Below are 144,179 nucleotides of genomic sequence, written 5' to 3'. Positions count from 1 at the left end.
ACCTGTATTTGATTTCAGTCTTGCTGTCAAGGGAGATTTGCTACTGATGTAAACAGCGATAAGAGTCAAAACCAAAAGCACAGCTCTGTTGCCCTCATTAGCTTATCACGACTTTAAGTATGTACACGTTCTGGTGGCTTTATTCAACATCCGTGTCCTGCTCTTTTAACATCCTATTTCCTTTACTACTCTTTGTCAACTTTTTGAAGGCAGTCTGGTTGGGCGTTGGAGCCTTGTCTGTCAAGTAGTGACTGCCATTTTTGTGTGTTTTTGTGGCTTTGTTTGACTCAAATAAAGGCGATCCACCCTTTGTTCAAATGATACCAACAGCAGGTCCAGGATATCACGTCTTGAGTGCAGATACCCTTATCCTGTTCCAGGTAGCAATAAATGGAAAAACAAGTCCTGACACAAAGCTTGGCCTGATAATTACTGTTCTGATATTTTAATAGCACAGGATCCAGATCAGCATCACTGCTTTCCTGCAATATAAACTGTCATAAAAGTTAGGCAATATTTGATAAAAATGTGGGATCAAGTTCCACATAGTGTTAATTTTAGTCCTTTCTCTTACCTGTAATTAGTTTGCTGCTTTATACACGGTTGAAGTGCTGTTTGAACTGTGTAGCAGAAAACTGTTTCCATTCAGTCCTCGCATTCTTCTATGTGAGGACTACTTTTAAGCAATGGTGTCGTTCCTATTCTTACTTGATTTGAACTTTAAAGAATTTTTTCCATCTTTAATTCAGTTGTTAATATGACGATGCACACAGAAGATAATTACAGGCTTATTGAGACTCTGATAGTTAGATCTTCCCGTCTTTTACTCTGGGGAATCTGCCCTTATTCAAAGGCAAACAGAGATCTGACATTCTTCAGCAGGATAGCTAATATTCTCCAGTACTGATATTGCAATGTGAAAAGTGCCCCACAAGTAGGAGAGAAACTAGAAATTCCCCACAGTACACTAGCTAAGAGCCTTCAAATCTAACATGCCAGTGTCAATGAGGACTGTTTTCTTTTTTTAAATGAAAAAAAAGAAAACAAAACGGATAGGAGAGAGACCTGAAATATGAGAGCCGATAGGCATCCGCTGTGTGTTTGTGTATGAAAGTGTGTGTTTGTGTGTGCATACACATGCACACTGACACACACACACACACACACACATAGGGCACAAAGCACATGTTATCACTGTCAACAGCAGCAGTAGCAAACAGCGGCAGTTGTTCCGTGTGTGTGTGTCTGTGTTGTGTATGAGTGAAAGTGTGTATGCCTCTGCATGCCCACAATCTCTCTCTCTCTCTCTGTCTTTGGCTGCTGGCTGTGAGGGACACACTGTAAGTCAGTCTGTGTGTTCATATACCCATGAGTGTGTGTGTTTGTGTGTGTAAGCTACTACCGTACTACACTTCAGGGGCCAGGAGGCAGGACCGAGCCTAGCCCAACAGGGCTGAACAGGGCTGGAAAGGGCCGAGGGCCAGCTCCCTGTGCACACCACCCACTTCACACCTGTCTCTCTCAGACGCACACACACACTCTCACTCACACACAGGCACAAACACATGCGCACAGCTCCTACAGCCATGCTGCTCTGCATAGGGCTCTCATTGTAGCAGTGACAAGAGGGCGCCCGTTAAGTGGCTCTCCCTTCCTGGGGCCTGTGTGTGTGTGTGTGTGTGTGTGTGTTTTGTTCCCCCATGTGGCTGTGGGGTGGAGAAGGGCGATGAAGGACCCCTACTGGTAAAGTGGGTAAACTCGCACAGCCTCGACATCTGTGCTCTGAGAAAGGAGGGAGGTGGGAGGGAGTGGAGAGAGAAGGAGAGAGGGGGAGGGTAAGGAGGGAGGAGAGATAGACAGCGAGAGAGGAGGACAGAGTGGGAAAGAGGAAAGGAGTGAGAAGGAGAGAGGGAGGGAGAGAGAGACAGAGGGAGAGGGGGAGAGAGAGAGAAAGCAGAGCCTTAGCAGAGGAGCAGTTGAGGGGAAAATGCCTTGCTTTGTGGAGAGAATTCTTCCAGGGCAGGAGGGAGAGGTGAGACAGAGCGCAGAGGGCGGTCTGCTGCCAGGTAAGACTCACACACACCTCTCTCTCTCTCCCCCCACCCCCCTCTTTCTCTCTCTCTCTCTCTCTCTCTCTCTCTCTCTCTCTCTCTCTCCTCCCTCACACACACACACACACACACACACACACACACCTACACACACACACAGCGGAGTTGAGTGCTTCCTCGAGGTGAACTGGTCTGCAGTTGGCATGAGTCAGGCCTGCATGTGTAGTAATGTGGTGGGTGGTGTCAAAGTGTGTGTGTGTTTTTGTGTGTGTGTGAGAGAGAGAGCGTGTGTGAGAGTGAGGAAACAGCAGGTGTAATGTTTGCTTTCTGGAAAAAAATTTGTAGTTTTTAATTACAGATGCATATTTGTACCTATAGTGCACTGAATGTCAGTGATGTGTTTAATTAGTTTTAATGGTGTGCTGCTTCCTCTAAAGTTCTGTTGTTGACTTTTTGTGTTGTGCCTTATGGCACTCCACAGTTCTACTTTTTATATCATGGTGGTGGAAAGTAATACTGTACTGTACAATTTACTTTTATTATACATTTAATGCCAACAGAAAATTTTACAAATATATGGACAACTTATAAAATACAATTATTATAGATTGAACTACATGACAGTGTATAAAGAGTTTTAAGAGTTTCTGTATAGGTATATATATCTAGATATAAAAATTGGTTTTGTTATAATGAGTACTTTCACATTTTCTCATAATACTTCTGCACTTATGAAGTGCTGCTTTTTTACTTTTACTTATAATTTAGTATTTCTAAATTGGGGTGTTGTTACTTAAGTAAGGGATCTGACTACTTAAACCACCACTAATTACACATTACTTAACTTTATAGTGAATATGTTTTATTTATTATGAAGCCGTTTTCAGGCTGTTAAAGTGATCAAAGGCGACGCAAATACACTTTATTTGACTTTAAAGGGAACGAATATTTGATGACAGGCTAAAAATAGAAATTATTAAAAAGCACCTAAAACTCCTCAGCGATAATGTCAAGTACAGATGTTTTCGGAAACGACATGAGGTAATTTGCGGTGTTGGTCGAGATTGATTTGGCCTACGTAGATACAGATGTTGTGATGGAGAGGTTTGTCATCAGAGGGATTTTCCACTCTACTGATGTAAACAGTGTCTGTTGAATAAAGGCTAAAGAGTCGTCCTTTTCTCCCTTGTGCAGACATGGTTCTGAGAGGAATAATCCTCCTCATGTACAATTAGATTTTCTCCTTTTGGTTAAATAAATACTGTGTCTGTGAACATAAACACAGATTTACATGCGGCCCTGTGGGTGTCTGTCTCTCAAACAGCCTACTGCTACAGCCTGGGCCTGATATTTCTTGTCAAGGCCCACAAGAAAAAAAGAAAAAGAAAAAGAAAAGACAGACGAGGCAGAAGTTGGCGGGCTCTAACTTCACGCTCGCTGTTTATTTGTTTTTATAACAAATGGAACCAGCTTCCCGAGTGAAAGGTGAAGTCAGAATTGAATTTGGCTTGCGTTACCGTGGCAATCTGGCAACCGCTCCTGTGTCCCATAGGACTGCTCTGGTTGCTGTGTGCCGGGCGCGTGTGCTTGTTATTTAACTGGTGTGTGTGTATGCTACTGCTCAACGTGCATATTGTGTGTGTATGTGTGTGTTTGAGTAGTGGGTGGTGGTAGCAGCATTCACGAGAGAGACATTTTACTAAGCAGACATTTCCCCCTCTGTTTTCACTCTGACCTGGTAGGAGATTGATGACTGAATTGTGGAGTACATGTTAACAGTAACTGGTGATTTATGAAGATACTTAGGGTAAGTGAGGCCGCACAGGCTGGAGGGGAAGAAAAAGATATAGCCTTTTAAGTTAATGCAAAAATATAGCCTTTTTAAGTAATAATTGTTATTACCACTGCGGGGTTTGGAGAGAGGTCTGAGTTAGAGTTAGATGTGCACAAAGTGCAATGTGAAGGTTTTCCTTTTCCGTTGGCCACGTGCCTTCCTTTGTTTCTGGCTTGTTTCTTGACTCCATTCAATACTGCAAGTTTTGTGAGAGCAAAAAAGAAATTAAAGAAAATACATGTGCATTTAGATATAAAGATAATGGAAAGATATTTAGATTAATTTAGATAGCTAAATTCCAATATTTGAATTGAGAAAAACTACTTTTCCTGGGTAAACCACAGTGGAAAACTTTTCTTGGATGAACCTTTGCACTGCAACAAGTGCACTGTGTGTTTTGGCAGCCCCCCTTAGCCAAAGATCCCTCAGAAAATCCGCATGCAATTTTAGAAGAATCAGATTCTTTTCCTTTCCTTGGCTCATGAACTCCCTTGATATTATGCACACGGTGAATCCTCGTCTCTATTCAAATATGAGATTCAATCCACTTGGATGTGATCTATAGCATTTTTAAGGAATAAAGCAATTTTAGGGAATACGGAATAGTGCTTCCCGTGGAAGAGGGATGGCTTTCATTTTTTTTCAAGGCACCTCTTAGACTGAGTGAAATGTTTCCCCTGTTCGCTCAGGGACGACTTTATTTCTTACCAGGGATTTAACACTCACTCAGTCCCCTCATAAATACAGCGTCCCTCAGCCCTTCGCTAGCCATAACTCATGCACTAACTCTCTAGCTAACTAAACTCATATAGCAGAGCCAACACTTGTTTGTCTTTTACCTCAGCCTTTCTCTCCCACTCTTCCTCTCTGTCTCTTTTTTCTCCTCTCAGCTGATTTATACATGACAGAATCTTCTCTGACTACCGTCTCACCAGGCTCCTGCGCTGATCTCCTTGGCCCACTCATGTAGTGGGTTTTAGAAGAAATGTGCATTTGAATATGAGCCAGCCTAATCTCCTTGAGGCTATTTAGAGTGAGCCTAATGCTCTAAGAATGAGCGAGAACAACACGGGAGAAAATGCGGACGTCCCTCTCGGCGTGTCACAACACAACTCAGGTCTCCAAAGAACGAAGCAAGCCTTTGATTTACTGATAAAAATCTCTCTGTTAGGCAAATGACATAAAATTCCTGCTTTCAAGGCACCTGTTGAAACCCTCAGTCTTTCTAGAAAAGGCTTTGTGTGTGTTTTTTGTATTTCTGCCTTTATGGCGCATACCAACGGTACAATAAACAGCAGACATACAGCAGCCGATAAACTTTCAGGTCATTCCGCTTTCAGCAGATGAAAGTGCTCAGGTGGGGTATTACAGTATGGTGGAAGCCTTTACTGATCTGGTGCCGATTGGCATTTTGGGAGGAGACAGTCTTCCTGGCGTGGTTCCCGTATTGGTTGTTAACAGCCTGCTGGTACCTTCTGTTCTCTCAACTCCTCAAGCATCTGAAGACCCTCTGAAGTCAAAATCGCCCATTTTGATGTCTCATGGCAGCACCCGGCGTTTTGTTGTATTTGCGTCTGAAAACACAGGCCCTGCTCGGAGGAATTACCCTCAGCACTCGTTGGTGTCGGATGGGGGAGGAGGGTATCATTCTTCTTTTTTCCCCCATCTCCCTGCTCTCCTTGCTGTCCTTCCTTTCTTTTTGATCTCACCATCAAATCTTCCCCGGTTTTTATGAGTGACGTTTACCCGAGAGCGGCTTGGGAAATGGCTGGCTGAAGAAGACGTTTGAGAAAATGCGCCTGAGCAAGCTATCACCTTTGATAAAGCCATAGTTCCATTGGGAGAGAAAGAAGAAAGCCAAAGAGTAAGACCATTGTTGGTAATGAAAAATGCCATCCAAGAGGGAGCATCTCTCTGATCCTAGCCTGTTAAACCAACAATGTATAGTAAAGCTGATACAGCAGTGGTACATCAAGCATTTCTCTGTTGTTCTAGCACTGCGAGTGTTTGACCCAGAGGACTGATCTGAATCTGGGGTACCACACTGTGCCATTATTGCACATCAGTTGGGCACCAAATGATTTCATAATACAGCACTCACACACACGCACACAGAGTGAGTCACACTGGTGCTGCCATCAACATTGGCATACCGTCAGCTGTCACCAGTTGGCAAAAAGGCTGGCAAGGCACTTGAAAGCACTGCAGAAAAAGAAAGAAATAATGAGGAAGTGGAGGGTAGTTGGAGACACGGAGAGCAAGAAATGTTAGCTTTAGTAATTACTACCTCCATAGAGAAGCAGTGGAGAGGACAGTGAGGCAAGCAAGCGCACGAAGGAGGCCCCGTGTGCAGATAATGAAGGGGTATCATTGTTGCTCTGACAGCGTTAATCTTAGAGTGCTCCACAATGTGTGTGTGTGTGTGTGTGTGTGTGTATATGTCTGTCTCTATCTGGTTATGCGTATGCTCTGTGCAGCATATGCATATACTGCTGGGGTGGATAGAGGTCATGGTACAGTGCCATCGTCCTACCAGTGAGACCATCCGGCCCCCCTGACAGCACAATTTATCCAACCATGTTGACAGTTGCTGCCTCTCACAGCTTCTTGAAGACAATCCTGACACTCCACAGCCTCTCGCTCATCTTCACAAAAGTACTTGGATCACCTATCAACACCCGAACTTGTCTTCTTTCTTCAGAAGTGGGAGGCGGAAAAGAGGAAAGCTGAAAAAGGGGAAGAGCAGTCCAACTTTTCTTTGTGCCCGTCTTTTTCTTTTCTTTTTTCCTCTCCCATTTGAAGTTGTGAGACACTCATTTAAGCCTCATTGCACACCAACACTCAACACATGAGAAAGTGTTATGAATATGTATCAACACAGCATATGGCAGCAGTAGCGCTGGGACTAGGTGTGTCCAGAAGGGTAGAGTTCTGCCGATGCATTATTCTCCATTCAAATTACCACAGCAAGAATGCAGCGGGGAGCTGAGAGGTGTTCACCACCTCTTTAGACGGGGCAAGAGAAGAACCTGGATCATGCAAAACAGCAGGAACGGAAGAGCGGTGATGAGCACAGTAGTAGGCCAGCTGAGTTTCCTTGATTTGGTAGATTTTTTCGGCAGGTTCAAACCCAGCACTCGCTGACACGAGCGTGATTAAAAGTGATATTTCTGACACATTAGGATGCGCACGGGAAGTAACCTCCTCTAAAGCGTTCATTATTAGATGCATGACAGACCTGAATATTTATAAAATAGGTTTTAATAATTAATAGCAGCAATCTGCTCCCGTAATTCATCAGATTTGCACTTCAACAGAGTATCCGTTTTCACTTTAAAATAATAATAAGAGGAATATTAATGTTGGAGAAATGTAAAACGGGCAGCTGGATACAGCGCAAATAGGCAAACACTCCATGATCACTTCTGAGGCTTTCCTTTAACCTGTCACTTTTCAAATAAAATTACATTTTAAGCCATCAGTGCTGCACTATTTGAAAACCTTCAGTTGTTTGTGCTTGACAATTTAGTGAGTCGCTTCTCACAAATGTGGCAAGTCATGAAGATAAAGATGCAGGAAACAAAGTGGGTTTGGTGTAGAATGCAAAAGTAGATGCTGTGGTTTTATCAAAAGCAAATTTATTTGTTTGAGTCAACTTAGCAGCACTTCCTTTTGTACACTGAGGCCCAAAATAGACAGCATTCTTTTTCCTGTAAAGCAGCTTTGCTTGTTTCATCGTTTCACAGTCATTTTTCTTTTTTTTCCTCCTTCATTGTGAGTGTTGTTTTATCACACCTTCAAATTCAGTCACGGCACATTCCTCCTTCTACTGAACTCCCAGAAACAAGAATGTTCCTGTTTTAGGTGAAAACTGCCACGTTTAGTTCCGCCTCCAGTTCACATTGAACTTTTCGGTAAAGCACACTGTTTTAGTGCTGTCACTGACGCAGTGGTGTGTTTATCCTCACTGTGGATCACTTTTTCCTGAGTGTGTAGAACTGTCAGTGTGCGTATTTGACAGTGTGTGTCTCAGAGCAAATGACGTGACCCGCAGCCACTAGACCGAGAGGAGCAGAAGGAGAGCACAGAGCACAATGCCCTGCTGTCTACAAGCCTGCAAGCAGGTGTGCAACACACACATACAGCAATGCACACACGCACAATATTGGTTACAGCCACTTAACATATGTGCTTCTGGTGTATTGTGCACATATCCACACTTTTCCAACCATACATGGACACATATAAACTTTAAAATGTTAATGCTATTGTTGTTAGTTCCATCCTGCTTATCAGAAAAGTAAAACTAAAGTTTGCAGTGGAATCACAGCCACAGGGCCTAAAAATGCAAATCCCAGGAGCAGGAAGACTCATTCCCATCGCTTCCTCTCTTAGTCCTACAAAGAATGTGTTTTGATCAAAATTTAATTGTGCTTCGTAAGAAGAGAACATTGAACATTGAAAGTGTAGAATGTGACAAAAAGTAAGTGTTTGAAAAAGCCTCCCTATTTTTAGAGAGCCGTGGGTCATTTTTGGACAGGTGGAGAACCTGCCCAGGATGACATTTTAACAGGCACCTGTGATTCATTCTACCACATATAAAGTCCAAAAGAGGAAAAGTCTGTCAGGCAGAGCAAATTTTTTAATGGTAGCCAGGGATCGATGTTGTCAGTGCAGGCATCCTGTCTGGAAATACAAGCTTTTTTTTGGGTAAATGTCACCTCCTTCTTTCTTTTCAAGGAGAGAGAGGAGAAAAAGAGCAAAGGGAGGAGGTGGGAAGGAAGAGGGGGGTGGGGGATGGGGTGGGGGGGGTCAGCGAGATCTGACGCAAATATTCGAAACTAGGTTGAATTTAGGGAAATTGCTTGAAAAACATTGACTCACACTTTCATTCACAAGGCCCTCGTATCTGAAAAACAAATTTGAAACGTAACCTTGGAAATCAATTAAGAAGTCCCTGGGAGCTTTAGAAAAAAGAAAGGAAAGGTCCACCCCTTCTTTTTCCTTTTTCCCCCTCCCTACATGTCTTTTCCTCTCCTCCACTTAACAGGGACTTGGATCTGCCCATCAGAACACTGCCTTGTGTGAGGAGGCTTTGTCAGCGGGGGCTTTATTTAATTTTTTTAACGGCAGAGTGCCTTATTTGCTGTCAAAATGTCTTAAGAGTCTTATTAAAGAAATGCCACAGCTCATTTCCTTGTAATGCAATTCATATGCTGGTGAAAGGGGGCATGTCTAAAGATCTAAACAGCTTTGCTTTTTAGGCTTCACATTAGGGGTTATCTGTGAGGGCTTGTCATTGATTGACATTATCTGGCCTGACAGGGCCTCATATCAAGGTTAACCTCATGGACAAAAGTGCCACCCGCACGGACACACAAACACACACTCTCACCCACACTCGTAGTCAAATAAGGCACGCTCTCTTCAACTTCCTGTTGAGAGGGGCTCTACGTATTTGTGCAGGTTTCATCTGTGTGTGTGTGTGTGTGTGTGTGTGTGTGTAAGCCAGGTGGAGATTTCCAGACTTAATTGATAACTAATGGAGCGGCGTGTGCTGAGTTTACCCTGGAGGATTGACACTGTGTGTGTGTGTGTGTTTGTGTTTGTGTGTGTGTGTCTGTGTGTGTGGGTGTGGGTGTGGGTGTGTGTGTGTGTGTGTGTGTGTGTGTGTGTGCGTGCATGTCCTGTGGAGAGATGGAGGGGGTAGGTGATGGTGAGAGGATGGGGATGACTTACTCAGCAGTGTAGCTCCGGATTCTGGTAAATTAAATATGGCCCCAAAGATAAAAACATGGAGTGACACACACCAGTCTGGTCGCTCCTGACCTCCTAGGCGAGCAGGCCGTTCACTTCGCTGTAGAAGAAAACGTGTAACTAACACTCATATGAATACACACACTCCCACTCATCTCCCCTTCTCCCTCCCAACAAGCCACAAAGGCGAAGAGAGATCCCCGTGACCAAAATACAACTGAAGCAGTTAATCTGTACAGATATTAGCTCAAGGGCTCTTGAGAGGTGCACCGCTGAGCCCGTTCTCCACTGCACTACCCACACTGCCTTGCTGCCGCACCAGGCACGGCAACCATGAGGGAGGGACACAGGGTCGTCTGCTCATTTACCATGGCGGTTGGCTTATCAAATTGCACTCCTGGTGTCTTGAAACTGAACATGGGAGCTGAGCTTCAAAACAAAGCTGCAGGAATAAATTTCCCTTGTTTGAGTCTGTGGAAGCATGGGAGTGTGTGCAACTGTGCATCTTTTAAAGCAAAGTTTTTTTTTGTTTTTTTTTTCCTTGCTCCCGTAACACAAACACTTACAAATTAAGTCATCATCTGGTGCCAGCTGCGATTCCAGATTTGATGTACAATTTTAACAAGTTAGCCGTGTGTCCCATGAATTACCCTAAGCAGCAAACTCAATAAAAGTTGGCTGTTTTGGTTCGTGGCTGTCAGAATGGTTCTTGTCACTCATGTCAGATTGTTTTTTTTTCTCCCTTAGACCATTTTAGGCTGCTTGTCCTCTGTTCTGGAAAACACCATAATTACCCTGTTTGTGATGAAGCTGGAGGGCGTATTTGTCCTTAGATTTCAACTTTCCTGCCTGATTGCCCTCAAGTTCAACGTCTTTCCTCTTCCGTCTGCACTTGAAATATACATTGTTTTCTTCAGACATTGTCCTGTGCAGTCAGTGTGTGTGTGTGTGTGTGTGTGTGTTACTGGGGCCGTTTGTGTCTGCCTTTGTCCCGCAGCGTCTTCTTTGTGTTTTCTGGCGATGTGACGGCGAGTGTGGCACTTGGCTGAGGGCTTGTGTTTGATAACAGCCTGTGGACTGAGCTGAAGTGTAATAGTCCAAACAGGTCCTTCAAGGTCGGCACCCCCTGAAATACTGCACACAGTGTGCAAGGTCACATTCTAGACTAAAAGCAATAAGTGCTTTATTGATAGAAAAAAAAAAAACAACAAGCAGGCAGATGTGCAACCAACTGATTAATAATAAAATACATTTGTGAGAGAGAGGGACAGGGGGAGGGGAGGGGGCAGGGGAGAGAAGACAGCTACCTCCTGATTGTATATCTGTATGTGTGTGTCTGTGTGTGTGTGTGTGCGTGCGTGCGTACTGCACGTGTGTGCCTGCATGCATGTACAGTATGTGTCGCAGTAAAACATTGATCCTGTTATGGAACCTAAAAAATCCATTATAAATCCAGTGGTTAAAGAACAAAATGTGACAGATTGGTGCTGGTGGCAGTTTCCTGGGTGCACAGTCTCTCTCTTCATGTCTGAATCATTTCCTATCATTACTGCAGTTTCTATGATCTGAAAAGTACAGTGTGAAAGTACTGTTTAAACGAAGATCACAATCACCTCACTTCTCCTGTTGTGACAGTAATCCATCTGTGATATATATCTCATCAGTATTATGTTTTATGACAGAGACAACAGTCACTGGAGGTTCCTTTTTTCCATTCAGTCACTTTTTGAACAATGTGCCTTTTGTACTGCGCCTACTGCGCTATTATCTTTTTATGAAAATAAGCAGAGGGTGTTGGACTGTCGTCATCTTTTATGTGCCTTTATCGTTCTTTCTCTCATGCTCTTTCTATTTCTGGTTCTCTCTCTCTTCTCCAACCTGGCAAAACCTGCCAAGTGAGTAGAGCTCCAAAGTGGATCAGTTAGTGGCAAATTTAGATCTGAGGTGGGGAAGGCTAAGTCCCAGTCACAGCCAAACCCATTTCTTTAGGAAGACTCTTAGGGACAGGAATGCCATATGAGATTTCCATATGCTCTGCCACCCCCTTCCCCTTAGTGATCACCTACAGTAGTCACCCTCCCCCCCCACCCCCACCCTTTTTGCTCCTCAGTTGTGTATGCAGCTTTACAGCTCCTTTTCTAACTCCCTTCTCTACATAAACTTCTCCTTTAGATGTACCCACCCCTAAACCCCCATCTATCAACTAGTTGGCAATGGCATTGTTTTTAATCATCAGAACCTCAAAATTATTATTATCGCTTCTGATGCGGCAATTAAAACTTCAGGTCAGAGGCACAACGAGCGGTGATCAGCAGCCGAGCTGAGAAGTTTTAATTAGACGATCAGAACCATTAATGCACAAAAAAAAGGTGTGCGCTGGGAAATTAACGGGAACGTCTTAATCAGGGTTAGCGACTCCGAAGAGGAGTCAAGTGAACAGAGAGCAAAAAACAAATCATTTCCGCACCACTGGGACAAAACTCAATTAAATATGCATGCGGAAAAATGGAAATTTCTCAGCATCGGCTGCACCGACTGTTGGAAAACTGTGGCAAAATCTCACGGCGGGGTCGGCGACCTGCTTATTGTTATTCTTGTGTAATAAAAATGAGAGAGGGGCCAGATGCTGGGGTCTGGGTGTCGTGGCGTAGTTGTCCATCAGTGCCTTTCCGCTTGACTTCCTTGCGGCTGCCGCAGCCTCACTGCCTTGCAGGGAGAGAGAGAGAGAGAGAGAAGAGGAAAACATTCTCTTCCTGCAAGCTGTAAATTTACAAAAATAAAAACATGGTAATTTCCAAGTGTGTCTGTGTATGTTTGCCTGTGTGGCTCAGTGATTTCCCTGACACACACATGCACACACACTCTCTTACACATACATCTCCCTTGAGAGCCAGAGACACAAAAGGTTCAGTGAGCTAGTACACACAGGGAGCTGCAGCGTTGTCGATTAATCTGCCAAAGGTTCATAAAGTTATAACTGGGCTTTTTTAAAGAGCTACAGCAACTCTCAGTTGCATATTGTAAAATAATCCTGAGATGAGCAGACATCTCCCAGACCCTGTTTGTATTAATTAACTCCTGATATTGCAGGGGGTTTGTCCCTGTGTCAGTCATGTCGGAACTCAGCAGGAATCTACAACAAGCCCTGTACCTGTGTTTGATTAGGTGAAGACATAAGCTTCAGTTTAAACAGGTAATATCTACCTCTCTGATACACAGACCTTCCTGCGTGCTCGCTTCATACAAACTGACATCACTGCAGGGAGTCGGTGTGTTTATTGTGCAGCACTCCACTTTGAATGAACAATAAAGTCAAGTTATTCAATTTTCTGTACGTTGTATATGTGACTTTACATCTTCCACAAGGTGATTACAGGAGCGTTTTGGGCATAAGCTGCCTCGTCTCGTATGTCTTATATGAAAGAGGTAAAGCCACAACTCTGCCAGTCACAACCATTGTTAACTCCCACCTCCTTTACCCGCTGCCTTGATTACAGTCTGTGCACGTTCACACAAATAATGCACTTCCAACAGCGTTATTAGGATTTGAAACACCACTTGATTGGGCATGATATCATTCTGGCACACAAACAGAGACTCTGCATCAAAAACCAACAAGACCTGTGGGGCTTGGAGCTGTGGAAGAGTGAGTTTGTCAGTGTGGAGGGCTAGACTTGAACGCCATCCAGCGCTGAGAAGAAACAGGGACTGAAGGAACTTTGATGCACTTATTTTTGACTGAAGATGAAAAAGAACCTGACCTAGTCCAAATGTATTCAAAATAGTTTCTTGACTTTTTTCCTCAGGTTTTAGCCTTATACAGACAGTATATGGCACTCCTTTGTGGCCCTGCACTGTTTCCAGTAAAAATAGTGTCACAGTTAACATAAGCAGTCGGAAAAATTAGTTTCAGCTGTTGTGTTCAAATTCAAACCTGTCTGTTTTTTTCCAACTCCCAGTGCTTACTGAGGTGTCTCCTCCTTGACAATTAGCACACCAGGCTAAAACAGACTGTAAATAATGTCCAATGCATGTGACAGTGTTGTTTTTCTTTCTGATATTCATTAATAAGGCAGAATGCTTACTGGACTCTCAGGGAGGTGGGGGAGTTGGTCCCAGAGGGAAAAGTTGTTCTTTCATGTAGGTCCCCACAGATTTTATCTCATTGTACGCTATCATGCACACAAACGACTTGAGGTAAACAGCTTAGTGTTACCATAGCAATCCCTATTGTAAGCAATGGCAAAAAGCGTCCATGGACAGAAACCCTCAGCATAAATAATAGTTTAGACAGCTTCCATAAACCATCGAACCATAGCATGTTCCTCCTCACAGGAAGCTCACATTATTAAATTTATTTTAAAGCATGCCCTACCTTTAAAAAGAAAACACTGAATATGTGCTTAAGATGTCTGATAATTCAGTTAGAGGCCTGCTTAGATACTCAACCGGTAGCACTTGGTCCTCCACTCACGCTCCTTATTGTTAACAGAAAACCATACATAAATACCCACTAATGGAAAGAAACAACTGTGTAGGGGTCATTTCCTACAAGGAGTTTGAGATTGCAATGCAAAGGAAATCGGTAGTTAAAGCATGAAATACTGAACGCAGTAAACAGAAAAAATGACCTCCACTGCAACACCCAAATGACCTCAATCTTCCTTTGTAGACTATTTCTGAAAAAAAAAAAATTGAAAATTTATGTCTTCCACTTCCTAATAGTTTTTCCAGCTGATTCCTTTTTCTTTTCAAAATTGCTGTCTCCTAAAAGGTGACCCTTTCACCCCCGCCTGCAATTGTCTAACACTAAATTGTACAGTAATGTGCAGCTGATATACGGCCTGCTCAAAACTACATAATTCCTGAAGTCATTGTTTCAGAGAGGAAGCCCGCAATGTAAATACAGTAACTGAGAAAGCATGTGTGGGGAGCACAGGGTGCATTGTCTGGCGACGGGGTGATCTGTAAACTCCTTCAAATTGTATATCCTCTAATGATTCCACAGCTTTGCAAAAGAAAATGAAAACAGGATTTTATGTTGCACCGATGTGATTTACATAATGCCGGCAATGGCTCACACATGATTGTGCTTGGCTTTATGGCTGAGGGAAAATGAAGAGGCTCGTACTCATTGTTATAGAGAGTGGATTGAGTCTTTAAGATAGAACTTTGTTACCTCTGATATCACATATTTTTGTCTGCTGAAATGGTGAGTCCGTAGCTCAGTGTAGTCTATTATCTTAACCACAGTGTGGCTCAGTAAAGATTCAATACAACCTCACACAAGAGGAAATATCTCTGCTGTGGCACGCTGTTTAACTGTTTTCTCAGAGCCTCAACTGACAAAGCTTTACATACTAAACAGTAAAAACAGAATATAAGTTAACATGCTTGTCTGAGCCTTGGTGATTCTACTGTTCTTCGTTTGTTTTTTCATGTCATAAATACTGTGTTACTCACGGTCACCTCCTCCTTGCTTTTTAAAAGTTATTTACAACTTGATAAAGATCTGGCCTTGATTTTGAGTCTGGAAAATGCTGTTGGAGGGTGAACTTTGGTGGCCCTAGAAATAAAGTGAAAGGTACTAGAGTGCAGTTTCTGCCCTAAAAAGGCAGCTCTGGATATGGAATGCCACAGGCAGCTGTTCCTGCCTCATCAGAGGACATGTTATAAAGATAGCCCCACTTGGGTTGAAATAATGCCACCCATTCCTGCCCCAAAGCACACTCTATCATGCTCTATTGTTCAGAGGGGCCGCAATGGGAAAAAAATGTTGAGACTTTGCAGTATGTCTTGTTCAGTGAAGATATGTGGAACACGGTAACTATAACATGTTTTGTTTGATGTGTCCGTGTTAGTGTCTTGGCTAGATCAACAGTAAAAGACAGCAGGCGGTAGAGAGAACTTATACAGCTTTTTAGTTTCCTTTTAATAAAGTGAAACCAGCAGCCTCTACAGAAACAGTTATTGAGTTTAATCCCACTGAATAGCCAACAGGAGAACACGGCTCCAAAAAGCCCAAAAGTGCTCAGCATTTTCACTCCACTTCTTGACAGCTTTAATGCTGTGCAGCCCCCCACTCAGTGGCAGGACCGTAGCCTCTTAAGGTGAGAGTGAAGATAACATTTCACAGTGTCTCTATAGTGCTGTCATGTGAAGGATTATGTAGCCGTGTATTTGCCGCTTGTAGTACCGTAGGGGGTCTGATATCTATCTGCCTGTGTTTTCAGCTGCCTGTGTTTTTTTTTTCTCCTTTTTTTTCCACCACTATTAAACTCTGAGCTGACCAAAGAGGTGTGACTTAGAAAGATATGTACAGTATCTCAGTGTGTCCTTCCAGTCTTGTGCTGTTATTGTTAAGTGCCTTTGGATGATATTAATAGCAGCAGTCACTGATGTTCTGTGTTGTTTTTCCATTGGAAATGGAAAAGTTGGTTCAAACTTTGTTTCCAGTGATCATGAAAGCACGCTTAGCCCTCGTTTTAAAATCCTGCGCATTGGAATTATATGTCTTTAACCGTAACATAGTTAATTGTGATTCTGAACAACTTTAAGCAATTTTTTTTTCTTCTTGTTTCCATCAGCTGAAAGGAGTTTATGCACTGAAACGACCTCAGGAAAATCCAAGATGGCCGCCAAAAGGAAAGGTGGCCTAAAACTCAATGCTATCTGTGCCAAGCTGAGCCGCCAGGTGGTGTTCGACAGCAGCTCCCAGAACGCAGAGGGAGACCAGAGTGTAGCAGAAAACAGTGAGCGTGGCAGTTCCCACTACGACGACAATGAGACCAACTTCCCCGAGAGCCTGAACCTAAGTCAGAGCCTAGAGGAGGACCAGAAGAGACGTGAGGCCATTGAGAAGTGGGTCAACGGCGAGTATGGCGAAGAGCCGCCAGCTCCTGAGGACGAACAGGAGCAAGAACTCAAAGTCAGCAATGACGAAGATGGTCCCCCTGAGGGCGTCTACATGGTACAGCCCAAAGGCTGCAGCGATGACGAGGAGGAGGCCGAGCCTGCGGCGGGGTCTCAGGATGGCAGTTTCCATGACGACAAAGAAGCTGAAGACAGGCCTTCAAAAGATGATACCTACATGCCACCAAGCGAGGCCCAAAGTCGCCAAGCACCTTTCTCTGCTCCAGGTACATTCTGACTCTCTGTCCTCCTATCACTTTCCTTTTGATGTCCCTGCCATACTCTGATTTATACCAGACCCTTTTTATACATCTTAAACCTTTGCCCTTCAAAACATCCACTCCATAGTGTTACAGGGCAAAGGCTCAGATAGAGGGTGGGTGACATTGCCACATCCACATAAGCTTAAGTGTGCCCATTATTGGAAAGAGACGCTCTAGAGTTACAGTATGAATAGCCAGTGACATTATTACCCTAAAGACAGATTCAACTGGCAGGCCAGGGGGGAAAACAGGAACTTGTCAGTGTGTGGTTAACTGTACAAAGAAATTCATAAATGGAGTAGGCTTACAGCGTAAGGCCGTTTATGCACTCTCCCAGCAGCTGTGGGCCAAGAGCGCATGGCAGGACCAGGCTAAGCTTCATATTACACCCAGGATTACATATTGAGTCTTTGATTTTCCCTAAGCTCACTAAACTTAGCCACTGCTTCAAGCTCCTCTATTACATGGAGTCTGCCGTGGAGGAGTTTGGGTTTTGTTCACACTTGTCAAATCCAAGAGATCAATTATCAGAAAAAAATCAGAAATTGGCAAGTTATATGGTAATGATACACGTTTTAATAAATTCCTTACTATGTTAATACTATGTTCTCTTGTAAATGACTCATAATAACCCCTGTGTGACGTGATGTTCCCTAGGTATTGATTATCAAATAGATATAGCTGGCAGAGACTTCCAGCAGTCATTCTGAAGCAGCAATACTTGTTAACAGCACAAACAATCTTTTAAGAAAGTACCGTTTACAGTTATACACTTTGTGACCCTTGAAACTAGACACACACACACCACAGGACAGTTTGGCCTTTGTATAACAGAAGTTAAAACACAGAGCTGTAAAAAGAAAAAAAAAACCCGTCTCGGTTATATGAACAGAGATATAAAGCACTTTCACAGACACCCAAAGGAAAAAAAAACCAGCCATGTGTAGGTGAGACCAGTTGCTACGTTACAATAATGCATTTTGTTTTGTGCTTGCTAACCTCAGTTAACAGTTTTTTTGGTCTTTACTTTAGGTTTTGGTAGGCGCATCTACCTCATTGTTATGTACACACGCTCTTTTTCTCTTCATTTCTTTTTGTTTTCACCAAATGCACAGCAGTAGCTCTGGCCACACACGGAATTGGGGGCAGGGGCTTCTCAGAAAAAGGAGCAGGTTTCATTTTAGCACCAAATGAAAAAGGCTTTGTGGTTTTAATTAGTCATTTTATGTTTATTTCATGACCATGTCTGTAAATATGTAGTACTGTTGTGTAGCAGGCCTACACCTTTCCCTACACTGGCTGTTACTACTTTACATCACACAACAAAGCCAAAGTGTTTGAAGACTGCACACTGCATCAGTTGCAAATCTTGTCTTTAGAGTGTTTTTTTTTTCAGAGTTGCTCTTTGTTGATTGTAACTAGGGCATCTATATTGCCATGTTTCTGCTCAGCTCACAATTAAAACATTTTTTCCTCTCTCTCTCTCTCTCTCTCTCTCTCTCTCTCTCTCTCTCTCTCGCTCTCTCGCCGCTGTCTTTCAAAGGCTGATGCGGAGTGCACGTAATTATGCATATAAACATAGTGGCTTAATTATCTCTCACAACATCAGTGACAATGTAATTAACAAACATTGCAAGATCAATGAGAGAAACTGCGACCTTCAAAACATTTAACTCCTCACATTGAGGCATCGTGCGGATTTCCTATCAGTGCAAAACCCCAGAATACTTTTCCTAGATAATTTAGATGTCGCATCAGAGACCTCATAAGCCAGTCAATGGAAAAACCAATGAATAAAAAGTATGAAAGCAATGACAGAGATGCTCATAGCGATGGATCAAACGGGCTTGACCATGACTTCCATTTGCAATTCTGGGTTCACTGTAAAAGGTTATTGTTCATTTCAAGCTGTTTCAAAGCCCTCTCTATTTACTGCCTGTTAATTAACTAACCAAACAACGAGGAAGTTTGAAGCTCCATACAGTTTTGTGTGTGTCAAATTAGTCTTAACAAATGCACATAATGTCATTTATTCAAAGCAACTCTTCATTAGGATACCACTGTCCATTTAAACAAAACACACTTAAACTAATTCGCCAACATGAACACAAATTGCTTTTCAGAACTCTTTAAATTATTGTACCATTAAAAGAATTATTCAAAACTTTCTATGACTGAACACCACTGAAGACACTACATGGTAATAAAAAAATGGTTTAACCAAATGGTTTACATTGTGCATGTGTGGTTCAAAACTGACACCCTTTAGAGGGTATTCAAGCTCTAGATTAGTCCATATATAGCCACTAGCATGCACCTTTATCATCAGCGACACCTCTGCCTCTCAGTCCTGTGAGCAGAGAAGCTATGCCACACTGATGGCCATGTTTGGTCAGCCAAAAGGAGATAGAATACCCATCTGTTATCATATCTGGGAGGGAAAATGTAGCCTAATTGCCTCAAATATAGACAAGGCAGGTCTGTGTCGTGTGATGGATTTTAGTTGTCTGAAGTGTCAAGATTAGGAACCACTTCTTTGGTAGATTTTTTTAGTGACACCAGAGAGAGTGCAGAGAGAAATGTCAAATGTTTTAGTGAGCAGGAAAATGGTGAGAGTAAAGGCAAAAGAGAGGTTTATTTATTTAATAATTTATGGGGATGGGTGGCACTGTATCATTGGGGCCAATCTCACCTTAACCTGTACACATAGTTTCCCACCTGGTGTCACATGACATCATTATATGGCAGCCAGGTAGGACTTGAAGTAGATGGTGTTTTAGAGAGGTTATCTCCTGTTAGTCCCACTCTTAATCCTTTGTCCAATCACTGGCTTTTCACTGACAGCACATCACACGGCTCCGCTGATAAATAAAGAAGCTTTACTAATTTGTGACGATAATACCCCCAGCAAATGGAAAAGGAAAAAAGGGAAATAGGTGCTCCCATGACAGAAACCACTAGTCTCTCTGCAATAACTAGTAATTGACCCACAAAATTATAGCTGTTTTCTTTCATTGTACTTCTCCAAAGCAACAATCAATAGGCACAAAGCTATTTATTGTCAATACAGGATTAAGTCAGACAATTTTTATATTTGTGATCAGATTTGGTTTGATTATTCTTTTAGATTTGGAATTTTTCCAATGATGTTCATTTTACCTGGCTCCTTTTAAATATCATTCCTCACTCAGTAAAGTGTGGTTTCATTTTCTAACTCATACTGGTGTGGGCTGGTCCGCCCTAACTTTAGAGCTATATGATATTCTGTGACCTGAGATGTTCCTTACAGTATAAATACAGTAGCACTAAAATCCAACCAGCCAATAAAGTTATCAACACCTAAATCAAATGAGAGAATTCCTAACTGTAGTTTAAATTAATGTCCAGATGTCTTTCCAGTGGACAGTTATGCCATATGCTATTATCAATTGAGCAGTTAAAAAATAAAAATGAAAACTTTTGAACAGAGTAAGGTCAATTGTACTGTACCTCGCAGTAGATAGTTTTATACACAGTATGTGACTTTGTGGGTTGAGTACACGTGAAAACATGGTAGGTTTGATAAAATGATCCGTGTCAAACATGCAGGTATTTCCTCTCAAATACCTGATCCATTTCTCTTAAATTTTTCATGCCCTTTCGATCCACCAGATACTCTTTCATACTGATCCACTACGCAGAGGAGCAACCCCAACACGGTGAATGGAAATTTGGGGATTATTTTACATGCTGCGCAGGAGATGTGAAAAGCAGGGCACAGCGACTGAATTAGCAATAACTGAGAAATCTGAGACAAGTGCAGAAATATTTGTGTATTAATTACCCAGTTGCTAGGAGGTATTACCTCTCAACAACTCATCTGTGCTCTGGTAATGAAAAAAGCAATAAAACAAAATGTAAAAAAAGAAAAAAAAAAAAGGTTTTGGACCATGGTCCTGTGACTGTGCTAAAGAGTTAAGAGGGCCAAAGCTTCTACATGACACAGGTGAAATTATCATCTGGTGCAATACTAACATATCTGTGTTCTGGTATCCTGTCAAACATGTAAACTGACACAACAGGAGATTTTTGGAATTGAGTTGGATCAGCAAATACAAGGGTACACAGGAAAAGTTGCCTCACAGTCTTCTCTGTACTTTTCTCTCTCTTACACCCTTTCTCTGAATGTTTTCCTCTCAGTCTGTGCTTTTCCTCTTTATGCAGAATTTTTTCCTTCCACTGCTTTCAGGCCAAATCATTTTTCCCTTTTCCCCACTCTCTGACCCCTTGCACTAACCTGGATGAAAGTTAATGGGCCAGAATTAATCTCCACATAATGCAATTAAACTATACATTGACTATACTTCGCCTATGTCCTTGGGGAAGTTGTCCAATTTAATGGACTCTTAAAATGAAAGTGATGTTTCAGTTCACAAATGTGTAAAAAGAGGAAAGGAGTAAAGGATTAGTTCTTTTCACTCTTCAAGGTGACACAATAATTATGTTATTTTCAAATACCTTACAAGCTTCATGGGGGATTTTATGAATTGCACTTAACATGCCATAATTTCTCTGCAGATAGTAGTTATAATTTTGTAATTTGGAAATCACTCAGCATCAATCATCATGTAGAAATGTGCAAGGGATGTGCTGATGCTGTCATTCATTTCTAAACATAAAACGTATAACCCGATTTTTTCCCCTAAAGCTTCCTTTTATGTTTATGTCTCAAATATGGTCTCATAATGTGGATAATGTGGAAGATGCCACACTCGCACATGTAGAATATTTATTCAAAATGTTCATAGTAACTCTCTAATAAGTTCTGATTGCATAAAATAATGAGCATAGAGAATCAGAATATGTGTATTCAGTACATTAACCTGCAAATTCTGCAGGGCTGACTTACAGTGCAACCAAAACAGGAAGAGCACTGCCTAAGGCTGCTTGCTTGTAGACATAAAGACACAGATATGTGCAGATGTTGTAGCTTGCAGTGCAAAATCACTTTCCTGTTGTTAGATTCACTACAGTTCTGAAATTATGAGGATAACAGCATCACAATTTTATAAACATTTATTGTTCAGAAAATTCAATACACTATAATATAAGTTAGCAGCTCTCCATTATCACTATGCGGCAGCGTGAAAATGTGGAGGTGAGCGACTGTTGTTTCATTAATTGGACTGACAAAATATATTCCACACTTGTAGCACAATGTTACTTTACAAAATGAATCCATTTGTAACTAACATATTTGATGCCAAACAAATTGATAAATTGTCAAATAGAGACTATCCACTTCAGCTATGAAGCACTGCGACACTGTAACACTTGTCGAGAGAGCATTAGTTAATATGAAGCGAGAGAGAACTATTTGGTGGACTGATGAGTGACATGAATTTGGCCATTGATTAACATGTCTTGAACAATGGGTTAATTAGGGTTCAGTTTTGCAACTCAAATGAAAGAACAATTATACTAATCTATGCTTCTTTAGCAAGCTAAGACGTAATTACGGTAATGCCAGACAGCACCAGTACGGGACTCTTAACCGGAGCTTAACCGGTAGTAGCTTTAAAAGGAAGGATCTGAAAGCAGTATATGCATATCTTATATAGGAACTGATGATTCTTTTTCCTCTGTGCAGGAGAAGCATCTGCCCTGCGAGACTATGCAGCCAACACCATGAATGAATTTTTGGGAATGTTCGGTTATGATGACCAGCAGGTAAGGGATGAGCTGACCAAGAAGATCAGCTTTGAGAAGCTCAAAGCCGCTACCTCAGACCCCTCATCCCTCAGCAGTGAGGAGGCCTCACGGCGTGCCCGCTTCTCCAAGTATGAAGAGTACATTCGCAAGCTAAAAGCCGGCGAGACTCTACCTTGGCCCATGCATGCTTCCCCACCCAAACCAGACGACCTCAACTCAAAACTGGCCCAAGACAAGACCTCCGGGTGCCTATCAGGGGCCGAGGCACAGATCTACCCCTCCAGCCTGGACCACAAACAGCCAGGAGGACCTCAGCTGGGCACTTCTCAGCCACCAAATCCCTCTCACAATCAGAACATGGCATCCCGAGCCTCAAAGTATGACTTCTTTATTCAGAAGCTGAAGATGGGTGAGAGTCTACAGCAGCAGAATGGTAATGCTTACAAGCGACCCTCCAAATACGACTTGGAGAATGTCAGGTTTCTGCACCTCTTCAAGCCTGGCGAGGGAAACCCTGACATGGGCGGTGCCATCGCCTTTAAGACTGGTAAAGTGGGCCGCCCTTCGAAGTATGACATCAGAACAATTCAGAAGCTAATGCCGGGAAATCCTGAGGCCTCACTGATGCCCAATGTCCTCGCTACAGCACCGGGGAACCCGGGAGCTCCTGGTGTCCCCACTGTAGGCGCAGCTGGGGCCAGCATTGCGCCAGGGATCACAATGGATCAGACTGGACACATAAGCTTCAATGCCTCTGACTACCTAAAGTCCAGCTTCTCCAAGACTGACTCCATCACCACGGGCACTGTGTCCTCTGTTAAGTAAGTCTGCTCAAACATCAACATATGAAACTAGAAAGTACAAACTAGAGTGCATAACCCCACCAAGGCTACACAATGCTTTTTTGTATTAATGCACGTTTAATTTGCATCTAAATACAAATAAAAATGGATAGTTAGCCTTGACAATACCTAAATCCTGTCTAGGGATCAAAGTTTTGTACAAGAAAGAAATGTGAGCAAAGCAAGGTACTTAATTCTGTCATGTAGCTATAGTACGACGCTTAAGAGAAATGCCATTAAATTTTAGCGGTTCAACATCTGTTCAATTTGTCAGATTTGGTGCAGATGCCATTCAGTTTGTATGTTAGGCAAGAATGCAGAGAAGGTACATGTTTGACTGGAGAAGTAGAGACATGGTGGCACTATTTGCACCAAAAGCTAATGACTTGCCTGAACTTCCTTTTTGGTAGATTATGAGATATCCAATTAAGAAACAGAATAACAAACAATCAGACAGACAAATGGTGCAGAAAACATGACCTCCTTGGTGGAGTTAACAATACGGTAACAAAATATACAGAACTTTGGAGGGCACGATGACTGCATGCATCGCATTGCCTCTCATCCTCTTTCTAATTGGTAATTGTGAGACTTGTGCTTATTGACAAACATATTGTCACAAACTGCATCAGCTATCTGCACCAAACAATGTATAGCTCAGTTAATAAGTCATATAACTTGTCATTAAAATTTAAGCTTAAAACTCACTGATGAATAACAAAGATTCCAAGTTCCAGTGGAACACCTTGGAGCTAATGTGAAGCTCACATACACTTAACTGCTACTCTGAGTCAGTTAGCCAAGCGCAAAGGTAATTGCTACCTCCACAGCAGCCAACAGGAATGTAGTGTGAAATAGCGCATAGCGCCCAATAGATCCGCGACATGATGAGTTGCGAAGGCACATGAAGTGTTTACTCGCTGTAGCACTCCATGGAGACTGATTTAGCACAGTCATCGCAAAGTGACTGACTTCTTTCGTTTGGCTAGGGTGTAACAACTCTCCCTTTAATTACTTTGGAGCCATGACTAACCTCCCGGCGAGTCACAGGGGCCGACTCTACACTGCCTGACGAGTGCACTTTAAAGGAAGCAAACGAGGGGTTTGGGGAGCTAGCCTACAGTCGTGTGCACTACCAGTAGGAAACAGCTCCCAGAGTCTGTTTGATTGGTTTTGACCTTGTCTCTAGTTAGTCCAGACCTATCAAAGACACTGTTCAAGAGCCCTCAGGCACCTCTCCCTCAGGCTTTGGCCTTTGTCAGGTTGGGGCTCAGTGGAGCTGCAAGCATGGCTAACTGACCCAGTCTGGTGCTTGTATACAGGCAAGAGAGGGGGGTGTTAGGGAGAATGTCTGGCAGTGCATCCTCCCCTCTGGGCCAGATTAACCTCAGGTCATCCCCCGTGTGGAGCTGCTCACATGGAGCTAAATGCCATCTCTGAAAGGGAGCGAGCAGAACCAATACTGTATTATGACTGTCATTCTACAGACAGCACAACTAGCAGCTTCACATCACAGGTGACCAAAAGCACACAGCGTTACTCAGCATGCCTCTGTACAGTGATATATTTCTCTTGATTTCCTTTTTTAAACAGAATCTGATTGATTTGAGACTGGTACCAAGTTGATCAGCTTGATCCATATGCATTTGAATCTGCAGTGTTGTCATACGTCTTTGTTTGAACAGACTCCAGACTGATTGGAGACAACTTGACATCACTATTAGAGTCAAGGCCCTTAGAGATTACCAGAAAAGACCTTTTCAGAGCTTTTCTTCCACATTCCCATTATCCCGTTTTGCATATGAGCACTCACCAAAATACCCCCATAAAAGATTAATGTCCCTTTGCTCCTGCATTTTGCCTTTCATTGGTTGGGAGACCATGCATCAAAGTGTGCGCCTTCCATCTCTGATTCATACGGCACACGAAAACGCTGTTATGCCACAAGAAAATGTATATTGATAGTCCAAAGTTTGGGAGCGGCTTGTAAGTAAATATTGTGTCAGTTTGTTTTTATTAACAACAGGCAGCCCAACCTCACCATTAATCCTGTCTCTTTTGTGTTTGCTGTTGCATTAGGAATGGCCTGCCACCAGATAAACCCGCCAGCGACGACATCAACCTCTACCAGAAATATATTGCCAGGTATGCAAATCCCTCAATGTGCTACACCAATGAAAAAATATAACCAAAACAGAGATGAACCCTTTTTTTATCCACTGACGGTGTGTTTTATTCAGTGATGTAACTGGATCGCAGACAACTATGAAAATGTTCAGTGCATAGTAAATTGATTAAGAAAAGACTCCAATTTATGTGCTGAGAGGAAGTAGAAGGATGAGGGGTAATGAACGAGAAGCGGTTTGATGGTAGCTTACTGTAACCGGTTGAATAAATGCTCATGGGGTGTATAGCACTAAAACATTGAAGAGAACATAATTCTGTACAACTCTCTACTGTTACACAGTACAGGATATGAGCCCAGGCCGGGTTCCTCTTGAATTCTGCGTTTATTGTTGAACACACAAGGAACTGACTGATCTAAAAAGTCAGACATTCACACCAATAGAGACAACAACATCAGGGGAGGGGAGGTATCTTGCGTTTCAATGGACACAGAACAATGTCCCCCATTCTGGATTCATTTTGAGCCGACACTAGAAAGGTGATTATCACTTGTTTGTTTATTCCATTTAAAAAGGGAGAAAAACAGCATTTGAAAAGCCAAAGTGGCTTTGGCGTTAATGATTACTTCTCCAAGCCATAACATGAAGGGCACAAATCAAAGCCTTGGCACTGACAGACACACACACATACACACACACATCCTCTTCTACATGCACACACATACACAAAACCCCTTCCTTGGACTGATTACATTTTGCAAGAAGATTTAATTAAGGAATTTTTAATGAGGCTTCTGCTGGCACTGCCAAGAACTGTTTTGATATTTGCGCTGCATAATGCATAAAATTTGTCTAAACATCTCGGCAGTTGATGCACGGGGAGGCTGCAGATAAGCCCAGATACAGTTTCAATTTCCGTGTTGGGGTTGGGAAAAAAAGAGAAAGGAAAGAAGAAGAGGGAGGAAAAAAATGGAAAAGGAGGGCTCATAAAAAGGGCAAATGTAGCACCGAGAGGGGAGGTAGAAGCGGGGGAGGGTCTTCTTTGGAGCTAGAGCTAATGAGTGCACGCTAATACTAAAAACCAGCTTTGTAAACGTGTTCATACTCAATCCCTGTGAAAAGAGGGAAAAAAGTTCTTCATCTCCTCACTGCACTACAGTTTGATGTTTTAAAGAGCTTCCCTTGTTGTGTTTAGTTGCAGTTTTCACTCTTTAAATGCTTTCATGCACCCACTATTGCCTCGGCACTTTGATCTGTGTATCTCTATTGTAACTGGAGATGCGCTGCAATCTCTGTATCGTGGCGATATTAATATTTAATCTGCTGCTGAATAGCAGCGGCCCATTAGGCCCCCTGACGCGGCAAGTGGGAATTGTCCAGAGGCAAAGTGATACAGCTGGGCAATGAGCAGAGGGGTGGGCCATAGTCTCAGGGGAACGGGGGGGGGGGGGCTCTGTGTGTTCATAAATGTACTTGTGTGTGCGTGTGTATGTATGTGAAAGAAGAGTATAGAGAACACTAATGGTTGGGACATATGTTGGCGTTATTGTGTGCACGCACGTAGTTTGACTTCTGGTTTTGTCTTTTCTAAAAGGGCCATCAAACCTTCCCAAGGCCCCCCTACTTCCATCACCATTTTCCAGACACACACACATATACTCACACAGCCAACTTAAAAAGAGTTGTGGATATGCCGTTCAATTAGCTTAATGAACTCAGCAAAGTGATCTGTAAATGCAGCTCTGGGATAATCCTAACAAGGAAAAAACTGAAAGAGAGATGGAAAAAATATTACTTAGCCCCCTTTTCCCCCTCTCCTCTGCACTAGCAGATGGAGCTCTTGGCAGCAGCAGTGCAAATGTTTATTTGTGTGTTTTCACTGGTAATTGGAGGATTTTAACAGTCATCATCGTCAGGCTTATAATCACCACCGTAAAAGTGGCTGTACTGTAGCAAGCAGCAACCTTTTTTTAACTAGCGCCAGACAAAACATCAATTTTTTGGGCTCCAGATAAGAGAGTGAAAGGGTTTTGGATGAAAAGAAGACACGGCTATCCCTCAGCTCAGGATACCTGACCCGTTTCCTCACAGAGTAAAGCTGTTGTTAACCTGAAAGAACTGTGCATTGATTAGGGTTTTCACAACGTTGAGAAATAAAGTAGTCACCAGGTTCCCGATCCGGTGGTGGGTGTGTGTGTATGCGTGTCGAGGGAAGGGGTTTCAGTGTAATAAGTGTCTCTTACGGCTGCTTTGGAAATAAATGAAGCTAATTTGGCTGAAATTGGTGTGACAGACGGGTAAATTGTTGCAGCAGTGTGGAAAGCAGAAGTCAGTTTGAAGGAGTGAGCTGTGTTACTTTGAAGGTGAGACGAGCATAATGCCTTTGAAAACTCCTTCACCTGTTTTTTTTTCTCTGCTATGTACCTGGTATTTCAAAAATGTTCTTCACCAATCATTCTTGATTTGCTGTTGATTATTTTTGAATCACACTGACATCTCTCTGAGCCGCTTTGTCATTCAGCTTTTTCATCCCTGCGACTGTTCTCTGTGCGATAAGCTCTGATGTGTTCCCAGGTTTTCAGCCAGTCTTTTATTCATTGCTCTGTGTGGCTGCTAAAATATGTGACTTATTTAAATGTGTCCTGTAACTTGGTTTTCAGGTTTTCTGGAAGTCAACACTGTGGACATGTGCACTGTGCCTACCAGTACAGGGAGCATTACCACTGCATGGACCCTGAGTGTAACTACCAGGTGAGCGTGAGTACTTAATCACTTTTTTGAGCATCACCCAAATACACATTTACAGTTTCTCCTGTATGCTGCACACTTTAGTATAGCTGCAGCGCATCACAGTTCACATCCTGACATAATGAGGAAAACAAGAAAAGGGTAATGTTTTCACGTGCTACCCCTTTGGTTAGAAGTAGTTAGCTCTTAAGTTGTTTTTCGTCATAACAAGATCAGCTTAGGTTACTTAAAGCTCAGCATCTCCTCTTTCTTAAGGACATAGGGGAAGTGGTGATCCTACAGTAGACAAACAGAATAATGTGTAATCTTTTCACTGGTGGTCACACCCAGTCAAAGTCTGCTTAGATGAAAAGTTTGTTAGCCTTCGGTCTGCAGAACAGGCTGTGGGTGTTCACATCCGTTCATTTTGCAGGCGTGTTACAGCCACAGTTGGTCTCTGACAGTTGGCCTTTCATCACAAGGGTTAATTGTAAATATGCTTGAAATATGGCTCTTTTTATCTATGTGCTCTTTCTTCCAAAGACATCTGCCATTGACTGGGGGCCTGCCTTTAATCCCCTTTCACGTTATTAATCTCGTCCTGGTCCCAGGAGTTGTCATGTATGGCACAGGAAGGGAAAAAACACAGAGCAGATCATAATACAGGCCTTGTGTTTGCTGTAGCATATGGCCTGAGAGAGTTAGACAAACACGGGAAGATTTGTCAAAGATGTCAAAAATGCACGCACAGCTAGAGCTGTGTGTGTATTCCTTCTTTTCTCAACAATTTTCTGAATTAAGCCATCTTCAGCTGTAATCTCCTTTGTCTGCTCATGATCAAGAGAGATTACCGCTCGATAAATATTGTTTATGTGGTGAAAAGCATCGCAGATCCAAGCTTTCATTTTCTGCATGATTCCCACTTCACAGTCTGATGGGACACATTCTTGGAGGAATACAAAGGAAAATCATTTCATGTCATTATTTAGACTGTTAGTTCAGGTTATCATGACAATTTCCACGGTCAGGTCCACATTTCTCTGTTGCTTTTGCGTTGCGTGGAAACACAGATATGCTTTGGATGCCAGCTCTCTGGGATGTCAATACCCAGAAAAAAACAAGCAGGCAGTGATGAGCAGCCCCTTTCGAAGCGATAACTCATGAAATGTTACATGACACACTCTCCTGGAATATTATCCCACTGCCAGCCTCTGGGCGATTGGCTGAGTCTTAACATTCTCCTTTCATGGGCTTGTACATGAGGGAGAGTGTGCATCTTGCCACACTAGTGGGAATCCTAAAATAAATGTAGCAAGTGGCTCCCAACCTTCATCACCACTCAACTGAAAATGAGATCTTTTTCCCAGTCAGCTCTCTCCATGGCCTATTTTGGACGGCTTGATGGATCGAATTTACCATGACCGCAGTTCAACTTATCTTCCGGTCATCATCAACCATTAGATACCAGAGAGCCCAAAGCCTACAACTGGGCTCAGCTTGTTTCAGGAAAATTATGCAAAAAGTGATGAATCCAAAGCATTCATCAATTAGATTAAAAATCCTAATGAAGTGTTTGCTCCTACAGGAGTCAAACATCTCAGAAATATGCAGTGGGAAACAGGCCAAGAGAAGGGAATGAACAGCTGTGTGAGATCTTAGCTTTTTACTTGTGTGCAAGTGGAACACATGACACAAAGCAATTACCCTACTTTGTACAGCAATTAGTTGCTTTTTAGAATAGTTCTTTCTGATGTTTTTCCCTCAACTGGAGATAAATATGGATTGAAGACAGAACTGTCTCATTGATTTGCACTTCTCCTGTTACAGTTTCTGTAACATCAGCTTAAGCCCAATTACAACAGATTTGGTTGCTGCACGTCTCTTTGGAGTCATTTTTTTTCTTTTTTGTTTTCCCTGCCTGACTCCTTAGTGTGGGAGGTATTCATTTATTTATTTATTTTGTAATTTTAGAAGGCGGGCCTCTTAGCATATTCACTCATTATTACAGGCGAAGCCTTCACCAAAAGCGAGTGTTAATGCTTTAATTAAAACTGGAATCATATCTCAGCGAATTGAAAGGGAAAACGTTTTTTGGTTGGCTTGTTTGTTTGTTTGTTTCTGTTGTCTTCTGTTTTCCCCTGTGCATGTCTGAGAAACCATCTGCATGGAACATAATTTTTCCAGAGCCAAAAACATCAGAACTGTGATCTTGCATGTCAATTGATTCATCTTAATTAAAAAAAAAAAAAAAACATTTTAGTGGAAGGGAAAAAATAATGTAGAGGCAGTGGGTGTATGGGGAACATACTTCATGTTCCGTGTGGAAGCGTCTCCTGTGCTCAGCCTTTGGTGCTGCATTTGGACAGGACACAACTTTCAGATATGCAAAGTAAATCAATAACCACAGAATGCGACATCTTTAAAGGCATCCTGGCCCTCTCCATTGCAGTGCGTACAGCCCTTACCAACTGCCAATTGGCTCCTGCATGTTGCAGCTGCTGCTTCCACAGAGATAAAGTGACTTGTTGCTGATTCTGTGACTGGTTTAAATAAACACCAACCTGTTGCCGTACATTTTTCCCCCTCCCCTTTTGCAGAGGTTTACGAGTAAGCAGGATGTAATCAGGCACTACAACATGCACAAGAAGAGGGACAACTCCCTGCAGCATGGCTTCATGCGCTTCAGCCCTCTGGACGACTGCAGTGTCTACTACCATGGCTGCCACCTCAATGGAAAAAGCACCCATTACCACTGCATGCAGGTACATTACACAGGCTCACACCTCCTCCTCCTCCTCCTCCTCCACCTACACACATACCCACATAACCCCACACACAGGTACAGTAGGCGTGCATGCACTCAAATGCACACACACGGAAATAGACAAATATCTGCAAATACGACCACATGTGCACAAGCCTTACATACAGTAGAAATAACCCACAACTTACTTATGCTGATAAAAAAAGTGAATTGTTGCAGAAAAATGCATTATTCATAGTACAATTTCTATTCCAGAGTCACATAACAAACGCGGTTGTCATTAAATCAGATCACACACAGTGCATATAGAGCCTAAAGCCTGGTTCTGTGTCCGTTATGAGCCTTAAAACATGTTTGCAGCACTGACATCATTTCAGGACAGTTTAAAACTGGACAAGGCGGGCAAAAAAGGAGTTGCCTGTATCCTATAAGACATATATGTCCTCAGGATGTTTGAGTCACACAGTTTACCTAAAGCTGTGAAACAGAGAGATAGTTGTACACTTTTTTCATTTACACCAAAGTGTCTTTAAACAGCAGTTTGGCGAAATGTGCTCTAAGGTAAATAAAAGAAAATTGAAAAAGGGGTGAATACACGTGAGGCTGCTTGTGCTTTCCCCACCTCTTCGCTCTCTCGCTCCTTAATTGGCATGGATAAAATTCAGTTAGGTGTTTATATAAACTACACATTTTTCATCTTTTAGTACCAAGCAGCCAGTTGAAGATTATTCCCCCTTCTGGATTTGTTTAATTTTTTACATCTGCTTATTTTCAATGTGTCATTGTGCTGAGAGCTTTCTCACCGGCAGGGCAGCAGCACAGAGGAGGATGGCTTGAGATATATTCTTTTTTAAACCCCTCTAACTGCGTAATTGTTATTAGGACATTTCAGCCCTTGTTTTAACAGTCCCTGAGAACCTGCAGATGTTGGCATCGTCTCTCTTGATTTAGGGGGAAAAAAAACAGAGTGGCATTTTTTTCATTGTTTGACTCAATATGGAGAAGTTGCCCGGTTTGTGCGGGTGAAAAGTGCCAGGGATGATATACAATTGCGGCTTTTAATTCAAACATTACCTGTTTTTTCCCCCTCTGTTGGCTCTGAGGGCTCCTGAGTACCAGAACATCTTAAACTAAAGACAGTCATCTTACTCCCATCTGCTTTTCTCTGCCCCCTCCACCTTTGAAATGTGTTCTCAGAGTTACTGTAAGTTTGTGGTGACTTTATTGTCATACTCCAAATATGAATTTCATTTTCTAAAATATAGCTTTGCCAGGAAGGTACTGTAGTTTTCCGCCACCTGCTGTGACCACTGCCTCTTTCACTTTTTTTTTCCTATTGTCACAATGACAAGTTTCCAATTCACAGGTTTTACTTGAAACTTGTGCTGCTCTAGTGTGCATTACCACAAATTAAATTGCGAACGTGAGAAAACAACCTTCTTCCACCCATTTCTAGGCCACTAGCATTTTCTTAACCACACTGAGCTCTTTCTCTACAGCTTGTACAGTATATCACATCTCTTTTAAGCCCTGCGTTTTAGAAGATGGCTTTTTTCAAGCCATTCTTGCAAACTGAAACCCCTCATGTCTGCTGTGGGCTCAGATCTTGTTTTCACTTGCCATGCTTTGTATCTGTGTTGCAGGTGGGCTGCAGCAAGGTGTACACCAGCACCTCAGATGTCATGACCCATGAGAACTTCCATAAAAAGAATGCCCAGCTGATCAACGATGGTTTCCAGAGATTTCGTGCCACTGAGGACTGTGGCACAGTCGGGTGTCAATTCTACGGGCAGAAGACTACACACTTCCACTGCAGGTGAATAGGCCTAACATGGTGGATGGTTCTCCATAGAGTTTCTAACATTTGCAAAATGCACATTAAGCATGTGAAAAACGTTCATAATTTATTTTTATGATCATTTTGAAATGAAGAGGCCCTTAATAGCAGTTTGTTTAAAAACAAATGCCAACAAATCAGGAATATTGGCACATTACTCAATAAATAAATGGTAGTAGTCTAATATCACAAGTGAAATCACAAGTAATGCATTCCCTGTTTCTCGGCCTGCACCATTATTATTTTTGAGCATCACAGAGTCACATTTAGAATGAAAAGTGTGGATCACGCTCTTATTTTGAATGGCATACACCACAGAACTATTATCAATAGATATAGAGAATCACTTGCTGCATTCATTGAACTCCATCTCTGGAATGTGTCCCTCTGGCAAAGGTTGCGGGTGGCAACGTGTCAATGAGGTGCTGCTGTTACTAAACCGCCTCAGTTATCATTTGTCTATTGTGAAGTATTTGAATGAGGTGGACCGTCTCCATGACTCTCAACCATGCTGAGCTACTGAGGTGGATTTGTAATAACAGCACCGTAGTGAATCATGTTTTCTCTTTATTTTCCATTTTTTCTTCAGGCGCCCAGGCTGCACATTCACCTTCAAGAACAAGTGTGACATTGAGAAGCACAAGAGCTACCACATTAAGGATGACGCCTATGCCAAAGATGGCTTTAAGAAGTTCTATAAGTACGAGGAGTGCAAGTACGAGGGCTGCGTGTACAGCAAAGCTACCAACCATTTCCACTGCATCCGCTCAGGCTGCGGCTTCACCTTTACCTCCACCAGCCAGATGACCTCCCACAAGCGCAAACACGAGCGCAGACACATCCGCTCCTCCGGTGTCATGGGCCTCTCTTCTGGCTTCCTGGCGCCAAAGGATGAGCCAGAGGAATCGAGCAACGATGACCTGATGGACTTCTCTGCCATTAGCAGCAAGAACTCCAGCCTGAGTGCCTCGCCCACGACCCAGCAGTCAACCACTGTACCGCACCTGTTGGTCACGCCCACCACCGCTGTCTCCTCCTCTTCCCCTACATCGGGCCACACCCTCAAATCTGCACCCTCGCTTGCCGGTGCGAGCCAGCGTATGACCAGCCTGCTGTCCCAGGCCTTGCCCAGCAACATGCCGGTGGCCCTTGCGCTCTCCAACAGTGCCCTGGCCACCTCCAACCCATTCTTCCCCCTCATGCCCAGGCTGCCTCTCCAACCACCCCCGCCAGCCGCCAGCCTGATATCAGCCGCATCTTCTGGGGCCCACTCCATGCCCACCGACTCACTGACCCAAGGTTGCTCCACAGCAGGGGCAGACGGAGCCATGGCGTCTACCCCAACCTCCTTCGCCACCTCCTCTATCATGGAGAAGATCTCAGCAAGCAAAGGTCTGATATCACCCATGATGGCCAGACTGGCAGCTGCTGCCCTGAAGCCCTCCAACAACCCAGACATAGGTCAGTCACTTCACAAGTAGTCATCTGCCATAAACTTTGGGGGTCAGACAGAACAAGCATTAATGCATTAATTAAAAAAATAACAGATTGACAGATTCATTTATAGCACAGACCGTGTGATATTTCCTTTAATTTACAAATTATAAGCCAGTTAATATATTTCAGGTTAACTGCGAAGGTTAGCTTCGGTTGTAACTATTTTGAGACAAAAGTATGTGACAAACAACAAACTATGAGCTATGTCATGTATACTAAAATCCACATCCCTTTTTCTGAATGCGGACTTCACTTGAGTACAGCCAGAGAACAGAGAGTGCACTCAGAGGTCATTTCTATCACTATCCCACAGTGGAGAGAAAGGCAGAAAAAAACTGCCACTTTTATGCTTAAAGGGACATACTGGAGGCATGGTTCTCTGCTCTGGGCTTGTTATTGTGTTGATCGTTTGTTAGATACCCACAATCCATTTGGAGATAAATGCGCTGACAGGGGAGAGTAGAGCCTGTAAAAGTCTCTTATGATGCTCAGAGTGGGGGCTCCTGGGGCTTGTGTCGAACATGTTTCCTCATCATTGGTCTCTTATCTATGTCTGCGCCCGTTCCAAGCAAATGGAGGTGGAATGAAATTAAGTTCAGAAATTGCAAGAACAAAAAAATGCTGGTTTTTTTTCTTTCTCCGTATCCTCTATGCAAACTGATAAAAAAAGAAAAAAACAGAAATCGCTCAGGCAGAAATGACTCAAAGCACCAGAGCTGAGAAAGACGCTTTTTTTTCACAGATACAAGAAGTCTGACACACTTGCATGCATCAGCAAAGACACACTTTTTGAATTTCTAGAAACCTTGTGTTCCCACAAAGACATGTCAATATCTATTTAGCATAAACACAATTCACATAAATTTTGGAGGTAATTGCCTTGTCTATGTTTATCATATTGCTCTAAACAAAGCTTCTGAAAATGAAAATGAAGTAAAAGCATTAAATTGATAATGCACTGCAGAGCACAGCCTTGCATTCAGTAGCAGAGGGGCCTCCTGTGCTGAGCCTGAGCAGGTGGGGTGCGGATTGTAAATGGGGCTGCAAGAGGGAGCATCTCCGGATGTTGGGACTGGGAAGGATTACAATTCCTGGTGGTGTTCCTGGAGCAGGACAGGCCCTGGGAGAGTGCTGGGGCAGCTGCTCCGGGGAGCCGAGCTGAGCCCAGGCTGTCAGGCTGAGCTCCACCTCTGGGCTTCCAGCAGGTAGTCTGAACACTGGGAAGGCCCCCACTGAGGGTGGGGCCTCCACAGATGGTGCCTTCACCACCCCTCTCGTTGTCTCACTGAGAGGCTGTATCTCAGATCTCTCTGCTGGATAACAAAGCTGGTTTGAAATAAGCTCCCCTACCTCAGTCACATACTTTATTGTAAAAGTTCTGCACAGCTACAGGATGGAGGGGTAGATGCAGTTTTGTTTCTCGTATTTGCTTCATAAATTGTGTGAACCGGACATTTGGGGCTAAAATGAGGAGGAAGTGGTTTGTGCTTCTCTGTCAAAAAGGTGTGAGAAAAGTCACAGTGTTTGTGGCTATTTTTCTCTGTGTTTATTTGTTTCACAGGGTTGTGAAACTTCACCTCTATTGTGGTGAATTGTGCTTTTTTTCCCTGCCTCTGCTTTCAGTATTTTCTCAGTATTTCTTTTTTTATATTTTATTAATGTTCCGCTCTAATTTACCCCTAAGTGTTTTTCCCAGAGATTCAAGCATCTGAAGGGTTTACTAATTAGACACACAGTACAAATGATCTTTCACAAGCTCTGTATCTTATCCGGAGTAATTACATGGTGATACATTATTCCTGGATAATTTCCAGAAAGAAGCTGCTTTGAGTCAAACTCATTTGTTCTCCCTCTTTGGAAAGTGGATAGAAAAAAATAACTTCATGATGTGCAACATAATAAGAGACTTTTGCATTATAATCCAACTTAAACAGTCAATTTATCTTCTGATATAGTAAAGGAATGCTTTAATCTGCCTGATGATCATATGTAGATGTAGTGAGTGGCTGTTCTTGATATAATGTGCTCTCATTTGGTCTGAGAGTTGATTTAATTGTCAATGACAAGACAGGATCTGTCTGGCTAGTTAATTTTGGGTGTACTCTCATCACGTTGGGGGGGGAGGAGGAGGAGGAACGCTGGACGGAGAGTCAGTAAGCGTTCAGTGACCTCAAACCAGACGCAAAATTGTTTGACTGCTGTTTTTCTTTAGCCCCACCCCGACCTCACCTCCAGCCCCTCCAACCTCAGCCATTGTCAAACTGAACTGACACTGACACTTCCCCATCTCCTAGCTTTCAGCTGACAAGGCCCAAGACTGGCTTTTCCACTCCTATTCTGCCTGATATGTCTCTGGGTCATCTTGTAGCAGAGGGGGGGGGGGACTCTGGTCGGTTTCCCCCTTACGTAGGCTGGTCTTGTTTTCTCCCCAGCAAGAAAAAGGAGAGGGGCCTCACCAGGCTGAGGGCCAAGGGCACACACTTGGTTGCCCATGACCTTGCCTGTCACTATCCCTCAGCACCAGCCCTGATTCCTAAACAACAGATTCCTCACCAAACCAATCACTGCCACTGGTGCTCTCCAGTCTTCCAGTGTCTGAGAGGCTACACCAGGGTCAGCCCTTCCACTCTTTTAAAAATAAAACACCACTTATTGTCAGCCAAAAGCCCAGCTCTCTCTGTTTAGCCCCAGGACAAATTAATATTTCAATCCCTTGGGGATCGGGGGGTGGGGCAGGATTCACCTTCCTGTCAGCATTTTTACCCCACGTCATCCTCAGGTCTTTATTTATTTCATTTCAGCACTCCTGTCCTCCCGCACAGCAGCCACTGAATACCTATTTGGAGGAGAATGTGATCGAGAGGTCATGCTATTTGAACCAATCTGATTGGCTGTCAGCTCCAATCTGACCGACATAGCACCCCTGCTCCTCGTGGGTACGCTCAGTGGCATTGGCTGCCGTCCGTTGTCAGGCCAACAAGGAGCCTGGGAAGGTGGGAAGGGAGGGGGGTGGCCAATCTGAGACTGCCACTTTCCCTCAGCATTAGCATCTCACTTAATGACCAGTTAAGAGGCAGCCTGGCAAATGAGTTGTGACAAGTGCTGCAAAAAAAGGAGTCTTTTTCCCTCATATCTCCCGCCTCTCAATCACCATTTAAAAGGCTTGACGGCCTGACATAATTTCGCAATAATTATCACTCGGAGTATTCTTTACGGGCCAGGACAGAAGTCAGATTGGATCTCATCATAGGCTAATAATGCTGACCAACAATAACTTTGTTGTCTCTTCTCTCCTCTGCGTCTCTGGCTTGATCCTCAGGGAATGGGCAGCCGGCTTCAGCCAGCCAGTTCAGTCTGGTTCAAGTGAAGCAAGAGCCAGTGGACGCCAACTCTGGTGCCTCCCAGGACTCCACGCAGGAGCACAGCCTGGACCTGAGCAAAAAAGATCAGAGGTACATAGCTGCGTGGTACGTAGTGGGTTAATGCTGTGTGGAAAATGTTGATTCTTGTTGTAAATTCAGCTAATATATTCGCAAAATAAATCAATACGGAAATACGGTTTCTCTGATTGATAGATGATTTCTACAGTCTTGGCAGCCAGGGTTATATTCACAATTATTTATCAAAAATATCTCATTTATATACATGTGCATATAATTATAAAATCCACAACATATTTCTCAATTTTTGTAAGAGAAGGATGTTTATATAAGCCTTCAACTCCAATCTTCCCTCTAACTCACTGTAGATCTTATTTCTTAAGAAGACAGCATTTTTCTTCTTCATTATACGGGCACACCTTGCGTGATAAATAGTAATATTTACTGTTCTCATGCAAATCTTGACTAAACATTGTTCATTTTCCTTGTTCCAGTAATGAATCAAACGGACACCCTGTACCAGGGAATACATCTCTTTTATCCTCGCTTATGAATAAGGTAAGATCCATCCATCAAACGCCTTTCATCCAAAGACAAATTAGTGAGACACGGAGGGGCCTGTTTGTTTTTTAATGTTTCACCGCTAATAAGATGAGTTTGTATCATTTAAATTTTCCAGCCATTTTTCATACAGTGTAATTTTCACTGCACCTCTCACAAATTAATATAATGAAGCAGTAGCTGGGTGCCATGCCAGATATATAGAGATGTTTGTTTTTTGATGAGCTGTTTTGAACTCGCCGTCCATTTTTCTCCTCCTTTATACTTTTTCTTCCCCCGCCTCGCTCTACATTTATTTATAGAGTTTGTAAATTATTTGATTAAAAAGTCAGTGGAGAAAAAAAAAACAGGAAGGCGGTGCCCTCATTTATTACTAAGTCTAAATGTTAGCGTATGTAAATGTACATGTGTGTTTTTTTTGTGAAGATTAAAATGGGCATTGTCTTAATCATACATCTTATCTGACTGATACAAATGTGCCAGGTGGTCTCCATCACTTTGATGGTGTAATGACAGATCAGCCTCCATTTATTTACTCTCAGCAACTGGTCACGACCTCCTCCCTTCCCCACGCACACCTCCCCTCCACACACACACACACACACGCGTCGTCTTTTTTAACCTCTCCCCAGGAGAGCTTAACTTCAGAGTTGCTCTCCTCAAAGCGGTTATTAAACCCAGACAGTGGAGGAGCTTCAAGACCTGTTGTCCAACAGCTCCTCGTGTCATGTCAGCTTTTAGGGGTTTGATACAAGCAACCACATCACATAAGAGGGTTAACAGTTGCTCCCAGAGGATGCTTGGCAAACACGCTTGGCCTGCACTCAAGCAAAAGCCTGTTTGTAAACCTGGCTGCGCTTTTTTGCTTCACCAAAACACTATTGCGTGTGTGTGTGTGTGTGTGTGTCTTACATTCTCACAAACACCTGCAAGCTCCCAGCTTATGTATGCTCAGTGGCTGGTTGCTGATGTGCTGTGTGTTTTGTAGATGTCACAGGTCAACCCTGCCCTGTTCAACGCCATGAACCTGAAGACAGATCTGGAGGCAGGCCAGGGCGGCAACACCTCGGAGGCAGCGCAGTATCTGAACAGAGTGCTGAAGAGGCCCATGCCAGAAAAAAACACTGAAATCTGGAGGACATACCTCCGCAGGTATGAAATATACAGGAAGCGCAGATAGTCGCTGTAGTTTGATTCACTCAACTTGACGCATTCATTTTGATAGTGAGAAAACAGTCAGTGTTTAAATGTACTGTACATAGAAGGCCTTTTTCTGTAAATACTATTCCTCACATACTGTATCACGGGAAACCCCCCTGAAACATCAGGTCTTGCGGGAATTTGAAATGACTTGCAGTACGACGGATCAACAACATTTACTGTCAATGAGGAGTTAGCGTTTGAAGGCAGTATATTTACAGACTTCCATTTTCCGTCTCTGTTAAGGTTTGACACCGATGACTTCTGTGAGGCTCAGTGTGACTTCCTTCAGAAAGTGCACTTTCACTGCTTGGTAGAGGATTGCGGTGCACTCTTCAGCACTGTGGATGGGGCCATTAAACATGCCAAGTGAGTGTCACACTGGTTCATAATCAGAAAATACGCCCTTTTCACATCTTAGCTTTTGGCTTTATTGATCACCATAAAAAAAGAGGCTCCATCTCGTTTTTCAGCTTCCACCTCCGAGCCACCTTGAAGGTGAAGTCGGAGCCTCAGTACAGCGAGGGCAAGGACTCCGGTGAGGGAGCACCGCTGCAGCCCGCTGCCCCCGTCTCCATGGCCAACAACCCCTCCATGGACGTGGCACACCTGACCTCCTCCGGTGGCTACAGCTCTCCTCCTCCCTCCCTGCTGGCTTGGAAGCAGCTGACCGGCAGCATCCCTCAGATGTCGGCCTCGATGCCCAACCTGCCAGCCAACTCCCCTCTGGCCACCACTTCTCTGGAGAATGCTAAGCCACAAGTCAAGCCTGGTTTCCTGCAGTTCCAGGAAAAGTAGGAGACACATTTATTCATGTATTATTACATCACATTACATTCCTCTTTCGGCCAAGTGTTTATTAAACTGTATTTTCCATTTTTATTCATCCAGTGATCCCTGTTTGGCTACTGACTGTAAATACTCAAACAAGTTCCACTTCCATTGCTTGTTTGGGAATTGCAAGTATGTTTGCAAGACGTCTGGCAAGGCCGAGTCCCACTGTTTGGACCACATCAACCCCAACAACAACCTGGTCAACGTCCGCGACCAGTTTTCCTACTACTCTCTCCAGTGTCTCTGTCCCAACCAGGTGAGTGTGACTTGATAACTCAGCCAGGAGCTGAATCACCTCCTGTCATCTCCCAGAGTTTTCTAAGCATGAAGTATGCTATCTATTAGACCAGTGTTTGAGGTTATTTGACTCAAGGCTTTCACAACCGCTGCTTCCCATCTTCCATCTCTGCTGAAAAAGACAGTCGACTCACCCCAGTAATGCCTGTTTATATGTCAATGATGTCATTTTGACTGCCGCATTCTCCTCTCAGAAAAGGCCAATTTAGCTGATATTACCCAATAAATCATTGTCACTTGCACAGTAAACAAGGCTGTCTGGAATAGGGCAAAAATCAGGGGAATGCTTCGCAAATGAAACCTAAATGGCAGCCCCTGCCTGCTCTCATGAGCCCGTATTTGGAAAACCGTTTAAATGAATTCATTAATGTGTCGAAAATCACCCCTCTCACAAAAAGTCCCCCCTCCTCCTCCTCCCCCTCCCCCTCCTCCCCTTAGTCTCCATCTCCTGAACTGAGCAGATCTTATTTGGCCCAGTCCTTTGGGATCTGAGCCTCACAAACAGATGGTGGTGTACAGACATGTTAGAAAGGAGGGGTGTTTGTGGGAAGCCTGGAGAAAAAAAAAGAAGTCATCATACTTAGAATAAATGACCACAAACGAAAGGACTGCGAGGTGTTGATTGTGCTTTCGGAGAAACTGTGTGCAGTGTTCACTTGAACTTTGCACGCAAGGAAAGATCAAATAATATTAATCAACTCTTTTGGCTTTCAAACATTCACCGCATTCGACTCATGAAATTGAAAATGATGCGTTTCTTCTGCAGCACTGCGAGTTCAGAATGAGGGGCCACTATCACTGTCTGCGGCCTGGCTGCTACTTTGTCACTAACATCACCACCAAGCTGCCGTGGCACGTCAAGAAGCACGAGAAGGCAGAGCGCCGTGCCGCCAATGGCTTCAAATATTTCACCAAACGGGAGGAGTGTGGGAGGCTCGGTAAGAATACACACTTCCCGTCCTGTAGAAGTGCTGGCCTGCTGTCCCTCTTCTTTTTGTCTGTGCCTCTTGTTCCCTACATCATCCCACAAGCCTGAACACTGCAGCTTTTGATAATATTTTACAAGGACAGGTGTGCGGATTAAAGGTGTTAAATTGAGAAAGATGTAGATTGATTTTTGGTGGCTGTTGCAAGAGGATATTCTGTGTTTACAAAGGGAGAGAGACCAGTGTTGGCAAACACAGTGTTGTGCTATGTGAGTTGTTTAAGAGGCATGAAACAAGCCTGCCTCGTAGGTTCTGTTGCTGTGTTTTGCATATTCACAATGGCACCTCAAGTCCCAAAGGTAGTCTTGCCTGTACTATATGAGCAATAACGTCAAAGGGGGCAATCACATCCAGGTTGTTTTCTTCTTCCTTTTGCCCCTGTCAGAAATGAGCAATTAGGTTTGTGTTTGTTAATTATCCGGCTTGTCTGGTTTAGCCTGTTTGTGTTCTGAAGCTGCGCCTCACAGCCACCGCTGCCATCACACAGAAATGAATTAAAAGTGATCTGTTTTTTTCAGGCGGTTACACAAGCTTTTCAGAACACAGAAACAAAGCAAACAAAAACAGGCCCTAAACAGCTGTTTTTTGTCCCCAGCCTGATCTGCCAACTGTATTGTTTGGGCTGGGGGAAAAACAGAAAGGATTACCATCGCTCGCACTCCAGTCATAAAGAATTGATGGGTTGCCAGTATCCATGGCAGCAACATTAAACTGAACACCGCTGATGATGTTACCTGGTTTCTGTCTCACAAAAGGCCCTCCATGTCACGGGGGTTACTGTTATTTGCTCAACTTTGCGTGTTTAAAACATTGTGTGTGCAAAAGCTATTCGATGACACAGACGTGTTGTGCTCTTAAACTGGGTGCCATGGTTACTGACATGCTAGCACCTGCCCAGCATGTTACTCTTTCAATTATTTCTGCCTGCTTTTATATAATAGTATTTGATTAACAGGCACAAAACGGAACATTCATTTAATTTGAAATCATAAAGCAATTAGAGGTAGACCGGTTAAAACACGAGAAAAGAAGAATATGAAGCAGACAGGAGTACAATAGAGAACAAAGGGAAAAATGACAATGGAGATACTTTGAAAAATGAATTTAATATGGTAATAATTGTATATTTACTTTGGTTTGCAGGGGTGTGTGCATTATTGGCCCACAGAAAATGAGAATTTATTTATGTAAATTCCTAATTGAATAAAGCATGTCAGTGTAATAAAAGAGCTCCACAGGTTTAGAGCACAGAAGCTTTGACTTGCTCAGTGTGACACTGGAGTGATCTAATATTCCTCCTACATGTACACTCTGAAACACTTTGAAACCCGATCCCTCTTTTGTCAGAGCTATATCATGAAATTAAAAAAACCTAAAAATATTTCACTTTGTGTTTGATCTAATCATAACACCGTCGCACTGATGATATTGCGTTTAGTGCAGTAGCTGTTCTCGCAATGAGCCAGAGATAAATTAATCTGCAAATGGAGAGTTTACAACTGCTACTGGTTTCTCCTTTGCAGGTTGTAAGTATAACCAAGTCAACAGCCACTTCCACTGCATCCGCGAGGGTTGCCAGTTCTCCTTCCTGCTCAAGCACCAGATGACCTCGCACGCACGCAAACACATGAGGCGGATGCTTGGGAAGAACTTTGACAGAGTCCCATCCCAGGTACAAACACACACACACACACACACACACACACACACACACACACACACAACTGTGACATAGGACACATGCCATTTTGAAAAGGGTAATTATCTGAAAATACGTGCTGAACACCTCAGTGAGCTGAAACAGGTGTTGAATAGTTTATTGAAACATATTCCCACAGAGCCAAATGCGACACACACCCTTTTCCTGATGTTTAGATCTAGTTTGCTTATTAAGGCTTTCAAAAGATATTTTAAAACGTATTCATTTAAATGGATTTTCACCCAAAAATCCAAAAGCACTGCTCAAGAAATCATCTCGTTATAGAAAATGAAAAAAAAAATGACTCATTTGAAAACTCAAATGGTAAAAAAAAGAAAAGCCGGTCTTTTTAAGAACAGATGTTCACTCAGATTTTTATGTTATTGATTTATTATTTTGACTCAAAAATAATGAGCTCTACCTATTATTTGTTGCTATCAGAAGTCTACGTGACTTCTGCTACAACTTCGCTTGGTTTTTGTCTTTGTCTTTTCAGTCAGATTCATGGAAAAGAGCAACAAGTCCATATTCTGTAAAAACAAAACTAAAAAACATCCTGTCATACCAGTCGATGGCAAATCACTCATGACATTCTTTTGTCAAATTGTTCACACTGGTGTGTACTCTGTTTCCTGACTTAACCTCTCGGGTACGCCATGTACCTTGAGTGGATCTAAACATGTGGATTTTCTAGTTCTGTTTGTTCTGTTTTATTTTGAACGCTTTCATATATAACAGTCATAATGACTGAAGTATGAGGCTCGTTCTTTCACAATACTTTCGGTGTCTTGGGAAATTCTTGACTTAATGCCAAAAGCCAACACCTGCATCAATGTCACGTTATATCTGAAAATATCCTGTTTGCTTCAAATGTCCCTTTACAATGACGATAACTTGTTTTTGCAGGTGATGCCACTCGGTCAGAGGGGAGATGAGATGCATGCTTCCGGCATGCTTCCCATGTCCTTAGCGACCCAGCCTGGTATGAACTCCAGTTTCTCCTCCACCATCATGGATGAGACTGATGATTACATGGACTACATGGGGGGAGGAGGCAGCCCCTTGGGCCTCTCCTCCGAGTCCTCCAACCAGGACCGGAGCTGCACCAGCACACCTGTAGGCAACGATGGCTCTCCAGGAGGTGAGAATATGTAAAGAAAAAAAGCTGAAAGGTTTCTAAATGTCAACATGCAGAGCTTTGATAGGATTTAGTCAACAAGGGGGAATAGTGCAACACAAGTTTTCTACTCCTAAATTCAGCATCATACATCTCACTTCGCTCAGAGCCTTATCCAGAAAACCAGCAACTTGTCATTTCATGCATTCTTCAATCAAGTATTTTGTTATTTGGTAGTTTCACTTTGACAATCAATAGCATAATGACACATCAGTCATTATATATGACGTTGATGCCAATGCTGTATTCTTCTGTTCTGAATCGTGGACAAAAGTTTGCCTGGTCATCCTCATAAAACATCCATTTTGTACATCAGTAGTTTGAGTTATTGCAATGTATGTAGCTTATTACATGTTCCTTTGCCTAGAGATCATCCCCGTGGCTTTATGTTGACTTTAGCACTTTTAGGATTGTGAGAGAAAGGAAAGGAAAGGAAAGGAAAGGAAAGGAGAAACAGCTTCTTTTCCTTCAAATTTACTGAATAAGTGGATTCTCCTCTGCTTTCTTTCTGAATCTGAGCCTGCCTGTGATTTTTCACATTTCTCCATGTGTTGCCAATATTATCCACTACTCTCATCATTGTTTTGGCTGGTGTTTGGGTTACTTGTCTTGGATGGGCCTCATTTTGTATCATTCTCTTATCTTTTATCTTTCCCTTTTTACCTCCCATCCCTCTGTGTGTGTGTGTGTGTGTGTGTGTGTGTGTGTGTGTGTGTGCGCGCGTGTGTGATTTGGCCCTTGTTTTTGTGTGTTCCCGTCTGTGTGTTTCTTCCCCTCTTGTCTGTCCTTCACCCTCTCTGGTCAACCTGTCTCTCCAGGACCAGGCTGCCCTGCCACCACTTCTGCTCCTACCACCCCTGCTGACACTAGCGCTACCCAAAATGCACCTCCTTCTTCCCCTCCTCCTCCGCCACCACCTCTTCTTCACCCCTCCGCCCCTCAGCCTGGCGTCCAGTCCCAGGCCCCATCCCTCTCTCCTGCTCTTCTCCGACCTCCTCTCCCCTCACTCCCATACCTCCTCTCTCCATCCTGTCTGTCATACTCTCTGCTCAGCGCCTCTCTGGGAGCCACTCGGAGTGTTGTCATGCCAACCAACACACCAGCTTTCAGCCCCATCATTGCCACTCCGTCTCCGGTTAAAAATGACGTCCCTATAGTGCAGGATGCTGCAGGTACTTATCCCCGGCGCAAACCAACACTGCAGCTGTCACTCTCAATTGAGTCCTGTGCAGCATTTAACTTTGTGATGCTGCCTTTCTCCGCAGAATTGTTATGGAAAGAAGAGAAATAAAAGGGGCTTTCCAGCATGCAAAAAACAGAAACCCTGGAAAGATATTATGTAACATGCATGCTCATTGAGTCAGCAGAGTAACAGACCAAATGTGTATAATACTTCACTTACACCTTTACGTGTTTCCACTTTTAGCACTACTGGGATTTAGAGATGGGGCAGTAAATTTAGCACCTGTACTAAGAAGTCTAGGCCTTGTTTAGTCTCCATTAATAAGACTGCATCAGCAGCCTCTTATTTTAATCACGCCTTAAGTTTTATCGAGGCCCACTGCTTCCTGTCTTGCAGAACAGGGATCACATCATTAGCAGTGACCCCAGGGTGTTGCAAAAGGTGGGTGCCCCTCATAAAACAACATGGAGATAAGAGGGTCGGTTAAGACCCACAGCTCGGTCTCTGTTTGGAGGCTGCAGACACCCTGTAAAAGTGTCATGTTCCAAAGTCAATCTATCATTTTCCCCTCCTTTAATCACTCTGGGAATTAGGAATAAAAAAATTTGTGGCTCTCTGTGCTTACTCAGCTGTGAACCACTTCAGGCTGAGTAAGGTTGCACATTAGTTTCAACAAGGGCGGTCTCACAGTGTAATTTCCTTGTAGTTTGTGGGTTTTACTCCTTGAACCAACTGATCATTCTTCGATGTGCCTCCCTTTCTTTCAGGCAACACCATCTCCATTCCCACGGCCACTGGGTCAAAGAAGCGCTTCTGGATCATCGAAGACATGTCACCATTCGGCAAGCGCCGCAAGACTGCGTCCTCACGCAAGATGCTGGATGAGGGGATGATGCTGGAGGGCTTCCGGCGCTTCGACCTCTACGAGAACTGCAAGGACTCAGGCTGCCAGTTTTCTCTGAAGGTGACCCACTACCACTGCACACGTGAGAATTGTGGCTACAAGTTCTGCGGCCGCACCCACATGTACAAGCATGCGCAGCACCACGACCGCGTTGACAACCTGGTCCTGGACGACTTCAAGCGCTTCAAATCCTCACTCAGCTGCAACTTCCCTGACTGCCAGTTTTCCGGCAACAGCACCCACTTCCACTGCCTGCGCTGCGGCTTCCGCTGCACCGACAGCACCAAAGTGACGGCCCACCGCAAGCACCACGGCAAGCAAGATGTGATCAGCGCCGCTGGCTTCTGCCAGTTCAGCTCCAGTGTTGACTGCGAGGTTCCCGACTGCAAATATAAGCTCAAGTGCTCCCACTTCCACTGCACCTTCCCTGAGTGCAAGCACACAGTGGTGGGCATGTCCCAGATGGACTCCCACAAAAGAAAGCATGAGAAGCAAGAACGGGGTGAGCTGCCGTCTGTGTCGCCCAAACAGGAGGGAGCGCACCACCTGGGAGGAAGTGCGTCTGCTGCCCCTCCAGCCTCTATGGGTCTCTCTACTTCCTCACCTGGTGTCCTCCACGGGTTGTCCCATGCCATCAACAGCAGTGCTCGCGCCATGCTCTACCCAACAGGCAGCATCGCGGCTGAGTACAACCACCCGTACCCGCCATCCTCCATCAGCCTGGACAGCTCCCTCAACCTGGGCACAGACACCTGCAGCTCCCTGTTCTTCCTGAAGAATGCAGCCGGTCTGGGTCTCAGCGACTCACTGGACCTCAGCAAGAAGATGCCCCACAATGCACCACGACCCAGCCACAACCCCACTCCCCCACTGGGTCTGCCGGCAGCTCAGGACGACACCACGGGAACATCTGGAGAGGCTGAAGATGACCTGTCGCCAGAGGAGGAGGCACACGCGGAGGAGGAGGAGGAAGAAGAGGAGGAGGAGGAGGAGGATGAGGAAGAGGAGGATATCAACACTGACTCAAATGATGATTCGATGGCAGAGCCTGATGGGGGGAAGGACAATGGTGAGACTTTTGATGCTTCCGTTAACCACACTGATACTTCCCAACTGGAAAAGCAAGATGCTGACCCATGAAAAAAAAAACTAACAGTGACTGTAGGAACTGAAGAAAAACCCTGTGTACTTTGAACAAACAAAAATGAAAGTGGCCTCATTTATCATGTTTAGAGACTTGAGATGACAACAAAAAACAACAACAGCGTGGAGAAAATGACGGCCCAAAATGATTTATTATGATGTTTACAAGATGACCAACATTATTAATTCAATTATGCATTAAAAAAATATGAACGGAGACACACAGAATTAGGCCCTGTTTTACACGTGGGGCAGCAATGTAAAGCATTTTACTACACATCAGTCTTTTTGTGTGCGTGCATGTTTGACTTTAATTTATTTTCATTTTTTTTCACTTTTTTGTGTGGATAAAAAAAAACCTTAGAAAAACAAAAACAAATCTCTCTATATAACTATATATGTAAGTGTGTGTGTGAACGACGATATACAAAAGGAATTTGCTGGCACAGGCGACATGAACTGCAGGGCCGTGGATACGTAGAAAAAAGGGACGTGAATCACTAAGGGGAAACGGGACGTGTTCAAACATTTGATCTTTTTTTCTGTAGTAATATTAATATTAATTATTATTATTATTATTGAACACTGAGAGAAAGGGAGTTACATTTTGCTCGTTTCCATCTCTCTCAGATGTTTTTTCTTTGTTCTCAATGACATGTGGAATTGACCAGGAAATGTTTGGTAACTCTCAGCTGCAGTCGGGCGTCCAGCGAGCCGCCAGTCTCAACAGTTCTCTCTGACATTCTGCTAGAAATGTTCGACTAGCACCAAAACCAAGCTCAGTCCTTGTAATTTTACCCCCCTGTGGAGGAATCAAGTTTGTGTGTGGATAGTGCACTTTTATATTAGCTGACCATGATGATTACAGCAATGATAGATAACTCATAAGCATATTTAAAAATATTTTTGTTACCATTTGCATCTTTGCATTACAATGTCGTTTTGTTGTGTTGTTAGTCAGAAGCATATCGATCTGTAAGCAGGCGAGGTCGTGATTAACGGCCAACGAGTCGGGTCGGGGTGGGGGTGGGGGGCGGGGGGTCAGACTTGACCAGAGGAAACGATGAGTCACTCAGACGCAGCAAGGGGGACGACAGAGGAAGCGTCAGGGAGTGTGTTTTATGTTGAAACTTTACAGACCGAAAATGTCTCAACGGCATTTTGTTTTTCCATTCACTATGGCTGTGGTTGAGCTCCTGTTGTAACGGTTTTTATTTAATATTTATGTGACCTTCCAATGAGAAATTTTTAGGGTGTTATTGCACTTTTTAGGTTCATTTTTACCGTCTGAAAAAAAAAATGATATATATCTTTTAACAGGGAATTTGCTTTAAAGATGTTGTTTTAGTTCACTTTTGCTTTAATGCACAAATAGATGTTAGTGTGACAAAGAACTGTTGTTCTGTGATTTATTTAAAGACTGGTTTTTATTTTGCTTCTGTGATTGGACAGTTTGAAGAAAAAAAAAAGGAAATAGGTGCACCAGAAAACCGGTGCCCTGATAAGAAACACTAATACGGACTGTGATTTTAAATTAATTCTTAAGAAGTTCATGGCAATGCTCACTTATTGTAGTGCTAAATTATAAATCTGTCAAAGCCACACTCTGGTTTATATTGAGCGAATATGTATGACCGAGAAGTTGACACACTGATCATGAATTATCTCCTGAGCTTGGCATTGGAAATAAATGATCATAAATATAGGGAATAATAATGTGTGTAGATGATATTTCTCCAGATATTGTTTTGAGAAGAAAAAAAAAGGTTGTACAGTATTTTCCTCTGTAAAAAATAACTATATATGAACAAAATGCTCTTTGATGAACAGCTTCCTTTAAAAAGAAAACCGTAAAAAGGAGAAATGAATAATAAAAAGTTAAAAATTCAAATAGCCTCATCATAGTTTGCTTGTGTGCGTGACCTTTTTTTTTTTTTTTTATCTACCCCAGATTTTTTGAAAACAGTTGTTCATACTGTAGCATTGGCAGATTCCGTTATATTTGCAGTATATATTTTTTTCTTTTTCCAAACTATGTCAGAAGCTCAAACTAAAATACACTGATTTGAATTCATTCACCGATGTTTCTGTTTTATTTAACGACTCGTTTTATTCATTGTCATTTTTCTATGTGTGTGCTTTTGTTTTTTTTTTTCCTAATTAATTGAAATTCTTGGTTTATATTTACTTTGCTGTGGGCATGCCTCGTTCACAGACTGAACTGTCTCCCGGGACTCTGCTGCTACGCAGAGGCGTTAACGACATTTGTTTTGTTCTCTCATCATTTGCTGAGATGACTGTAGGGGCTGGGAGACGTTGTGCACTTGAATTCAGTTTATGTGTGTGTGTGTACGTGTGTGTGTGAGGGTGTAAAATAGCAGGATTTGTAAAAAGTTGAAAATAAAGAAACTATAATTATTATAACAATACACATGCAGTGCTTAATAGTGCTTCAGCCTTGGGTCACATGTGGAGGGGAAAGGTGCTGCTGGACGACAGCAGGGCAAAAGGTCACAGCAGCGACCTCTCTGTCTCTTTTTGTATCTGTCAGTGGTGCTTCTGAAGTGTGTGTGTGTGTGTGTATGTGTTTGTGTGTGTGTGTGGGTGTGTGTGTGTGTGTGTGTCTCCTCCTGAGAGAGACAGATAGGCCATGGCTGTAAGAACACAGACCTGTGGCTCCGTCCCAGCTGCTCAGAGCTTCGATTCATATTTCATGACCTTGTGTGTCTTTTCCTGCTTTGCTCCATTATAAAGCCAATTGGGAAATGTTTTTTGTCGCAGAATTTGAAAAGAAAAACAAACAAACAAACAAAAAACATCTGCATTCATGCAGGTAGAGGAATCAACAATATTTGTTGCTGGGGTCGCCTGTTGTTCACGTCTGACATTCTGGTGTGAGAATAAGATCAGAGCAGAGGACCATTAGGGAGATTTAGAGGCCTGCTACTGCTAACAAGATGGCTCTCTGCGTCTTGTTCAGTGTTAACAGGGCACATTTATTTTTTTTAGTTCTTTTTTTTTTTTTTTTTTTTCTTTTAGCCTTGAGCCATGTGCTGGGTTCTCCTCCCACTCCCTCATGTCACCCAGTGGTCAGTGCGCTGGTTCTGTCTGTCCCTTAGTCTACAGCTGTTCCTGTCCTTCCTCCTGCTCTTCCTTGTGATGTTTTTTTTTTTTTTAATAAAAAAAAAGGAAAAAAAAAAAACACGGGTAAAGGCATCACCATCTGTCAGCCAGCTGGCATCCTGTATATAATCTACCAGAAAAAAAAGAATAAACATGAAAATTATATTACACAAAAACCAGACGGAAATGACCTCCAAATCCTGCATAGGCTGCTGCCGAAACGACAGATCATTTTACTGTTTTAATTAACAGAGTAAAAAGGATGGTATAAAAAAGTGGTGGGGAAATAAACTGAGATGTATTTCCACTGATGGAAAAATGTAATATGAAAGCCTCCTGCTTACTGCAGCGTAGTGGATACACAGAGCAACATTTTAGACTTTGTAAAATATATTGCACTTTTGGACTAAAAGCCATCTCCCGTTAGCGTTCAATTTGGCTGGATTCATGAGACATTTTATATGAAAAGTAGACAATGAAGCAATTTTTTAAAAAGTCTCTACTTGAATTTGTTGCCCTCAGCACTACTATTCATTCTTGTCGTATTGCTTATTTCCACTTGGATACAGTGCTGTTCATCTTCATTGTGCTATATTTATGTTTTTCTTCTGTTTCTGCATGTCTTATGCAAAGATTGAGCTTTTCACTCAGTGAAATAAAAACGTACTGAACGACTTTAGGCCTGTTTTCAGTGTCGATGTCTTTTTGAATGTCAAACAAAAGTACGACTCATCTTTCAACAGATGCGTACTTTGTACCTTTTCACTAAAGACCTCCTGGTCGTATATATATTATGAGTGTGGGGGGTATGCGTGCGTGCTGGCCATGTCTGACATGCAGTCGGTTGATGTGCCAGGAACAGGTTGAGTGAGAGTGTGGAGAAGCAACAGTCGGGGCTGGGAACACACGACAGGTGTGCACTGCATATGTGGTCACATGATGCCTATAAGGCAGATTAGGGCCCAAACAGATGAAGCGCTGCTTAATGGCAGCTTTTATTAAGTTCACAAAGCATGAAGGGAGGGGGTGAACAGAGGAAAAGCAGGTGGCTGGGCCTGTGCACTCTTAGATGAAGACAGATATTGTACAGTGGAGTCTGAAGAGGGTAGCCACTGTGGAAGGATTTATGAAGATTTGCCCGCCCAGGACTCACCGCCTGCCTGTTCCTGAATCCTGCAGTAATAGCCAGAGAGGGAGAGCTGGGAAATCTCAGAGAGAAAAATGTGCCGGCCAGAGAGTGTGATCATACAAGATGAGATGAAACTATAATAATACCCGTGTACGGTCTGTCACTGCTACAACAGAAAGTAAAAGGATGCACAGAAAATCAAACCAAATATTATGGAGCATTTGAAGTACAGCTGGAATTATTAAAAAAAAGCACAGATTACATTTTAAGTTAATGAGAAAAAATATCAATAGCAAAGCATGACATGCATTATGAAATAAGCGCATCAGTATACTTACAATAAATGACAAATGAGAGTAATATCAGATGTGTGACGAAAACTATGAAATGACTACAAATAGTGTGTGTGCGAGAACAAAATATGAACACAATACTGAAAGTGTGAAGGTGTTATGCATGTGCACTATAATGATTAAATGTATATCTAAATAGTGTGTATCCAATTACAGATGTATCAAGATAACTGCTAATGTGCAGGTTTGGCTACACACAGTATAACATATCCATTTTACAAGAAAGAAAAAAGTGATAATGTCTGTTGCATTTTTACAGGCATCATATCTGCGGGGGAAAAAAACTGCATCAGTACATTCAGCCAGTGAACACAGGCTCCCATTGGCTCAGTCTCTTTGGACTGTATGTACTTTACATGTTCTCACACGATTTTACTGAGGCAGAAATCATTTCACTAGTAACTGGGTAACACTGGAGTTTTCAGACATGACAAAAAAATCTTAACTTGTAGGAAAAGTGGCTATGACCAATACAATATTAAAACAATGAGTCACAGGAATACCTGCACAGTATGTAAAAAAAAAGTCGTCTAAATAGGCAACTGTTTGCTAAAAAAAAGTTTGCTGCATCAATTTAAAAGGCGATAATAACTTTTGAGATTTGAGACAATGAGACAATGTAAACTTCTTTTTAACTAGACAAGAACTTGTTGCTCACAAGAACTGTGGTACTTATTTGGACAATAAAACAAAAATCTTATGGGCTCCCCCACTCGATGACTAACTCATCCAGTGAGACTATTTCTGACCCAAATGTGGCAAGAAAAGCTTTTATAGCAAAGCCCTGAAGCTGCCCAGCTCAACACCGGAAAAAAATGAGGCTCTGGCCATAAGGAGAGAATCCTTTAGCATAAAAATGAATGCACTGCCATCTCTCGAATCATATCTTTGTCATCAGACACAGTCCAGTTTGTTGTTGATGGGCCCCACAGGTACACAGTATCTCATGTATCATGTGTATATGACATGGCTGCTCCGCTCATTTTACTGCTTCATTGGCCCATTTATAGTTCAGGTTTTTGGATCAGATGTTTCCCTCGTCTCTTTGAGCACTCTGCCCCAGTTAGACCTCTCTTTAAATCCAGTGCCCTTTGCAATAGATGTTCATTTATCTATTTTTGCATGTGTATGGGCTTATTTTGGAAAGACCTCAGTCACACGGCAGAAAAGGGGGCTGTGTGAAAAAAGCTGCTTTGCTATTGGTAGCAGCTGTTGCTGCTGAGACACCTCAGAGGAAATGGAGAATTGGACACACACTCATCCAATTTAGCATTAACAAGACCTTATTGGATGCAGGGCCATAGGAACATGCGGCTTTGCCTTATGTGGCTCTGTTTAGATATGCTGCTGTTCTTCTTGAACGTGTGTGACTGGGGTCTGTGACAGTGTTGGCATCTTTGTGGGGATCAAAGATGGTGTACATACTAATCTCAAGTCTGTTAGCAGACAGCCTCGGGCAAAGTGCCCTGTATTGTTACATATAATTACTATACAAAAAACAAAACAATTGTTAGAGGAAGGATTTGTATTCAGCAACAACAGAGAAAATATTGCCATTTAAGAGTAGAACTTAGGAGAAACGGATACTTTAGGTACATTACAGTAACCAAAATAACAAGAATTTCCATGTCTATGGAAGAATCACCAGTAAAACCATTCGTAGGAAAGTCTGAGTTGCAGCATGAGATAGTTTCTAACATCAAACACCAAGCTGGTCTACAAAGATCTGCAAAAACGAGACGTTTCCGTCCGTTTTATATTTTCCACATTCAAATCCAACCACACGAGAACTAGGTTGTTGTTAAGCTTTTCAACATAGCAACCACTGGTCAGACGAGTATTGACTTCATCCTCTTCCAAATATATAAATATGTAATTATTTTTTAAAGATCTTACGCTGCATGAAGCACAGGCCTACTTCTAAATATGCTCAGCAGGTTTTGAATCATACATTCGTCCCTTGTGCAACACCTGTGTGTTTTGTTTCTGGCCAGGTAACTTCTTTTTTTTTTTTTTTTTTTACTTTACTCTTTTTTCCATAAACACACCTCACATTCTTTAGAAGGTGGTGTATCGAGAAATCTTTGTCTTTCAACACATTTTTTTTTCTGCTGGGACATCAAGATAAGAAAACATTCTTCTCACAGTTTTGCTGGAACATTCAGTTACTAAAAACAAACAACGGCAGTGTGGTTATTAACCTCAAAAACCAGAAAAACTGGATTAAACTCCGGCCAGTTCACACAGAAAAGAAGCCGAGCAAACCGTCCGGTGACGATCATATCGTCATGGTAACGACCCACAAATCTTTGGTGATTTTATCATAGATATGAAGGTGTTGTAGGTTAGTGAAGGCTGCAGCTTTTCATGAGAGACACTTTAGCGCTTTAGATTATAGAGTCTGACCTTTAGAAGTTTCATGAAAATTATAATTCATTATTTCAACACACTTGACTAGAAGTCCTCGAGATGAGACAATACATCAGGTACTTAAAAAACCTGGTCCATTTTTAATGTTGATGGATCTTTGGTTCTGAATGAAAAGTTATAGCGTTCATGTCTTTGACCACAAGTTAAAATGTGGGCTTGAAATTAAACGGGGTGACTGTGCTGAGGTGGAAACAAACATAGTTCCTGTATTTCCATGAGCTCTGTTTAAAGTGAACACATTTTCAAAAAGGTGGGGGCGGGAGCGGGGGCGGGGGTGTAATGTTACACGGAAGATGTTATTTGGTAAACAGGCAGTTGTCATCTTACAAACACAAACAGAATCCAGTGGAAAGATTAGCGTTGAGGCCCTTTAAACAGCTTGTGAAAAATGAGACTCCTGTCAACCCTGTTACATAAATGTTTACCGAGAAATACCAAACATTGTGTTCTATTTGTTTTACTTTGCCTCAAGTTTGCCCATTGCCATAGATTAGTCATCCCCAGAGTTAAACACGACTTTGCCAACTGAACAAACAACTAGTAGCAGACAGCGACCAGAAACAAGTGCATAAAACAGTTGGTCCAGGCTGGCTCGTAGCCACATGGCCATTACCCTTCAAGTAGTCTGCTTCAGAATTGGACCAGAGGTCTCCCGAGTTGAGTGGGAGTGTTTCATCACTTTATAAGTCTTATCCAAAAGGGGAGAGCTTGGAGCAAAAAAATCTAATGGCCCGGCGCTCTCTCAGAAGCCAGAGTAATTGTCATTTCACTTCAATTGCCACAGCACAGCACCGCTAACTGGCAAGTGAGGCCTGCTGCTTTCTTGGCAAACGGAGAAATCTTAAGTGCTAAGCTGTAAATTTGCTTAATTTGACGTGCGTCCGAGGGGAATGGGATCGTTTTCTTTCAGGGAAAAAGCCTGGCATATTGGCTGACAATAAGCTGGAATGGTCCAACATGGTGTTTCTGCTCTGCGATGATGGCTGGAACACACAACGGACAGCGTTTGACAGAGCTGTAAAACCATTTGACTCTGGCACCAGCGCTGTATGACTCACTCTTATGTTAATTCTGTGAAAGCTTTTCAACGGTAATTTCAGTGGAACAAAATGATGATTTTCTTCTCAAGCAGCTTGAAGTGGTTTGTCTGTTTGACCATAAAAGCGAGTTAGTATTTACTGAATAGAAGGATGCCTATTCACACATACCTGTTAATAACCTGCCTCAACAAACTCCTCATATTGTAACCCACCACGCACATGCATGTCGAGTCTCATTGCATCAGACGGCCAAAGTTATGGTCACAGAATGCAGGAAATGCCACTCATGTCATTTCTGACTTTTGACTAGTAGTCACAGGTCAAATAAAAAAAATGAAGATCTGGTCACAAATGTGGAAGCAAAACAGAAAATTTTTTTTTTTCTATACACAAGAACAGGTCATCAGTGCTGTAATATTGTCTCATCAGAGAACAGAGCAATTACTGAAATACAGAAGAAGTTCGATTTGAAAACGTGATGCAAGATTTGCTATTTTGTACAGATTACAACCGATGTCTCATTGTTGAATAATATGTGATTAAACCCTAAACACTTCTATGCTTCCCTTTTCTAATTCACAAACTTCTCAGACAGAGGAAAAAAAAAGATCTCAGACTTTGTTTAAAAGTTAAAATAGTTTTGAATCACTGTTGATCTGTGAACAACTTGCAGACACTGATTTATCTTCATCAACTTACTGCGCAGACGGTGAATGATTGCCAAAAGATAGGTTAATCTAGTTAGCTGTGGTTAATTAATAATATCCTGCAGTCACATCTTTTATTTGCTTCATGGTGATTAACTTACCTTATAATTATGTTTCAAGAGATCACCCAAGTAAAAAAAAGCATTTCTTGGGACCATAAAAAGTGTTTTTGCTATGAATATATAGCAAAAAGCATTAATGTCACAGCTCCCATGTGGTCGGCATTGACTGGGTGGAAATGAGGGGAAATAGTGTGGGCCAAACAGAAATGTCACAACTGTGGCATTTGAGAGACAGCGTGTGGTGTGGTCTTCAGAAAATACTTATAGCAGGTTAAAGTCTAGGGAGTTCAGTATTGTCTCTGGCTGGTTGCATTGTTGCAGTACTGTTGCAATACATTTAAAATTAAAGCGTTACTATCAGCTTTATTTGTGCTGAATGACTCTTGAATAAGGCCAGCCGCCGCCGCCGCCGCCGCCCCCCCCGTGAACATCACAAGAGCCTTTAAAAAGACTGGTTTCAGTATCACAGCTGTGACCTTCATAAAACAGAGCTGGGCAACAGGTGGGCATCATGTGTGTGCTAATCTTCCACATTATGGTTGTTGATAACAGACACTGCACAGCCCTGCTCAGTTAAAACTCAGTAATTTAATATGGAATACATCAGCAACGTGATATTTGTAGCATGGAAGAAGCAAAGGTGGGGAAGATTCTGCTGGTGCTAATAATAGAAAATGTCCATCATTCACTATGGGTTTCTGTTACCAAAAGAATTCTGTGAGTACCGCAGACCCTCCAAAACAAGACATTGGGTGTCCACTGAGGGATTTTGGGATTATTTTTTTTCACTCGCTCTCCTCCTCACTAAGGGCATGAAAATGTGGATTGTATTTCGCTGTGACAATCCATGCCAATTTTGGAGGACAAGGTCAGTGAATGTACAGCCTTCCCCTTTTTCACACACCATCCTCCTTTACCCATCAATTCTCACACGTGGCTTATGGGGGGTGAAAGTTTGGGCCTCTTGGCAGCTTCAGGAAGAAGTGATTCAACGGCCACATTTAGAAATCTACGGGACTGGCCGGGTGAATCTTAACCTCTTTTATTATGTAAAGGTCCTGGGATTTGAAAAGGGAAAAAGGTCATCATCGACCTTCAAAATAGTTTTAAAAAAGCGTTTATTGTATGTACAGTCGGAGAAAGGGTTAGGAATTTAAATAACTTTCTAATCTAACATTTCCCTGGCAAAGCTCAGATTTAGCAGAAAGTCGTGGTTCCAAGATGATGAATCCAACTGATTTTGATGATCCCCTGATTTTCAATCTAGCACCACCACGAGGTTCTAAATAAGAGTCTGAGAACTCGTTTTATAAATCGTCATGAAATTTAGTACAGATGTTCACATCTTCTTCAGGATGAGTTGTAATAACTTGATGTTCCTCTGAATTCTTATTTAGCGTTTATCATCAGGTCAGAATCTTAGTTTCCTTTTTATGACTGAATTCCTGAAAATCTAACACTGACATTCCCATTAGCCTCAGCTGTACTGGCAAATGTTTGCATTATGGTAAACATTATACCTGCGAAACATCAGCATGTTTTCATTATAAATGCGAGGACGTTAGCACGCTGACGTTAGCATTTTAATCAAGCATCACTGTGTCTCAGTGCAGCGTCACAGAGTCATTAGCATGGTTATATATTCTTGTTCATCTACAAGTTCTCAGAGAATTATTGTCCTGTGCTGAGACAACATGAAGACCGTTGTGAATGCCATGAAGAAGATAGTGTTCGGATTCTCTATCCCTTTGTTTTATCCCTTCTGCCCACCTGGCCACTAGCATGCTTCAGGTGTTCCACAGTCAGGCCCTGTGATTAGTCTAATTTGCACAAACCCTGGCAAGCTCCGCACCTGTTGCCCCTGCGCCGCCTGCAGCCGCGGTCCCTCAGCAGGCTGACAGGCCTTCCCTTGGATAATCCAATCTCCGCAAAACGGCGTTGCTACTCTCCACCAGCGCAGGACAAGGACATTTGTTTTTTCTACCTCTTGTCTCCCTTTGTGTTCTCATGGCCACCACACTCCTGATGGCTCATTATTGGACCATTCATAAACATTACCAGACAGTACACACCACGATGTTTTTCACTGCCTGCTGTGTTTTCCCTCACTGCTAATCACTAGTGCCTTCCTTTACCTGCCAATAAGGTGAATAAAGCTTTCCTTCAGGTTCAAAAGAGGCCCAACAACCTTCCACATGACAGCCTTCCAGTATCCACATACTCCATTTGGATTTGAAACAGCGCCAGGAGAAAATCAAGTGACACAGGCCACACAGAGTAGGAGGGTGGGAGGGAGGGAATGTGATCCCACTTGATTGTTGAGAGTTTATATAGCGAGTGATGACAAAGTGCTTTATGACTTTGCAGTGTTCGCTGGGCCCTGCGATTGAAGCCTTATACAGGCAAAGCCCCCTTGTGACCTTGGCTTGTCAAATGTTCTCATTTTCACCAGGAAGGAGCCAGTGTTCAGCGGCTGCTCAGAGCTGGTAAGCTGCTTTTAGAGAGACAGCCACAGAGAGCTTTTGGAGGTGACCCATGCTTCCTTACTTTCACTGCTGAAAAGACTATTGAGGAAATGCATCAATCAGACAAAGGTTTACGTCTGCTAACCCATTGAATCATAAGTCTATGTAGAATCTAAAACCATGAATATTTTCAACCAAAGGCCTTTGTGAGGTACAGAGATGATTTGAAAATGCTAACAATGACAATATACCATGCTGGTATTTAGCAGGATTAATATTTACCATAGTTACCATCCTATTTTGTGCATGTAAGCATGCAAACATTTGCTAATTAGCACTAAACATAAAGTATAGCTAAAGCTAATAGCCATACATTTTGCAAGTATTTGGTCATGTGTTGGACGGAGTGTTAGACAAAGTAAAATGCTGTCCTGATGGTGGCGCTAGATAAAAAGTTAAGAGAGTTACAAATTTCACAGCTATCCATCTAATAGTACTCTCACTGAAAACCACAACTGTAAATCTCATGGTGGCACAAGAGGAAAAGTCAGGGGATCATCAAAATTATAAGGATGCATCATCTGGGAACAATGAATGCCTGTGTAAATTTTTGCACCAATCCATCCAATAAATGCTGAGATATATCACAGACAAATGAAAGCTTTAACTTGATGGTGGCATTAAATAAAATGTCAGGATCACCATAGGCTTCAGGATTCATCCTCTGGGCACCATGAATGTCTGGGCACCATGATGGCGATCCATCCAATAGTTGTAGAGTTGATCAGTCTAGACCACAGTTGTGGACCACCTGACCCATGATGCTGTTCCTACAGACATGCTGCTATTGTGGCTAAAATGTGAAACTGACCCCAAAAATACAAAATATTTTTGAGAAACTAAATTGTAGGACTTGGATGACAACATCTTGAAAGACGTTTAACAGATTTTTACTGCAGATGGTGATAACATCAGTCCAAACGAGGATTCCCAGGGAGTAAAAGGATATTTCCAGAGGGGCAAAGCAACCGGTGGAGTTCCACAGACCTTGTCACACATCAAGTATTACATCAGATTGCTCCCAGCTGCATGCCACATGCATCTTATCGCACAGGGAAGAGGAAGCAGATGCATTTCATCCTCAGGCCTCCTCTTCCTGCAATGCCCGCGACCTTTCCTATGCAAATTTCTGCAGGACACTTCCCCTTGGAGAGCGATGAAGAGAAACCATGGTGGGTGGATCTTGATGTGTCAAGGACTGGACCTATGCTGCTAGGATGTGAACTTCCCTGAATCAGACTGATGAGAAAACAAAAGCTGGACCAGGATCAACACTCAAGGACTCAAGAAGGAGTTTTGAATGAGTAGAGATGATGCGTGCATGGTGCAGACAGGATCCCGCTAGCCCTCTGACGGGCTGCTATGGGCTAACAACCCTTGCATTGATCCAAGGAGACACTCGGCCCTCTAACCTGCTGAGTGCTCAGTTCCAGTGAACAATGGAGTTCAGAGCGCGTCGATACACTACCCTATTGAGTGCTCTCCGTTTAGCAGCAAGATTGATGAGGTTAAGGCTCCCAACCGGTGAGCCAAATGGTGTCAAAACCAAGGTGTTGCTTTGGACAAACAATCCCTCACTGCACTACCACACTGGCAGGCGCTGGTTACTAGCTTATACACTGGCTCTACCAGGGAAGTGTATTTATATAGACACAAGGTTTCTGAAAGGCTGTGCAGACTGTGGTGGACGTTGATAAGACATTTAAAATGTAGATGAGAATATGAGGGTAGGATAGATGCTGCTTTCTGGACAGGAATGCACTGCAAATCCCTGAAGAGGCTAAATGATGTACAAGTGGATTTATTACAGTTGGTCCCTATAAATCTAAGGTTGGCCTGAACTCCAGGGAGAGGTTAATGGATTACAAAGGGATGTGGTATCGAACCTCAGAGAAGTTTATACACCTCATCAATATGTGAAACGCTATTGATCATTTAGAGCTTGATAAATTAAATTCATACACATGACAATGCATGGCAATATGCAGAATGTCCCGGATATGAAAAAATGGGATTTATTTTTTTTACTGTTTTTTTTAGGATGAGGATCTATGGTGGGATCTTTCATTGGTAAGACAGTAGGAAATTGCATATTAAGAAAACAAACTGTGTGTTTGATTTGAGCTGTGCTGTCAATGCTGGGAACCTCATGAAATTATCAGCAACCCAACCTGTCTGAGCAGCATCCACATGTTCCTGCTCAAATTACAATAAATGAGAGAAGCTGAGATTCTGTTACCCAACAGGAAATATTAATGTTTCAGAAACTTTGCAACTAAATACAGATATGAAGTAGGACACTTTCACTTTACAATGAGATATAAATGTTTTTCTGCTTTGATTTTGGAAATATCTACATTTCCATGCTATGGATCTTATATCTCATTGATTATAGTGGCATGTGGACTAAATCTGAGACAGGAACCAATTAGGATAGATTAGGATATACTTGTTGCTTCTGTAAGAGAAGACTGATTCCATCAAACATCAAGATACAGTTAAATGAAAGTCAACAAGAGACATTGTTCATTTGACAGTGAAGAGATGACTTTACTGCAAAATGAAGCCCCTTACAAATAAAAAGACAAAAAGAAAAAGTTTAAGGTGTAGCTTCTTCAAGGATAAGTAATCAATCTAACACTTTTGGTCCTTTGAAAATTATCATAACAACTACTTGCATATACTTACATCTACTGCATATGTGAAAAAGGTTTATAAAGCCCTTTGTGGCTCTAGAGGAAACTGCACCAAATCTGATAATAGCCCAGCGGCACGGGGCTACATTAGCAGCCATCTGCATAACACTCCAACCGAATGGTTAGCAGTTGGGTTTAGGAATGAGTGAAATAAAAGAGACGATCCCTGCCTCTGCTGCAATGATTTAGATTTTTTTTAATGTACATTGTGGCTTTGACGTTATAGGAGTACAATGTCAAAGAGGTCCCTCTTAAATTAGATATAGACATTCATGCACTGATGCACGTAACTGTGCTGAACCATGTGTTGCTTCAAACATACTGAAGAAATCTTTACATTTTGCATACATTAAGCTATTTTGGTTTGTGGTTGGAGTGTTACAATCTCATTGAGCTAGTAGCGGAGCAACAGACGTTTAGTGTTTGTGGTTCATCAGGTCGTTTTCAGACACTTCATGCATATCCATAAATGGCACTGATCATTTTCATCGTGTAGGACCCAGACCATACACCCTGGTGACATCAGATTACAGTGAATTCATCTTACCTTTTATCCCTGCACTTATTAGGCTATACCACCCCTCCTCTCTTTTCCTTCTTGCTGTCTCTCTCACTGTCTCACTGTTTTCTGTACTGTTGGATTAAGCAAAAATGTATTTTAAAACGAAGTGCAAAAAATGAATTTAAGTCTGCAATAGACATCTTCAACATCTTTAATGTATTCAACATAGAATAGGAAATCCTATATGAAAAGGCAGCACTCCCACTACAGAAACCAAAAGGCACACTGACGATCCATCTTCTGAAATAAACAAAACTTCACACATGCGGTGTGCAACTACAGTGTGCCATATACTCATTTCCAAAGAGAAAGCTGAAAGTCCCTGCCTCATCGTGCAATCTGAAAACTCAATAAAGGGTGATTCATGATTCAACATACAGATGCATGTTGAACTAACAGATAAATTACAGCTGATCAGGAGTTGACATAAAAACAGAAAGCTCAGGAATCACAAAAAATTGTTTTCCAATTCACAGGTCATTGTTGGATTTGGATTTTTCATTCAAACTAATATGCCAAAAAATTGTCTCGCAGAACAGAAAGTCTCCCACAGTTCGATTTTATTACAATTTAGAACTCACTTTTTAGCCAAACAGAAAAAAATGCAACAACTTATTACTGACGTGAATATCAGAGAAAACCCTCCTGCCCCCAAACGTACAGAACCACATTCACACAAACCCCAGTGTTAAAAAACTTCACAGCCTCCTTTAAAAGACAACTTCTGTGTGATCTGAGTCTTAGTTTGTGCATTTTTATTTCCTTTAATGCTAATTAGATGGATGGAAAAATAAATCAGGTACATTTTACACAATTGTGATTTAGCACCCTGTATCTCTACTGCAAGTGAAGTATTTAGCTGTTTCAAAATATACAAATAACTAAAGGAAAAAAGACAAACATGAAAAAGTATTTTCACTGATGTAAAACAGTAACTGTAAAATAAGTAAAATAACCATTTACACATATTTAATAGTAATATACAGTAGCATGTATTGTGTGCAGTTGCTTTAAAATTGATATAACAAAGATTCTACTTGTGATAAACCAAATTTATTACACTTATGTACACAGTAATCAGCAGGTTACAGATAGGACCAATGACTGATACTACAGTGGCTAAGAAGCATATGTTACACCTCTTGAATATTTAACCAACCTTACCCATCCATATAAATTCATTTCAAATAAATCAAACATATATAGTTTACAGCATACTGCAATGTTGTCGTCTCGTTTAACATTTAACATAAATTCAATCAACATAACTCAACACAATCTGCAGGTTAGGACGGGTGTCACACAGAAATGTGCAGTGCCCCTCTACCTTTTCTGTGTTCCTATGAAGGCCATGTGTTGGAGGTGGAAACGGCATAAGAGCTGATATCCCTTCTTCTCACTCATGGACTCTTCTTGTTAGCTGGAGACAGAGTGAGTAATTCAATGAGTCAAGTATTCATTTATTACTTTCCTTTTCAATCATGGGGCAATTTTTTTTTTAACTTCCCCCTATCCACCTCCACACTGAGAGATAAAAAAAAGTGATACAAGTTCTGCAACTTCTCTCTGTGGCAGTCTTCGTTGTCTCACTGCTGCTTAATTACAAAATATTGGCGCCGTTTTCTGTAAAGATTACTCACTGTAGGAGGCCCTACATAATTTGGACCGGAGGGTTTGTCACGGAAAATAATACAATGCAACTGGGCTTTCTGTATTAGATTTCCGCTTTTAGCCTCCTTGACATTTCAAGCTGCATGAACTAATACATCTGTTATTTGTTGATCATTTGATTATTAACATACTTCACAAACCAAATCAGCTGCCCTGCTGGAGACACAGACACAGCTCAGCAGACAGTCTGGGTTTTCTCGCCTGCCACACACAAACACACTCGCAAAGATGCACAATTCAGCCTTCAGTGAGAAAGGAAAGCAGGGGAAAAAACATTTATCTTCCTCTCCTTTGAGCGTATGAGCACTCTGACACCGGCATGGAACAAAGCCCGTCATCACATTCTAATCTCGAATTTCAGGGCTTTTATTTCACCCAAATGCCACCCTGCTGGCCTTGTGAATTATTGACAGACTGACACCAATGTGAAAGGACACATAAAAGAGGCTAAAAGCTCCGGCCCTGGAAGAGCTTGTCCTCTCCTATTGCCATCAACAGGGAGACAAACTCTGCTAATGCTTCTCTGGAAGCTCACGGTAACTTTGAGACTGAAGTACCAACATATGACTCCTGACCTACAGCTGCACTATACAGGAGAGATAGTCTGTGCGGCGCTGCCTCTTTGGTCTGTATGAAAGCCTTAGTACAATTACAAGGACACCAAGGCAAAGCTGTGAATTATCTGATCAAATAATGAAAATTAAAAGCGGTAAGTCACATACGGTTAGTACTGCATAAAGCTTTTTAAGTCATTCTAATTTGACTATTGCTTTTCTCTTCTCCTTTCAAAGAAGCATCACAACATGGTACTTGGCTCGGCATGCAGTCATTTAGTTTGCATGATGAAAAGTAAATCGAGGTAAGCTGTGTCAACTAGACACTCCATAATTTGTCAGTTTTGCATCTTCTCACACCCACGCCTACTGCTCATTTTGCTCAAGATTAAGATGGTACAGAAACCAGTGGAAACAGACAGCGGAGAGAGGGATTTTAAAAAATAAAAAAACAGCATGAGTGTGAGCAGAGAGGAGCAGAATGAAACAAAGCCATCAGCAGAGATGAGAAGCTGTGTTTGGAGAGTGTTTTTGTGCTTTTTACTCATTTAATCCACCTCACTCTCATTGCTGGCACCCTCGGGCCGCCTCAGTTTGTCCACCTGTTCGTTAATCTGTCCATCCCCACCTCGCCGATCCTCTGTCTGCATGCTTAGACCGTCTTCCTCCTCCTCCTCCTCTACATGGCTGACATCATCATCATCATCCTCCTCCTCCTCCTCCTCTTCTTCTTCTTCTTCCTTCTGCTCCTCCTCCCCCTGCACCTCCATTCGGACCTGGTCTTTCAGGTCCAGGGGCAGCACTGCGCCAACGCCCACGGTACCGGCATCTCCGTTGATCTCATGAGCTCCATCAGGTCCTCCCAGTACATCCTGGGGGCTGTGGTGTCCATCTTTAACGGGGGAGGAGTTGGCGGACTCATTACTGACAGGGGAGATGTCGCTGCTGCTGTTGGTGTGGTTGGTGGACAGTGAGCCAGATGTCGAAGGTGGCTTCAGGGGAATCTGCCAAGAAGGGATCTTAGGAACAGTGGGAGTGGAAGGGAACTGTCTCCTGTGGAGGGCAGACAAGAGAGGGAAGGAAAATGAGGAACAAATGAGGACAATGAAAAACCTCACTGTGATCAAAATGTGTAATAAGAGCTTTCCTACAATGCAATCAGCCATAATTGGACATACTGCAAACACAAAACTATATATAGCTCCCTATGTCAGGTGTTGAATGAGAACATGTCCTCAACACTAGTTTATATTTTGGCATGCAGCCATGCACAAAGCACCCTACGTAATTCTCATAATTACAGCAGAGAAAATGGCTTTTCCCCCCAAACAGCCAGATGTTCATCACACCTGGTAAAAAAGCTGTAAGATTTTTGTTTTTGATTACATCCACTGCAGCTTTTAAGATCAAAAAGAGAACGTTTAATTGTAATGGGATCAGCACTTCTTGGTGGTTTAAAAAAAAAAAAAAACAGTTTGGAGATGATTTGGATCATTTGAACAGGAAGGGAACACGTCTGGAGACAGATGGTGATACAGAGCCTTTATTTTGTGATTCAAGCCTTTGCCAGAAAATTCCTTGTGAGAGTCAGGATGAAGTCAAGAAAGCAAATGACAAAGGGATTATTACTGATTAGAATGTACGAGGGGAACAAAACATGCTCAACTAGACAGTTCTGAGGCAATTTTCATCCTCGACGTTTTTCTGATGTACACTCTTACTTCAGGCTTCATTATAGACACTGATACATAATCATGCATGCTAATGGGCCTGACTGAGCAGGGCTGTGCCTGACTAGATTGAAGAAGAAAGCTGGAGAGAATGAGGGGGGCGTCCAGCAGTATACAATGAGATCTTAAACAACAGTAACACAAAATACTTTGCACCTTGTTATTAAACATGCAGTAGGTATAATCAGATTGCACCCTGCCAACAATAAAATGACTGACAAAAGCATCTATATTTGATCGGGGCACAGCTGCCTTTCTAGTTCATATAAATAATTACTCTTATTTTCATACTTGTGCATTTTGCCTCATAAAAAGACTGAAAGTTGCGCAGGAGCACATGCATGGTTATCTTGCTTAACAATAAAAGCATTAACACAGAGGACCAGCTGATGCCTGCAGTATGCTAATCGGCCGAGGCAACTTGTGAAGTAAAAGAAATGGTGCAATCAGTATCATAACCTCTAGTGCCTATGAGATTAAACATATTTGAGATGAATGATTATGCTTTAAGTGTGCAAGTAATTTGGAGGAGCAATGTGACATTATATGTTCTTTTATTTCATTTATTCATACGCTAACACAAACTTTAAGCCCGTCAACAGTACAGTACTGTACTGTTAAAGTGGGCATGCAAAGAAGATTGGATGGTAGTTTTGTTTTTTACCATATATGAACTTCAATTATAAACTCAAAGTCAATTATAAAGTGAGCAAAACATGGACTACGTAGTTAAGCTCACTTTGGAAAAAGTTTCATTACTGAAACTGGCTTAAACTGCAAATTTCAAGCAGTCCGGGAATCTAACATCAGACCAAGTCAGTCACCTCAAATTCACACAAACCAGCAAACCAGGTCAGAAGCCTTTTTTGGAAATATTTTGTGTTTACTTTAAGTTTCATAACTACACCCGTAACCTGCCAAGTGTCTTTAGTTTCAATAGATAGTCAGTGACACACCCATAATTAGGTCACCGGAATAAATGTTCATATATATAATTTCTGTGCACTTTGAGTTAGCTTTGAACCTTTGCTCAGAGCTATAACTAGAAAGTTCATTGACATCATAATGAAACTCTGGTAGCTCTGAGTAACTGGATCATTTCCACAAGACAGACAAGAGTATAAAGTTAGAGTTGAGTTTGTCTCTGCGCTGCTTGGCCAAAGCGCAGACTGAATGTTGTGTTGATTTGCATGTGCACGCAACCAATCGTGTGTGATGACAGGCAGAGATCATTCCACCAGGTTAAAAGCCGACAAGGCAGCTGACGGTCTACAGTCCTGAGTGACTGTAACTGTCCCATGTTGTTTTCACTTAACACATTTCATTTCATGGCCTGACACTTTGGGCCAACCAGCTGGACAAGCCACCGGGAATTCTCCTCGTGCTGCCTGCGGCTAGTCCAGGTCTGATTTCAAGTTAAAGCAACTGAAACCAGTATCATTACAAACAACACAAATCACCAGGGTGCCACATATGTTTGTTCAAAATGTAAAATTTGGCCAAAATTTAACGAGTTTGCAGCCATATATGTTAATTTGACAGTCACTGCCCAAGTATCAGTTGACAGCTATTCATAAATCACAGTTCAGGTTACATGGATCAAAACGATTGGGACAGAATCTCTCCAATACAAATGCTGTTTGAATAATTTGCTTTGCTTATAGTAATCAAGTACTCCACTTACAGTGTTCATTTTGGGTCTTGTAATGCACGACAACATATGGAAGAGCATTTTAAAACTACAGTAATACTATTCCTTTTTTATTTCACTGCCATGATACTTTGCCTTGCAGTTACCTATCTGCCTCCAGGTGGCTACCTGAGGCTGGTGCTGTGTGCACACTGAAATCATGTAAAAAATAATAATAATAATAATAATAAAATAAAAACTTCTTTGTGTGGTGTACTCAAACAACAGTCACAGAAAATGAACATGGTAGGGGTTAAAAGTATTTGATGGACTGGTGTAAATTAAATGTGGCCTGAATCACATCTAGATAAGGGGTATAAGTTAACCCATAACACACGCAAGTGATACATCAAGCTGACAGTGTTATATTCATGTGCAACACTGTCAAATGGTTTAAATGGACTGCATCCAGGAGCTCACAGGTGCATTAAAACAGTGAGCAGTCTGCCCTTAAACACACACTCACACCTGTACTGTTTCATGTGATGGGGGTCTGGATAACTTTGTTACCTGCTGAGCAATAAGCCCTTCAAAGAGGCGATCTCAGCCTTCAGCTCTCCAACTGTTTGGTGCTCCATGACGCGGTTGGTTGAAGTTGATGCCTATAGGAAAAACAAAAGTGAGACACACATAAATTGTCACAGACACACATTTATACACACACACACACAGCCGGCCCAAAGTAAATCTACATCTCTCAACAAGTTGTCTATGCTTTGCCTCAAAGATATTAAAAAAAAGAATATGGACTACAAGGTAAACAAATATGGAGAATGCAAATGCTGAAAGCCACTTGTTTTTGTGTAGTCAGGTAGCCTGTCACCATAACAACCTCACAACTGCCTACCGCTGGTGATGACAGAAAGGAGAACAAACAATCCTACTACAGTCACCTTTATGGCCTCAACTGCTCAGAAAGTCCAGTGAGTGTGAATCATGCTGTTTTTACATAATTTTCCATACTATCTAGAAAAGATTAGGCCTGTGTCCAGTGTTTTGGATAATGACTTTATCTTGAACAATGGTCACATTCATGTAGGCAGACCATAGCTTTGCAGTTTGTTTTGTTCTTTTTGTCTTTTATCAAAGGCGTGTTATCGCGCACACACTGGTGCAGCATGAAATGCTACAGGGTATTTGAATGGCAAATTGCTGCCAAAAATCTGTCTCTGCAGCACTTTTTTAAGGATAGGCAGGACTTGACAGAGGGACCTATAAAATGACGAGTTTTGATGAAGGCCTAGAGAAAAAAAACATCATATGGCGAGAGTCATATGCAAAGATGGACTGCAACTGCTGCAAACTCTTGTATTAAGTCTCTGCAAAATTTAGGCCTCCGTGAGGTCTTTGAATTTTCTCAAGTCAATGCATTTTTCTTCTAAAGTCAAGTGGCGGCATGGCTTGGTTGTAAAGGGTCTTGAGCCAAAAAGATTGGAAACTAGTAATGTACATAATTCACAGCTCATTCCTGACTAAAAAGCGTAAATGTGTGACAACAGGAGGACAGACTGAGGAGACCAGAGGGAGGAGAAGGAGAAAACAAGGGAAAAAGTGGGATAAAAGAAAAGTAAAAACTGTAATTAAGACTCTCCTGAATCACCAGAGGAAGCTTGTTAGGAAGCATGGACCCCCTATCGAGGGGAGAGGGATAACTTGGACTCTTTCGCTTGTAATTAAATCTTAGCGAAATTAATTGAATCACATCTGAAAGGGATCAGACTCATTTACGGTGGAAGGAGGGAGGCAGAGAAGGAGAAGTGAATGAAGACAGAAAAGGAGGCAAGGAGGGGAAGAATTTTTTTTTTTTTTTGCTCTTATCGACTCCTAAACCTCTCTGATAAGGAGCCATGTTTTAGAGGTGGTGCATTGGAGGCCGGCTGAAGACACTCTTATTACAGCCGTCACCTCATTAGAACCATCTTAATCCCTTGCCTCCCCAAGGCACCCGTATAATAAGGCTGGATTCTGCTTCTCTCTCATTTTACATTGAAAAAAATTAATTGCTGTATGAGCTGAGCTAAAAGACTTTCGAGGCACAAAATCAACTGAGGTTTTCTATACACTTATATCACTTAACATAAGAGAAAAAAAAGACTTAGTAGAGTAGAATTGTTAACCCCCAGTTACATATACAATGTGCATTATCTAGAGAGCAGCGCCATATAATATTTCACATCAAGACTTGTCACACAACACTACCACTGACATACGTCTTTATTTAGTCTGAAGAAACTTAATTAAATGTTGGGCCAAGGCTGAATTTCAGCTTTGAGATACATTATGCTGGTGTGTATGCACACAAAGAGTGTAAGAATCTTGTGTTAAGTGCACTAGCTGCTTGGCTGGAGGCTGAGTGGAGGGGTATCAGTGACTGAATAGAGCGAAAGAAACACCGCTGCCTGAAAGCCCCGCCTGACGTGCTGACACATACCCAATAAACCGCACGAATGTGTGAGATGTGATGTTTTAACAAACTGCTGATCAAAATATTTAACTTCTGCAATGATTAAGCAGCTTTTATTACAAAAGCACAAACCATCAAGAAGACACTTCCAGTACGACACTGCAGTCAGTTAATGTTTGACTTTGAAACGAAGAATTTGAACTCTACATTATAATTCTTCCCATTACCTTAAAAATTCTTGTTTTTTAGCTATTGTGCTTAACTTTAATATCTTGCATGTTTTCTAAAAATCTTAACTCTTTTCTATAAATGTGTGAACCCAATTTTTTTCCCCATTGTGTCCACCTTTCTACTCTGTGATTCTTTATATTTTCATCTTTATTAACCAAGTTTCCTTTTGATATTCCTTACAATAATCTTAATTTTTCCTGAACCTTAAATATTGCACATGCATGTGTGACTGGAATCATACTGGAATTATGTAGTATCTTGTACACTTGATTTAAATGCATAGAACCAAATGTTTTACTTAGTGAGTCTTACATATTCAAACATTTTGTATTTGATGGGTCCTGAGATGTGAATCTATTTATTGAGCTGCGCTTGTGTCCTGTTGTCTCATTTATTTGAACGACCTGCCCTGCTGAATCATACACTTGAAAATAAAAAAAATAAAAAAATCAGAGTTACCAGTGTGCATATCTGTTTTCTTCCCTCTGTTATTTGACTTCTATCTTACCTCCTGGCGTACAGGTGCAGAGCTCTAAGGGCTCTGTGTGGCCTAAACAGTGGGGAACATAATTCTCCACTTGGCACTACACAGCGCAAAAAGCATCATGCATGAACAAACAACCAACAAACAAATGAAGCAACAAACCAAAACCAAAATAACTCTCACAACTCAACCTATGACAGGGGTGCAACCTTTTACATTATCAACCACTACTGTGCTGGCCAAATGTTTTTTTTTTTAATTAAATAGTGTACATTGTAAAGATCCCCCATTTATTGCATAAAGCCTTGTAACCAATATGTCTCGGGTGATTGCCACTAAATAAATGGAGCTAAACTAATTTTTAATACAAATAACGTATTTTATTATATATGAACAAAGAAAACAATATATTTATATAATTTCATCAATATATAGATATAAAACAAGCTAAGAAAAAAGAAATCAACTCTAGCAGCACCCAAGGATGGCAACGCAGCTGGCTAAATGAAGATAAATGCCTGTGGACCATTAGCAACAAGATAAGATCTTTAACAAGCCTTGTTTAAGAGCGTCTGAAGGCAAATTAATTCACAGTTACTCTGCCGGCAGACAGTGTGTTTTCGTGTAAGGCATGTATATTTATGATGGAATTAGTTTCAAAAGGAAGTCCCCAGAGGAGCGTTTTTGAGTGGAAACACTGGTACAGTGCAATTGATTTCACTCTATTTATGCACTTTCCCACTGGCAGTTCATCTCGAGCAGGCAAGGAGGCGGTTTCTAATCTTCTATGTAGTATCCACTAATAAAGAGAACCATCAGTGAGTTGAGACAGCAGGGCAAACACAGTTAACAGGCAGATTTGTAATGATAATGGAGCAGGAATAGACTTGGCTGTTTAACATTAGGGATGAATCTTTCTAAGGCAAATCCATCCTTAACACCAATGGTACAATACAGCAGCATGTCTTCTAAGAGTCATGATCGCTGAGAAAATAATGAAAAAGAGAGGAACTGTCTCAGACTGTGAAGTCTGGAAAAGTGCAGCATCAGCGTGTGCTCTGTGTGTGTACGTGTGGACATGAGTGAGTCTGTCTAAACTCACTTCCATAATGAGGTCCCCAGTTTAGGGACAGTAAACGCACTCCGCAATTGAGTGGTTTCCAAACTACGACAAATGTTTACTTAGCAGCTGAGGAAACAGAAGTCTCCATGTGTTTCGGGTTAAAGGCACATTTCCGCGTTGAGAGGTATAATTGCTAAGCGTGGCGCACTTTGAGCGGCGTGGTGAGGCAAACCCTGAAAGCCGCAAACGGTGGATGATAAGTACCTCGCCAGCTACAACATGTGTTTCTCATCAAACATCCCGGACCTGAAAACAATTTCCCAATTTCCCCCATGGCCTGAGACAACAGAGGGCCTTGTGCCGACTCACAGGGAAAATTTAAGATCAACACTATAGCTATAAAGCAGAGTTTATGATTTGTTTAATGGGTGTTTTGATGTGAATTATACTTTTTATACACTACTGCTGTCCAACAAGGCACTCATAGCAAATGAAGTAGACACTTTTTAATCCAATCTGTGATCCAATCTGTGATCTGGAGATGACAGATGAAAAGAAAAAAAAAATTCCCTTGTCCTTTTATGCTGGAGGGAACTCATTGTTTAAAGTGGGCATACAGCCTGTCTGACAGAAAACCTTAGATAGTTCTGTTTCCAGAAAAGCATGGGGTCACATTAGATCATTGCTCCCATGTACTCACATGGACCGCACTTAGTTTCTCTGTGTCAACTTGAAAACTGCACAAAATGAGCTACGAGTCGTCAGTTTTTGATGAACCTCGTCCAGGGAAGAGATTCATATTTTTCCTTCCTCGTTCGTGCTGAAGCAGATGTGTCCGCATATGTTTTGCTGCGATATCCAGATGCTACAGTGAAACACCCATGTGCTTAACAAGCTGTGGACATAAAACATTGTCTAAGATTGTCTCTTCCAAGGCACTTTTTTAGAGCCCAGAGATCATAAAGCGATTTACGAGTGGCGTTATAAAAAGCAAGCAACATTTCATCCCTGCACATAAGTTTTTAGAACAATCACTCAGTGAGATTCACCTAAACACTTACAATTCTGAGTAGATTATGAACGCTGTCTATAAAAATCAAGGCGAAGAGGAACGACAATATGGTTTAAGATTATGGTGCCATGATGAGATGCACCATACTTTTTTGCAGCTTGTGTTCTGATGATATACAGATATAATAAGACTGTCCATCTTGGGTAGTTATGACTCGAGGAAGCGCAATAGACTTTAGTACACAGAGGCCTCGAGAAACCTTTTTTCCTTCCTCATCAATCTGGAGATTTCAACCTGCAACTTTACGTTTACTGAGCTCTTCTGTAATTTCAGAGTTACTGCCTGTCTAGCTTTCCTCAAAAACATCAATCAAATGTAACAGACCTTAAAGGTGCAGTCTGTAACATTCATGTTCAAACTACATCAAAGCTACACTTATTGCCATCTTTGCAAAGCTGTTGCAGCTCATTGTTGTGGTAAGGAAAGTAAGTAAAGACATGTGTCATTTAGTGAATGATGATTGAGTTACATAGTTTTGCCGTATTCAAATAATAAGGTGCGACTTGACAAACCGGAACATTTGGGAGAAACTCGTACCGTATGAAATGTGCCAGTATCAGCTTTAACTAAACTACAGTGAAAGGAGAAGGTGAATGACAAACAGGTAGAACCTCAGAAGTTTAACTGAAATTACTGGTTTTCTAGCGAATAGATTTTGTGGCGGTAAATGAAAGGTGCTGAGCTGTTGATGAGGTGGTAGCTACCTCTGCTGCAGCCAGTTCCTGAGAGAGCTCCTGGATTTTCTGCTGCTGCTGGATCAGGAGCTCCTGGACGGAGACCAGGGTCTGCTGCAGCTGGTTGACTGTGGAAACGAGCAGAGGAACAGACGGTAAATTCAGCAAACTTCAAACAAACAAAAACAAGGAAGTAAGATTGTGTGATAAGCATGTTTTGGTGCCACAAAATGGAACATTTTCTTTATAGAAAATGATGACAGAACTGATGAGACTCAACTTGTGTCAATGATCAAAGCTGTCCTCTAAGAATTGTAATCAAAGCTAATACCCTGTAACTTTAGTCGCGGCTTTTTGGTCCGAGGCGTTGGGGGTAGAGGGTGGGACGAGAGGGGCACATAGGATGGAGATATTAATCTCTAGTGCCTGAACTTAAATCAAATAACAGTCTCTAACCTTCCATTATCCACCCAGACACTGCCTTCTAATGCATCTTAAATCCTCAAACGATCAACAAAGGAAAAAACAAGGCTCTCATTTGGGAGGAGGCTGCCAGACAAAATGTCCCCCCTAATCCTAATAAATATTGTTCTTTTTCCATTGACTTTGAAGATTGAATTAGTTCAAGTGTTGGTGTTGGACGAGGGTGTATGATTTCAAATAACACCAGGCGCAGTTTGTTGCCCCCTGCTTCCAGTCACGCGTGTATTACCAAACAATGCATTAAGTTTCCCTGAGCTGATTATATTACAGAAAACCAATAAACATTCATATAAATCATGGGCGTGTAAAGTGTTAAATCAAGCCTAATAGGATTAACATCAACAGATATTGTGGCGGTCCACTGCTGAGGTTGTCAGGCCAATGGTTAAAAGCCTGAGCTGCAGCCGGCTGGACGGGATGTAAAGAACTCTCCTCTCCACATTAACCCAGGCCAGGACAAAAGACAGAGCCTGGCTCTGAGGCTGTGTTTCTTTTGAAAAGCCAACACAGACAAAATATTTGATCTTTCAAAGAAGCTAATATTTTGTAATGACACCTGTGTTTAAATGGGCGGAGTTGTATCAATATAGGTGGGGTGCTGAAACGTTTGATCTTTTCATGCTTGTAGAATCCTACAAGATACGAGTTTGAGCAGGATCGCTGGTTGGGGCCAAAGACCATTGTGCAAACAATTTGAGTTTGTTACTCCGTTTGGGATCCAGAGTGTGACCAGTCCTTTCTGAAGAAGGTAATAAAACTAAAATACCACGGCCATCCCTGCTTAAAAAGGTGTTACTATGACAGGGTGTGCACACTAAACCAGGAGCTGCCCTATTAGTCTCTGATTCCACCTCACCACAAACAGCTTATCCAGATGTGTGGGTCAGTCCGCCAGCCTGTAATGCTGTGCCTCCTGAATTACCACTGGCACCACTTTTTCAGTCACTTCAGCCAAACAGTCCAATTCTTTTCATGTCCCTCCACAAAGTTGACTCCTTTGTACTGTTCAGACACTTGACAAAAAAATGCATGAGTTCTTATCCCCAGTTATCACAGATATGAAGCCAAGAATAATGAAGTCAATGACTTTGGCCGGGCATGAATCAGAAAGAGGCTGTAGCTGCAATGTGTGTGTGTGTGTGTGTGTGTGTGTTAGAGAGAGAGAATCTGAGACAAGATGATCTGTGAGGCTTGCAGCTGCTGCGAGGAGGGTGCACATTGTGCATTCAGTAAATAATTCAGTAAATACCTCGATATAATGTACACTACATATGTCCAGGCCTGTCTCTGTCTTTAATGGCCAGCTGGTCACCAATATGGCTCTCACCGACAAAGAGTGCCCAAACAGTCCCACAATTCCATTACAGTCTGGGTGCGCTGAAGTAGTTCCAAGATCCATTCATTAATTGTCTGTGTGAAGTTGTAGGCAAATCATAATGGGAGTCAAGGCCCCTACTCTCGAGCTGGGGCTGGTGAGAGAGACTAATGTGGTCCCCATTCAAAAGGATACATCACCTCATTGCACTCGGCACTAGAGAAATACATGAACTTTAACAAAAGGGGGTTCAAGCAATTGGCAGCAGCGAGGCAGTCGGTCGCTATTACTCAGTGCAGCGAGGAGAGAGGGTGCAAGAGGGAGAGGAAGACAAAGAGAAAGCAGAGGGAGAAAACTCTCAGTGTAATTGCAACCCCTCTCCCCAACTCTTAACTACAACAGTCATTAACTACAATAGCAGCTTGGTTACTGCAGTCATAGCAAATTAGTTCCCCACACTGGCTGAAGAAAAGACCTGTGTTTTTTCTTTTTTCTGTTTCTTTCCCCCCACTGGAGTCTCACCTATTCACTGCAAAACACCGGAGCACTCGTACTGTGAAACCAACCTCACCAACAAACAAAACAGGGTTTGTAAGTTGGCAAATCTCCAAAAAGTGATAGAGCAAGAATGGGCAGTGAAATAGCCAGAGGAAATGTGTTTGCATAGTTGGGAGAAAATGACCATAAAAAGAACATATATTTGTTAATCAGATCCAGGGTGGCTCACCTTGCACGCAATCTCACTCAATTGCTGTCCTAAACCTACCAGCCAGAAAACAATAGCATGGGTGTGACTTGATGAAATGATAACAGCCATAGTTTCATCTACTCCATGTTAGTCTGTGACAGGCGCTGTAAACTCAGACATTTAATTTGTTTTAATTTGGAGATGAAGGGACGATCAAACAAAGCATGCTTGTTTTTAAACCGACAAGGTCGTATTTATGACTGAAGTTAGCGTGCAGCCTGTGGTGGAAACATTGTTTTTAGCTCCTCTTTGTCTCTCTACAGCTCAGAAGCCTGATAGAGACAGGCATGATGGTAATTCATACAGTACTTCTACCAAACCTGGGGAGTACAAAGATAAAAGGCATTCGCTTTAATAAAACACTCTTAGGTGTAAACAGCTCCTGTGGGGAAGTTTTTACCTTGTTCTATATCTCATACAGAGAGGTGCTCACAGCTCATGTACACTTCAATGTTTCCTTATCAAAATTAAACTGATTTGATTAAAACACACAGTTTGATTAATCGATTCATATTTCAAACAGAAAAGCTTAATAGTGTATAAAAGTATGTATTACTGTTACGTCGTGCCTCTAGTTTCTTTAATTCAAATCGTCTGAGTATCTAAAAAAGCACTCTGTTCATAAAACATATCATTATTACTATTTTAAAGAAAACCCACAGTCTCCATGGTGCTACTCTGTTTGCTACAGCACATATCTGTGATAAGGATTGGTACCTTTCAGGTGAAAACACACTCCAGTTCAACACTACTGCTAACGAGACCAAACTTTCTCAGAGTGCTTCTCTCATTTACGCCTCCCTGGATTTTTAATTATACTGACAAAGAGCTAGGAAAGCATCTCCCTGCTTGTCTCTCTCTCCATGCCTGACAGCCAGGTTGAGATTCCTCACCTGTCCAACATGGGAGCCGCACCTGTCACCGTGCACTTAATCACACTAGAGCCAGTGCTGAGCCCAGACGCCACACAGCGCCATGCCGCACGCACACCCTTCACGCACACACACAAACAAACGTACACGCACAGAAAATTAAAATGAACTTTCTCGCCACCTACGGGGAAGAGGGTGGATGATGATGATGGCGGTGGAGGTTTGCATGGGGGTGAGGTTGGTGCAGGGGGAGACGGATGGAAGGGGGGGGAGTGAGAGAGGATGGGCGGGGGGAAGAAAAGTTGTCATTTCCCAACTCCTCATTAATATTCCGAGGTTAAGAGCTTTTCAGCGAAACGTAATTAATTGAGGCCGAGCCTGACAGTAAACAAGCAATTTCAAATTAAAGCGAAATGACAGCGGCGTCATTTGTTAAAAATGTGCGGGGCCCCCCGATTTTGGCGACAGATAAATGAGGGAAAATGTTAAGGAGGGAGAAAGTGATGAAGATATTAATCTTCACCTGTCTGTGTCAGCGTGCCACTCATTGCCGCAATGTTGCTCTCCATCCTCTGCAGATGCTTCTTGTCCTCTCGGCTGCCCATAATGAGGGGAAGGATGTATTTCTGCAATTAAAAACATGGCACAATATTACACTTCTCTCTGGTGGGAAGGGGCAGAAAGATGAGGAAAAGACAGGGCCACCTACACTTGGCAGTGGAGGGGGTCAAAGGCATTGCTTATTGGATTGGTGCCTCATTGTCTAAACTGCCTGATTAGTGTCCAAGCAACTGATACAGGTATGGGCCCACATCTACAGTTGAAACCATTAGTAGATTGGAAAGTAAATTTTGATAATCAATTGCCATTCATCATTTCTGTTTTTCCAATCATTTATGTTACTTATTAAACATAAATGTCAAGATGTCAGATTTCTCTTATTTCCTACCACTGAAATTAAATATCTTTAGGTTTCAGTCTCTGAGTCTCGTTAGTCTCTTGACTGTTTAGACACAAAACAATTAGTCTGTAAATCTAAACAAAATAATCAGACTGATTTATAATGAAAGGAGTTAGTTCCAACCATATAAATGAATGAAACCCAAAAAGAGACTGTGAAAGCAAGAGAAAGGCTTACAGGGAAAAACATGGTGGTGAACACTGAAAATAGTCTTCCAAAACCAAAAACAATGTCATGTTGTTTATCATCTCTTCGCCACTGAATAAACAGAACTCTACCAAAATGATATGTATGTCTGAATGAAATGTGAGTGTTAACCAGATGAGCAGTTTGCGAGCATCTCACTGAATCCTTTCCATGTGCGTGTGGAGACGAGTTCTGACAAATAAAATAAATGTCCATGTGACCCTGGAGGGCCCCTCTGAAGTGCATTCAAGTGTTTTTTGGTTTTAAGGCTGAATAAGGATCACTTAATCTCTCGCTGCCGGTTCGCAGCTCTCTGCTGCCTGAGCCGGGTTTTCTCTCCAACTCAGGTGGCAAGCAGCCACACCAGCACAAGTAATAAACACTTTTTAGAGAAAAAGATTAAATGAGTGTCAACACGTGGTAATTAATAAGTGGGTTGCTGAGAGTGTGGTGTTTACAAGGTGCACCATAACATAAATAAAGTATGGGCAGAAGCCTGGACATATGGTGCGACTGGCGCTACGCTCCAGTGACATGACAGCAACCTGTGCCGTCCCGCCAGGGAATCCCACCTCCCAGACGATCAGTGGCTGGCAAACCCTGCTGCATGTGGGAAATTGTGGACTGGTACAGTGCGTGTTTCTGACCGCAGGGACAGAGGAATAAGGGACAGGAGACCCTGAATGTGCATGTCCAGCATTATGAAAGGCAGACAGGGTCAGGTGGGCATATGCACATACATGATGCGTGCTCCCTTTTCTCTTTTACACACATAGAAGAGAATGGCCTGTCATGTAGGGCAAGAGCTACTGCTAGAGCTTCTGTCCTCCTCTAAAACGAGAGTAATGGCTTCCACATGCCACTCAGACTACTACTAACAACCACTACGGGATTAATGTCACCGGGGACAAGGGGCCTCATGAGCTCATGTTCAAGGGCTGCTAAGCCCGATAAAAACCAGGGTGATTATTTTTAGACGGTAGGATGTCAAAAAAATGGTTGTGTGCTGTGTTAGCAACTATATTTCTTAAAGGAAAAAAATATCTCTGAGAGGGGGGGGGGGGGAGTGGAAGTTAAAAAGAAGGGGTTCAAATGAGATCATGCTTTGACGTAAAGCAGGGTGGCTTTAATAACAAGACCAGAGTGATGTTACATACTGCAGAGGCGCCTTCAATTCTAGCACCATAATTCATCATAAACTGATGTACTTGCTAAGGCCACCAATTTAAATGTAATATCAGTGAGAGGCAGTACTGACAGATGTTAAGATGCAAAGTTTAAACAATCAAAAGAGCAGGAGAAACAGGGTGTAACTTACTTTGTAAAGCTGATGGAAGCCAAAGGCGATGCCCACCATAATGATGGTGAGGGCACCATAGTCTCTCCATCTGTAGCCTGTTGGACCTGGAGAGGGGAATAAATCAGTTAAACACAGTAAAACACATAATGTTGAGTATAAGATAAAGAAATTTATACTATTATTATTACTATTATAGAAATGTACTTGTGTGCTTAATGAGTATAATGAAATACAATTCATCTTTGTCAAAAGATGGATAAACAGATATTATCATGTATTTATCAATCCAAAGCATAAAAGTTAAGTCTACAAGCATCTATCCTGCTCTTCCGGAAAAGACACCGGGTGGGACCTAATGCAGTGTCTTTATAAACCTTTAACCGACTGAAACGGTAAGTGTGTGCTTGGTTGTGCGTTTAGAAGTTGACTGTCTTGCTGAGTGACAGATAATGTGAAAGTGTGTCATTGTGCAAGCTGTCATCTGGTTAGGCCAACTGTCTGTCAAAGTGGAAATTCCCCACATAAGAGAGGCATTCAACTGAAAATGTCACTAAACAACAAACAGGTCTGGAGGAAATATACTGTATGAATTTTTCTTTTATTTACTCTGGTGGGCCCCAAATGAATAGGAAATTATTAGAGGCTACACCACTAAAGCACACCATTGATATTCTATTACAGGTCTGATTTCACCTAATGGGTTATGTGGTACATGTTTACTGGCTTGAAGTAAGTAAACCAGATTGATCTTGTGCCTTACCATTTGTGTGATTTGACATGCAAATAAAATGAGAGACCCACTGTCATATTGGACTATATGGTATATTTTCAAGGTGAATGCCGTTTTATTCTCCTCACTCAAGGGCACGTTTCATCGCTGCCGCAGCATTCAGGGATGAACCTGTAACCTTTCGAATTGAGAATTTTGAATCATTCTCCAGCATCCATATGGTAACCACATAAATTTGGGTCTTCATCAACATTATAGCTGCGATAGACTGTCACCTATCCCAGAATACCATGCTTCTGAAAGGCCTGGGAGTCCTTGGGATGGGTGGTTGACCCTGAACAAGCCACACTGCATCACCTGGGGTCTTCACTTGCTCCTTTCCCCCCTGTTAGGACCCTTCATTCTTCCTCTGTCTCTCCCTTTTCCTCTAACACTTCCACTCTGCCATCTTCCTTTTTTTATTTGGTCACTTAAGCTGTGGAACTGTGGTCTCCATCCCCCGTTTTTCCAATCTCCTCTCAAATTTATTGGGTTCAGTGGAGGCCTTCCTGTCCTTCTACTGCGTGGAAATAGAGATCAGAGTATCCATTACTTCGACAGAGATGGATGCGGGTCCCCGTGCACCGTCCCCATAACAAGGACATCAAAGGGAGGTAGCCCCCTCTTTTCAGCATGACCCCCCATACAAGACTCCCCGCTCTCACCTCATTATGCAGCTCCCTTATAGCCGTTTTGATATAAAACCCCCCACTATGGACGGAGAGCCGCGAGTCTCCCTAACTACATGGCCATCCCATCAACATCACTTTCATTACAAAACATGAGATGCCAGGGGAGTCAAGGACAGTGTGGTAATAAATGAGGGTGGAATACATCTGGAATCATTGTCATATGGGTTAAGCATTACGCGGACTTCATTCTGCATTGGTAAATCAGTGGACAGCACTCATAACCTCCTGAGGTAATAAAGATACAGGTTGCACTGTGGGGTCTTGCCAGGGTGGAACCCCTGGAAACAGAATGGCAAGAGACTTCACGAGCTTGTGCTGCGCGTTGTCATATTCCCTGTATCTGAATTCACAATCAAAGAAAATGTCGTAAGGCATACATGTCTGTAAACTTATAAAGATCCTAATATTTGGGGAGCTCCGGATAATCCTGTTTAGTGGGCTTAAATTGATAAAAACAACAGGGAAGATCTCCAACACAAAACCTAAACAAGGATCTAAGTTCGGCTACAAACATTCAGGAGAGACAGCGCACAAGGATGTGTGCACTCACTGGGTGGTATAGGAACCAGCTGAGTTGCATGGAGTGGATGTGGGGGCCCAACGGGGCTCAGGGGCAGGACTTCTTCTGTGCTACCAGAGCGCTGGATGGCCAACTCTACCTCCGCATCCGTCAGCCCTGGAATCAAGACACACATCTTTCAGACATTTGGAGGGGATAAAGTGACTTTGTGTTAGCGGGAAAAGGCCAAATGGCTCCTTGGCTATCATAATATATGCTTAAATACTTCCCAAGCCTCCCACAAATCTTTGAAGTACAATTTAGAGAAAGTATGTCAAATCTTCATTCAATTTTACCTACCGTCTTCTCGAAAATTCATTTTAAATTCATAATTCAGATATTCCACCGAGAGTGTCTGTTTCAAGGATATCCATCACGAGAAGATAGTGTGAAAAGGTGCACACAATGAAATCTGAAACTCTGCTAGCCTATTAACTGCCACCAAAGGCAAAGAAAATAAGAGTCTGTCCACTTCTCCAGTTATATTTCCCATGTGGAGATTTCATACACCCCAGACAGCGAAAATGCATTATTTTAATTTCTTCATTGTAATGTAAATGTATTACATAATTTTGCAAATGCCAATATAATTTAATCTTCAGATCTTTTTAATGATTTTAGTGATGATTAAATTGCAAAGGGCTCCCTGATGGCGAATCAGAAGGGAGGAGAGAAAAAAATCTAATATGAACATCTCCTTTTGTGGCAAGAAAGGATTTTATTTCAGACGCCATATGCTGCCATTGCTGTGGGTCTCATCTTTTAATGAGCATCTTAGTCTAAACAAAGGAAAATAATTACAACTTTCAATGAACCACATTCAAAAACAACATTAGCTAATTTATAGCAAAACAATTAGGAGGAAGCTGAAGACAAATAACGAAAATGGCATTTGTAGTAGTTCTTAGATGTTGACGAGCATGATTTGATGAGCACCTTAAGATGAAAAATCAGCAAAGTCCATAACTATTATGTTGTGTGTTGCTTATTGTACACTCACAGGGTGTCTCTCTCTAGCATTTTAACATTACTTTATTTAGCAATGTCCTTTGTATATGGACAGAAAATAAGAGAGTCTTTTACTTTACCCATTTCCTCAGGACATAGAGAATTTACACAAGCTCAGAATAAGCTTCCTCCTTCGTTTGAGTGACACTGAGCAATTGCAAAGGGTTCAGTTGCACTGCTTCCATCTTTTCATTAATAGTAACTGCGCACAGCCAGATCCTAATATCTGTGACCTCCAGAGGGGTCTTCACAAGAGAAGCATACAGTAACACCCATGTGGAGTATTAATAAAATAAACCGTGCAAGCATGTTAAGCAGAAATGTCCATTTCTTACGGTGGATTTTATAACCAAAATCTTTAAATCAAATGATTCCCCCATTTGAGTCTTTGTTTAAGCGGCTTAATTGTGAGTCAGATCTGAATAGGAGGTTGCGCCTAACCCTGTATCAGCAGCCCAAAAGCATAAAGAAACCCTTTGATAATCTCCCATACAGCTTACGCCAAGAGAAGGTCCCTCCCGTCACCTATTTAAATGCTCCGGGGACTTCAAATGGCCATGAAAATTGTTGAATAATTGAAGGCAAATATTGGCCGGCCTGTAGTCTACAGCAGGTCCTGAGTGCCAGGAAGTGGTGAGCGCCATGTGCTGAGTTTGTGCAGTCAGACTGCACCGTCAAATAAGCAATAATGTGTCCCTGGACTCCTGATTCATCTGACCACAGCAGACTACATGGTGGCAGACTATTGAGTGAGACATGCAAGGATCTCAGTTTCGCCGAATGAGAAGAAATAAAACATGCTTCAGGTTTTTCCTTTCACCTTGAAATGTAAAGTCTTTTTTAAATAATGCACATTTAGGTTGCTATCGAGTATAATATATGTACATCTTAATGGTTGTTCAAATCTTTGATCTTGTCTATGCAGCAAATGAAAGGTGTTTTTTTTTGGTTTTTTTATACAATACATCAAAATAAAATACATGGAAATTCCTAAAGCTGTTTTCTAGTCAAATTACAGCTTCCTAAGTTGTGTTGTGTGCTCTGATCTGTTTATTGCTGAGGGACAGACAACAGCAAATGAAAGGGCCCTTAGATCCAAAAGAAAAGGGAACAAGGTGAAAGTGAGTTTTACATATAAAAGGAAAAGACAAAAAAGGGATTGTGAAATTTATTATGGGTTCCAAAACCTGTGGAATGACCCCCATTTCAGATTGACCTGTGGGGAGATGAATTTTTTAAGACATAAATTACACCTAATGACGACACCATAAAAAAGAACAATAATGGAAAGCTATTCTGTATTTCATTATACTGTATTATTTGGTGCACCTGATACACGCAGTGCCTGTTTATGAGTCACCGTATTAGCAGATGCTCAGCCAAAGCATTTGCTTTGACCTTGCCATTCTCATTGGGGCATGAAATTACGGTGCTGGCACCTCGATATTACAGCTATAAATACTGTAAACTGCATATCTGGGCTACGTTTTCTATTGTCTTTCAACATAAACCTGATCGGTATTTATTTAAAGGAAAACCCATTGCTCGTCAGGTTATTTACAGCTCTATTTTCAGTGGCTCATATTCTCTGGGTATTTTTTAAGGGCAAAGAGGCAGCAAGGCTTTTACATTAAATCCATTTCTCCAATTCTGGCACTTCTGGACTTTATGGGTCAACACCTAGGCCGGACAGCCAATTATAAAAATTGCTTACTAAAATATTTTGGGTGGTAAAAGGTGAATGCCTTTTTCACTGTCCTCCAAGGCCTGAATTATGAAGTTGCCCTTGGGTGAAAATTACTTACATTTTGAATATGGTATTTAGAAAAAAACGCATGGCAGGGGTCATAAATAGATGGAGGTCAATGGGTTATTAAGAAGTCGAGTGCAACTTCAACCTGTTTCTCATGCTGTGCGCTGGCAGCGGAGATTCTACATGTCATTTGGATCGGGACAAGTGCTTGAAAATAACATGCCCTAAATAATGACCACTCTCATAGAGTATTCATTTATGTATTAAAAAAGCGGACTCTGCTCTCATTTCCCTGCTTTATCGCCTTGTACTGATGACAAAGTAGGCAAGGCCTAGGCTAGGTGGCGCCGTGGAGTAATTTATAACCACATCAATCCCTTTACCTTCTATGCAGGCCTTGGTCATTGTCATTTTTGTCCGAGAGGTGAGTCACATAACCCCACTTACAAACAGCATCCTATTAATATCTGGGATGATGAACCTTATCCTTACCCTTACCTTCATACCAGGTATGATAATAGACCAACAGCCTACCTGTGTTCCCTGTGACCCATGATCACTGGCCCTCTACTCAGGGTGAAACCCTTTAGCATTATTTATTCAACTCAATAACAACTGGGACGGCATAAAAAAGAAATAAATCAAGCCATCATTTATGTCTCACTGACAGAGAATGTACTGCGACTGTTTCACATGCCAAATTTACCTGTAATCCAACAATGTATGTGTACTCTCTGGGCTTTACTTTCCCAAACAAACTGCATTCGGTTTGGCAATCTAAGAGCGGCGGAGTCATGTCATCTTAGGGGCCACGGTCAAAGTGACACGTTGAAAGCTGGAAAATGTTGTTGACTTCTTCCTCAGAATGTGATTTTTTTTTGGTAATTATGTGTGTAACTGCTAATTGTCTGGGCTAAATGGTGGTGCCAAAATGGGGCCCAAAGTTGTTACATCTGCTAATTGTAGAGGACATAGATGGCACAATTCACTAGATGAGACTGTAGCACATTATATTTCAGTCAAACACAATAAAATTTTCTTGATCTTGGCAAGGAAGAAAGTAAAACAAAATTGCTTCAAGATGGCTGAAAAACAGTTTAAATAGAATTCATTTCCCCACTCCCTCGCAAAAGAAAGAACAAAAACCATCTCTGGGTTTAAATCTTGATTTATATTACATCTAAGTGACAAAGTTTCAATATTTCAGCCAGTTTATTCAACAAGGACTCAAGGACAGCTAGAAATATTGGACTGCATAATTGCCAATTCATACCCTGAAATTGACAGTTGAAGGAAAACAGAAAATTATATTTTTCAATGAATATTGAAATAAACCACACTATTAGGATCTCTTTGGAAAAAAGGAGATGTAACCAGAGCGGCATCCTTCAGTGCAGATTAGGGCACAAATGTGCAGGGAAATAATATGCACGAGCGAGATTATTGTGTAAAGATTCTGCAACATGCAATCAAAGTGGGCCCTATTTTCCCCTTCATCAGCTGTCCAGCGTAAGTACTGGCAGCAAGAGGAATCCAATTTAAATTCCACTCTACCGGGAGATGGTATTGTTTCATTTTATGTGTGCTTTGACATTTCTGGCTGTTAATATAGAGTAAAATCCAGAAGTATTTACATAAATATGACATTAAACTGTATTAGAAATTAAGACTGACACATTTGCTGTGGTGGCAGTGGGAGGAGGAGGATGATTGAGTTTCTAGGTCGAAAGGTTGAGAGGACAATATATACTGGGTACAGAAACAGGAGAACTGTGAGTGTTGGCCTGCTGGTGCGTCTATGCAAAAGTCTACTAAGGCTCAAGTGAGATAGAAAGACCTCAGACCAGATGTACAGTGCTGTGAAAAAGTATTTGCCCCCTTACAGATTTCTTCTGTTTTTGCTTTATTGTCACACTTACATGTTTCAGATCATCAAACAACATTTTAATATCACACAAAGATGACCTGAGTAAACACAAAGCAGTTTTTAAATGATGATTTCATATATTAAGGGAAAAAAGCTAGCCAAACCAACCCTATGTGAAAAAGTAATTGCCCCCCCTTGTTAAATCATGAATTAACTGTGATTAACCACATGTTTGAAAGCTGAGCCACACCCAGGCCTGATTACTGCCAGAGCTGTAGAATCAAGAAATCACTTAAATAGACAATATGAAGTAGGCTAAAAGATCTCAAAATGCAACATATCATGCCCCGATCTAAAGCAATTCAAGAACAGACAAGAAACATAGCCATTGACATCTATCAGTCTGGAAAGGGTTACACAGCCATTTCTAAGGCTTTGGGACTCCAGCGAACAACAGTGAGAGCCATTATCCACGAATGCAGACAACATGGAACAGTGGTGAACCTTCCCAGGGGTGGCCCGGCCTACCAAAATGACTCCAAGAGTGCATCGACGACTCATCCAGGAAGTCACAAGAGAACACCAAACAACATCTAAAGCACTGCAGGCCTCTCTTGCCTCAGTTAAGGTCAGTGTTCATGATTCAACAATAACAAAGAGACTGGGCAAAAATGGCCTCCATGGGAGAGTTCCAAGGCGAAAACCACAGTTGACCAAAAAGAACACAAAGGCACATCTCACATTTGCCAAAAAACATTTCCCCCACACTTTTGGGAAAATATTCTGTGGACTGACGGGACAAAAGTGGAACTTTTTGGAAGGTGTGCGTCCCGTTACATCTGGTGTAAAACTAACACAGCATTTCGGAAAAAGAACATCATACCGACAGTCAAACATGGTGGTGGTAGTGTGATGGTCTGGGGCTGCTTTGCTGCTTCAGGACCTGGACAACTTGCCGTAATTGATGGAACCATGAATTCTGCTCTCTACCAGAAAATCCTGAAGGAGAATGTCCGGCCATCAGTTCGTGACCTTAAGCTCAAGCGCACTTGGGTTATGCAGCAGGACAATGATCCGAAGCACACCAGCAAGTCCACCTCTGAATAGCTCAAAAAAAACAAAGTGAAGGTTTTGGAGTGACCTAGTCCAAGTCAGGACTTAAATCCGATTGAGATGCTGTGGCATGACCTTAAACAGGCCGTTCATGCTCATTGAAAACCCTCCAATGTGGCTGAATTAAGACAATTCTGCAAAGAAGAGTGGGCCAAAATTCCCCCACAGCGATGTGAAAGACTCATTGCCAGTTACTGCAAACGCTTGATTGCAGTTGTTGCCACCAAGGGTGGCACAACCAGTTATTAGGTTTAGGGGGCAATTACTTTTTCACATAAGGCCAGGTTGATTTGGATAGCTTTTGTCCCTTAATAAATGAAATCATCATTTAAAAACTGCTTTTTGTATTTACTCAGGTCATCTTTGTGTAATATTAAAATTTGTTTGATGATCTGAAACATGTAAATGTGACAAAAAAGCAAAAACAGAAGAAATCTGTAAGGGGGCAAATACTTTTTCACAGCACTGTATAGTTTGTATAATTCTGAGAACATGAATCACAACTGAAATGCATCTTGTGATGATGCTTCATAAATGCATTTTGTAACCGAGAGCAACAACTCATAATGTTACCTGTTGCGACATCAGGGGAAACTTTTTATTTACTTTAACTCAGCATGAAAAATAAAAGACAGTTAGTTAAATAAAATTGAATCATGATTTATCACTTCAAGAAACTTCATTTATACATTAGTTGTTTACTAAATGACACCGCTATAATATTGTATATTAGTGTGTTGAAGTGGAATCAAAAGGCTAAGGTGCTTTCCTGAAACAACTCAGGGAAGCTCTAGTATGAATGTACAAGATTTCCAGGCTCACAATTGGATGACTATAGAATACAAGTCAAGAGTTATCCTATGAATACTGCAGAGTGCTACTCAAACATACTTTGTGCTTAGTGTTTCATTGCTCTATTTTCTCTCATCTTTACCCTCTCTCTCCCTGAGATCAATGTCCTTATGCAAATCAGGAGTTCTTGTTTAGATCTACAGTGGAACCGACTTTCCAAAATAAATCTGCATTAAAGCATCATACATATTTCATGGCCTTAAAGTGCAGTAAGAGCAAACCATTTTGGATAGCAGAGCTCTGTGGAGTTTTCAACAAAGCAGGAAGTAAGAAGAAAATGTGGCGTAGTATGACATCATTTGATATTGATGAGGCCTTATTACATTTGAGATAACCAACAGTGGATTATGAACATGCCTTAGTTGTCAATAATAAGACACAAAGACAGAGAAATTTCAAAAGATATCAAGAGTCATTAGAGTCACATGAGATGTGTGTAGTAGCAGCCGGCAGCCATGGATTTGGTTTCAGGTTACCTTCCCCTGTCATGGAGCTTTTAGGCTCACTTTTCACCGTTTGGCTACTCTAATGCAAGAGGCAAAGTCCCCCAGCACTGCAGAGGTGCAGCACCATAAGTACAGAACTGTGCTTGTGAAGAACCCGTGTAAAAATGCTCACCACAACAGGTTTATCTGAGGTGAAGCCACATACTTTCTCTGCGCATACTGTCATTGCTCAGCCATAGGCTGACTGTAAGAAATACATGGCACAACACTGCACATTTCCACCGCCGCTTTATATTGAACCGACTTAAATGAGTTCAGAGTAATAAAGCTTTTTGCAAGTTTTATTGCACAAACAATATTATTCCATGTGTCAGAAATAATCTCAATGAACTGCAAAGAAAATGAAGAGCCAGCAAACATTTCCACCATCCCGGCTTAGAAAAGCTTCCTGTGTTATGCCTCAAATTTACGATAACAGTTAAATTAAGTAAAAGGGTTAAAATGCTGGAAGGCAATATTGATAATTCCATTGAAAATGCAGAGGGAGTTTGTCAATATTAATTTTCCTGAACCCAAAGGAGCATCCCAACTGGTGTGTCATTAATTCACAGGGCCTGAATCATGCACTCTGAAGCTAAATCGACCCCTGCTAGACCCCCCGGGGCAAAGAGCTACAGCCACAACCTTTGACCCTTATAGACCAATCTTACCAAAAAAAGACAGTGCGTGCATCTCTGGCCAACCACATTTTGTAAACAAACACATATGGATTATAATGTTAATACAATTTTATGACAGACATATATTATATTTTTTTCAAGGATTCCTCCATCGCATTCAACATAAATCAAGAACAAATCAAATGTCACTCACCTTTTTTCTTCAAGAAGGCTTTTCTGGTGGCCAAAGGACTCTGACGTACTTTTGGGTTCTGGAGAAATTTTACAGCAGTGGTAATCTAGGAAGAGACAAATGTGATTTAATTCTTCATAATGAGATCATGTGAAAAGAAGATGAGGTCTGTAGGAACGTGATGCCTTTTAACAGTGCAAACAACAGTCTAGACCTTCTTTAAGAAAAAGGTTCATTATTTAAAAAGAAAAAAAAACGTAAATGGATTCCATTTGATAGTTGCTTCTTAGGCCCCACACCCAGCAGTGAGGAAAAAGACCACCTGACCACTTTCCAGCTAAATGTAGGGAATGACCAAATCAGCAGTTATAAAATTAGCCCATCAAGAGTGCTGGACAAATGGAGTATGGAGCTTAATTTGCTATTACCCTCTTAAAGACAAACTTCCATTCTTAAGTGCGCAGTGGAAGAAAATCTATACTTAATGCAGAGGTGATCATTTGTATCTAATAACTTGAGAATCCTAGGCTGAAAACTTCTGTAATTCTTCCAGTTAAAAACCTGCCATGATCAAATCACCCAGCCTGAATGTTGTAATGACTTGAAACGTTAATGCACTAGAACGTTAAATAGCATCAGAACATCAGTAGTTTTAAGTGCACGGCGTTCATCGATTCTATTATGTTTTCCTTCGAGATGCACCTTAATTTTCCACCCCAGTATGCATTTCCAAGAATTGGAGGGAGAAAAAAAAATCTTCCTCAAATGGCATTAAAACATAAATTTGAAGTGGGCGCCATGAAGTGGCGCCTCCTAAAATAGATAAATATGTAAGAACACAGAGAAAGGAGAAACACACTGGAGGGGAGGTTTAGATGACTTATTATCGCACCTGTGGTCCCTGTGATTCAATTGTAAAAGTCATCCCTCTAATAGGTTGAAAGGTTTTGATTACTCTTCTTTTCTCTTAGTGTTGAAAGATACAAAGTGATTGAACGCCCTGCCAGTGGTAATTCGTTTTGGGTAATGCATTGCATATACTATGAACCCGTTTCAATCCAAAAGAATTGCAGTTTAAACTTGTCCAAGGGGTAGGTGTGGCAGGGAAGTGGTGTAAAGAGCTAGATTTCTGTGACAAACACACAGTGCAGTGGAGGATCACAGCACAGGGAACTTTCTGGAACTTGTGAAAATGTGTTTGAGTTTTCTTTAGAAGATTATGAATAAGCTCAAAAGCAACTTAATGACTGCTATTTCATTTTGTTACACACCATGTAGACTTACATTAGACTATACTGTGGCCTGTGTGGAAACTTCAATGGCAAATTTTATCAAAACATACCAGATTTATCCCAAGAGATGCTGCCAGAATTTATTTAGACAATAATCTACCATTTCACTATGACACTACCGTGACCTTGATGTACATAAGGGTTACGCAAGGGGTATGGAATTTCCTGTATCTCTATATACTGAGGGCTTATTAAAATCAGTCACCCGGAACCTTCATTGTGACAAGCAGATTAAACCATTTGCATGGTGAACCCCCGACTGATGTTCTGGGCCAAAAGATACAGTCAAAACACAGAGAAAATATCCCTTTGATAACAGGACAAAATCATCCCGCTCTTGGCAACGCTTTTACTGTTCGAGTAAGTGAGCCAATGAGACTACTTGTGGTAAAAGCAAAAACCAGAGATAATAAACACACTAAAATCTAATATTCTAATATTTATTCCAGTAAACAAAAGAGTGATGTATTCCCCGTGGGAGGTAATGACCTAATAGAGGAAGAATATGCTGAATGAGCAAACCTTGTTTACATTCTCTTAAAAATTTCGATAGCACGGACAAGAAAATTGTGTCAATGTTAATAGGCATAAGTATGACATCTTAGTAAGGACCGCAGCTAGCTCAGCGGCAAACTAATGAGGCAAATGTCCATTTGGTTAAAACTGTAGTGGTAGATCTTCAGGGAGAGGAAAAGTGCACTTCTTAGCAGATGACATAGATGCTTTGCACAAGTTCCACCCAGACATCTCAATCAATTATAACCACATTGCACAGGTTTCAGTCTTGTCTTGTTATTGACTTATGGATCATCCCAGTTATAGTGTTGGGTAGCATACAACTGGGCTTTTAGCAGGGAAAGATGGATAACAGTACAAGGCTCAATTGGGGTGGCAGTATAAATAACTAAAATAGAAATCAGGTGAATTTCCTTCCTTGCAGGAAAAAAAGTGTTGAATTGTTTTCGATTAAAAATAAACTAGGCTATTTTGTAAAGCTTGAGTAAAGCTTTGACAGTTAATGTACCAAAGTGCTCCATGTTAAGAGCAATAATCTTTACAAACTAGATAACCAATACAGTGTCAGGTAAAGCCGAAAAAGAAGTGAAAACTCAATCATAGGAAGAGATAACATTAACCAACACACTTAAAGAGGGGGAAGTTGATGAACGGACAAGATTACAGCAATGTTATTGAGTTTGAATTGGACAAGACTTTGCACTGCACTTGAACGCCTGAGGGAATCCATGTAACCAGTTGTATATTTTTGCTCTAACTAGTAATAGCGCTTAAATATAATGTACAGTATGACCTATAGATAGTTGTGCATCATGGGCTTTGAGGATCTGAGCAGCTGGGAAATTCAGACTTTCTATACTGAAACAGCAATGCAGTGTACAGTCGTTTCTTTAGGGTGGTTTCAGTTACAGTAAGTTTCAGTACCTGAAATAAACTGGAGAACAACATTTAAACCACAACAGATGAAAAAGACGCATCATAAGATAGGATTCAAGAGTCTTGTCTTCAGTTTTAAGTATTCAAGTTACAATTACCCTGAACTAGAAGTTTGCAACTGTGGCTTTCCTTTCTTAAAGGTTGACTGCATGTTGGTGATCTCTGAGCATCTTTTGATTCACCTTACAGACATTCTGATTAAAATATTACATCTTACCAGCACATGTTTTATCCAAACATACTTTTCTATCATGGTACCATGAAATAAAACGCTGCATAAAAAAGATACATGACTCAAAAGTACCTTCACAACTTTTTTCTATTTTTGACATAAAAATAAGTAGCCACACACTTAGCAACTCCTTAATCCATATTATTTAATACACAAAAAGGTATATGTACACATGTAAGACATTCAGAGGGCATGATGGACCTAAAGTTAGGTGGAGGGGTGCAATGGAGGGGCTAAAAGGAAGTCATTAGCAAGTATAGGATTCAGTCTCAGTGTGAATCAATTCATTCCAAATTGCCCCGGCCTGTACATTTGTGGAGAAGTGCCCCTGATATAATAACAGACTGATAGACATGAACAAAAATTGTGTTAGGCTAGTCTCAAATTTCCCCCCCCCCCAAACACACGTTTGAAGGACCAAAAGCAAGAGAAAGTGAGAGACGGCGAAAAATGAAGCTCTATATTAATTTGGTGCTTTCATGGATGATTTGCTATCAGGGGCAGCCGTCTTAAATGACTTAACCCAATACCTTTCTGATACCAGAGCCCTGCCAGAAAGGAATGAAGTTTTAATGCAATTATTGTGTTTCCTTTAGTCGCCTGACTGCTTGATGTGGCCAACAGTGCTTTTTAATCTTTTTAAAAGAGCAGCTTTAAATGCCCTTCTAATTGTGACTTCTTTCCCACCTTAATGTGACCTTTAGTGGAAGGAAGCAGGGCCTCATGGGAAGACCAATAGGTAATTATTGACCCTGAGAGACATCAGGAAGTGAGGTCCAGACCCGATCATTTAGCTAACACCCTATTCCATCCTCATTCAGACACTGCAGGAGCTTCAACTGCCCTGCTGGAGCTGAACCATTCTGACAATGACTGCGCAAAAAGGCAATTTTATGTCTTGCTTTCTTCAACAAAGTGAGAAAATTAAATGAACAATCACTACCAAAACTCAACGTCAGCATTACAAAATCTGATAAGAGTACTAGTGAAACATTTTTTCTTCTCCAAACTATAAGCCAGTTTAAACTTACTTCTACATCTGTTAAAATAGTACGGTAAGTAAAAGAGTAAATACAGTGGGGTGGTTTTCTGTGTGTTATACTCTGAATGTGGTCAATGTTTAGGCTATTGAATGATCAGAACTTTCGAAATGTAAAGGTCAGAGTCAACATTTCAATAGATGACAAAGGGTCATGGAAAATTTCATTGACATTTGCTTTGCAAAGGTTTAAAAATAACATACAGCACTGTATCAATGTCAGTTTTAGAGCCATGGGCAAGGCTACAATCATGACATCAAAAGCACATTATGCAATTTTTGAAAAGGGGGGGTGGTGGTGGACGGAAATCAAGCTTTTTTCAAGACCACTGCATGTACAGAACTTTCCATTCAGCAGCATTTCCCTATCAGAGCTCTGTCATCACAACCATGGAAAAGTTGAGTATGTTAGCGGTAAGAAACACTAGATGCTACAGTACATCTGACCCAGCGAGGACACTATCAAACCGTAAAAACAGTGCAGATGAATACAGATAATACAGCCTTGGGAGTTCTAAGGCTATCAATAAAAAAGAAAAGTTGGCCTGTTCTTTCTCCCATTCTCTTCTGGAGGTACAGAAAGCAATTTCTACCGAGGTCTAAAATGATATTTTTCAAAACTACAGCCACTAATTTATGATTCAATATGCTGGATATGCATGACAATGTCATGTGATTGCATCACTCCCATCATATTGTAAATCTAAAATTATATCTTTAAAATTTTAAATAAGGACAACACATTTATTTTATAGGTTGTAGTTTCAAAAAATAGTTCAGTACCATGTTTCAAGATCTGGGTAAACAGAATAAAAACACAGACACTTCAGCGCAGCAGTGAAAGATCAGTGTTTGTGTGAGGAAACAGTACTTTATGCTAACAGCATTGAGTTAAGAATAAGATGTAGCAACAACAAAGTGAAGCATTTCTTTTATTCTTGTGAGATCTGTACCTGAAGAGAAACATGTGGCATCCAGCCAGTTCAAAACCGGCTTGACAGATACGGTATAAAGCCAAGTCTGACATTTCTTAATGTGTAACTGTCAGTCGTGCTGCCTGGGGTTGCCCTTGCTTAACTAGCGAGACAGATGACTGTTTAGTTAAGGACATCCCCAGCGGTCCCCGAGAACCCCGAGAGCCCTGATGACTAAAGAGCAGTGACTCCATCAGTGGCACCTCACTTTCACCCACTTTAGACAAAAATACTTATATAGCCCACAAATTCCTTTTAATTCAGGTAAAAGGCCCAAACCATGAGTCTGGAGCTGCTCTGAGAGATGAGGGTCATCAGAGATTAACCCATGGCACTTTAGCAGAGGGGGTGCAAGAGGGGAGTCGCAGTGGAGCACAACAAACTACTTAGCCACCACAAAACATTCCAGCCCCTTCTCAGCTGCAATCCAATAATGGATACTTCCTCAGCTCCTCGATTGGTCAAAATGTTTTCATACAATAATTTAATTCAGAAACACATTTACAAAGCAGGAGTAATCAATTTTAATTAGTTGATTTTTTTTTCATTCGCATAAAATTTAATGTACTACCATCGATCTCCTTTGTTCTTTAATGCAGTGCCTCTTTCCTGTAATTTGAAGCTTTTCTTTTTCTTTTACAGTCAATGATGACATTCTGTGACAAGCGGCTCAGTATGGGGAATGAGCGTTACTTAGCACAAGAGTGCTCACGATGCAAACTTTAGACCAGTGGAATGTACCAAAAATATGTGGTTATAATTTGGTTTCGAAATGTGTTGTGTGTGAAAAGTTTTGTTGAAAAATGAGACATGGAAAAAGTGTTTAAAAGGCAATCGTAATATGAAAATTAAAAACTTTGGTCATTGATTTCTTATCATAAAACATATAGACAAATATATGCCAAATAAATACAGACCAATTTTGAAATTAACAAAAACTGTAGTGAGGTGAATGTCAGTGATGGCAATCTATGGCATTAAACTCACTCCATGTGTGGGTAATGACATTTACCAAACAGTTTATACCTGCGTTACATTAAGTTTTGTTCTGAAGTGAGACATAAAATATATGAAAAAACTTTGGTCACTCACACACACACTTGAAGTCATTTTATCCTATATGATCATATGTGCAAATTTTAAAAAATGGTTTATATTTTGACATAGTAATAAAAAATAATATGACAGTTTTTAGCCACAATCAACTGATCTTCATGAATCAGTTGGAAAATGTTTTGTGAGCAGAAATGAGAGAGAAGCAACGTGCCACATGAACAAAACACAAAGGCTTTTCTTAAAACTGCCTCTGCTCTGTGTGTTGTCCTTCATATCATCAAGGCCCGCAAGCCTTTCACATTCAATTAGTTGATTGAGGCAAAACGCAAGCGGCACCAGCAGCAAACAACGAGAAGCTTGTGTCCAAGCGACACACCACAGAAGTTGTGTTGTGGTGTCAGAAGAAGCGCTGCCTCCGTCACAAGCAACTTACAGTGACAAGCCTATCCTCCTCTGTTGATCCAAACTGCTCCTCTCACTGAGACAGCACCCAATGACACACACACCCTGCAACACACACACACACACACAGCACGGCAACTTGAAGTGAACCACTGCGATAGGCAAATAAAGCAGGGAGCTGGGGTGAAGATGCAGCGAGTTGGCATCAGTTTTGTGTGCAGTCCTGCTAGCCTGCCAAATTGACTAATAAAACTAGGATAGAGAGGCCAGTGACAATAGAGAGAGGTGTCCTTTTATTGATCAAATTATTCCTTCTTGGATCCACGGTGCCACCGGATGAGAGTATGCTCACAAAGACAACCAGACAGATTGTGACATTCCAGTGACATTATAATCGCGCGTCAACCCTTCTCCAGTCAATAGGCTGAATGCACTAATCGTGCGTCTTGGATCAGCAATTTCATGGTCTTCAAAGGGGGCCAGGAATTGGTGGCATGACCCTCCACACTGGGTGCGACCCCTCTTTCCTTAGCGAGTGCCACAGAGAGAAGGAGAGGAGAAGGATGGTGTTAAGGGAGACACATCAAGGCAAGAGGGGAGCCAGAGAAGATTAACATCGCCATCTACTGGTCAGGGGTGGTACAGGTGGAGTCAAAGGGGGGAGGAAAGTCTGGCAGTTTACCCTTGCGGCCTGTCTTTCACTGAGACCTGTCAGAAACATTTAGACACACTTGCCAAGACAATGGGCCACACATTTACAGCGGCAGATAAGTCAGACTGAAATCACCATCAAATGAGGGAGGAAACTTAAGGCAGTAGACCTTCGTTTGGTTTGGAGAAAGAGAGCAGGCAGAGTCTGTTCCTGATCACACTAAGTGACAAAGAAAAATGTTGGCTAATTCTCCTTTTCTCGAGGCTTCCAGCTGCCAGTACGAATTTAACCTCAAGAGTAGGATAAGCATAAAAAGAGTGCAGTGCTGACAGCATCAGAAAACAACACTCATCAGGGTCACAGAAGTAGCAGTTCTCTTTCTTCTCATTTAACCCGATGCCAGAGAGGATACAAACACGACAGCTCGTCAGATCGAATAACAATTCTTCATTTCAACCTTTCTGAAGCAGTGAGGCTACACACTGGAGATTTCATTGGTTATAAAATGTCATAAAGGGACAAAAGCACGCTTGACATTTGGTGTATACGTGCCACACCTAACACAATCTACCTCTTCTCAGAAGTTCAGACATGAATTTCAGGTTTTGTAACATGTTTTGCCTGGTGCAGATTGTGCAAAACTATACATGACGTGACAGTCAAATAAATCAGCTAACATACTCCTAATATATTCTTCCGAAGCACAATTTATCTAAAAAAAAAAAAAAAAGGCGTCCCTCTCCATCAAAATTATGTCTCATAAAATGGGAAGATTTAATCAGATCAGAACACTATAACTGAATTAAAAAAAGGAGTAATCAGAAAGGAATGTTGGACGTCACTTCAGCACAGCACCCTTACTTTTTGACTACGCAAGAGGCAGTGGTCAAAGTTTAGGCGTCAACACCCATCTGAACTCTGCATCAACTCACGTGTTGACGCTGAAAAATACATGTTTTACCAAGCTCCTCCAAAAGACAGAGGAGAGAAGACAACCCACAGTGAACCACTATAATGTCACACGGGGTGGCGTGTTACAGCAAAGGGGCTGAGTTGGCAAGCAGCTCAGCAGCAGACGCGCACCTGTTCTGACATTTTCTGTCGACCTTGACACAGAAAACACATGACAATGCCACTCTCTGCATTTCAAAAGTACAGGCTGTTTGACGAAGCCCCTTCACTTCCCCTTTTCTAGTCCCCATGATACCTAAAACTACTTTCCACACAGTATAGAAGAGAAGAAAACCATGACGTAGTCCTATAGACGCGAGGAGGAGCGGAAAGTCACGCAGTGACAGTAAATAACAGGGAGATGAAAGGGGCGACATACTAAAATCTGAAATTGAGTCATAATTGGGGACAACCAAAGAGTGTTTCCCCTTCCACAGGACTGCAGGGCCACCAATACCTCCCTTAAAATCCCAAATTCCACAGTTAAATACAATCGGGAAATGACAAAAAAAGGCCACAGCCTTTCTCTGATTTATTCCGTTTTCACCATCTCATTCTCACCCTTTCTTTTGAAGTTCATGACAGAGCCACATCCATCTACTATTTTAATCAAAGAGAAAGCAAAGTACTGCTGCCAGGAGAGCTGCAAAGGAAAATACATGCAGTGTTCCTGTTAATCACTGCATTAAGAAGAAGTCAACAGTGTTGACGCACATACCAGGGAGGAGAGCCAGTCCAGGTGTTGGATAATTGTCAGTTGTGCCAGTGGCTACGGGTGCTTCTTTACTGTGCCAGCCTCTGTTTCATTGCTGGTCTACCATTGTGCCCCACCTTAATGATAGCTTTTAACAGTCCTCTATGTGCCGAAGACTGCGTGCAGACACAAAGGTGTCTTGGTGTGGGTTTCTTCATGCTGACTGTAGTGGACTATGGGTGAAGGCATAGACGTTATAATCAGTGCCAAGTGAAGTGCAGCTTTAAGAGAAATAGTTTAAATGAAAGGCCAAAACCCACTTGAAAAAACACATACAGCCTTTGTAACCTTTCTAAAAAAACAAGCCCATATATCCTCCTTTGGCAAACAACCATATATTAGAAACACATCACACTTGCCCGAAAAGCAACTTGCCAAGACAGCAACTTGTCAGAAATGATTCACGTGTTTCTTTCATTCAGACATAAAACTCCATCGGCTGCAGGTGAGGATAACGTCAGTTAGTAAGCCAAGCTCAACTTTTCATTATAACGCACTCAAAACTTTATAGTTACTGTCAATGCACCTCTGTATCATACATCTAAAGTTGGGCTAATTAGAGTGCCATATTTCACTTAAGTGGTCTATTTTTGCAGGTTTTAAGATAATTTATCTGAGTTTCTGTATTCCGTCACTTTCATTTTAGTCCAGAGAGTAGCCCACTATCTCTTTTTTTCCAGATTCCTCAGATAAAGCCACAATCTCAGGGCGCCACACACAGAGAAACTCTGAAATCCCATTAGCATTTTGCTTTCATTATTTTTAATCAAACCCAGAAAACTGACACATATTAATTAATATCCATTACCAGTTTTTTGCCCCTCTCCCGGAGAAGACGTTGGGGGGAAAAGAAGCAATTAACTTAACAAAATAATCAAAAAAAATTGTTTCAGAAATCTCTGATAAATGTCATGTGAGGTCCCGTCTAAATGTAAGAAGTGTAATACATTCTTGCTGTCATATTCCATTAAACTGCTATTACAGTCTTGATAGAACTATTAGTCACTACATTATTAATAACATTAATGTATTTACATTTTTGGTGTACAAGCCTGCTTTCATGCAATAATTTATGAACCCGACTTCAGATATGTTATAACGTTCCCCATCTAGGCTCTTTTGTGTTTATTATTGATTGTGAAAACGGTCAAAATTCCAAGTGAAATCCCACTCTGCCCTCCCCCCACCCCCTTAATGTATTGGAGTGGGCTGTTTACATTAAAGGACTGGAATAAAGTGCATTTACATCTGAAGCATAACTTCATAATTTACATTCCAACATTTATTAGAGGTGACAAACGAGCATTTGGTCCACTCGTGCTTTTCCACAATGCAGCACTCATTCAATCCATATAAATTACAGCTGGGCTAGGGAGTGCAAGAGCAAATTATTTTATTATATTTATGCATGTATGACTCTATAGGGGGTTACTAAGACAAACAGGGAATTACTTGATTAGGCCAACTGTGGTTAACAAAGAAAGAAATATGAGACTGAGGATTGGGCCAATCAAATTTCAGCATTATTTAAATGTCTGGCCTTATTTCAAATATCTAAATTACACAGATTTTAGAGTAAAAGCTTTAGATCTATAACATTGGTGTATTTATAAAATGAGTAAACTGCAGACCTTGTATTCAATGATATACTTCTGTGTATTGTAGTTTAGTATAGAGAGCTATTCTAAGCATTGCTGTTCCAATAGCTTACCCTTTGCTAGAACTAATATTATTCAATTAAAAGAAACTTGCCTAAAAGGCAGTATTATATTACATAATTAGACAGGGCAGCATTTTCAGAAGTGTAGTTACAAATGCACTGAGGGGATCCCAGCATTTGAACAAATATCTAGCGCTGTAGGGGAGCTTGCCGACAAATTAACAGCTAATAACTTACTGGGAAGCAAGATAAAAAGAGAAAAAATGTTCCCCAAAGTGTCAATTACAAATAATTTTTCCTCTGATTTCCACACTTGTGAAAGCGTAATGCATTTCGAATAGTGTGCCAAAATTGCATGTTGTTTATTTCTTTTTCTTTCTTTCTTTCTTTTTTTTTTTTTTTTTTTAAACACACTGGATTAATTCAGAGAGAAATAATTCAGCAACGGCAGCAAGATTGTTTAGGATGGCTGTAAAGCATATGGCTCCCTTATGAGAGCATTTGCTGGTCAGAGAGGGGAGACACAGACAGACGGGTGCAGGGACAGGAGAAATGAAGTGGGATTCAATCAAATTCATGTTCATTAAAAACTGAGGACATCATAAAAATTAGAAAGATGCTGACAAATCAAAGGGTCTCAGTACCTGAATTACCATAGTCATTTACTTATTAAAGCCAGGATGCTTCCTGTCAATCAAGAGCCATCACATTCTCCATTTGCGGCGGAAAGCCAGCGTAATTGCTTCTCATACTAATCAACACAACTTGTGTAATTATGCCTTGAAAGTGACATTGGAGGCTGAGAGCGATGTGAGCAGTCTTGACAGCGGAGACATCTCAGATTCATCGGGAGATTTCCAGCCCCGCTGCAAGGAGACAAGCCACTCTCAGACCAAGTTACTCACTCAAGCAGTTTACAACCATAAACACAAAGAAAAGACGATGAATCAAGCTGAAGTAATTACAAAGCAGAATAGAGAGTATAAAGGAAGCTTAGCTCAATAAGGCCACTTTCCCAAGTATATTGAGGCAAAATGACTACGCTGTAATTAAACTGGTGTCGTATTTCTATCATTTCTTAAGTAAACATATTATGACAGTTCACTAAATTGTGGGAGAATAGGAAATTACAGCTCTGTTACCATGCTGTTTACATTAATATACTTGCTGAGACGAAAACCCTACAAATAAAGCCCTAAGTATTCATTAAAGTTTATTGAATTCGGCTTAATCACAGACTTAACATGTGTCTCCAAAATGAACTTTGCGTAAAACTAGCTTTAACATTCCTCTGAGCATTGGAAAACTATCCAAACCATATTCCCAGGCTGCATCTGCTGCTAGTCACACTGCGGCCCAGCCAGGAAGGTCACAGCGAGGTCAAATAACTGCAACAAATCAAGAGCCGCGGGTCACGCCATGGAACTCTATCTACATAAAATATGTGTATTATTGATATGCTGTATAGTGACAACAGCTTCTTCATTTACTGTGATCCTTACAGGTTCTTACAGCGCTCCCATCAAAATCCAAGACGAAAACACTATTGTCGGGGTTGGCAATGCGGATCTAGTCCGGCTCAGCACATGAGGCAGAAACCACTAAATAAACAAAATTTATAAAATGGGTTGGACTCATCTGTGCTCATCGTTTTCAAAGAGATGGGAGGAACCACCCGAAAAAAAGTCACCAACATCAAAAAGAAGTCAACTGATAATTCTGGCATAGTATGAGGGGAATAAGCGTAATGATTTCATCTGCGAACAGAAAGGAAGATGACAGATTTATGGCTCGTAAAAAGTTCAAACGACAGAAAAACCAAAAATCCTTGTCTGTGTCATTCCTCACTCATGACCTCCAAACTTTAGCACATGTTGAAGACAAAGTACTGAAAAGCTCTTTTGTGGCCAAATATGAGAAAAACAAGTACAGTTACTGACATTGAAAACAGAGGCTTTTACAGGAAAAGCCTGTGTGATTCACCCCCTGCGTTCAAGTCTAATGAGTCAAAAAGTGTGACCTGCACTTAAACAAGAAGTCACAGCTAGAAGCTGTAAACTCATTTTCCCCATCTGAGCCAGCAACGTCGGCAGGACCTGGAAGATGTGCTCCGAGCATGCACGATAAATCTGACGTGAAATCATAATCATAAAAGCAATTAGCTGACCCTGCGCCACTCGTCCTTGGACATGACAGTGAGAATTCATACAGAGTCCTCTAAGGAGGCTCGCTGCCGGGTTGGGCGAGGAGGGGAAAAAGTGCAACACAGCAACAATAAAATGGAGGGCCCTTCCTGTATCATTAACCACCGAAACAAACAGCGCATGATGCACAATGAGTGTTGTGCTGAGAAACAGCGATTTGAGCTTTTATGCTTTTCAAAGAGAAAACTTCACGACCACTGAAACAAACTGTGGTGTGCAGATGTTTCACATGAAAACCTATGGGCATAGGAAACTACAACTGAAGCCATGTGAAAACCACATCCGAGATCACTCTGCATACGCACACGTATGAAATACACTTGTCAGATAACGTTCGAAATAAGTTTACTTGAAATTGAACGTGAAAATATGAAGATAGACGCTCTCCACACTTGCCTTTGTTCTGTGCTTCTGCAGAGCGTGGAGCGTGTTTACAGTCAGTGTGACAGGATACTGAATCTATTGACTGTGAGATGGCAGGTGATCAGATTTATTCGACTTTTCTCTTTCAAGGAGGTGTTGGAATCTGAGAAATCTCTCCTCACACACCCTTGCATGCACGCTCACGTATACGTATACGCACACACACACTCTCACCATCACTTCCCACCCAGTAATTACAGCGGGGCCGAACTAGTGGCTGCCACCTAGTGACCGTCTTCTCCAATAATCATGAAATATCTTCATGGCTCGCGCCCCCACTCGGACCATAACTCTCCTTTACTGCAGACAGCTCCAATAAAGGATTACAATTACAATTAAAGTAATGAGCAAAGAGGAAAAAAGGAAAATCTCAGAGAAGGTTCCCTTGACTAACTAAATGGTAGCCTAGTTTCTTGACAGAATGGAGTTACATACCAGACTCATTACTGGCTCCCATTTCTTATTCTGCCCCAATAATTAATTTGGAGCATGTTGAAACCTGGAGTCCTCAAAAATTAAAATAATGGTTTTAAAAGTGATGAATGTGAAATGAATTGAAATATGAATTATCAAATAAAAGATTAACTTCTTGTTATTTTTGCTTTATGGTGGTGGAGAAGTAAAAAGGTTCAAATAACTTATGATTCAAACACTTAAATGTATTGTATTCGTTTTTTTCTTTTCTAATTGTGCAAGTCATATAATCCAGTGAAGAGAATATATAAAATTCACACACCGATGACAGATTGCAGTTAAAAGGACATATCTTTCTACAAACATGTTCCATGCGGAAAGTCATTAAGGGCGAAAAATAACTGAGTCAAGACCCAAAAGCAACCTCTGACTTCCTGGTATCACCACTGTTACATTTGTGTTACACCCACGTATAAGAGAAGGGAAAAAAAAGAAATCTCTGTTCAGAGCTAACATATGAGGAACATCTGTCTGCCTGCACCTCACACGGCTCAGCAGAAGAGGCATCAGGGAGGGAGAGGTGAAATGAGGAGAAAAAGAGCCAGAGAGAGACAAAAGGGGACAGTAGCAGCGGTGGTGCCTTCATGTTGCTGGCTGGACCGATTACTGTTGGCACATCCTCTGCCAACCTGCCAGCTCCCCCACAACTCCTGCACTTAACACACTGTTCCTTTTTCCCCCTCTACAGTACGATGGCTATTGCAGAGGAGCTACGGAAATTTGGAGACTGCTGAGCCAAAACAGATCACTTCAAAGCAGCTTATTTAACGCTTGCTAAATTTTTCATCACAGTCGCTTAATATCCTGGGGAAGGGGAGCTTTTGAAGTTGCTGTGAGACCGGGGATGTTCTTCTTACAATTCTTTTTCCCCTCCCATTACCACCCTCCCTCTGCTGAACTAAAACCCCCAAACCTAAACACATACACACACTCGGTTAACACTACGTATGCCCACATGCGCAAACAGAGGTCTGCAAATGGTGCAGATCCTCCTGCACACATAAACCACATACTTGCATCCCCACACACAAACACATTTTTCACCAGGGGCCCGTGATGTTTCAGTGTGTGGAGAGTAAAGGACAGGCCCAGTTCTACCAGCGATACCCAAAAGAATTCAAATCCTATTTGGTGAGGGGTCAACTCTCCTGTAGATCAGCTGCACACCCACATGACCCTTCATGCACACACGCAGACAAAGAGCAACAAAAAGTTTCTCAATGAGAGCCAGCGGTTATCCCTTTTTAGCGCTGGATGTTTCGAGACAATATCGAGGACAAACCGAGGCTGAACACTCATTGAGAAGTTTGATATCAGCACACATACAACTTTGTTTTTAAGCGATTGTGTTGCACCTCAAGCTTTAACGAGAATGACAAAAACCTGATTTCAGAACAGCTTGAGCCAGTATATCAATTACAGCTGCAACAAGTCAATCGGGGAAAAAAATAAGATGGAGCTATTTTGAAAATAAATCAGTAATTTCTGTCACTTTTCAAGAAAAAATATTGTGTTTAGCCTCTCAAATGTGATGATTTGCTGCTTTTACTAATTATTATTGTAATTTATGATAGTGATAAGAGTGTCTATGGATTTTGGACTGATGGCTGGATAAAATATATAATTATCATTAAATCATAAATGTCATTTCATAGTATTATTATTTATTCATTTATTTTCAATTTAACTCAGAACACTCGTGTTGAAAAAGTTTGATTACTTTAACTACAGTTGATCTTTTATGATGAAAATATTCAACATTTCAATTTAGTTGCATATAATATACGGTCTCATAACTCACATCAATATATTACTACAGTACTGGATAGTATGTATTTAAAGGGATCTGAATAGCTATAATTATTGTTGTGCTGTGTTTGGGGGGATTTGAAGGCAACTAGGAAAGAGTGATTGGAGGAGACGAGGGGTAAGTACAGAGTGTCACTGCAGGGACAGAGCACAAAGACTAGTGAGACACCGGCAAGAGACTGGCAGGGGTAATGACCATGGCAGTAATGAATGGAAGGTGGGAGGGGAGTGGGGGTTATAGACGGAGACGAAGCAAGCTGGGGTGAGAGCGAGCAAAGAGCAGTGCCAGAGGCTACAGCAGCGGCTGGCAGTGACTGGTATACCAGTCAACTATGGAACACACTCACACAGTCTCTCCCACCATTTTTTCTCTCCCTAACTGCAGGTCCAGACCTGCCCCTCTGGCCTGGATGGTGGCAGAGGCTGTGGCACAGGCCCATGAGCTGGGTCCTCATGCCACGGAGGACAGCCCACGCCGTGCAGTGTGCCAGGGCCTGCTGATCTGGGCGAGGTGAGTCAGAACCTGTTAACATGACTGGTGTCCCCAGCCTGACACACTGGCTTGTCTGACATGCACATGTGCACATAAATGTTATACAAACGTGTGTGCTGCCTCTCTCTCTCTCGCTCGCTCTCTCTCTCTCTCTCTAGCCTCCCAACCCTGCCAGCACTCCCTTTCCTCTCATCCAGATAAAATCCTTTCAGACACAAATTTCAATTATTCACCTCATCCAAATAATGCCATGTGACAAGAATTATCCCTACTGTAATAATCCACTTAACTGGGAAAGAGCAGCTCATCAAAAAGAGAAAAGAGAAAAGGGGTTGGAAGTGAGGGTGGTGGTGGTGGGGGAGACTTGTCAACCAGTCTCGAATCAGGACCCTCATAACAAGAATTTCTTCCCTTTTTGAGGAGGCAGTCTTGAAGCGCACTGGGATGATGAAATTGAAGTAAATTGAAAGAAAGCCTGGGAGAATGCTCCCACAATCAATAACCCCAGGATTAAATTAGCCTTGGCATGAAGAGATGATGGGGGGAGGATGAAGAGTGAATGGTGGTGAATGACATTGAGACACGTAGGCTGAACAATACAGCACTCCTCTAACCTGGATGCTGTGTCCATACAAGGTCAGTGAATGTACCTGTGATGTATTCCATCCCACTTAGCAATAGGACAGCCCTGGCTATAATCATTGTCATCGCTGGAGCCAAGCATGTCTTATGAACACTTTCCTTCACACATTAATGAAAAACAATTGATGTTTATTGTCATTAAAGTTTGCTGGCTTTGCACGTATTCACAACATGGACAACTTCTGAGGACTATGGCTTGCATAGCAGGCTACCTGAAAAAGAAACCACTGTTTTTCAACTTTTCCCTGACATTTTTCTGCTAGACACTCAAATTCCATATCCCTTTTGGGTACAAGGCACAAGGAGGATTGCAGGCTTGCTGTGTGACTAAGACATAGTCCACAGTTGATAAAAGTTTATACAGTGTTTATCTTTTTCCATTGCTGACTTTTGGTTAACCAAGTCAAAATCCTCCTGGGCCCAATTGTTGGTCATGACCCAGACGGAAAATGATGGGCTAAACTACGGACCACAAGGCTTCAGTATGTTTACACTATAAACATGATTAAAGCAGCCATGAAACCATTGGGACTGTGCTAAAACAGACTTTTCTACATGCCTTTTACTCTCCAAAGACAAGGAACATAAAGTAGACTCTCATTATGGTCTTGGGGACATCAGCGTGGCGCTAAAGTGACTGGCTGCTAATTGGAAGCCTTTAACACTTGATCTCACTGGGGAACGTGTAACATCATCTGATTAGCCACGGAAAAGTAGTTTGTTGCCGAAATGATGAAAACAAACCTCTTTAAATCACCAGATCATAAAAAACTAACTCAATGTTCCTAAACTATGTGTCACCAGTTTCCAAGAGTGTGCAGACTTTCATTCTTTCCAAATACAACTGCAGCCCATTTAACTGGTTAGTACACAATCTGGTGACTGACTGGTGAAATCAGTGTTTAAAAAACACAAACTCTGGGGCATTGATAGTTCATAATTGAGCATCATGACATCCGGCATTTACCAATAATTAAGAATTATCATGTAGTAAAGACTAAATTGAAATTGACTATCAATTGAGCACCTTAATATGCGCTCACGTCAAATGGGCATACTTAGATTACTTTGTTATTCTAGACCATATTACCTTATCAGTAAAGTAATTTGTATTAAATACTGAATTCTTACCAGTGCTTCTCTGGGGGGAGCTGCCATATCACCTCCAGGTGGAAGTCCAGGCTGAGAAGTGAACAAACAACTGTATTAGAGTGCCATCTACTGGAGGACTGAGGCTATGTTGGTTTAAGGTTATCAATGTTATGACAGCTGTGACATCCCTCTATCTATCTATCTATCTATCTATCTATCTATCTATCTATCTATCAAATAGATGAATGCTGCTGAAATTAATGTAAGACTAACTACAACTAACTACCAACATGAGTAGAAGAGGTAACATCACTTGAGTGTCATTAACAACTGTTTTATACTTTGTTGAATGCACCTACAATCTAGTTAGGTAAGTGGGAAAATACAGTAAAATCAGCCATTAGTGTTGCGTTTGTCTAACCGCCTTCTGCCCAATCCAGTGTTGAGTATTAATGAATATACATAATGTGGATACATGTGCATTGTTGGGTCTAGACAATTTCAGATGGATAACTGTTTGCTCATGCACCATTTGATTTAGTAAGCAAGTACTATAGTAAGTAAATAAATTGTCTTTTTTTATGTTTGAATGCATGATAGTCATGAATTCAGCTAATTGCTTCCTTTTATTCCCTGCTTCATCAGGAAACAAGAACGAATGCTTCAGTTGTGACCACTGCACATTCACTTCTGGACACCATATGGTATGTATGCTGCTGAAATAAAAAAGCATTGTAGATGCTGCAGCAAAGCGTAAATCTGTCCATGGTGAGATGTATGAGGCACAACTTCCTACAACATTTGTTTTTTCTTAATGTGATCGATGCTTGTCAGCGATTTAGACCAATACAGTGTTTTATAAAGAAAGAGCCGAGAACAAAACCACCTGGCTTGTTTGGCTTCCAGTGACCTTTCCCTCATCATATTGTTAACAGCACTTTACAAAACACACTAGAAGCTACATGCCAGATGGAAGGACGCACATTTGCTCATGGTGTAGCTAGCCGACTAGATGAGCAAGTTTTGGCAACGTGTGGTAAAGCGCATGAACGCCAGATTAGCCATTCGTGTCCACTTGTCAACAGCAGCATGTCAGAGGGGCAACTTTTGAAACGTTGCAGGAGCTAGCTAGCATGCTAACTAGCAACTATGCTAACCTTCGCTAGCTGAGTAGTTATTAAAGTAACTAAAGAAAATGTTGACACAGAAGGGTCGCAACAGATAAACACATTATAACAGCTCACTGTCGTATCTGGACATGGGGAGGTAAATGTTTTAGCTGCAGACCTGTGTTGGTGGATCAGGGTGGTCGGTGGATGCCATCTTCCTATCCCTTGTTTGCTAACCGACCGATCGAGTGATCCGCGCTCGATTGCTTTTACTGAATGTCAATGGCCGTCACAGAAAGTGACAGTTTGACTCATAGTGAACACAGCAGAGTTCACACGAGCACGTTATTAGTCTGTGTTTACAAGAGACGTGTAAGTGCAATATTTACTGAAGTGATAAAACTCTATAATCTAGTAATAAAGTAATAATACGAAAATTAAAAAATACAATAAGTCAAACTACAGTTTCACAGTGGAGGAAATGACTGAATCGACTGAATTAATTTATTTATGTAATTTTATTTTATTTTTTTTACAAATAACACGTGAAATAACGAATGCACTTGCTGTGGTAAAGATCCCTATTTTATTTTTCCATCTCCTTTCTTCACCTCCTCACTTCACATTCTTTTCCCACTTCCTGTTCTTTCCTGTCCTCATCCCTTATTGGCTCGTGCTTTCACCTTGTGTCAGCCCTCATTTACCTACATCTTTTTTTTTTTCCAAAATCCCATCAGCAGGACTCTATAGAGGTAGAACTACGAATCCAGAGAGAATCTAAATCAAATAACTGTCCCTTTTCTACAGTCTTACATATATTAAAGTTTGCCAACAGAGACACTGGAGACAGGTAAACGAGACAGGATGAGAGGACTAAACTGTAGAGGGTGAAATTGAATCTTGAAATTAGAGCCATTCTCAGCTGACTGGATGTAGTTAACTCATTTACCTGTTTAAGTTTACCAGATAACTCCTTATCTATTGACTGCACTCCATCTTATTTACCTTTTCACCTTTTTCACCCCCATGTTTGCTTCTTGCTCCCTTTGTATTTATTAAAAGCAATTTAATGAATATTTAATGAGTTCGAAGGGGGAAAAACCTTTGTTGAGAATACTGGCATTCTCTGGCTTTCTTCCCATGCATTCTGATCTGATGCCCATGATGTTTTTTAATCTGAACCTCCCAATTAACATGTGCAGATGACAAAGTAATGCAAAATTGAAAGTATACATTGAAGTGCCTGAGCTCTTCTCTCTCTCTCGCTCCATATTGTGTAGTATTTAAACTACAGAATATAATTTAGAATTGGTAGGTACAGTGGATGTTTTAGCATTACAGGTTTATTGCACAGGGATTGTGTCATAAATGCTCATCAGAGCGACAGCCTGCAGAAAAACAAGCTGTTCTTGGTGTGTCTGCTTGTTTTGTTTTTTGGCAAAAAGTGTCCTGTTGTGCCTAGAGGGTAGAAGTTGGTACAGGTTGTGTCCAGCATGTGATCTGCAGTGGAGCATCCAGGGGTCATATTCATTTTGGTCCCCTCTCGTATGGGGTATTCTAGGTAATGAGAGAAGAAGCTGTGAAAAAAGAAAGCACTGACCCTAATTTAACTTAAAAAAACAGAGGGAAACAGCATTAGGAAGACAGTGGCAACAACACTGGGATCAGTATGGGATGCCATTTTAGTCAACATTTAATACTTAAATACACACAAATACATATAAAATGAATAAAAAATACCTACAAGATAAATTCTGAAATAAATGGGCCCAAATTTAGCATCTATCTATCTATCTATCTATCTATCTATCTATCTATCTATCTATCTATCTATCTATCTATTGAGTTAAGTAGAGTAGCTACAGTGAGACACAGGGGAGGGGGTGGAGGGTGGTGTTATGTATCTCCAGTAGGTGGCAGTACTGCTACACTGATGATGGCGGCTGCTGTTTTAAGCCCAAGAGACGAAGAAGACGAATCCTCCACGGCGGCGGTTCCGTGTTGAGACAAGAGCCGATAGGGAGCTGCTGTCGTTATTTTTGTCAGCGTGACGATAAGAGACAGAAAAACAGCTCCGTTTCTCCGCACAAAGCCGACGATGACAGACAGGAAACCGTGTAAGGTGTGTAACTTCACACGGCAGAAATCATACGGGCTGGTGGTTCCCTCCTTAGAGGAGCTCAAGGTAAAAGGTGAGTTAACGTGGACTGACTTTAACTTGTAAGCTGTGAACTTCAGATGAATATTGTATATTTTGGTGACTGTATTTATCGGTCATCCCAGTTGTCATCAGTCTGTGTTTTGCTAAACAACAGTGGAGAAGTAGAAGAGGAAAGTGAAGCACAGTAGCTGTGATGTGCAGTGTTTTTCTGCACCCACTAACATCCCCGCCGTGCTGCACAGTTTCAGCTTCCTGACCCGTCAGGATCACGGGCAGGCTGTGTAGCAACGTCTCCATCGTGTTCAAACTTGCAGGAGCTAAACATGAAACATCAGGCTATACCCCCCTCCTGTCCTCTGCTCATTCCTTGAATGCTCGTCACCAGGCGTTGCCCAGATCAATGCACACTTCAAGGCCTTCAAAAAGAAAAAAAAAGTTTTGATCTATCACTGAAGGGCCACTATTGGGTTTGTGAAACAATCTTAAAAATATATAAAGGTGTGTTTTGATAAAGTCCAGTAACTGCAGATGACACAATACCTGGAATTTTGTTATTTGGAGAACTTCCATGAGTACATTTTATATGTGTATATAATTGGAAAGTACAATAAAATGTGTCATCAGGCATTCGCAGTATTAAATTGTAGTACTTAATTTAGTGTGCAGGAAGTTTTATTGTATTTAACAGTTATGGTTTTGCTCACCATGATGCTTCAAAGTTCAAACCTACCAGAGGCAAATCCATCAGACACATGGCTGATGGGGACAGCTGAGGTGGAAGAGGAGATGACAGCTTAAATGAATAGACTTGTTCGAGGCCCAGAAGTCATTGGTATTTGCTTGAATCAGCAAATGGTCAGCTGGTATGTGAGGTATTCTACTGAATAAAATATTTAGCTTGCATACATTGTGGGGACTGGTTGTCCTGAAGTATGGTTATGTGGTGAAGGACTTTATAGTATCAAAGTTCTTTGTGTATGCAAATAAGATCTGTAAAGTCTGTCATTTCTCTGTTCTTCCCACAGGATGTGAGTTTCTTGGGTTCAGCCCCACTGACCAGGTGACAGTGGTCCTAGAGGATGATGGGACGATAGTGGCGGATCAGGCCTACTTTTTGTGTTTACCCTTAAACACAAAGTTCATGCTGCTGCATGATGAGGAGAGGTGGTCTCCAGTTCGCAAGAGTAAGCAGGTTTACGCCTTTGCGAGTTTTCTCTACAGTCTGGACTGATTTGATTCGTTTTTTTGGTGTTTTAATGGTGATTTGCTTTCCATTGTAGTGGACGGAGGCACGGCCTGGATGGCCAGAGAATCTGTGGTGCTGGAGGCCGATGCTGTGGACGCCTTCAGTGCTGCACCACCCTGGTTCGACCTGGCCCAGCAGCTGAAGCAGGACCTCGCCAGCGTCATCCTCATGTCTGAAGCAGACTTACAGGTACTGCACCAACATTATTCCTCTATTTCACCAACAGGGTTCGATGTCATGCTTGTCCCAGCATGCACTGGTGAGAAAACAATACGAAATAGTAATTCATGAAAATGACTTTCCCCAGTTGTCACCATTAGCGTTTTAATCTTGGTTCTGTTTAATGATGAGGCTGGTGATATTCTGCATATTTATTTCTTATTGTGCCATGGAATTATATTATATTAATAATGATGGATTTATTGACAATAAGAAATGCGTTTAGTAACAGTAGCCTTATCTTTTAAAGCTGAAATATACAACATTTGCCTCATAGCAGGAAGGTCTGTTCCTCTTTGAATTGGTCATGTTCACATTGTAATATCTGTCACTCATCTACAGTTTTTGAAATGTTTTTTTTTGTTTCATTGTTTGTTGTTAGTGTGCCTTTTAAGCTCAGTTAAAATATTTGATTGCGTTAGGTTTAATTCGTGTCCTCTGCTGTTCCAGACCTTAGTGGATGCCCCATGCCCTGAGCTCGCCTCTGCTTTGGGCTTCCAAGAGAAGAGGGCAGAGGACCTGCAGCAGACACTGCAGAGGGTTTTGGACAGACGAGAGGAGGAGAGGCAGTCCAAGGAGTTGCTCCAGCTCTACCTCAAAGCCGCGGAGAACGAGGACAGACGGCAGGAAGAGCCAAACCAGCCCAGCCAGGGAGGTATGGCTGTGTCATTTTGTGGTGGCTTTCATTCTTATAATTCAGAAATAGTCATCTTGACGTAAGATCTAGGACTTTTCAGTCCTGGCTTATCCTCCCAAGAGGTTTCATAGTTTTACTGTGGCTTTCTGACACAATATAAACTATGTGATAAGTTGTTGCTTTTGGTTAGAAAGTCATACTGCAGAAATTCTGAGTATATCACAGCAATACTAGTTCATAAAGGTGCAGTGTGACAGGTTTAGTGGCACTGAGCGGCAAGGTTGCAGATTGCAACGGGCTTAATACCCTTCGCCTCATCCGTCTCTCTCCAAGTTTGTAGGAAAAGCTACGGTGGCTGATGAGGATTCACGCTCCCTCATGCAGATAATCTTTATTGTATGGTTCAGTTTATGATAATAAAATACCATTTGTTTTTATCAAGTGTATTTGCTGTAAAAATTGTAATTATTATTATCCTGTGATTTTGTTGCTGCCAAAACTGTAGACGAGTGTCAGGGACATCGCTGACGAAACCATAATCAGCATGTAGGATTAAATTTATAAGACATCTTAAAGATTCCAGAAACCTGAAAATAATCGTACATAAACATGTGTATATCATGTTAATTTAAAACTAAGAACATTTGTATTTAATTGACCAGTATTTATCCTTTAATTTTCGTCATTGAATAGTGGCAAAGCAGCATGTCATCAAATCACTATAATTAATTTAAAAAAATTTTTAAACGTGATGAAAACAGCTCTAGCTATTATTTCTTAACATGTGTTTTTTCTTATCAGTGCCAACACAAACAGATCAAGTCAGTAATGTCTTATAGTGTGTAGAGGGCTCATAGGAGGAGAGCTGTGCTTGTGCCTTTTGGTCACTAGGTGGAGCCATTGTTGCTGCTGAATGATCCCACCTCTTCTAGCGCTGTGTTATAGCCGTGCCCTTATACAACTGAAAAAGAACCCATTTTAATGCGTCAGGGGATGGAGACGCGGATGTGCCGGACGGGGTGGAGGTGGACTCTGCGTCTGGATTCATGCCCAGGACGCTGATGGTCCTGAAAGGGAAAACAAGCCCAGAGACCAGACTGTCCACTGAGGATCTGCAGGTAGTCCACTCAAACCACTGATCCAGTGTTCCTCTCCTTCTGCAGATGGAAAAACAATTTTGTACATGTTCTGTAAACAGTTGCAAACACTCTTCAGCTGTCCTGTATTTAATCTTATACCTATATCATTCATTTTGACACAAAGCTTATGCTGTAACGTACCCTGTCAAGTCTAATAAGCAGCTGCACAATTGAGGAAGCAATAACATAAAACTGCAAGTCCTAACACAACACAGTAATGCGTAATTAGTGACACAGTTCTGTTATATAATCTAAAGGGCATCTACTTCAGCTGAAATGCAAGTGTAAGATTTTGTCCAGCCTCATTTTCATGCACAAGGAGAGTAAAATATTAGTAGAACCTTTCATGATAATTCAGTCCAATACACCAACACCATTAACTTCAACCTCAAACCATTTTCCTCTGGCACACGGGCAACAAAAACTGAACATTATAAGCTTCACAGGGGATAGGATTTATTACAGGGAAGTCTCACATGTTCACATTTGCAGTGTTTGAAGCGAAGCCTTTTCCACGTGTCTTTAGGTGGTAGTGAGCAGAGGGGTGGAAGCTATGGAGCAGGTCCTGGGCTGGGACAGAACAAGGACGTCTACGCTGCTGCAGGCGTGCAACGCTGAGCTGACCAGGCGTCTCCAGCAGGTTCAGGCTGTGCAGTCCATCAGGAGCAACACGCAGCCAGATGGCAGCCAGCAGTCCAGCGAGAAGAGCGTTGAAACGTCAGCCCAAGGCAGCAACTAGTCTGAGGCTTCACCTGAGCAGAGACTGATAAGAATTCACACTACCAGCCTCAGGGTCAGTAGAATGGGATTTACCCTGTGTTACTGATAATATCCATATGCTGGAATCCATGAATGTTAACGATGTTGACGTTTGTATCACTTTCTAAAACTTGCAAACCACTTGAATGCTTTTGCCTCAAGAGAGAGAGAAGCAAAGTGATTTTCTCAAGTCATGTTTATCAAAGACATTTTGGTATTAACCACTGGCATCAACATCCTATTGGCTCCTTATTTTGATGCATGTCATGCTGTGAAAATAGTCACAGATAAACACATCCATGTGAAACTTAAAGCTGTAGTTTGACACTTTGGGAAATATGATTATTCCCTTTCTTGCTTAGACTTAGATGAGAAGATTGATACCGGTGGTGATAATCCTCTCATCATCTAACTCAAGGAAGCAAATAAGCATATTTATAAAAATGAGGAAATTGTTGCTTTATCTATTTATATATAGATTTTAACTGTTGAATCAGCTTCCTAGTAATGTTGTTTACATTGTGCTCCCCCCTAAACACTGCCAAGGTAGACAGGTGTGCACTGCATTTTATTTTAGAACCCTTGCCAAAGAAACCCTGTGGCTTTCCACCATATGGGGAGTGACATAATAGATTATTTTGTATATGTTGGAAATTATTTTCATATGCCATCACTGAAATGACACCTACATCTGGAGTATTTTTTAGGATTTGGGAGTTAAGACTAGCAGTGTGACTTATTTCAATCAGCTGGCATATATGTGTGTATATATACACACATACATACATACATATATAATGCTCCCTCTACAGTGCCAATGTTTCAAAGTCCTAGTAATGCCAAGTAATTTTAGAACTTGTGATGAAAATACTAGAATATTTATTAACATATTTCCCTACAGGGAACATAAACATTTTCAGAAATGTACAGTTGACTAAATGTGGCATTCGGTTTTCCTTTTGTACCACAGTCTTCATTTCTGTGCACCTTGCTGTGAAATGTCATCCTTACTTGATTCCTGACCATTTAGGGAATTTCTACTCAGACTAATGAATGGTAGAAATACCATAATATGATGGCACAATACCAAAGTAACAAAAGTTACCATTTTTTCCTGAGATATATGAAATGCTGAGATTGACCAACTAGATTTGTGTGAACGCTAAGAATGAGTGAATAAATCAATTTGAATGGGGCACACAGACTAATTTATCATTCCAACAAGAGAAGATGAGCTGAGGAATGACACAGCTTCATCTTTGAGTTACACAGAGCCAATATTTCTGGAAGCGAGCTCATTTAAGACTTTCGTCTTTCATATACTATTATGGAAGTTATGTATCAGTCCTAGTGGCTGTGTGACGTACTGTAAGGCTTTGTGTGCAGATCTGTGTGAGTCATAGGTCATGTAATAGATGGCCTTTGTCACGCCTGTCATCTCGTCATCTGTCTCTCGAACAATGAACACAAATGATGGTGGATTTGAATTTGTGGAAAGGATCATTTTTTTGTGTCGTGGCGAGACGGAGACTGGCACCCCCACCTTGGGCTTGGACATTAGATACAGAGAAAAGTAGAGCAATTATAAAGGTCTTATTTTTTTTCTCTTCACTCTGTATTATCTATATTCTGCAAAAAGGTTTAGCCTCAGCATCCTGCTGTTTTATAACCCTGTTAGAATTTTCATGAGGGTACCCAACACATTCGCATTTTGTATTTAATTAAAAACACGTACGACAAACGTTACAAAGGGAAGTTGTATATTACCGTGCAGAATGGGATTTAAGGTGCCTTACATAAACATGCTGAATGGTACTAGGAGGGATTTTCTAAAATAAACTAGCCCTCAAGCTTTTGACAGCACTGTTGTCAAACATTTATTTATTTATGAATATTAAATGCAGGTAGAATTATGATAAATCTAACTAACAGACATGATTGTGTATTCTTAAGGCTTTTTCTGAAGACTGGAAAAAAAAGATTTATCTAAATTTGATACCTTAATTTAAATATACATTTATAATCTAAAATACAGATTAATGAATGCTTTTCTAAAAATGTCATTTTTGACACAGAAAACCCCCCCTGTATATACCTCTCTTCACATACAGTAAGATCACATGCAAGATGTTGAGTTGACAGTGCTTGTGTTGTCAAATATTAGCTGTAAGCCTAGTGGCTACACGCTGCTGCTAGATTTTTTCCAACTGTTGGTTAATGGATTTCATGGTGTGCGTAATTCCTGTGGAATTGGCTCCAACTAGGCTGAAACAGTCAGAAGTGAGAGTGGTATGGGAGCAGCCGATTGTGCTATCATGTGTCACGCTGTCTTGGTGGATTAGATTGTGAGTTAACAGCGCTTCGGTAACAACTGCAGGTTTGCTCTGTAAGCACCCAGTTGCCCTGGGGACTGTTTGGCCATTTCATGCTGGAAACAAACCTCTTTTCATGTGGTCAGGTGGCTTTCAGAGAACACATGTCCACCGAAGACCTTATGATTTTGTTGTGTTGCAAATGCCAAGGTGATGTATGGGTCAGTGCGTAGCCTGCCTTACTAAGCTGCCGTGGCCTTCAAAGTACATAGTTCACAGCAGTTCAGTCAGTGAGGTTTAAAAAAAAAAGTCAAATTCACAGAAAAGTGGTGCTGGCATAATGCCAAGAGACGAGGAAAAAAACAGACGCCGTGAAAACAAATCAACGCGACTGTGATTCTGTCCTGCATCTACACATTCAGATGTGCTCCTTTGCCCCTCTTGTGGGACTCAGATGGAGGAAATGTTAGTGAGTGAGTGCACAAGTGTCAAATGAAATGCAATTTCATGGGATTGAAGAACCCTAATAATGACTGTTTTGAAAGAGGAGTAGAGCTTGGATTGCTTAGAACAAGCTGCATAATGTATGAAGGTTAAACGACCAGCATTCGCCACATCAGACTGACCGACTTCACGAATACTTAACAGAATTAATTTCTTATTTCTGCATTGAGCACTGAACTGCGTCTCTGTCTTGAGCTAGAAATGAGCAGAACGGTTTGCAGTCAGCTGCAGCACTTGGAGGAATGCTTTGCTTTCCTCAAAATCCTTAACTGATCAAATGGCTTCAGGTTATTTGCAACTTGTAATATTTACAGTATTTTAACTAGCAAGTCGACGTGTCCTTTGAGTCTTCCTTTATTTGCATGAGCAAGGCAGCAATAAAACATCTAATACAAAAGTGGTGAAAAGAGGATTGTGCTGGTTAGATTATAGCAGCATCTTACCGAACAAAGAAATAAATCAATTAGACAATTAGATTAGAAATTAGATTCTCTCCACATTTATCTTTATAGGAACAGAGTCACAAAAATGATGTGTTATGTTAAGTTGTCACGATGTAAAAGTCATGCTGTAAAATGTTCATATAGTATATAATTGCTCTTTCAATGAGTTCAAGAGAGGGACTAGGCCTTGGTACTGGTGTACTTGATCTTCCATCCTTTGTTTTTCCCACTAGAGTCAGATCTGAAGGCAACATGCACTTGGTAACTCCCTGTGTCGATGCGACCTGGCAGCACCGATCCACAGTAGGGTCCATACTCTTGTCCTGCTGTTGAAATCTTGTAGAAAGGGAACATCGGTTAAGAAACCGAGATGTTGATTCGTTAAATGGCTGCCTGATTTATGTCCAGCCAAACATAAATAGGCATGAAACAGCATGACCATACAATTTATCACCTGAGGACAAGTCGCTAACAAACTGCCTCCGCAAGCATGAGGAGGAATACATTGCTTATTCATCGTCCTGTGTGTGTGTGTGTTGTGTTGTGTTCTGAAGTCACATGACTAACCTTCAACATATCGTATGGACAGGGGACATCTTGGTGTCCCTCTATGTCAAAGGGTTCCAGGAAGTCCAGGATTATTCTGTAGCCTCCCGGCAAGTGGATGGTGTGGTTGCACTGACTCATGGGTGGGTAGGGACTGGGATAGCCCGGACTGGTCAGAATCCCAGACGGCGAGGTCAACACCTGGCTGGGGCATGGTACTGTAGGGGAGACTCACACGCTCGTTAAAACCCCTCTTAAACAGGAACGTTTTGAGCCGTGTTTTAGATATTTTGTCCAGTTCTCAGAGCTCAGGCTTTGGTATGCTAATTTGAATACTGATGAACAAATTTGTGATCGACCTGCATTTATGGATCGTGAATTACTCGTTATGAAAGTTTTTTGATTAGAGAGATCCATTTTTTCACATCAAATGAGACATTTCCTGGCATCATAACTGATGGGATTCATTTAGGTTTGCGTTATTGCACCGGCAAGTGTGCAGATGTTGTAATAGACAAAAACAAATGAGTATTGCAAAGAGGCTGAGTTGCTGCAATTCGTATAATTAGTACAATCTGTAGGCAGATAATCATTTTTGCCTATTCATTGCATAATTTGTTTTGTCACCCTTTTTCCTCTGGCAAAGCATAATAATTTAAGGCACATCAACTGGTAATTGTGATTAATTACCTGGTGTCAGTACGCTATTAGTGCTGCACACAGGTATCAATTTTTAATGCCATTTTGAAGTTGATTTTCCCTTCGGAATCGACAGTAATTAACCTTGCCCAACGCCAGCTGGCAGAGATCAAATACTTTATGCATCAGTATGCCTTTTCAGTCGGAAATTAGTTAGCACAGGCCAGCTATGACAGAATGAAATCCAATCTAGAAAACTATCAACTGTTTGCCCTCTGTGAAGTGTCAGAAATGTGTTTTTTGAAGATTTGTTCTGCACTTCTGTGAAACCTTGAAAGCAAATGGTATTTTCTTCCAATAATTAGGTGTAGTAGCAAGCTGATCTCATTTTCATCCTCCCTTCTTGCAAAGCCTGAAATTGAAAGCATTTGTATTTTAATTGCTTTTTTTTTTTTTTTTTTTAAATATATAAAAACCTCAAAACCGCATCAGCAAGGTGAGCCAGCTGAAAGATTTGGTCATTGTTTCATACTACCATCAATAAATCCTGTACAAGTAAAATATGTTGAAGCTAAATACATCAAACATAAGTCAATGAGCGCTAATGGAAATTGCTTTTCCTTTTTTCTGTCAATATCTGCTTGTTCTGAGGAGCTGAGCAGCAGTGCGTTTAGCTTGAGAAACACCACATACGGTATTAATAGAGATGAATGTACAGTCAAACGCTGAGTGCCAAGCTCTTAACACTGCACCCTGTCCACCTGACTGAGCTCAGATGAACATGTGTGTCGAGCTTTGGTCTGCATGTGCTTACCTGTGCATGACCTTTTGTTGGCATGAAGAAGATACCCTTGTCTGCACGTGCAGTAATATCCACCAATGTAATTGTGGCAAAAATGATCACACACTCTCTCCCCGTCTATCTTGGCCAGACACTCATTGATGTCTGTTAGAGAGCAAAAGACGAGAGAGTGAAACACATCATTATAAATGACCAGCATAAAGTGGAATTGTCTTTATACTATTGTCATGTCCTAAATATGCCTAAACTCAATCTCCGAATGAGTCTGGTTTACCTTAACGCTTGCAAAAATTGTGACATTAATTGGCTAAACGAAGGTGCTACAGCAGGTTCCAAGGTGTGATCATTACATTCATTTAAAACAAGATTGTAAATTGTAAAAGTATCGAAAGAATTTCATAATTTCATTTATATGTTGTGGAAAGTATCCTGGAAATGAGAACCAGTATATTTTGTTTGAATGTAAAATCAGTGAAATTTAGAAAGAAGCATTTGTCAAACTATTATTTAAACTGCATATTAACTTTTACATTTGGATAAGCAGATATAGTTATATGTATGTTAGACTTCATTCCATTGTGTGCCATTGTTTTGTCGCTAATGTATTTGTTTTTCTTCACTTTGTCTTTCTAAATCTCAATTTGAAAGCATTACTGTATGTCTCTACAATGATATAATCCTGCTATTATTTATCTAGAAGCCCCATTACACATTGCTTGGTTTAATTACAGCTGCTAAAAATGTATCTGCCTTTCGGCAATAAATGTCACTGTTCTGCATCACCTTCTGAGGTGTAAAATGCTTGGAAGCCGGTGAATCGGCCCTCGTTAGAGTAGTCACTCCTAAAGACCACTGACATGAGGTTCCTGGCTGACAGGATGACGGTGTTCCTCGGGGCGCTTTCTGAGTTCTTCTCTTCCTCACCACAGAACCGCAAGGTTTCATTCCCTTCTGCCAAAACCTGGTTTGACAAGGTCAGAGAGCTTTTAGTGAGCAAGCTACACAGTGCAGTGCAGATAATAGGAGTTTGGGGGTTCTCTGGTACGTACCTGGATGTAGTCATATTCACACTGGTTTGAGGGTTCCATGCTGAAGTGGCTGAAGTAGAGTTTGACCCTGTGGCCATCTGGGACAGTGATGTTCCACACTATGTGCTGGTGGTCAGGGTATGGCTGGGGGAAGTTTGGGGAGGTGAAGCTGCCATATAACCCTGTCATTTCCACACTCAGCGAGACGTGGAGGAGAGAAAATAAGACAAATACACAGCAGCTTCTGGGCAAAATTAGTTGTGATGGCGGCAGTTTCAAGGATTATTTTGAACAAATAAATGCTAGCTGACACTCACCTGGTCATGTTGCCTTAACAGTTTCCAGCTGTTTTGCGTGTTTTGGAATGGTTCACTCTCAGTGGTCCGAAGGTAAATGAACCCGGTTGGCCGGCCGACATTTAGGTAAACAAAGTGAGACGGGCGCATGATCGCTTTGTCATCATTCTCCACCCTCCTCTGTCACAGAAATCTATCAGACTCATATTCTGTTTAACAAATTGTCTTTTCCTTTAATAACCTCAAATCAGCTTTTACAAGGGGGAATTTATCATTTAGACGAATATGACAGTAATTAGTGTTTTTTAGTGTCTTAAAATTAATAATATTCACTGAACAATCACAAGGCTCCCAGCACATCACTTGGTTGTCCATATAATTACACAAAATTAAAAATAAGAAACACAATTTAGAGCTTTTTAGTTTTTTTTAAAATGTAAGATTTCTAAACATCAAAATAGAAAATATGTATTTATTAAAACAGAGATCACCCATCACATGTATCACTCTTCACTGCCCCGTGAAACTTGTTTAGACAGTGATGCTGATCAGACCAGACTCATGCCACTAATTATTTCAGAGCCCGCTTGCATGATTTCCAAGCAACAAGGCTGTTGAATAAATCCCCAGAAAAAGAAATACTCTATAACCACCGCTTTTATCAGGCCGGCCCTTTTCTTTGCGCCACAACAGGAGGGCTCAGGAGGGAGAGCAGCGTCTACTAATCACAGGGTTGGCGGTTCGATCGCTGGGTGCTCCTGTCCACTTGTCGAAGTGTCCTTGGGCACGACACTTAACACTAAAGCTCTGTTGCAATCAGCGAATGTGAGGCAAATTGCAAAGTGTTTTGTACAAAAGCTGTATATGCAATCCATTTACCATAATTACTGTATCGGGGATAAACAGTCAGTGGTACATCAAAAACATTTTCCCTGTGAATGAAACCAGACTGCATCATGTTTTTTGTTTTTTTTATTACATGTCTGCGTCTGCACTGTGTCAAATGCTTCAAGGTCAGACTTCATTATAAATTCTTTTATAATGAGGAAATTGCAGAGTATTCATGCTGTCTGTTTTGATGGAATATGGATAGTGATGTTATTCAGAAGTGATGGGGCCTTTCAACCAGTAACAGTTGTACAAAACCTAAGCTTGTAATAATCAACCCCTGTTTTCCCTACCACTAAAGCACTAATGGCTAGTATCTGAAGTGAATTATAGTAATTATCCACATAAACATCAATGCTAATTTCCTTTTACAAATGACCTCTGTGATGGTCCTGTTTTTAAATGGTGCCATAACCTTTTCTTTTTTCACCTGACTGTGAGCTGGTGGGATGTTGAGTCACAGTGGAGTCTGTGCTGACAGCAGATGTTCTCCGCTTGGACATGATCCAGCTGCCATGCAGGCTTTGATGCTCCAGCATGATGCACCAACATAAACGACACCACAACACAAAGCACAAAGCATTCCTGGAAAATCTGACTTCATCATAAAAAAACAAAAATCTATTAACAATGATTGTGGTGTTTGTGCTTTCTGCATCATTAAGACCCAGGGTCTCATTTCCGTTGCCTCTGGCCAAAAAAAAATTAATTTTCACATTTTTGGGCCTTATTCCAGAGAACTCAGTGGGCTTTTTCTTCTTAGGCTTACCCCCCAAGGTGCTGTACAGCCTTATGATGCTATAACCTTCCTGACAAACTCTTTATTATTGGTCTCAAGTGCACAATTGGTTTTAAAGATATCCCATCGAGTTTTACTTGTTGGAGCAGAGAGATCTTCTTTAAACTCCCTCATGACTGAATATTTGCTGCTTTACAAAGGGCCATGTTTCTTTATTGGTTTTTATTGCATCACAGTCGGGCTTTGACATATCTGTATTTTATTACTTAATAAAAGTGCTCTGTTTATCTGTTTATTTTTAGCTCAGTTAATCTACAAAACAGTTCACTTTTAGCAAAGTTCAAATACGTTAAAGGGCACGGCAGAGAGGAGTTGGATATGACTTTGTATTAAAACTTAATGATTCAAGTAGTTAAATATAAATGTAATAATTCAACTAACGCTGGTTAGTGACATGAATTTTTAATTCATTCAATTTTTAAATATGTTAAAAAGAAGTTGAACAAAGCTACGTAAATACTCAGCCTTAGATGTTGGAATGCAACTCCCACTCCCCCACTTGGTCTCTCTGTGACCAGCTGTATACAATCACTGCTGCATCACAAAGAGACATGAATGGACGCATCCCAAGTCTCTTAAATGGCATTCACATTTCCCTCACTTGCGTCTTTATCTTGCTTCTTAGTCCCTCCTACTGAGGATGGATGGAGAGATGCAAGGAAACCAGGAGAGGAGAGAGGAAATGGAGCAATATATTTTACGATAAATGAGAAGTCCTTTCCTTTGAAGTGTTACCTGAAGCAATGACCATTTCTGATTATGGCAGCAGCTGATTATACCTGGATCTGACCTTATGTTGTTTGGATGTTGTGTCTGCATAGGTATACTGAACTCATACTAATGAAGGCACACTTGTTGCCTGTTTTACAAGCATTGCACGTGAATAACAACCTGCATTGGACTCCATTAGTGTCCCACATAAACCCTAATAATAAACAACCATCCATGTCTGCACAATGACTAGATGAACATAATCAGTTGCAAATTAGTTGGCAACTTAAAATGTTGACTTTAAAATATTTGACAGTTTCTATCACTCTTATTAGCAGCAATTAAACAGGCTCTAAACAGATCACCATGCTCCTATTTAATCTAATAAATACTAGACTTTGAGGAACAGCAAACTAAACATTGTCAGCCTCTCAAAAACTGAAAAACAAAAATGTATTAATAAGAAGATTTTGACACTTAAATCTGCACACACATCTGTCTATCTATCTCACAGTGCTACTTCAGTGACCCGAGAGTCCCAAAATGCTCCAACCTAATTGATAGTCATTGATAGGTGACTAAGACTTGAATTGAAGAAGCCAGTGAATGTTCATTTATCCTATGAGTAGAACTATTAGTAGAGTAGAGTAGTATTTTGAAGAAGAGTCCCACACATTTGTTGCCATAAAATGGATCTTTGAGGAATGATGGATCATACATGTTGTCAAGTATAATTTCCCGTATTGAAAGCAGTGTTTTAAGGTTTGACTTTTTAGTAATTCTACTTCCTAAATGTTATTGCAATGATTGGCACTGAAATGCCACATCTGTAGTCATTAGAAATTGCAAGGCAGCCAATATGTCATAATGTACTGCTTGTTTGTTTCATTGACTGGACACTAAAGATCTTTTGGGTGGGTCACGGACTGTGATCTGCGCTGCAGCCTGTTCTAAAATAGAATAACCATAACCCACTAAAATGCCTAGAGCTACTGACACCAGCACCTTTTCCATTTCATGCTCTTTGTGGCTGCTCAGCTTTATAACCTTTTCACACCTTAAGGTCATACCACTCACACACTAAACTTATACCTTTCACACCCATAGGTCATACCTTAGGGTGTGAAAAACCTTTTATTGTTGCTAGCTGTGGACTGGAGGCAATATTCCATAATAGATGGCAATGAAAGGGAGAATAGCACAATTAACACATTATGCTGGGCAGAATGAAATGTTTGCAGTGCTTGAAGCAATATAATGGTGCACCAAAATGAAAAAAACATTCAAGACATGCTATATCAAAAAATAAGATACAATGAAAAATAACAAATAATGAAACACGAAATGAATAATGAATGAAACAAATAATGAATAATAATGTTTCTGTAATATTGTTCAGTTCTAACTTCTGAACTTTTTAACAAGTCTCTCTGTAGGCCAAGCAGCAGAGCTGAAGTGATGTCCCCTAAAAACAAAACCTGTGAGTACAACTGCTGACATCATGACAATATCCACGATGATTTGTTGAGATATGAGGGCATTTTCTGATTCACAGCTAAAAGCCCTAAATTCAAAAGAAACTCACTGGGCTGAATGTAACGTCTGAAACAAAATTCCACAGGCCTGTTCACTAACTAACTCGCTGCCAAAGAACTGACTTCAAAAATCATCATTATGATGCCATCAATTTAAGGAGGAAGGAAGGAAAAGGAAAGTTGTCTATTTGTAGATATCTAATTTTTTAAAATCCAAAATCGAGGTTGTTACCCAGAGATTTTTTTTTTTTTGCAGAACTTGAATGCATTTAAAGAGCCTTAACAGCAATTTGTTTGTTAGTTTTAACATAAGAGAAAGATGGCTGATACAACATTGAGGATTTTACATTCGCACAAGCAAAAGCTTCATGTAGACAATGTCCAGTGTTACATGGTGAGCTTATATGTGACATAAACCAAGCAACTCTGAATCCCATCCTCAAAACACAAACATTCACTGGAAAAGATCTCACACATATGAATACTGGGGTAATGCATGCGTCATGAACAAAGCACATTTGCAAGGTACTGACGAAACTCAGTGATGTGTTTGTGCATGTACCGTAGCTAATTTGCTCACACACAGAGACACTGAGTGTGCACTCAAAACGTGCTAAGACTTAAGGCACAGACCGTTTTGATCTTAGCATGATCAAATCTTGAATGCCCATGTGCGCAAGACAGACGCTGTCCAGCATCACAGCGCTGTTTTACCTGCTTGCTGTACCATGCAGTAATGAAGTGCTTCCTCATAGGAACTCAGTCAGTCATTAAATAAAGAATAGGTCACCTGAAATCAATTGAAAAGATGTAAGGACAGTGACTGTTTGTATCTGGAGGGTCAACAAAATGGCATAGATGGAGATGCAGGGAGAGAGAGCTTCAAATCAGTGTCATATCAGATCCTGGAAGGAGGCAAAGAGGGGAAAGTTTCGTTCAGTTTGTTCTCATTTGGCGTAATTTATACATCTCTCTGTGGTATCTCTCTGAACATCTTGTGCTGGAAACAAATTATACTCCCAGACATCCCTCTGCCATCTTCATCATCACCCTCATCCTCGTTCACAGTTGTCTCACCCACCCACATGCTGTAAACTGTAATTATGGACTTGAATAAGTGGGGATGTGTCACTTGAGCTGAACACAGAGGAACAATGTAGAGTTAATCCACTGTAATTTGCTCGTCCACTGTAGTTAAGCAGAAAGTAGCGAATTTAAGCTTCCACAGCACATTACCTATGCTGTAGAATAGCAAATAACACTCATTCTCTCATTCGCCAGCATCTGATTTCAGCAAACTTTCAGTTCAGTGATGTAGAATGCTGCTTTCGGAAACAACTACATTTAATTTACACAAGAAAGAAAACAGGTTTCACATGTGGTTGCTTCTGGCTGTTCTGGGGACTCACTCTGCTGTTGCCTGGACTTGACATGACGCTTCGGGGCAGATGTTCATGAGCTGGAGAAAAAGAATTAATTGAATGCTGTCAGTATATATTCACATTTTTCTTTGTTCTGCAGGGAGCAGCAGATTCGGTTGAACATCTCCATTTACCTTGCCAGTGTTCTTGATCATTGTGCGTGGGTGCGGAGAATATATTAAACAAAAATAGACCTGGAAATGTCTCGTAGTGATTTCTTGCTAAAATCCACTTCAATTTCCTGCATATTTTTTGACCACCAAACATTTTCATTCTTAAAGCAAAAACCTGACAAATTTGAAATAGATGATGGTTTCAGATTAATGAAAATTGCCAACCTTTACAAAAAATTAAATCCTAACGAAGCCAGTTAGTGTTTGTTGTGGTGGTATCAGAAAAGCGCAGAACAGGATGGGCTGACTAACGTTTTTCTATTTGATTAATTTGCCATAAAAGGAAAAGTTTCCAACTGGTTTAAATAGATGATTTATTTGCTGTTGACCATTCAGTTGGTCAACAGCTGCACTCGCTCCCCCGCCTGCCTGCCTGCCTCTGCCATCTCCATCATTCTCCACACCTTTCTCCTGCAATAAACCTTTTGAAACCCAACTCCCATCTCTTTGTCTTTGTCTGCATTCGGGCCCACTACCTTGTTGAGAGTAACAAGCATCTCCTGATGATAATGATCAAGAATGGCTCCTGATGAATTGATGTTGAGCCTTTTTGTGTCGGATTTCATTCCTGACGTCAGGCCCATTACTCTTTCAATTTAGCCCGGCAAGGCTCTTTTTCACAGATAATAAATACGGTAATTTCCTTGCTAATTCCAGCAGGCCCCAGCTTTTGGAATTCAGTGGACTGCCATGAGGCTGTAAAGCATTCGGTGACGTTGGTGCAAACAAGCAATGATGAGAAATGGCACACAGGTGCTGCTCTCGCCCCTGAATCCTTTCCTTCATTATGGTGCCTCAACGTCACAGTGCTTTTTCAAACAGCTCTCTTTTACAAAACTGAGAATTTTTTAGCTGAAACACTTGCTCACCTTATATGACTTTAACAAGCCAGAAAAACAGAAGGAAAAGTCACCTCGATTAAGTACATGGTAAACCTGCATCTTTTTAACAACATAATATATTTACTCCTCATGATTATATCACTGATATGGAATAATAGTGCTGACAGTCCATGACTCAATAACTCCAGTATAGATATTGATGCGGGGTTTGTTTCTTGTATAATTGATTAAACATTTTCGGGTCTGTTAGGCTTGAGAAAAATGACCGTCAGCCAGAACATTAAACATGGATCTCCAATATGAGTAATGGCACGACTCTCTTGTCGGCAACAGCGTGGACTTCACATGCCATTAATAAACGAAAACCATCACTCCCACTCGTAATGCTGTGGTAACATTTAGGATCTGAATGGCTCACATCGTTGTTTTTTTTGTCTCTGCATCGCAGCCAGACCATTTGACATGAGGGCATTTCATGTTGTTAGAGCAACTGCAATCAGGTGTATCGCTATCCCACAAGGGCCCAATTGTGCTGAAAATAGTCATAAGCAGCACTACATACTGGTAGAAAATGACATTACTTGAGACCTTCATCTGCTACTGTGGCAACAAATCTATTACAGGTGCAAAGGCAGAGCCAAACAATGACATCTCTGGCAGCTAATCACCGCAGTGACACCCTTGTGATTCGAGATCTATATAGTAATGGTACACATTGTACAGAACACCGCGGTGCTTAAACAAGACAGTCAATATCATTCTGTTGCACTTCCCTCCCTGTCTGCAGTCCTGTTCTTCTAATGATACTATCACCACGAATGGCTCCTGGTTATGAGTCTGACGTTCTGTGTAAAAGTCAAACTAATGAACAGTGATGATAACTCTCACCACTTTATCAGGATGGATCACATTTACTCTGATACAAATGGCAGTGATAGAAAGTTATAGAGGCTAAATGATAGCGTACACGTCCGTCCATTTCTGTCTTCTAATAAGCGTCCCTCAACAATAAAAATCAATGCTGTATAACTGCTGAGCATAACTAACAACAAAACACATTTTTCCATCATTGACAGCTTTTCAGCCAAAATAACCCCAGTGGAGATCGTTTACAGTCTGCTGAGGGATTTGAAACATTTGAGACACTCACACAATAGTAATTTGTTCGGACAACACATCCTCACCAAAGGAGAGAGAATTGATGAAGTGATGAGATGAGTCGTCTGCGTAGAGTGTCATTCAGTTGGTCAACGAAGCACAAAACAATTAAACTTTACATGTTTTGCATTGTCATCAAAAGTACAATCACCTCCACACCACAATGCCTCTGCTCCACTGCTTATACAATTATCTCTTGCTTGGCTGAGAATAGTTTGTTGGTGACGTATTTAGAGGAATTTTGATAAATCATTTATTTCAAATAAAGCATTAAATATATGCATTGTACAAATGACTGGCACTGTGTAATCTGCAGTGTCAAATCAAGCCAAAGATATGAGGCGATCTCTTTGTTTTTGTAGGTTTTGTAAGTGTAAAACTGCCCTTTCCTGAAAAATACGAACTGCTGAGCAATGTTAGGTTGATTAACCAATAAAAATGATTATGGCCCACCAGGCTAAGATCAGACCTGAAAGTTTGAAAAGGGAACTGCATAGGATATGGCTGATATAAAGCAGTATGTCCTGTAAATGGACTTGATTCCACCTGCTTTATTTTGCTGTTTTTTAAAATCAGTATATTTTAACCAACGTGTGGCAGTTCTGGGGGGAAAAGAAAGACATTTTTCAGATGTAAAGCTCATACATTGGACACACAGAATCCTCCTACTGCAAAAATCTGTTGTGTTTTCACTGATCACCAGATTATCTTAGGCCTGGGTGGCACAAAGGTCTGCAAAGTCCCTGCTTTGAAAAGGATGCCTGTTGTCACTTCGTCTCCCTCTTTCTCTCCCAAAATTTTCCATCTTCTGACTGATGATAAAGGCAAAAATGCCAAAAAAGAAAAAGATATTTAGGCCGAACAATACTGTAAATGTCTGTTTTAATGGGAGGAAGGGGAAATTTACCTAAATGATGTTACAACAAATCTACATTTAGTGTTTTTAGCCACTATTGGATGCAATGTTACATTCATAGTCTCCAGAGGGTGAATCCCTCTCCCACTGTAGTGGAGACCAAAAGTCTCTAAAGGTAATTTGAGTTTTTTTTAGTGGAAAAACAAATATCAGATGAATTGCCATGAATTTTGATACACACATTTGTATCCACCTCAGGATAAATTGAACTAACTTTGACGATCCATTACCTTTTCATCTATTATCATCATCAGGTCAGATGTTTACTTTGGTTTACACCAGCAGAAACCTGTGTTAAGTGCTAATTGGCAAATGATAGCATGCTTACAGTCATGTCAAATCAAGTCATATTCTAATTATAAAGCCTAAAATCACAAATCACAATTTGCCGCAGGAAACTTCACAGTCTTTAGGCTACAGTGTATGATACCCTCTGTGGTTAGACCTTTGTATGAGGACAAATTACCCCCCAAAAACCCTTTTAACTAGGAAAAAAATGGAAGAAACACAAGAAAAAGCAACTGAGCAGAGATCCCTCTCCCAGGATGCACAGGCATGCATTGGTTTGCAACAGATCTCTAATAGGATACATTAAGATGGCAACAGTGGTCTACGTTATACCTGCTGAGCATCATGTTAGCATTGTCAGTGTGTGTAGGTAAGCATGCTAATGTTAGCATTTAGCTCAAAGCACCTCTGTACCTGTGGTGCTTATATAGAGCCTCATTAGCATGGCTGTAGATTCATAGTTTTTTTTCAAACAAGTCATTGGGGATAATTTAGTCAAAATTTTGTACATTTTTACTTATTTATTTATATGTAACTGTTAAGTCTTAATTACACAGTGTGAACGCAAACAAATCTCAAGAGGAAGGCCGAGTTGTCATCATCAGAGCACAATAATGAGCCCCAGTCTAAGACATCTTGTATTAAACTGATAATATTGGTCCTTTTTGCTACAATAAATGAAATCTGTGGTTTGTATCCCACACTCCTTAAAGGTCATTGTTTACTAAATTCTCAAAATCCTGTGTTTTGCTTTAACACCACAGACCTGCCCAGCCTCCCTAAATAGTGGCATCCAGAATGAACAGGGTCACTATAGTGACCGGTGTGCTGCATCCCTTCCTCATGCTGGTGACAGCTCATTTTCTGAGCCACGGCTTTAGCACTGAAAGAGCACAGGGTCCTATAATGATCAGCTTTTAGCGCTGGCACTAGGCGGCTGAATAAGCCATCAGGCATCATTAGGCTCTGCTGGGCAAAACAATCTCTCCATTCCCATCGGTGCTCCCCAACAGGAGAACTCTTTGAGAGAAATACATCAGAGACACTTAAGCCTGTGTATTGTGTGTGCTACAAGGTTTTGTTCACTTTCAATGGGTGTCATTGACCAGTCAAAGACTCCGTGTCACTGATGACATAGCTTTTTACGATGCCTTTGAAAGCCCTGAAAAGTATCATTTATTTAATCTGAAACATCTGGTTGTTGGTTTACATGTTAACACCTACAAAACTTTACTTAAAAGAAAATAAATGGCAGTGACTGATCAATAGCAGGGAGACATGGAATCAAAACTCTTTCAACTGAGTAGAGGAGAGTCCACTCAGAAAAGCCACTAATGATGCAAACCTACTGTATACACGCATGCACTTGCCTGAAAACAGTTTTAAAAATGGTAATTTTTATATTTCTTTTACTTCAGAAGTCTTCAGCTAGTCAACCATACTGCATTTATTCGGTGCTCTGGATGCAGCCCATCTAAAATGTCACCGCTAAACAAATTGAGGCGGCTGACAGAGATGAATAAGGCTGCTGCGGGCGCTGTGTCCAGAGTCGCTGGGTTAATAAAGTACAAGCACATGTCTATGAACTGCTCCGAACTTCCATCTCTTATTTTCAAACAAAACATGTACACCCACTGTATAATCTATCAAATAAAAATTCAGGAAGAGTGTGATGGGTAATTTTCCTTTCTTTTTCTTAGCTAAAATGTAAAATTAGCATGGTATGATATTTACATTTCCAATTTACTCTGAGCTGCAGTAACCTGAATCTGAGACTCACTTCTTTTCAAAATATGGTTCCAGATGGTCCTTTTGTGTAAATCAATTTTTTTCAGCATATTGTAATTCCCTGTTGATTGTGTTTGTTGTTTACAGACGAGGACGCAGCCTTTTCTTTTGGTGAGGAATTGCCACACAACCTGCCTGTTCACACCTTTCCACAGAAGCATTAGCCGAACGCTGGGTGTTAATTTGGCCTGTCTTGACCGATTGAGGCCGGGTTAGGGAACCGTGTGATGTTAAGCGTTTCTAAATCTTCACCAGTGTGGGATGAAAATGAGTTCTGACACATCCGTGAATCACAGAGACGAACACAATGATCACAGTGATGCATGACACTGTACGATACGTTTTACAGGTAACATCTTTCTAAAAAGTAGAACATTGAATACATTTACAGAAGAAATCCATTTGAGATGCAGTATGTATGATGTAATAAAGATTCAAGATTCCCGTCAAGAATAATTAACTTGGTGTCAGCCAAGACAGTGAAAACATCACAGGTGGATGAAATCTCCTCACTGCTTTCGAGTCTGGCTGTTTTCTGTCATCTGCTCAAAATGTATTCTAGGTAATGTGGGAACTCTTGGCAACTGATGCCCAAACATGCCTTTGACACTTGACGCTGCATTAAATGATTGTTATCCATTAGGGGGCAAAACAAAGAAACAACAAAAGCAGGCAAACCCAAGGCCCAGGCATATCATCATCTTACAAAACAGAAATAGCAAACAGTTTCCTATTAAACATCCGGGAGAAACAGAACAATATTTATGGAAGTCATTTGGAGTTTCTGGCCACCTGATAAATGTACTCCTGATTGCTCAGTTTTGGTCTCCATTAACTCCAGAGGAAAATATCTAGCTTTTTAGCCTCCTAGATATTCCTAAATGTGTCTGCTGTTTGGGGCTGGGCAGGTAGTTTGCAGTGGATTTAGAGCTTATTGCTTGCTGCTGTTGCTGGAAATGGAGTTGGCGAAGTGGTGAGAATGAACCATACAGAAAATTTGTGGGCCCTAAAACCAAAAACACGGACTTAAAAATAGGCTTAAAAGCTCTGGGTAACTACAGAATTGGATGATAATTCTGTGTTGGTTTGTCTCCACAGCTAACTCCTTTAATATTACACATAGTGATTTAACACAGTGACTAAATGTTGATATTTAAATATTGATGATTGGAAGCTTAAAGCAAACAGTCATATGAGGATATTTGCCTGTTGTCCAATAATTACTTCACTAAATACTTTACTTACTTTAATTACTTTGATAAATACTTTACTTTACTTTGTAATTAAATTACTTTACAACTTTACTTTCTTTACTAGATGTCCACCAGGAAATTTCATACAGCGTGTTGATATATGACTGTGCTTAAACCTAAATTTGATCATCAGAGGACATGCCTCAGACGACTTGTGGTCACTCTTTTTCCATTGAGAGATAAAATTATGCTACACGAAGTAGACATAAATCATGAATCATATATCATGATGTGCCACCAGCCAAAATCATACCACCCCAAAAAATTTACTTTCCACTGCTCTCTGCATTTATGTAAGCATGGTGGGTTCACTTTGAAGTTGTTTTTTTACTCATATGAAGTGCGCCGACCTAAGTCTTTGTTATTCTTAAACACCGGCACATATGAAGTCACATTTAAATTTGAATGACACAGTTAGGCTTGAGCACTGCTTTCCCTTCTCCTTCGGATCAAAAGGAAAGCCAATAAAATGCTTTGCTTGCAGGCATTAGCTTTGATGTTGCTGCTCTGCATGCTCATTTGAGCCCAGGGGTATAAAGTCAGGAGTGGACAGCACCTCTACTGACATCAAATTGTTTAGTGTTCATAATCTCGAACCCAGATATACTGATTGGTATCAGATCCTGCATTTTTCTTCCTTCTTTCTTTCTGTGTTTGACAAATTTCTATATTCTTCAAAATGATTGTTTCTTTTGTTCTCACAAAAAACAGTCTAGTTATTCTTCCGGAGGTTGTGAACCTGGAAATGTTTTTGATACGGTGTTTTTTTTTCTTTCTTTTACTGCGACTGAGAATGAAAGGTGCAGTGTGATGAACTGTAATCAAGTAAGCCCACAGGAGCCTTTGTCTATTCAAGATTGTTAAAGCGATAGAACGGAGGTCCCGGCGGTTGCCAGAACCATGTAATTACATTGCTTTGAAATTTGTGGAACTGCAACTCACCATCAAGTCGTGTTTTCGATTGCCGGGATCGATCACTGAAGAGCTTTTTTCTCCAACTGTCTTGAAGACGTACACAACAACAATAAGTGGGAAAAATGTCATCACCGTGGCCAATACTGTTACACCTGTAATTGAATCAGGACTGTGAAGTTATGTAAATGCATGTTTTTGCACCTGTGACACAAGCACATTTATTAGCCATTATTCTCTATTCATCCCTTTTGGGAGGATAATGACACAGAAACCCAGGTGAGAAGAGAGTGTGTGTGGAAACTGCTCTGAGCTTAGCCTCTCCTCTGGCTGTGTAGGATTTCTACGGACTCTGGTGGTATATTAAATACCATTGTAGGGTATTTAAGAATTCACACATTCAAACATTTCGAAGTCTTTCATTGGATTATTGCCCGATGCCAAACCTCCTAAGCAATGTGCATTAATTATGGCTGGAAGGACACTTCAAACACCACATTCACCAGGGGGGGAAGTCGTATACATTTTGTTTTTATGCAACTACTGTGAGCTATTTTCTACTCACTTACATTAACAAGAACACCAGTTATGTCTCAAGTTCTAAGAAAGCGCTCAACAGAAAACAAAAAAAAAAACCAAAACCTAATTACACAAGTCTCAGCACAACAGAGGGAAAGTGAAAAGACAGCTAACAAAGATGAATATTTGTTAGCTAGTTGCTCTGAGAGATTTAATCTGGATTCAGTTCTGAATTGCCAGTTTTATCATTCACACCAGACAGCTTGACCTGATCAACATTGCAGGGCTGAACATGGTATCTGGTGATATAGTGATAGTGAGGCAAAAAGGAATGTCACTCTTTTATCGTGTCCAAAAAAGAAGTAAGTGTGCAAACATTTGCAGGCTTTTATTTTAGGCCATTTTTCTCACAACTGTAATTTTCATTTGAGCTGTCTCCGACAACTGGATATTTCACCTGCATGCAATTCAGCACATGAAATCAGTTCAGTAATGGGGACTGTGGTCCCGGCTTGAAAGTCAATATTTGATTGTTTCCTGCACCTACTCCACGCTCTATCTCAATAGGTGGTTAAGAAACACACTTATCACACTGGTCAGACATGCCAGAAGGGCTATGAGAGCGTGTGGTAATTGTAGTGTGACTGATTGAGAACCAAGCCGCTGGGAGCCAGTGTGCCCACTTGCTTGCTGCGAGAGTCGAAAACGGGGTTGATAGGGTCACACAGGGACCGCTTCATTATCTCAACATGCAGCCGCAGCCTTGTCTCTACTTTCCCTATCAAACAATAAGGCTGGATCACACAGGGTGAATTCTGCACATCTTTTTTTTTTTTGATCTGTTCTTAAAAGAGCTGATCTGTCACTGTTTCATTGTACAACAGGTACACCTTTCAGGCTACATGTAACTGCTACTGCCGTAAAATGACATCATTGAGTGAATACGGCTTCAGATTTATTTACTTTCCTATCCTACTGGCATATTTAATGACCTGTGATAAGTCACTGAAGCGTCTCCCTGAACATGTGGCCAGGAATTAATAAGGACCACTAATAAAACATGCACCAAGACATGTACAATTCTTTTACATTGCAGACTCTCTTTAAATGTGTAAAGCATTAAGACACAACATCATTATCTTAATTCAATTTGATAATTGTATTGTTTTTATGAAAAAAAAAAAATCACCAATAGGCTGTTATTTTAATTTAATTTAATTTAATTTAAGGGTCGATTTTTTTTTTCTGGTACTGATTTTTGTCGTTTTTTGTTGCACATTGGAATGTTAAATAGTTTCTTATGTTAAGTTGCAATATTTGTTTACCCTTTAGTTTTTTTTTTTAATTTTCTTGTTATTATTTTTGCCTACTACAAAGTACAAAGATACTCATATTGGCACTCAAGCTTAACAGCAACACTGAAAAAAACAAACTAAGAACAGTGATTGTTTGGCTTTTAATCAAGATGAAAAATGCGTTTGTGCACAATTTACAATTACAGCTTGGTTTATGGTTTGGTTTGTATTTGCGTAATAACGGCAAACCCCTTAACATATTTACACAAAATTTAGCACAGTATATCCACAATAAGAATACAGCCATCATTTTTGCATTAAATCTGACTTTGCATTTATATTGTAGAGGCAGCTGGAAAATACGATCTTTTCTTTTCTGATCAACTTCCAAAAGCAAATTACTGTGATTGCCAGGTCAAATGTTATATCCATGCTTTATTGTTGACCCTAAAAGAAACTGTTACATATGAAACATACATAAATACATATATTGTATTAATAAATAAATAATCAATATTCAAACAGACACACTGTGTCAGTGAAGTCCATCGATGTGGCATGTCTGACAGGTGCAGATGATATGTACAGCTGAGGTCTACTGCAGTTCATGTGGAGCTGGGAGGGAAGGAGCACAGTAGGCAGACAGAGCCGGGTGGTTTTTTGGCACTGTTAGCAGGAGGTGAAAGTTTTCCAGAAGAAGTTTTTACAGGGGGCTTTGCGGTCACGCTGAGGCAGTGATAGCCTGTTGTAGACAGCCCTCTCCTCCAGACGAGACTCCAGCGGCTCCTCAAGATCCACAGGTCCAGCCTCCCCAGGCAGCATGTTGCTGTCCAGAGCTCCGTCCAACAAGCCGGATACCAGCTTCAGGATCAGCTCCTTGCGCTCTTTGCTCAGCTCCTGACCAAAAATCAGAAAAGAAGGGAACAAATGTGAAAATTGAACATCTTGCATCTTACTTTGAAGCTCAAGTCTCAAGTTTTACTTTTGCTATTCAAGGTGATAGGAATTACCAAGACTAAAAAAAAAACAGGATTCATTTTCAAGTGAAAATTCTTTAAAAATGCAAATTAGAAATATTTGTTTTTGTTGATTTCAAAAGCTATTTTTCACACAAAAAATGGACAAATCCATCAATAATAAAAGCTGAAATTACAAAGAACATTTCCCATAATACACATATGAACAGCAATCACCCTTCTCACCCTGTTCACATGGATGGGGCTCCTATCCTCCACAGGAAGCACGGCGGCTGCTCTAACGCTGAACAGAACCCCCATGAGAGCTGCTAACACCACCAGGAGCTGCATGCTGTGACAGGAGTGCGGGTGACCTACAGTCACAGGAGCAGGAGGCTCACAGCGGTTGGAGTGTGTGAGTGAGTGAGTGTGTGTTTGAGAGCGAGAGAGAGCCTGAGCAGCTCAGACTAGCCAGAGATCCAAGAGGTGAGTGGTGGAGAAAGTGCAGTGCAGTTGGAGGCAGCTGATCACAAGATTTGGACACCAGAGATGTTTCTTCTGCTCTACCTCCAAAGACCCTCAGCCTTTTATGTGCCTCTCCCCCGGTCTGCCACTGACGTAGGGGGTGGTGGGTGTATGACGGAAGATAGAGGGTGCATGTGTGTTTGGGGGTGGGGGGATGTCTATGTGAGCGTGGAAGAGGAGGGGAAATGAAGGGTTCAGGACAGAACAAATGGAGCTGCTCAATAGTTAACCTTTTTGACAAATTGTGAGGTGGTTGCGTTCATGTGATTCACCAGAAGCAACACCTGCTGCGGGTGACGACGTCACTGGGCTAAAACCAGGTTCTGACATCAACATGCAACTAATATATTGACAGTTATGACAGACAATCTCAAACAAGACCTTTTCCGGCAGGTGGACGAACAATTCCACAACTCATTAACTGGATGTTCTCCACCCGTCTTTGACTCTCAAGACAAAAATGGTCATATTTCCTTGTAGCAGCAATCAAAAGACCTCAAAGAAATACAAACAGATCACAAGCCTACTTATTGTTGATTACCCACCCATCCCAGCGTTTGGCACCGTGACAACATCTGATTCCTGTCACAGTGCTTCTATGTGCTTCTGTGACACCTGCAGATTACAATTGAACGGTCTGACACTCATCATGACTTGAGGCAGTGTCTTCAGGAAATGCACATCACCTCAGGCGTAAACATTGTTTGTTATCTTTTTTTAAAGAAGAAGGGGCAATTGTTCTCCTGCAATTTAGAACGAAATGCACCATGGTCTACATTCATTTGTCATCAATTAAGTAGGTGCAGTTGATCTGCTTGTCTTTATGTAAAACCAGACAATGGCCTATGGTTCAGGATAGATATTACAGGCAGGTTCAGGTTCATTTCATCAATAAAACCAAAATCATGTCAAATACAAATACATTTGTGAAAGCTGTTCAACTACAGCCCAACTAGATTTACTAACAAAAGTCATATTCAATGTTTGGATTCTCATTCTGCAGGTCAAGTTAGATATAAGCTGTAGATGAACAGGCCGAGCTGTCTGGATTCATCTCATGAGACATTATTTCCAGCTACCAGTGCACATTTAAAATTAGTACATTATTGTTTTTTTTTCTTAACCAGGTCTTTCCTAAACAATATTCTTTGGAGGTTTGCACTGGAGAGTGTTTATGTGTGTGTGTGTGTGGGGGGTATGGAGATTATGTAAAAAAATGAAAAAAAAACACATATATGTTGCAGCTTCCGTAAAGACTCATTTATGTGTTCGATTTCTAAGCAGTTTACAAAAGGAAAGATTTGTGTGAGCTACTCCTAAACTACTTCAAAACCCAATTATCCCGGTCTTTATGAGGTAAACTCCTCACCAAAACTGATTATGGAGCAGTGATTACAGCATACAACATGCATTCTTGTCCTGGAGGAAATTGTCTCAAGTGTTTGAGAAGCTGCCCTCAACCTCCAGGACATACAGCTGAAAAAAGCAGCATTAACAGACTTTAATGTTGTGACGTCTTCAGACAGTGCCACCGGCAGGGAACATACAGTACTTACATTCTAGTAGGCCTTGGTAGGTACGTTCAAACGGATTTGTCCTGCTTTCAAAACAGTGATTGAGGTATTTTCTTCGCACACGGCTGATCTGAAGAAGGCCCAGAGCCAATCCAAAGATTAGCTGACTGTTGAAACGGCTATATTGACAATTCAGTGTGTTTGAAGAATCTGCAACGTTCGGCCTCCTTAAAAGCATCTGCGGTCCATCCTGCAAGAGACTTCAAACAGTGAACAACGTCAGCATGACGACTGGTATAGGCTCTCCCAGATCTTCTTAATGTGCGTGCCTGTCCTTATTTTCACTGTGTCTGCTTCACGTATGGCCTCCAACACAACCTCAACAACTCCCTTAAAGGGATCACAAAGGAGCACTGACTCAAAGATCCTCTGAGGATTTTGTGTTGGGTAAATCTGTCTATTTAACTGCACTGGAAACATTTCAATATGACTTTCATAAGAACTTAAAAAGGACCCAAGTGATACATTGTCTTCAAAGTCCAGTTAATGCAAATATTATTAACATTAAATTAAATATTCATGGACAATCCCTCTAAATGTGAGGCAGTGGATATTATTTCATTTCCTATTAAGAGTATGTGAACACTCATGAGGACAAGCAATCCAGCTAAGATTACAGCCACCGTAAAGGCAGCACACTATTGTACTGCACTGTTGCAGGTTGGCCACATTTAAACAGAAAACCAGCGAGGACTGAGGTGTTACACAACAAGAACCAGAGTTGACGCAACTGAGGGCAACTGTAACACGTCGCATTGCAGAACACTGACTGACCTGAACAATTTGACGGAGCAAATTCAAAGAAAACCTAAAATACAAAGTTATATTCTCATCATAGTCAGTATCATTCGAATGCATTCCTCAACACCTCAATATGTGGAACTGGCTTATACATAACAGATTACAGGATGCCACCTTGTGCCCGAATACTGATACTGCACTTTGAACTCAGTGGTTCTACAGCGTACCAGTTCACACCAGCACCATCAAGACTGTTAATGGTTCACTGCGGCTGAAACAGCTCTTGAAGCACATATTAACATATTAACCTGCATTTGGTCGGAAAGTAATGCTGGTAAAGATTAACTAAAAACTATAGGACAGATTCTGGGCGAGTGGGTCGAACAAATCATTACTTACGAACTTTTTTAACTTGTCTTGTGACCAGGGTGAAATAAGCACAGAATAACTTGCAATCCTGCAATCACATTTATTTTTTCAAGTATCACTCCTTGTAAAGATATTAAAATCTAAAACCAGAACAAAATGAGCTGCGTCTAGTTGTCATATTGTGCTTTTGTGAAAATAAAGAGGCATTTCCTGACTAAACCCGCCAGTGATTGAATGCAAACAGCCCTCAAATAATCATTTCACGTTACCAATTTATTACAGTTCTTATAAAAACACAAATTCATTGCTCAGGTATGACATTATTTCTCAACAAAGCTTCAAATGAGGATTTACAACTAATAAGTGGTAGCTAATTGACAATGAGATGAATCAGCATACAGGCTTAGTCAATACCCAATACTGCAAGTTGAAACTGAATAATGAATTCACATTTTAAAGACATTTCTTGCACTGCGATGCTCCAATGCCATACTTAATTTTATGTTTTAACACCATTACATTAAATTCTTCCAAATCAAATCACCGGGAAAAGTTAAGAATGAGTTTCATCTTCTGTTGGTGATATTTGAAAGGGGTAAATATTCTCAACTCTTGACACTTGAGCTTTTTTCTAGAACACTATCAGCCCGGTGCACTATGATAGATACAGAACAAGATTTATTTTTCCCAACAACGAACAACCAATTTCAGGCACTATAGGGTTCATGTGTGGAGGACACATTAGTATTCTGACTATCCAGTCATGACAGATGGCCACTGTGTGTTTTCCTATGAGCACAAACTGATATTAAACATTACAAATATAAGCTCAGCAATACATTACATATACATACTCTTATCTGGTATGTAATATATTGCATAATGTCGAGATGTAGTGAATCCAAGAAACAGTACACAGTTTCAGAGTGAGGTCAGGTTTGATGCCAATGCTCTTCCCACTCAGCCCAGCCCGTTAAACCGCTCTTCACAAAATTCTGATAAGACGATTACAGAGTCACGATGAGAAACGAAACACATCAGAAAAATAAATAAACACCAAGAGCGTGTAAGACCGGAAGGAAGGAAACACAAACATTTTCTCTGTATAACTCACTAGCCCACTGATTATTAGTCGCCTCCACCCATAAAACTCTTTAGGAGGCTACCGTCTTCAGTAGTGCTGGACTGTGTTGAGGAGGTGAAGAAACCATACAATAACGTTGTTTATCTGTGGTCTGGGAGCCTGGTGGAGGATGAACATGGCGGTCTGTTGTTGCTGGTCATGCATCACTGAGTACCTGTCAATGGTGAGGAAGAGAGTGAGTGGAAAAGTAGCCAATGCATTAACACCCAGCAGTGCTTACTGCATACAAATCATGTATGAAAAAGTCATACAAAACAACATTTACCTTTCTTGCGAACTCAGGCAGGACGAATGATGCTCTGTGAATTTCTGGGTTGTAATATTTAAGGTCCATATTTTCCATTTCTTCTTTTGACAGTGCTTTCACTGGTTCCTTGAAATTTGTTTCCTAATTCAAAAGAGAAAAGGGGGAAGTGCAGTCATTTGCTGGAATCACTGAGACACAGCAGACAAGATGTGACAACAATGAGGTGCGCGGTGGATGGCAAATGAAGAATGACTAGCACACTTACAGGGTTTTTACTGCAGAGCATGAATCCAATTTGGCCACTGGGATATGTTGGGATGGTGCTATAGGCGTAGTCCACCACAGGGAATAGGGTCTTGCAGAAGGTCTGCATCTCCTTTATCAGCTCCAAATGGAGCCATTGACACTCTCCTGTGAAAATGACACACGAGCGAAGGAGAGGGCATGTTCATTTCCTGTCTGCTTTTTTTTTTGGCACTGTTCCATCTTCAGATGGTTAGTATCTAGTTTGAATCTCTGCAACATTTTATTTCTTCAATTCTCTAGATTTTGCCCCCTTACATGGTTTTACTTTGTAATTTTTTTTTTAAAGATTCTATCTGTCAGGGTATTGTTGAAGTGAGCTTGAGATTAAAGAATTTCAATGCCAACAATTGCTTCATTATAATCGTTTGTATATGATGATGAATAAAGGAACTTACCCTGGGAACAAAGAATTCCATTGTTTCTCAATGCCGCCTTCATCAGTTGATAGTAAGACTCCTTGAACAAACTCTCAGCAGGTCCTGCAACAAAAAACGGATCTCAGAATAGGATCATCTCATGTGACAGCTGGCAAAGAAACGCGCTGTAACGCTACAGTGGCACTTACCGACAGGGTCAGAGGAATCGGTTATAATGACATCGAAGGCATCCTGGTTCTGTCTCATGAATTCAAAGCCGTCTCCAACATGGAGGGTGAGCTTGGGACTGAAAAATCCCTTGGCCATCCCTGGTAGGAACTTCTTTGATACATTAATGACATCCTGCACAGCAGACAAAGCCGATATGAGCAAACTGATATGAGCAGGCTTTACTCAGGTGCAGTACTGGGGGAAAAAACAGTAATCAGTGCAGCTCTCTAAAGAGATGTTAAGATTCCTTGTCAGTCATCTTTCTCGCACCTCATCTATCTCACACTGAACCACCGATTCCACCAGCGGATTCTTCACCACTTCCCGTAGCACACCGCCATCTCCACCGCCAATGATCAGTACCTGCATAAAGAGGAACATACAGACTGTCAAGACAGGAAACGTGACTCAGCTTGTGCGAAGACAACCTACACATCCATGAATTTCCGAGTAATAAGATCTGAGTCGTACCTTCTTGGGGCAAGGGTGGCTGCACAGGGGAAGGCCGGCAATCATCTCTTGATAGGCAAACTCATCCCTCTCTGTGCACTGGATCACTCCATCCAGCACCAAGACATTCCCATAGGTTTTACTGAAAAGTGACAGCAAAGTATGACGTTGGAAAGCCCTGACGGCAAATAGACCAGATCACAATGTTTACATCAGCTAAGTAGATGCAGCACATGAATGCTACCATTCTTGCAAAAAAAACAGTCAATAAAAATTGCAACCGTGATGTTTGTTAACCTGTCAGTAATGCTACCGGCTGCCCTCCATCAATCCAGAGTTATCCTTACTTACGTTACCACCATGACTTCCTACCTGTAGTTAATTCGTTATCTAGCTAGTTTGTTTGTGCATTTAAACTTGAGTTAAAGGGAACAACTCACAGGTAGCTCCCGGCTGAGGAAACTTCCCAATAACCCATGAGCTTCAGACTGCTCATTCAGTTCTACTGGACGCTAATAGCTAGCAACGTTAGCCAACTTGTAGCTAGAAGTCCTCACCTCTTGAAAACCATAACATCTTGAAATTTGGATTTCTTGTTGTAGAGGACCTCTTCAACTTGGAGGCTCATCGCTTGCCCCGGCCACAACGCGCATTTTTCCGTAAACCACCCATCTTTAATGTGGTCCATGTCAGCTGCCGACGGCCACAAGTAATACTAACGTGTTTGTAAGTGTGGCAATGAGGGTAAGTTACGACAAAGATCTGACACTGGACCGAAGTCTGACAGCTAAACTTGATGCCTCGGATTCTGACGAATAGGGTGCTGGTGACGTCATGGCGTTGCTATCCTATCAGCCAATGAGCGGCGGGAGGGGGCGGGCCGTGTATAGTTTGTTTGACTTCGCACCACCAGCGGCAGAGCACCATGAACAGCACACGTGAAGCCGAGCCTCGCTGGCCTACCACTGCGCCTGCGCGGGCCAGGAAACATGGGAAGGAGTGATGGGTGGAGAGACCATGTTTATTTGTATATATTTTTTAAAGGCCTTCTCACGAGGGATCAATATTTCAATAGGCAACTTCCTTATAATTACAAATTAAAAAAAAATAAAAATCCAAATTCTATCTCTAATGCATTAGTTTTTCTAATCTCTACTGTACAATATAATTGATGAGATTTTTTTTTCTCGATTTGACTGAGGAAGAATTCCTTGTTTTCTCCAATGGTTTCATTAATTTTTTAAAATAATATGAAACAAGTACAACAAAATACGGAGCACCATAAGTAAATAGTAAAAAATATACGTACACATGACTTAAATGCATCCCTTCAAACTCATGCCGGTAGTGATGAATTTAGAATAGTTGTCATATTCACAATATTATTCATGGGTTTGTCCTCCAATACATGTGCTCACAGATACTGTAACACTGGTACATACTCAGCACAGCTAATACAAGGGCCAGTTTTCATTCATCTAAAGTGCCTGAGTAAACATTGTTGCTGGCAGCTCCTTCATGTACAGCAGTGCCATATTGTGGAACAACCCTCCGTTGTATATCCATTCATTGAATACCAGAGGCGCTTACAGAAGTCAGGTCAGGTCAGGTATATTATCAAATAAGGTCCCAGATTCATAATGACATCTTCAATTACACTTTTTGATGTGGGCATTACTTATTTAATTCGTGGTGATGCA

General features: G+C 41.3%; 6 protein-coding genes across 14 annotated transcripts in view; 2 read left to right on the top strand and 4 right to left on the bottom strand.

Annotated features, from left to right (window-relative positions):
* casz1 (castor zinc finger 1) overlaps window positions 1-48,004 on the top strand; it is a 74,641-nt gene extending 26,637 nt beyond the window's left edge. Inside the window, exons 1-20 of one of the 5 annotated variants that reach the window (XM_070839308.1) lie at window positions 1,960-2,066; window positions 16,230-16,781; window positions 22,447-23,055; window positions 23,155-23,329; window positions 25,430-25,495; window positions 28,137-28,233; window positions 30,801-30,965; window positions 32,611-32,783; window positions 33,394-34,265; window positions 37,621-37,753; window positions 38,176-38,239; window positions 39,231-39,394; window positions 39,689-39,811; window positions 39,916-40,236; window positions 40,334-40,532; window positions 41,340-41,511; window positions 43,083-43,231; window positions 44,165-44,399; window positions 45,254-45,607; window positions 46,386-48,004. In XM_070839308.1, coding sequence (XP_070695409.1) covers window positions 1,988-2,066; window positions 16,230-16,781; window positions 22,447-23,055; window positions 23,155-23,329; window positions 25,430-25,495; window positions 28,137-28,233; window positions 30,801-30,965; window positions 32,611-32,783; window positions 33,394-34,265; window positions 37,621-37,753; window positions 38,176-38,239; window positions 39,231-39,394; window positions 39,689-39,811; window positions 39,916-40,236; window positions 40,334-40,532; window positions 41,340-41,511; window positions 43,083-43,231; window positions 44,165-44,399; window positions 45,254-45,607; window positions 46,386-47,662 — 5,979 coding nt within the window. In that variant the 5' untranslated portion in view covers window positions 1,960-1,987 and the 3' untranslated portion in view covers window positions 47,663-48,004. Of the gene's footprint in view, window positions 1-1,959; window positions 2,067-16,229; window positions 16,782-22,446; window positions 23,330-25,429; window positions 25,496-28,136; window positions 28,234-30,800; window positions 30,966-32,610; window positions 32,784-33,393; window positions 34,266-37,620; window positions 37,754-38,175; window positions 38,240-39,230; window positions 39,395-39,688; window positions 39,812-39,915; window positions 40,237-40,333; window positions 40,533-41,339; window positions 41,512-43,082; window positions 43,232-44,164; window positions 44,400-45,253; window positions 45,608-46,385 lie in introns of those variants that run through there. The other 4 variants (XM_070839306.1, XM_070839307.1, XM_070839310.1 and 1 more) reach the window with 4 other exon arrangements.
* Window positions 48,005-63,242: 15,238 nt separating this feature from the next.
* pex14 (peroxisomal biogenesis factor 14) lies at window positions 63,243-108,615 on the bottom strand. Of its 3 annotated transcripts, none has more exons than XM_070840155.1 (10): window positions 108,530-108,615; window positions 107,282-107,332; window positions 89,663-89,747; window positions 81,742-81,867; window positions 79,749-79,834; window positions 77,807-77,909; window positions 73,896-73,993; window positions 68,448-68,539; window positions 65,075-65,570; window positions 63,243-63,712 (listed from the first exon to the last, which is right to left on the bottom strand). In XM_070840155.1, the coding sequence occupies exons 1-10, from the start codon at window positions 108,563-108,565 to the stop codon at window positions 63,689-63,691; spliced, it is 1,197 nt and encodes a 398-aa protein (XP_070696256.1). In that variant the 5' UTR covers window positions 108,566-108,615; the 3' UTR covers window positions 63,243-63,688. The 3 variants fall into 3 exon arrangements, with proteins under 3 accessions (XP_070696256.1, XP_070696257.1, XP_070696258.1); XM_070840156.1 differs by having other exon boundaries at window positions 65,080-65,570; XM_070840157.1 differs by having other exon boundaries at window positions 65,120-65,570.
* Window positions 108,616-110,345: 1,730 nt separating this feature from the next.
* dffa (DNA fragmentation factor, alpha polypeptide) lies at window positions 110,346-126,555 on the top strand. Of its 3 annotated transcripts, XR_011585228.1 has the most exons (7): window positions 110,346-110,543; window positions 111,538-111,696; window positions 111,793-111,947; window positions 112,428-112,632; window positions 113,605-113,732; window positions 114,280-114,546; window positions 126,537-126,555. XR_011585228.1 is itself a non-coding variant. In XM_070839600.1 (6 exons), the coding sequence occupies exons 1-6, from the start codon at window positions 110,450-110,452 to the stop codon at window positions 114,490-114,492; spliced, it is 945 nt and encodes a 314-aa protein (XP_070695701.1). In that variant the 5' UTR covers window positions 110,346-110,449; the 3' UTR covers window positions 114,493-115,708. The 3 variants fall into 3 exon arrangements, 2 of the variants coding, with proteins under 2 accessions (XP_070695701.1, XP_070695700.1); XM_070839600.1 differs by lacking the exon at window positions 126,537-126,555 and having other exon boundaries at window positions 113,614-113,732; window positions 114,280-115,708; XM_070839599.1 differs by lacking the exon at window positions 126,537-126,555 and having other exon boundaries at window positions 114,280-115,708.
* On the bottom strand, window positions 117,934-120,975 carry masp2 (MBL associated serine protease 2). Its single transcript, XM_070840240.1, has 5 exons — window positions 120,808-120,975; window positions 120,542-120,719; window positions 119,771-119,902; window positions 118,339-118,535; window positions 117,934-118,107 (listed from the first exon to the last, which is right to left on the bottom strand). Exons 1-5 carry the CDS (start codon window positions 120,973-120,975, stop codon window positions 117,952-117,954), a joined length of 831 nt encoding a protein of 276 aa, XP_070696341.1. The 3' UTR covers window positions 117,934-117,951.
* Window positions 126,556-136,249: 9,694 nt separating the features above from the next.
* On the bottom strand, window positions 136,250-136,887 carry LOC139210266 (somatostatin-1B-like). Its single transcript, XM_070840280.1, has 2 exons — window positions 136,783-136,887; window positions 136,250-136,477 (listed from the first exon to the last, which is right to left on the bottom strand). The coding sequence occupies exons 1-2, from the start codon at window positions 136,885-136,887 to the stop codon at window positions 136,250-136,252; spliced, it is 333 nt and encodes a 110-aa protein (XP_070696381.1).
* A 3,519-nt stretch (window positions 136,888-140,406) lies between these two features.
* Window positions 140,407-143,222, bottom strand: srm (spermidine synthase). The gene is made up of 8 exons (XM_070839577.1): window positions 143,037-143,222; window positions 142,501-142,621; window positions 142,300-142,392; window positions 142,008-142,161; window positions 141,838-141,921; window positions 141,402-141,547; window positions 141,155-141,277; window positions 140,407-141,043 (listed from the first exon to the last, which is right to left on the bottom strand). The coding sequence occupies exons 1-8, from the start codon at window positions 143,165-143,167 to the stop codon at window positions 141,026-141,028; spliced, it is 870 nt and encodes a 289-aa protein (XP_070695678.1). The 5' UTR covers window positions 143,168-143,222; the 3' UTR covers window positions 140,407-141,025.
* Window positions 143,223-144,179: the final 957 nt, after the last annotated feature.

The sequence above is a fragment of the Pempheris klunzingeri genome, chromosome 11 (assembly GCF_042242105.1).
Source record: "Pempheris klunzingeri isolate RE-2024b chromosome 11, fPemKlu1.hap1, whole genome shotgun sequence".
Taxonomy (NCBI): domain Eukaryota; kingdom Metazoa; phylum Chordata; class Actinopteri; order Acropomatiformes; family Pempheridae; genus Pempheris; species Pempheris klunzingeri.
This window is presented reverse-complemented; position numbering and strand designations above follow the sequence as displayed.

What these genes read in the sequence shown, in the direction of transcription:
- pex14 (XM_070840155.1), bottom strand. Translation starts at nt 108,565, where the DNA reads ATGGCATCCACCGACCACCCTGATCCACCAACACAG. An exon ending in GCTGGTTCCTATACCACCCA is followed by an intron (nt 79,835 to 81,741) that starts GTGAGTGCACAC and finishes TCCCCTCTCCAG; the next exon opens with GTCCAACAGGCTACAGATGG. An exon ending in AGGAACTGGCTGCAGCAGAG is followed by an intron (nt 68,540 to 73,895) that starts GTAGCTACCACC and finishes TTTTTCCTATAG; the next exon opens with GCATCAACTTCAACCAACCG.
- dffa (XM_070839599.1), top strand. Translation starts at nt 110,450, where the DNA reads ATGACAGACAGGAAACCGTGTAAGGTGTGTAACTTCACACGGCAGAAA. An exon ending in AGAGGAGCTCAAGGTAAAAG is followed by an intron (nt 110,544 to 111,537) that starts GTGAGTTAACGT and finishes TTCTTCCCACAG; the next exon opens with GATGTGAGTTTCTTGGGTTC. An exon ending in GTGGTCTCCAGTTCGCAAGA is followed by an intron (nt 111,697 to 111,792) that starts GTAAGCAGGTTT and finishes TTTCCATTGTAG; the next exon opens with TGGACGGAGGCACGGCCTGG.
- masp2 (XM_070840240.1), bottom strand. Translation starts at nt 120,975, where the DNA reads ATGACAGGGTTATATGGCAGCTTCACCTCCCCAAACTTCCCCCAGCCA. An exon ending in AGCATTTTACACCTCAGAAG is followed by an intron (nt 119,903 to 120,541) that starts GTGATGCAGAAC and finishes GCTCTCTAACAG; the next exon opens with ACATCAATGAGTGTCTGGCC. An exon ending in CAACAAAAGGTCATGCACAG is followed by an intron (nt 118,536 to 119,770) that starts GTAAGCACATGC and finishes TCTCCCCTACAG; the next exon opens with TACCATGCCCCAGCCAGGTG.
- LOC139210266 (XM_070840280.1), bottom strand. Translation starts at nt 136,887, where the DNA reads ATGCAGCTCCTGGTGGTGTTAGCAGCTCTCATGGGGGTTCTGTTCAGC. An exon ending in GCCCCATCCATGTGAACAGG is followed by an intron (nt 136,478 to 136,782) that starts GTGAGAAGGGTG and finishes ATTTTTGGTCAG; the next exon opens with GAGCTGAGCAAAGAGCGCAA.
- srm (XM_070839577.1), bottom strand. Translation starts at nt 143,167, where the DNA reads ATGGACCACATTAAAGATGGGTGGTTTACGGAAAAATGCGCGTTGTGG. An exon ending in GCCACCCTTGCCCCAAGAAG is followed by an intron (nt 142,393 to 142,500) that starts GTACGACTCAGA and finishes CTCTTTATGCAG; the next exon opens with GTACTGATCATTGGCGGTGG. An exon ending in TGCTCTGCAGTAAAAACCCT is followed by an intron (nt 141,278 to 141,401) that starts GTAAGTGTGCTA and finishes CTTTTGAATTAG; the next exon opens with GAAACAAATTTCAAGGAACC.